At 41.7% G+C, this 125,881-nt stretch overlaps 5 protein-coding genes across 6 annotated transcripts; 3 read left to right on the top strand and 2 right to left on the bottom strand.

The window, feature by feature from the left end:
* Positions 1-7,857: 7,857 nt before the first annotated feature.
* On the bottom strand, positions 7,858-12,957 carry commd8 (COMM domain containing 8). Its single transcript, XM_041954108.1, has 5 exons — positions 12,906-12,957; positions 11,814-11,969; positions 11,308-11,460; positions 10,251-10,406; positions 7,858-8,125 (listed from the first exon to the last, which is right to left on the bottom strand). Exons 1-5 carry the CDS (start codon positions 12,948-12,950, stop codon positions 8,105-8,107), a joined length of 531 nt encoding a protein of 176 aa, XP_041810042.1. The 5' UTR covers positions 12,951-12,957; the 3' UTR covers positions 7,858-8,104.
* Positions 12,958-13,532: 575 nt separating this feature from the next.
* Positions 13,533-54,678, top strand: atp10d (ATPase phospholipid transporting 10D). Of its 2 annotated transcripts, none has more exons than XM_041954414.1 (23): positions 13,533-13,625; positions 20,883-21,202; positions 21,789-21,983; positions 28,626-28,830; positions 30,759-30,844; positions 31,416-31,522; positions 35,189-35,320; positions 35,573-35,685; positions 36,804-37,056; positions 38,497-38,711; positions 39,171-39,362; positions 40,035-40,704; positions 41,037-41,143; positions 42,242-42,368; positions 42,476-42,660; positions 44,401-44,701; positions 44,987-45,063; positions 47,942-48,067; positions 48,586-48,786; positions 49,747-49,827; positions 50,044-50,148; positions 50,369-50,556; positions 51,482-54,678. In XM_041954414.1, the coding sequence occupies exons 2-23, from the start codon at positions 20,934-20,936 to the stop codon at positions 51,675-51,677; spliced, it is 4,131 nt and encodes a 1,376-aa protein (XP_041810348.1). In that variant the 5' UTR covers positions 13,533-13,625; positions 20,883-20,933; the 3' UTR covers positions 51,678-54,678. The 2 variants fall into 2 exon arrangements, with proteins under 2 accessions (XP_041810348.1, XP_041810347.1); XM_041954413.1 differs by having other exon boundaries at positions 13,552-13,625; positions 20,880-21,202.
* Positions 54,679-56,152: 1,474 nt separating this feature from the next.
* On the top strand, positions 56,153-75,990 carry dapp1 (dual adaptor of phosphotyrosine and 3-phosphoinositides). The gene is made up of 9 exons (XM_041953413.1): positions 56,153-56,285; positions 61,516-61,638; positions 63,213-63,346; positions 67,695-67,825; positions 68,690-68,737; positions 70,072-70,134; positions 70,307-70,392; positions 73,060-73,147; positions 73,793-75,990. The coding sequence occupies exons 1-9, from the start codon at positions 56,227-56,229 to the stop codon at positions 73,814-73,816; spliced, it is 756 nt and encodes a 251-aa protein (XP_041809347.1). The 5' UTR covers positions 56,153-56,226; the 3' UTR covers positions 73,817-75,990.
* Positions 74,421-79,901, bottom strand: lamtor3 (late endosomal/lysosomal adaptor, MAPK and MTOR activator 3). Its single transcript, XM_041953414.1, has 7 exons — positions 79,803-79,901; positions 79,479-79,527; positions 79,068-79,102; positions 78,890-78,948; positions 77,012-77,145; positions 76,576-76,639; positions 74,421-74,925 (listed from the first exon to the last, which is right to left on the bottom strand). Exons 2-7 carry the CDS (start codon positions 79,485-79,487, stop codon positions 74,852-74,854), a joined length of 375 nt encoding a protein of 124 aa, XP_041809348.1. The 5' UTR covers positions 79,488-79,527; positions 79,803-79,901; the 3' UTR covers positions 74,421-74,851.
* Positions 79,902-80,703: 802 nt separating this feature from the next.
* On the top strand, positions 80,704-102,057 carry ftcd (formimidoyltransferase cyclodeaminase). The gene is made up of 16 exons (XM_041954287.1): positions 80,704-80,743; positions 83,354-83,491; positions 89,521-89,560; positions 98,020-98,203; positions 98,276-98,404; positions 98,720-98,808; positions 98,982-99,161; positions 99,410-99,547; positions 99,682-99,813; positions 99,900-99,961; positions 100,201-100,327; positions 100,394-100,555; positions 100,701-100,744; positions 101,287-101,425; positions 101,614-101,709; positions 101,916-102,057. Exons 3-16 carry the CDS (start codon positions 89,543-89,545, stop codon positions 101,997-101,999), a joined length of 1,584 nt encoding a protein of 527 aa, XP_041810221.1. The 5' UTR covers positions 80,704-80,743; positions 83,354-83,491; positions 89,521-89,542; the 3' UTR covers positions 102,000-102,057.
* The last annotated feature ends 23,824 nt before the right edge of the window (positions 102,058-125,881 follow it).

Below are 125,881 nucleotides of genomic sequence, written 5' to 3'. Positions count from 1 at the left end.
TTTGTGGATATAGGTATATATCATTGTGTTGAAATCCTTTTGCACTGTAAACCAAGCTGTTTCCTTTCATTTCTATAAAAGAAAAAAAAAACTTTGCATGGCTCTACTGAGCCACTCTGTATTATAATCATTATACTGTATGCTTTTGAACAATCATTGCATTTAAGGTAAGTACAGGACCGACATTAAATGGAAATCCGCTAATTTCTCTAAAACAATGTAGCCAAATTTGTACCTACAATATTCTCACAACATCTGTGAGCATGTACAATGTAACTTTCTTTAAAAGAAATCAGGTAAAGAATGACCAATGATGTCTCCACACTTTCAAAATCATATTAAAAATTTCAAGCCCTGATAAAACACGCTGCTGGTGTTGAAACACCTGGTGTTACAGGTTATTGAATGTTTTTGTGAAATATCTGAAGCTCTAATGTACATACTGCAACTGTAACTTATTTTCCAGGGGATTGCCTTTCAGGTTATTATCAAGGTTTGTGTAGTCAGGGTTAGGGATTACTAGAAATGATATTAGACAACTCCTCGCCTCATGAATTATGCTCAGTGCCAGGAAGTCTTGTGTCCGTCACAGGATGCTGTGAGGTGGAAGGTTAGGGTGTAGAAGTCATGTGGATGGACATGTAGCAAGCCTGACGTTTGTGCAGGAGTTCTGTCACAGACCTGCAATTAACATTAATCTTTTTATCAGTCCTAACCAAAATCTTGTCCTAATCTTAACCATACCACAGTTGCCATGCACACAAAATTGTTTACATTGGATGTAAAAAAAAAAAAAGGACATTGTCATTGAACACAATCAGGGGTTTTTCAGAATTCTCGTTTCAGTGTGCCCAATATTGTGTTACATAAAAGACGGGGCTTGGCTTTATTACAGCTACAGGAAGCCAAAATGAGGTGTGTTGCCTGCTGAGGCAGAACTCTGGTCTATCTTGTAAGACATCATCTCTCAACGATAACCCGATTAAATAAACGTTATGTAACAGCTGCTGACTGCACAGGAAAGGTACAAGCGTACTGTAGAAGACACGTGCACATGCCGGGCAGAGAAGGCGTTCCCTTTGTGGCAGTCCATGAAAGTTCACATCAGATATTATGTGATGAGGACAACTCTTTGCCTTCAGGAAATCAAACAGATAATCTGGAACAGCATCTGTTCTGTGCTGATTCTTCAAGTCTGTACAACTTGACTGGAGGGGTGACGGCCATTCTTCCAAAAGATATCCCCTCAGTTGGTGTTTTGACAAATGGCTCTCCCACACTTATTAGATAAGGTGAGATCCCGGGACTGTGAAGGCTATAGAATATGATTCACATCATTTTCATCAAAATGTTCAGTGATCTGAATGCAATCATTGCATTTTTATGCTCCCCTGCTCTTTTATGCACATTTTCATTGAATATATCTGCATGTTAATTCATTGGCAGAAGCTGTAATTATAGAAGCTAAAGGAGGCCTACAGCACAGATTTTCTGGATGGGGCTTTTGCAATATGCGCCCAGTGACCAGAAAATTAGAAACCATTCACCATAAGCACAACCCTGGTTCCAAAACAGTTGTGAGGCTGAGTTAAACGTAAATAAAAAGAGGAATGCAATCATTTGCAAACAAATTGCATTTACTGATAACAGTTTTATGAAGTATTCTCGAATCTAGTGTGGGTATGTAGTGTGTGTGTTAAAGCCGACCATGCCAACACCAGCTGATGGATGGACCTATATTCTATGGATGCTGCATTCATGTTCATACAAAGATGAAATTCCCTTTTTCTACAATATTTGCACATGGCAAATAGATATAGATATGGTTATTGTTTGGGAAAGGCTGTGGTAATTGCAAAGTTAAAATTAGGAAAAGATTGTGGTGACAATTAATAAAAAGATGATTGTTAACTGTGTTAAAGTTAAACACACTAAATGTTCATCTACCACCTTAAGGTCTGCGACCTACACCATATTACCTGCACTGACTTGAAACTGGGCGTAAATCATGAGGTCTGAAGTATGGACAGAACACTTTCAGCAGATTACTGCTGACAGCAGACGCAGCCTGCGTGGTTGTCTGCTGTCACACCCCTCATACATTGTGTGTTTGTGTAATCCCTTGTTCTAGCCAGAGTCACTTGATATTGGCCACATTTTGCTTATCTTGGTAGGTCTAAGAGGGTCCACCTTAGCAAACAATTCTGATGAGGTTTCTTTGTGTTCTAGAAACTCAAATTTGAATCTGCTGCTTTTATAAAATCCATAAAGCAAACAGGAAAATCGAGTTGCTGGCACTGACTCTTTGGTTAGCAGGGTTTGTATTTTGGCTACTGGTCACAGAGTATGTTTGTACACTGTGGGATGTGAATGTTCACATCGACAGATGAATTTATTGCAATTTGGGCCTTATTTCCATAGCTTTAGCTATTTCCATCGGCTATGCTACAACTGTGCTCACTAAGTCAATCACTGCAGTCTGTGAACACAGCGACAGACTGAGACAGGTCAGGAAAAAAGCTGTGAGACGAGCAGACAGGTTGTAAAACAAACCAACTATTTTCCAGATGATGAGACGGGGGACAAAATGAAGTGGGTACTTCCCAAAGAAACCTGTCTTTAGCAATGTTCCCACTTTCCCAGTTAGTAATACTGAAAGAAGGTGTGGCTAAAAATAATGAGAAATAATCCGATTCAAAAGCTAAATGGTAAAGAAATATGCTTCTTCTTCCTCAAAGATTCCCCACTTCTGTCACAGTATAGCAATGCTTACTTGATGGTCCAGTGTGGACTGCTTGTCTTATCAGGGCTTTAAACAAAAAAACAACAAAAACAAACAAACAAAAATCAACAAAACCAGACAGGACACAATAGTAGCAGTGTGCTCTTTCCTCATGGCTGAATATTGTGCCTTTACCAAGAATCTCAATATTTTCACAGGGTTTAACTTAACTTCTATCTAGTAAGTAGAATTTAAACAAATCACCTTGTACCTTTTTTAGATTAAGAACAAGGAGAACCAGAACCTGAAGAGGACTCTTTCAGATCTTTTCTGAGGCTCTCAAGTATAGTACCATTATCTAAGCGTAGATTGTAGTAAGACATTCCAGCATTACGATGACAATCTTTTTAATTCAGCTGAAAAAAATCTCCTGCGAGGCAGATCTCCACGCTGTCAGTGTTGCTGTTTCTGGGCAGAGCAGTGCGGACAGACAGGAGGTGAAAAAAAAATAAAAAAAATAATAAGGCAACTCGGCTTTCTTCACAACAAAGGACCCAGAGCAAAAGGACACATGTTTTCTGTGGACGAAGGAGCTAATGGAAGCCCTAAACAACCGGTTTGCCCTCAGGCGGCAGAGGGGGAGGACATGTGTGGGACTCTTATTGTGTAAAATTACTGTACAATTTTTCTCTCATGCTCTATATGTGCTCTGAAGTGGAATGGGGTGTGGGTAGGTTTGCATGTGTGTCTTTCTGCTTGTTTACAGGCCAGCATAAGACGCTGTGTGGGAATGGCTCTCTGTGTGTGTGTGTGTGTGTGTGTGTGAGAGAGAGAGAGGGAGAGCAAGAGAGAGAGAGACAGAGAGAGAGCATATGGATGCATGCGAGAGGGAGAAAACACAAAATCCAATTTATTTGTGTCAACTTATAGAAACTTCAAAGACTAGAGTTTAAATAAAATTGCTGACATCTCTACCAACTCCATATAAAGTGTACTTTTCGTGGCTTATCAGAACCTATGGACCAGAAGCTAAACATGTTTGTGGTTCTTTTTTTGTTTTGTTTTTTGCTGTTCCTCAAAACTCACACCGAGGAGGTGTGGTTGATAAAAAGGGCCCAACAAAAAGATGCCCCCAGGGCCCCCTAGCAGGTTAATCCAGCCATGATAATATGAACCTCATACAGATAACATATCAGTCTCCTGTATCTAACAAATAGAGGTTAATTGGATAACCCAGAAAACAAACCTTCTACTGCCTGCATGCATTTAGTTGTGCAGATTTTTTTGCCCAGGTTCATTTGTCTAGTAAAAAAAAAATCCATTGGATCAATAAAAGCCAATCAGATTTTAACATGTCATTCCATATGTGCTAAATCAGTTTAATCAAATTTACACACGCTACAATGTCAGCATCCAGTCTGTCCTCCGCCCAGAACATGAGAGGCATCTGACTAGCTGAGCTAATGAGGCTGAAGCTGAAGCTTCAACTGGACACACAAGTTTCCACGTGCACAGCTTCAAGTGTGATGATGGTGGCTCTTTCAGGAGACTGCTGACATAATAGCTGGCTGCTTTACAATATGTGCAGAAAGCACTGATGGGTGACTTGTTAGCTTGGCAAAGAGGGCATTGTGAAGTTATGTTGTAAACTAATTTAATGAATTAAATTCAGTTGGAAACAAATATGAAAGTCTAAAAAACATCCCCAAAGAACTGCACGTGACACATTTGTCATTTATTTTGTTGAGAAGATATGAAAGAAATATTTAACCTGTACCGTATTTCTCCTTTACCTTAGAACAGGCCATTTTCCAAAGCATGCTGTAGTGTTGTGAAAACTTTCCCACGTTCATTTTACTGCAGTACATCTTACAGACACCTGCAACATGCACGAGTTATGGATCTCTGCACACAGGAGCATATATTTTTGACAATGATCCCTTTTCTACTTTTTATGGTGGTTACACTTGACTATAAACAACAAGTTCTTTTAGCCAGTAATAAAATGACCAGTGTCTTAAACTGTGGCTAAACTGTGTCCAGGTTCACTTTTCATCTTCCGGTGTGTGCAGCAGAGGACGGTTTGTCTTGGGAACACAACGTGCCATAGCCATGCATCACTGCAATAAATGTACATGTAGTTTTGACTGACTTCAGTTCAGCTGGGAAAAGCTTGTTGATGCTGTAAGATCATCTCTCTGAGAACTGGAAAATGCGTGAATTCTTCCGTGTTTATCTATAATAGCTCTGATGCAGGACATCACCAAATCTGCCTCCTTTCTCTCCAGCTGTACGCTGCAGACTTGGATGGCCGTTGTCTTTATAGAGGCTGGAGGCCTGAAGGGAAGCTGTGGTGGCTGGAGGAGAATGCCATTAGTCCAGTTAGCATGTCTGCGGCTGACAGCAGCAGCGCTCATTCTCATGATTAACATGAAGCTCTGGAGTGAAGATGAATGCCATTAGCACATTCTGCATGACTGTGTCTGTTGGCAGTTCAGCCCATTCTCATTATTAATCGACTGGAATGCTGCAGCCTGGACACAAACGTCACCACACTGTGACCTCTCTGCCTTCATTTAGATTGAATTATTTTAGTTCTCGTCAATTTTCCGTTTGAACCCAAGTGAACATGGCTGCCTTTGCTACTCATTGTGGCAAAAACCTTGTCTTAAAGGATAGGTTCACATTTTTTCACATCTATCTTCAAACAGTGCCCACATGCCCTCATGTACACTGAAACAGGTTTTGCTTGCTGTAGTCATTCCTTTAGTTCATACCGGCCATGCAAAGATCTCTTTCTAATGTTTTTCCAAGGTAACTGTTCCACAGTCGTCACAAATATATTATCAAGTTTATTTTGTTATTATAAAGCTTTGGCAGTCTGAGTTCATCAAAGCAAGCTGGGATCTTCCAGAGTTACTCCTCTTACTCAGAGGCTTTATGTTAGCTTCAGATAAACTCTGACTTATTGTACAGCCAGTCATCTATTTATTATTATTATTTATTGTTTGTTACATTAATACATGAGGATTTTGGTTATTACTTAGTTATAACCAAGATGTTTATGACATTTTACAGTCAAAAATATAAATTTGTCTGTCAGTGACAGGTTGTTGACCTCTGCTGTTTTTAAGTGACCCCCTTCTTTAGCATTTCTGTACTGACATTTCTTGTTGCTTATCAACAAACACACATACCAATTTTGCTATATGTGTGCTAAGCTAAGGTTAGCCTATAATATCAAGCAGCTGGTCTTGTCTTAGCAAGCCCACACAGAGGTTAGGCAGGCAGAGGCTTGCAATTTGTCAAAGCTTTAATATGCCCACACAGGTCAAACCTTTTCATATCACTGTTACAGAAAATTCAGCTTCTTAAACAATCAAAAAAATACCCTGAATAATACAAACTTCATAGGAATATATTTGAATTCTGAGCTGATAGATTAAGTTATAAATCAGATACTGATGGTGTAAACTACTTTGCAGTCTGGGGCTGGTAGTGTATTTTTTTTGTCCCCCTACTAACAGGGCTCTCAGGTTGGTGATGTTGGTCAGTCTGGTGGTTTATTGGCTCAATGCAGGATATAGATACTCATAGCCATAAAAGCTGGTGTGTCATTTCCACAGGGGGTGGGGGGTACATCCCCTGGATATACTTCTTCAATATATTTCATCCACCAGGTTCATTATCAGACCACAACAGCTGCAAAGAGCTTGTCCCGGCCTTAAGTTTTGGATCTTTTCTGCATCCTCTGGCCACCAGACACAGATGGCTGATACACAAGTAAACCACTGCCGGTGAATTATACCACCACACTCTAAACCAGCATATACTGCTGTTGTTCATTCACACACTGGGACAGTAGATTTTCTGGGTTTCTCTCACTCAGTTAGCTTTTGAAAACAATCAGTAGTTGATCAGGGATAGGGGCCGAATCCTAATACATTTGGCAACCTCCTGATCCTGAAGTCCTGAAGCATTTCCACATTCATGTTTCCCACAGGAACAATACCATGAGAATAAATTCTAATTTTTCTGGTAACTTGGTGACCTTTCCTGTCGTGCAACCAAAAGAAACGTAATCAATAACCTGGAAATCAGGCTAACGTGAAATTCATACTCCTCAGATGAGCGATATTTTGGACTTAATATTTAGTGAATTATACCAGCTGTTCTCTGTGATAGTACACAACATAGCATGACACTGTGCTATAGGGCTAGGCTGCTTTCAAAGCAGGCAACAATTTGACTGGGAATTTGACATCAGACACTAATGTTTGAGTGTTAGCGAGCAAATATAGAGAATTTTGACGAAGTTTAACAGTTTGCCAAGGCAAGCTATCATGTTTGTTATAATATTACAATTTCATCTGCCCAATAACAGGATGCTATTTTATTATTATGATGCTGTAGTGGATGGTTTCAACACTCCATGTCACTGTTGTTATTTGCTCTGATTGCAGATTAGGGCTGTATCGTTAACATCTAATCATAAAGCTTTGTCCTAGTTTACGTACCTTTTGGTATTGTTGTTTACTGATTAACATTTGCTATTTTTAGCTGTTTGCCTGTTCGCTATTGTGCAGCAAAATGGTTCAATTGGGCACGAGGGACAAAACGGCAATAAATGCTGCATTAAGAACAGTGTTTTTCACTGATCAGCCACAGGAAGGGAAAATGTCCTGCATGGCTTTAGTATCAAACTTACTGATTTCAACATATCGTTTGGTGTGAACTTTGCACCAGAACTTAAGAGAGAACTTACACAGAGCTGGTGCAATCAGCCATGAGGGTTGTCATCCTCAAGCAAAGCCTTAAAGCTTTAGCCCCACTGACAGTAGGCTCTACCTAAAGCTAAATTGTCAGTATCCCATTGAACACCTAGTCTGAAAGGCATGTGAACAGAAAATACACAGCAATTCAACACCACAGTTTGGAGTCTGTGAAATTTTTTTTTTTAAAGTTTATCTTGAAATAGCAGCAACATAGAACCACTTTTCAGAGGTAGAAACTGACCAAATTGACCAAAAATTAGTCCAAAATATAAACTACTGAACACCGTATGGAATGGTTTTACATCTATCCTCTAAATGCGTGGATGCTAGTTGAATTACATTCAACAGAATCACAAGGCAAAGAAGCAAAGAAACATTTACTTCAAGATGTTCTTGATACAAAACTGCATGAAAAAAAAGAAAATGAGTGTTCAACTGCTCATGTACACGACTGAATTATAAAGGACAGAACTGATCAAATCATTGATATGGCTGAAAAACCATTTGCGTCTCCTACACCCAAACTCAAGGCAGAGAAACTCTTACACACTTTTTGATGACATGACATCTATCCACTGGACTTCCTAAACAGGATCAGTGGTGCACTTCATTTTAACTGCAGCACCACCTGCAAGACACAAAGACACAAACATCATCAGTATCTCTTCTGTCTGAGTTGACCTGTGTCATGGAGACCTGTACCATTATTTTTGGATTGAAGTAAATAAATTAGATTGTCTTTTAATCTACGCATTTGAAACTGGGAATAGACACGTTTGTGTGATGTATCATTATGTAGTAAATGTTGCACTATAGTATGACACCATCAGCATCTACATTGGTTTCCCTACAGTCTAAAACCCGCCTTCACTATGCAGTTTTGTCTGCCACTGGGTATCATCTCCCAGAAGTCAGAGAATTATCATCAGCTGTAGAGTTCCCCTCAGTTTTATGGTTCAATTTTAATTTTGCTCTGTGTCTGCTGGAGCCCATTGGTTCCTACTGAAGTCAGTCATTTTTAAAAACGGCTCAGAAATCTATAGTTTCATCAGTAATTTTCTAAAAGAGCTGGACACTGCACTCTCCACAGTATGGTAATGTGAAAAATGTATGTTTTGGCGCAGGAAAACAGAGCTATAACGATCTGATTTAAAGTATACTACAGTTATTCTAGTGTATCCAGACAGGTATGATGTTTGACCTGCAGTCAAGATCACTCATTCCAATTCTGCATGTCTTTGGCTTTACCCTGTAACAATGCCACCTCCTGGTATTTGTTCTCCATGGAACGTTATGAATATCATCTACCTAATTTATTAATTTTGGAAAACTTCCGGTGGCTCTTTGGCCCCTCAGCCAGGGATTCCACCGGGCACGGCTTCATCTATCCTTTGACGATCCAGTTGGGCTGTTTCCTTCTGTCCTTCATGCAGCTTCAAACTGGGAGCGCTTTGCCTGCCTGATTTTGTCAACTTGGCCAGATTTTGCTAATTTGGTCATTTGTCCTTGATGTTTGTGCTTCTATTGTGGGGAAGTACTCTACGTAGTTTAAGTGATTCTGTTTTAATTGTGTTTAGTGTTGATATATGATCAGGAGTCTGCACAGGGTGTTTTATTTTGAAAGCTGACAGGATTCTCTATGCTGTTCCTGGCCTGACATCCTGCCTGGCTAAATTTGGTCTGTGCAGCGTGACATGACTCTCTGTAATTCTCTGTGTAGCGGAGCAGAGAGGCGCTTCTGAAGTGTGCTGGTGGAATCACAAGCATCGTTCTAGAACGGCCGCCATCGTCTCCTGCCACCATGCCGCAGCTGGAGCGCACACTGTTGGCAGCACAAATAAACTGTAAAAATGATCTGTTGATCGTCATACTGATATCACACCAGCCTTTCACTGTAGTTTCATTGTCTACACCTGTAGAATATGTAACAGACATGATAAAATATCTGGAGTTCTCTCTCTGTCTCTCTATCTTTGTCTCTCTGTCTTTGTCTCTCTCTCTGTCTCTCTGAATTATTGACGGGCTGGAGGTGCTGCAAACACTGCTGTCTGTATGGACAGCACATGTTCAGCGAGGTAGCAGTCCTGACAGGTAGAAGTAAGCAGTGTGCCACAGGCCTTAATCTGCACACAGGGCTGCAGGACATGTCTAAAACTCAGACTGGAATTTATCATTATCATTATTTTTCACAAGATTATTTTTAGAATTAAGGCCTGCAGCTAAAAGTGAATCTATTTTGTAACAACTGAATCCATACAATGTGAATGTGAAAACTGAAATTGCACCAAAGGTTACAAGAGCACATCATTTTACCTTAAAGGGGAACTCCACCAATTTTACACATCAGTGTGTCTTTCCAGGTGTTGGGGAGAACTACTGCATTATTTGAAAAAAGTTTAAAAAGAGATGTTATCTCTGGTTCTGCTGCATCCATTTTCTTCCTCTTCTAAAAACTGTCTGTTGCAAGTCGACAATATTATAGGATTGCAACACCAGACTGGAGGAGTACTCTTTCACTTACCAAAACCAAAAGTACCATTTCTTAAAACTTGAGCCACAAAATATTATTATTACAAAAATCCTGATGAACCAACTAAAGCTGCAGGTTTGAAATATAGCAGAATTTCCTTAAAATTCGCATGACAGCTAGCCAATCCTCCATCCCAGATCGCCTCGTAACTCTACGAGAAATCCTCTCTCTCCCACGCACGCACACGCACACACAGACACACACGTGGTCAGTGTGGGTCTACCTTATTAGCAGCCTCTAATGAACTGATGAGTGTGTTCAACTCCTCTCTGCTCATCTCCATGGTGACAGACTGGAGGGCTCCATTCTCTCTCAAATCCAGACTGAGAGCGAGCAGAGGAGTGTGGAGGGCTGAGATCTTATCACTGGACAGAGCTAACTGAAGGGAGAGCATGAGAGACAGGAACAGGAAACAGAAAAGGTGAAACTCAGACATAGCAGCAGTGCAGGAGCAGCCTGTGGAGACAGTATTGCATAAAACCTGTGTTTACTGAGACAGTGAACTTTGAACCTGAGTATGATTTCTTCCACAGGCAGCTGTCATTATATGCTGCAGGTTGCCAAAAAGGATTTCACAATTCAGCCTACTGAATGATGCATTGATTACTTAATTGACATTAATGTGACTTTACTTACTTATGGTTGAAATATCACAGTTTTTGGTAAGTCGCTGACCTTACATCTAGTTCTATCCTCAGGTCAAATGATCAACTTTGCAAAAATGACATCTCATGGTCTATCAGGCAGAATGCTTTTAAAGCATGAATCTAATGAAACGATCATCCCCCTTCTAGCAGGCAATATTGATGAAAACAACTTTTATCAAAGGGGACTTGTCTTGATTCACATGTTGGGCTCTTTGCAACCAGGGGGCCTTCTTAATGAGTGTTTATTAAAGCCATCCTGTACACTGTGGGTTGTGGATGATCCTGTTATTGATGATCATCATCATTCTGATGTGCATCATACCATTTTTATGTCATTATATGTGTCTACATTGAATTTGTGATTGTATTCTTCACATTTACCCATCTATAGTATGTCAGGCCTCTCTGGGTGAAGACTTGGTTGTGGTAACATGAACCGACATGTAAACAGATAAACATTTAAATAGCAAGCATTTTTTCATAGAATGCTTTGGTTGTGTGCTGTGTCTAATACTCTGTCTTTGTAGTGGAGACATGTGTGCAGGTACTTTTACTTCTTTTCATATAATGCCAGTGTAGTTAAAACACTGAAATAAAGCCAAATAAACACTGAAGAATAAAGCATGAAGTCACCTTAAGCTGCCAGTCAAAGTCCTGCAGCATAGCAGAGGAGATGGAGTTGGTTCTCTCCAGCAGAGCGCGACGGATCTCCTCTCGTCTGGCTCTCAGCACACTCAGCACGGCCTCAGCGTGGCTGTTGCCCACACCAGACAGCCCGGCCAGCACCTGTACACCGACAAGCAGGAGGAGACCTGAGAATCTGACCTGAGAGCAGCCACTCACTGCTGCTGACCACCACAAGCACCATACACCCAGTTGTTTTATTACTACGGCTAAAAGTGAAACACAGACTGTGTGCTGTATGAAAAGATATTATACAGATGGATGTGGAAAAGCACAGTATTTAAACTCAATAATAGAATAAAAATCTGGACACATGATACAATAACCTAAATAATAATGTCTAATAATCTCACATGATATAATCATCAAAGGTCTACTCTCTTTTCATTGCTATTCCAAATGGCAGCCACATCTTATCTAAAACAGTCCACCCTGTCATGTTGCTGCCGTCTCACCACTTCATCAGAGCTGTTGTTCCCCACCACCAGGCGGAAGAGGGCTGTCAGGGAGTTTAGCAGCTCCAACCACTCCTCCAGGCTCCAGGTGTCGCTGTAATCCCCCCTGCGAGGAGGCTCCCTCCCACACAGTCCATCCACCACCCTGTGACACAGCTGCACATCAGACAATACTGTGAGGATTAGAGTAAAGCATGCGGTATGGTGAAAAAAGACAGATCTGAACTGTTCTTCCTTTTTAACACAGCCTCTGGGAATTCATATTTGGGCATTTTGTTGATTTTGTCTTTAAAAAAATATATATTTTTATATAACATTTACTCTAAGAAGTTAATTCTTCACTGCTGTTCTATGAAGTAGACCCACATCTGTTCCCCTTATGGGAACATGGCGATGATGATAAACTGAATGTATCTGAGTATAACTAGGTAATCCCAGTGTCCGTTCAGAGGCAGGGTGAACCACTGGACAAGCCAGGAGCCTGGCACAGGACCACACAGACCACAAACACCAGCACGAGACAGAGAAAGTGTCAGATGGCACATGACAGACTAAGTTCAATTAAATTTTTAATGAAAATGTATAGTGTGTCACTTAAAGACTAAATGATTAATTCGTCATTTAAATGGAGGAATAAGTGTCAGAGGCACTTATAGTAAATTAAACAAATTATTGCTTTTTAAAAATGTATTCATTGATTTTAATCAGAAAAGAACTATTTTAGTGGTACACTCCAGACACCCAAGATATTATAAAAACTTTGGAACAATAATCTAATGAACGCTCACAAACAACATCTACATAACATCTGCACTGTGCCAGTATTTCTAATTATATTAATAGTATTTATAATAATATTTTAAGGCCAGTAGCTTGTTAGGAGCTAGTCTTTAACAGGGCAAACAAATGACCCACTACTGTTACACCCTGGTGAGTCAGAAATCCGATTGTGACTGAATGGCTGAATGACTGTATGCTGCAGGTCGATAAATTCAGCGAAGAGCTCTCAGTAACACCTGTAAACATGTTCCATTAGACATCCAGAAAACTAAATTAGCATCCTTGTACATGAATGCAACGCTCGGTACTTACTTTTAGACAATCTGCGACAGGTAACCTACTCAGACTATCCACCATGTTTTCTTTCGAGTCCGCCTGCTGATCAGCTGATGAGAGTCACATGGTACACTGAGTTGCGTTCACATGACTTGTAAAAATGAGCTTTATCATCACCAGTAACATCTTGCTGTGCGCGCACGTTGGTAGATGGAATTGATGTGCTATATATATTCGGTATATATATGTGTGTGTGTATATATCTATATCTATATCTATATATATATATATGTGAAACGACTGTAATTGTCCAGGTTATAGAATTACATGGGGGAACACCAAACTCCATTTAAAGATCTACTAAGTTAGTGTGACCTTGATCGTAGGCAAGGAGGCAACAGACAGAGTGAACCAACTGTAAATGCCTAAAATAATATTTTCAAAATGTAAACAATGAACTACTTTGACGCCGAATACAATGCAAGGCCCAATAATGCCTATATTTAATTGGATCGTTTTGAACTATGCATATATTATTGTTGATATGATACAAAAGTGAAATCCAACATTTTGTCATTGGGATTAGGTTGGGCGTCTCTCGGTGGGAAAACGGAAGGTCTCGCTGCCGGGGGTGTTGTGGAGGGTGGTTGTTTGGGAGGTACTCTTGCCGTCTCACGGTGATCTGAAACAGTGATGTGACCGAAGCGACACAGTGGCTGTTGTTACAACAGGCAGCGTCCGGATCTAAACAGCAGGGTAAGTGTTGTCTGTCACTGTCTCTGTCGTGGATGCTGTAAATGCAGCTCGGAGATTTGTTCATTCATTAGAGTACTGATGAACAACATGCGGCAACAATGCACTGTGGCCTATTGTGTCAGCTGACAGCCCTGTGGGCTGCTGTGCGCCAGATAAGTAGCGAACAGAAATGACTTTCAGTCTTCATTTGGTCGGTGCTTAAAAGTACATCCTACATGGTGAAACTATGTGCGCTAAAACGCCAGTTATTGTGGTAGCGTACCTCTACTATGTATCGTGTTAGCTTCAACTATTTCTTTGTAGCAGGAAGAGGGTGAAAGGCTTGTCAGCCTCTGTCAGGTAACCTGTCTCGATAAGTTGGATAAACAGGCGTGGTGTACCAGGCTCTAGTGCAAACTCTGTGATGTAAGTTTAGTGCTGTGGTTATAAATCCCCATATATCCTCCGTTATTGCTCAACATAAAGGCAGTCAAGATGGAAAGAGATGGTATGAAGAGGTCACTGATGTCAGGAGAACATAAAGGATGAGCAAGTTTCACATATACTGAAAGATACAGCAAAGGCCAACATAAACACGTAGCTTTTGGCTGTATGAATGCAAGTATAAAACACTGTTGCTGGTTTATTTTACATATTGCTAAAACTAATGCAGTGTTTTTGCTGTCCGGCCACTGTGCTTCTGTCAGCTCCAGGGAATGGCCAGCTCGGGAACCAGGTGGACTGATGGTGGGTCCACGGAGTAGAGATGATAGAGTTGAAGAATAATCTAATTCTGTAGAATGGGTGAACTATGTTTATGAATTATGGGCTTTCTAGGTAATTGCCAGGGGTTGTAAGTAATCAGCAATCATTGTACTGGGCCTCTTCCCCTAGTGATTGACGTTCGATACATGCATTTTCTGAATTGTTAATATTCTGTAGCTTGGATTTGGCACATAGGCCAGCAGTTGACGATCCCTGAGCTATGGGCCTGGTCCAGATGTGGACTTTGGTTTTGACAATAGTGATATTTCAACTTTGTCTCAGCACTTTGTGTTTGTCCCTTTCCTGTTTGAGCATGACAGTACCCCCATGCCCAATGCCAGCTAAATTTTCGCAGTTTGTTGTGGAAGTAGTTGACTGGCCTGTACAGAGCCTTGACCTCAATCTCATTCAAAACTTTTGGGGTGAACTGGAGCACTGACTGTGAACCAGGCCTTATAGTTTAACATCTGGTGGAAAGCTGGAAACCAGAAGAGTGGAGGCTTGATGCCAATTGCAGTTAATTGATCTGACCAGTCAAATGAACTAGATATCATATAGGTAAAAGTAATGCGACATCATTATGGCAGTATCTCTGAAATTGAAGTCTGGGGACCTTCAGGGGTTGCAGGAGTCAGTATGCAGCACAGTAAGTCACTGCAACATAAAGCACTCAGAATTGTTAGTTAAATTATTCCAGTTATTTAACAGTTATACTTAGTTAACTATCAACAAATTACTGGGACACTTCAGTCCAGAAGACCAAAGATTCAGAATGACTAAGATTAATGATTAAAACAGTGGAGATGAGTTTCAGTGGTCTTAATGTTTCTGGAGTTTCTCTGTTGTGAACACTTTCAACAGCCGGCTTCACCTTGTACCTAATAATTTAATCTACATGTTTAAATGAAATGGTAATACTTGCAGAGCTGCACATAAGAAGTGCTGGGTTTTTTTATTGCAGTGTGTGGTTAACACTTTTGTTGTTCTGTTTGATTGAATTAAAGTCAAATGTTAGTTTCACTTTTCCAAAACCATGTTAAGAAGTAGATATTATTAGGAAGTATAGGATTTACTGTAATGAAGATGCCATGCACAGCGAAGCCTGGGACTTTCTGAAGTTCACTTCCCCTACAGCAGTACTCCTCAACCAGCAGGCCGCATCTGACCGCCAAAGCTTCCCATCCAGCCCGCACTAGTGTTAATGAATTCAGAGAGTGCTTGCATCTGACATTACTCACCAGAGGAAGAGGCCCAGTCCGTCTTGAGACTGATTGATGATTAGCTTGGTTTGCCAACTGCTGACAATGAGCCAAAACATCTGTGATTCATAATTCACCCATTCTATAGATGTGAATTATTCTCCAACTCCATCCCCTCTCCTCTGCGAGCCCTCCATCAAAGCAACCGACTCCCAGGCTGGATATTCCCTGAAGCCGACAGCAGTGCCCTGGCTGGAATACAGGCGGTAAATCCAGAGATGTTGGAGAATCACTCAGCTTGTTTATTTAAGCAAGCGGCATCTCTTGAGTTGAGTAATGTTGGCCAACTCTTGTTTGGAGTTTCAAACTGAGCGTTTTTGTTTGCTTCCTGGGATCCCGATGAGTTTTTTGTTGAACTCTGGGTTTTGTATTGAGTCTATCTGCACTAACAAATAAAGGCAAATAAAAATGACATTAATTTTGTAAGGAAGTATTGATCATATTGTAGTTTTAGATATTACAATATTGAAGTAATAGAGTAATTAGACCTAGATGAATTTAATATTTAATATAATATATTTTATAAGTGCCTGCTTAGAAAAACATCTGGCCTTTGACAAATGTAGACACCTGCCCTAGAGTGTGCACCCCATTTGTTCAGTAAAATCTGTGCAAGTTTGAGAGGTTTTTAACATATTTGAAATTATATCCTGGTGTTGATTCATGATTTGAGGCCTTAAAGATTAAATACTCAAACTTCCAGGCCTGTAGAGCACATTTGATACCAGTTGTTTTCAGAAGGCAGGGGCAGGCATAGTATTGTGATCTTGGAATATCGTGATATTGTTGGGAGATAAAGCAGAGAATTACATCCGTCTGTGTGGGTGAAGCCATCATCAGCTCCTGTATTTTTGCTGTTACAGGCCTGGCTCTTATGTTTACTGTGATATTATAAAAGAAGGCACTGCATGTTCATTAGCTTCAGTTGTCAGTTTTTATCTCACCAACGTGTTGGGAATGATGGTTAGCAGGTTAGGCATGTCACAAAGCTCTGTCAGAGGTTACTGTAATGTCACAAATCTTTGGGATTCCAAGCAGTATTGTGTGTACTGTGCTCTATTTCCAATCCAGAGAGGAGCTGGAGTAATGTACTGCATGACAGCATATTGTAAAAATCCTTACATTCTTATTGTGCCGATGCAGTAGTCGGCAGACCTGTGTGAGCTTCAAAGAAAGTCCATGTTTAAAAGTATAAAACCAATCACCATGTTTAAAAGTATACAACCAATCACACATGGGCAGATTCTACGAGATTTATGCAGAATTTAACACAAATTTCTCCATAGTTAATTTCAGATCTGGTATCCTCATCCATCTGGCCCCATTAGTAATTTTTAAAGACCCTACACAGCCACAGATGGGTGTTGGTGGACTAGTGGTATGTAGGAGGTTTAAAATAATGCACTTATCCAAAATATTGTCAGGCACCCTCCAGTATCTTGACCCAGATTTAAAGCTACACTGATCTATTTTCATAACGATGTATCAGTGACTATGTGTAATGTGAAAGGTGTCACTCTAAGTGATGAGCCCAGAGAGAATTATGACCAACTGTGCAGTTACATTCAGTTCTGTTTCCTCAGCTATTCAGCCTCTTTTAGCTCATTGTTTTCATTCTCATCAACCTGGTTTCTAGCAGCAGTATTTAGCAGCTAATGAGCCAGATTTTTTTCTCTGTTTGAGACTGAGACCAAGCCAGAGCTTAAATGAGAACATACATTCATCAGGTGGACACAAACACTACTGAGTGAATGCTAATGTTATTCTGTGTGTGCAGGATGTGTAATAAGCAAACATTAGCTATTAGATGAACTTAAATGTCAGCTTAGTGTCTCCAAGTGGGGACTGGAACAAGGGGAAAAAAGCCATTAATGCATTTCTAATGTTTTGTGGGTTTGGACTCTCTTCATTATGCAGTTTTGCAGTGAAGCACCCACCATTAGAATTGAAAGAGTTGAAGATGTTCAGTATCCAAGAAAACTTCTAAAACATTACACAGGAGCTCCTTTTTGTTCTGAGTAGCTTCATTAATGTCTCGCTTTGTATTCTGTATTTCTGTCGTGCTTTTTGCAGCTGTTCTGTCAACTACTATCATAGTCAATTAAAAATAACAAAGAGCAAATGAAAACATTTTTGTGAGACTTTTGGACACTTCTATAAATCTACATTTGGTTGTCACGTACAGTTGAACAAATGCTTATGCAAATTAACCAACATGCAGCTACACTGCGTGTTGGGGGCGTTGATGACCAGAGGGAAAATATGAAGTGAAAAATATGAAGTGAAACTAAGTTGAATGAATCTGATTCATGTAGGTATGCTATTGTGCTGACCTTTATTTCACTTAATTTCATTAGTTCTACTTCCCTTATCGTTTTGTCATATGCAACAAATGTGAAAGATCACGGTTATGGCAACTATGGTTAAAGTATGGTCAAGGCTAGGTAACGAAGGTCAGTGTTAGATGTAGGCACTACATCCTGTTCACTTTGATGAGACCACTGTGTTGGCACAGCAGAGTGCCGATGAAGATTCTGCGGTAAAAAGTGCATGGTTGAACCAGGCCCATCTTCAGCATCTGTTAAGCCTTTAAGCTCATGTATCCCTCAAACTGGGTTTCCTGGAACGTTCTTATCGTCACACTTGTACTTGAAGCAACAGTCCACCACCAGCACATTGTTACGGTTCAAGCCCCAAAGGTGCAGAGTCCTATTGTGTTTGTGCCAGTCTGTTCTTATTATACTGGGATTCAAGCACCACATGGACAGGACCCTATTATGTTTGTGCCGGTTTATTATTACTTTTGAGCTGCAACGGCTCAAATTGCTGTGAACTGGAAATGATGTCCAAGTGCTTCCAAAGAAATATGAGCCCTATCAGCCAGATGGTGGTGCTGTAATGAAGGCCCAACAATTCAGTGTTTTGAAAGGCTACGCCCCTGGCACTGTAAATCCCATTGACTTGAATTTGGACATGCAAGTCCAGTTCAATGTGCTCTACAAAAAATGCCTCTTGTAAGTGGGTTTCAGAAGGTGGGAGCCACAACTGCATAAAAAAAATAAAATGAAATAAATTAATTCTGCACTCTAATGATAATCAGTGTAGATTAGCCAATACTGGTGTAATGTGTGACCCACGTTGTGTATTAGTCAGTCTAACGGCCGCATTTTGGACCAGCTGGAGCCGAGACACAGAAGAGCGACTCAGGGTGGTGGCTTGAAGTAGAATAACAAAGTTTGGAAGAGACAAAAACACATTCATGATTTTTTTCCACATCTTAAAGGGATAGTGCAGCTTTGATTATGGCAATGGCTCTTATTTGGTGAAATCAGGATTTCACCACTTCCTTTTTATAACACTCAAAGTTCAAGCAAAACTCCTCTGTTTTTGAGGCTTGCTTCACATTAGCTGCTAAGAGGAACAACACAATGCTGTACCTTATCAGAGAGTCTCATGAGGCCTGCAAAGAGGACTTCTGTTCTGTCAGTATGAAGCTGGAGGTTCATCTGAGTTCTGTTCATTTGTGTTTCCTTTTTTTTTTTTTACTGTTATTATATTTATTCATTTTTTTTTTTTAATGTCTTTATGCTGAAGGTAGGGCTTCATCCCTATCATCATCTCTTAACCTATTGCTTTATAATTTGTAATAATTATTTGTTTACCTTCAGTCATTTTTCCACTGATGACAGACACACACACATACACACACAGATAGACATAGGCTTGCACCAACATTATACATTTAGTTACTTTTCTTCTCTCTGTCTGTGTCCACTGCACGTAGTCTCTTGTTTTCTTCCCCCCATTCTCATCAAACACACTGTATCTGGGTGAATGGCCGGCAATGGCCCAGTCAGGCCTCTGAGACACCAGGTGGCCAGGGGTGAGCAGAAATTGCGCTGAGATGAATGGAAAAATAAGCAAAGAACCAAATGATAACCTCTGATAGTGTTTGGGGGCGGCCATGGCTCAGGAGGTAGAGCGAGTTATCCACTAATCGGAAGGTCTGCGGTTTGATCCCCGGCTTCTCAAGTCTGCATGCCAAAGGGTCCTTGGGCAAGATACTCAATCACGGTGGACTAGAACATTGCTATATAAATGCAGTCCATTTACCATAAAGCTTATCTTTTTTTTTCATTCTCCTCCTGTTTGTCTTCTTCTCCCGTCTCCTGGTTTCTCTTCATAGACTCAAACTAACACTCACACTTAGTCACTTTCACATTTGCCCACAGTACCTCGTACCTCTTTCACTGCCCCTACAGTCTGTTGTCATTACTCTTAGTATTATGTTGTCTTAGGGATGTTATGTACAGTGTTTTAGTGATGTATTTATTTTGTCAGTGTGTATGCGTTCACTTGTTTTGTCTGCCAGTGTTCACCTTTTGCATTGTGTCTTACCAATGAAAAGATAAAAATAGAACTTTATGAGCAAACACCCCTTCAGTGTTATGAGGACTTTGAATTGAGATTGCCTTTATATCATGTTATTCACTATATAACTTAACTGATAAAGGATAATTACGCAGTGACATTAATACAGAAATGAGTAATAGATTTTAGCAGTGTAATGATTAACCTATACTGTCACTGCTTTGTTTTCCAATCTGTTTGTACTCAGGCAGTCATGTACACTCACAGGAGAGTGACATACAGTATACATTATTATACACTATTGTGTCATTGTGATGTCCACTTAATTTAAGTGATAAATCTGGTGATCTTCCGTATTTTCCTTATTCTCATCAAATCCCATGTGCAAACCCAAACCAACAATGAATGCATTTTGTGTGTATCTAAAGCCTGATATGTCTTATTTCTATGTACCCTAGAGCTCCACTGTTGTCCAAAACTATGAAAAACACATCACAGAGTCACACTGTTGTGCCGGATGACATGTTCCTTCATTACCATGAGCACACACACTGTCACATTTATTTTGACGTAGTCCCACATACACTGTCCTGTTCCCCCAAACACTCACTAGAGCACCAATTGTGAATAATCCACCGCTGAAAATAGTCCCCAACACATGCACATGTAAGCCATTTAAAAAAATGAAACCACTAACAGATGTAGAATCTGAATTATTGAGAGCCAGATTAACATATCTTTGATTTGGGTCTTTTCATGGGATTTGTTATTTGTTGACAATTAGAAACATATAGAATAACACCACGCTGATGCTGAACCTAGCAGACAGCCTAGATAAGAACAAACTGGAGAGACAAATGGTTTTCTGGTGTTCTCTCAGCAGGATGAAGACATTGTGAACTCTCAAAGCTCAGCTAGAGTGCCTGCCGCATAGATGGAGCGGCTCCACTGGGTGCAGCATCGCTGTCGGCAGTTGCTGGAGGGAAACTCGGGGCAAGGCTGGTACTCTGCCCCTGATGGCCTGCCCAACAAAAGCTCCTCACACAGAGTCAGTGGAAAGCGGAGAACGGTGTTTGCCCGCCATGGGCCTCACCAACAGGAGTTCGAAGCCATCTCCAAAGGCTATAAAGGCAATGCCATCCACACGACCAAGTACAGCTTGTTGACTTTCATCCCCATGAACCTGTTCCAGCAGTTCCACAGGTCAGATTTTTACTTGTGCAAGTAGCACAAAACAAAATGAATGAAATAATTACATACAGTACCAGTGTTTCTACAAGTTTTAGACATTATGTCATGCACATACTTAACAAAGCCACTCACTGTTTTCTTAAGACTTAAGTACTCTACATGTTTGAATGTGTTTTTCCAGGCAGCCGTTTGGTTTCCACTGTGATTGTTCACCTATACCAAACAGGTTTCAACATGCTGTACATTATAATGATTCAGCAACCTGTTCTTCTGAATGCAAACAAAATAGCTGACTTTGTCTCTTTCAGATGAAATAAAATGGGCAAGAACTGATTATGGGAACCGTGTATATATTGGGTTATTTGGGTAGAAAGTGCAAGCTCAGCTAATTGTCATCTTTAGTTTTTGGAAAGTAACACGTTTCGTGGCTATCCATTCAACTGTTTTTGAGATATTTCAGCATAAACCAGAGTGGTGGACCAACCGAATGACAGGTCTGGTAGTACATCATTGGAAATGGTCTGGTAGCGCTTGGTTGCACTTTCACAACCTCTTTTGTACATGCTAATTTGGTCCTGATCTGGCCCTTCCTTTGTAGGGTTGCCAACCTCTACTTCCTGTTCCTGGCCTTACTGAACTGGGTGCCTGTTCTTGAGGCCTTCCAAAAGGAAATTACCATGATACCCTTGCTGGTGGTTCTCTCTGTTATCGCCATCAAAGATGCCTTGGAAGACTACAGACGCTACTTGTTCGACAAGAACGTCAACAGCCATGTAGTGCAAGTGTTCTGTGGGTGAGTGAACCTCCATCAGCTCGATAACTGCCAAGTTTATGCGTGGCTACGATGCACTAGGGGTATAAACTGGTATGGAAGAATATTCAAGTCATGGTCCATGGTAATTCAGTCAGCCATCTCAAGTGGTATAGAGTGTATGTAAATGTAGAATCTGTACAGCATCTCGCCTAGGGGGAAGTTAGACTCAAAGCCCACGGCTGGATGTCAGGGTGGAGGAGGGACTTATGCTAATATATGTAAACAGCAGCAGTGTGACATCAGGCATGGTGACATCTGGCAAGGCTTCACTACATGTATGATTCGCATTCGCAAACAAAACTATGTTTACCGACAGTGGTTTTACAAAGTGTTCCTGAGCCCATGTATTCATCTCCTTTATCTAATCATGTGTTCACAAAGTAGTCCTCGCTCCATCCTCAGTCTTTGGTTGCTACTGTCCCAAGTTGTTTAAAACGTGTTGCATCAAATTTAGAAAAAGCAGATATCTACAAAAATTAATGAAATTGATGAGGTGAAATATATTGTCTTTTTATACTGTCTTTAACTGAGAATATGTCAAAAGGGATTAACAAAGTATCACATTCTGTTTTACACAGCATCAGACTTTTTTGGAATTGGGGTGTAATTAAATCCTTCCTGTGCAGCTGCCAAAGCGATGTTTGAAACCATGCAAAAAGAGCACAAATGCATGCACATCCAAACATGATGAATACTAGATGCTGGACAGATGTACATGTGAAAAATGGAAAAGTAGAGTCTGCACCTTAGATAATTCTCCCATGAAAATGTATTCCTATGCCACAATGTGAGGTTTCAGGTGCAAGCCCTGCTTCAGACATGAACCTCAGTTAACTTAAGTTAAACCACAGATAGATGATCTCTAGTAGCCTTTAGGTGATAACAGATGGTTCAGACTACGACCCCATTTACACCTGGTAACAAGATGTGGTCTGTATCTGGACATGATCTGGAAAAGGAAAAATGCAGTGTAAATGCATTGTAATCATGATCGGATCTGCCTGATCATATAGGTGGTCTGTAAACAAAATCTCTCTGGTGTGCTGTGTGCTTTGTTTTTAGTTTTTTACATAAATGGTTTTTTGACCTCCTCGCTTGGTTTGGGTATTTGAACTAATGATTCATTCACTTTTTTTCTGAGACTTGTCTTGTGACCTTTTAGCAACCCTGTCTCAAAGACATATTCATATCCTACTAATTGCAACAGCAAATATGTTTTCAAAGAAAGTCGGTGCAGCCTGGATTATGTTTTTTTAAAATCAAAATAATAATGTTTTTTAATGAATTTACAGAATCTGCTGTGTCACAGATTGTTCTTCCTGAACGTGTCTGTACAACATTGACTGATAATGCTTTTCATTTGTGTCTCTATAATGTTTCAGGAAATGTAATCATTAATGTTTTTATGGTTCTGTTTAGGCACCTCACTCAGTGTCAGGGAAAGAGTCTCAGTCACACTGATATGGGACAGGATGAGTTTACTTTTTACCATATCTAACCAAACCACCATGTTTACCTGACAGGAACCTGATCCTAATCACACGTGAGACAGCCCAGTGTCCAGTGTTAAGGAGTCTTGAGCTATTTTGGCTAACTTTGAATACCTTTGATTTTGACTTTACGTACCATATAAAAAAACGTTGACCATGCCAATGCTTTGTATCTTTTCTTTGAGCGGACCATCACCTTTATGACTTGAGAATGATTTTCTTTCACTTTGACATACTATAGCAACATATTGGACCCAAAATTTCCCTTCAGAAGTCAAACACACTGAAGTACTGTCCCCCCTTTTCAGAACCTTGTCAATCATCTTGCCTCAAAAAACATCTGTGAAATCAGCCTTCACCGACAGTGGCACGCCACATGCCACTGCTTCTTCTTCCCTGTGCTCTGAGTAGGAAACACTCCACAAAGCTATTATGTCCAAATTTCTGAACCTTCAGGGTTTTGTCTCCCTGTCTCTTTAACAGACGCTTGATGATGATCAACTCACTTTTTGTAATCCGTCAAACCGTCAAACTTCTCAACCTCATGTGGATCCTTGAGAAAGCCCGTCCATTTGTGTCACTGCAGACCTCACCACCAGATAAACGTCTTTGCTCATTGGCTGATTGTGCTATTCCAAACTACTCTCCTTCCTCCTTCTCTTGTTGTTCTCAAATCCTCTCGTGTCTTCATTTTCAACTTCGTTCTCCGACTCCTGCTCCAACGTCATTTCCACCATCATCCTGCTGAGCTCTCCAACCAACTCAACCATCGAACAGAGTCAACAGATTCAGCGATTCTTTTTCTGTTTCATCATATGACAAAAAAATGAGGAAGCTATTAAAACAAATGCAAAGCCCACCCCATTCCATGTTGCATACCTTTACACGCGTGAATCTGTTTTTTATATCAACTTTACATTGTCCTAGCTTTACTTGGTCTGTCAACATCAAACAATATGCGAGAGTGTGCTCAGTGTGACTTCAGCTGTATTCGAAACCGCCTACTATCCTAACAGTACATCCTGATTTGGCCAAAATGTAGCATGTAGTATGTAGTAAGCACACAAAAGTGAAATCTGCAGGATGCCAAAAGTACCCACACATCGTACTGATTCAGCAAATATCTCCAGTTTGCATTTGACCAGTCTATCTTGCCTAACATGTCCCACAATGCAGAGCACTGGAGCACCCACAATAAACAACAGTACGTTTTTTAAACTTTCCTGTTTGATCACTAAATTCACTGCAGGGATATTTTTCTCCCGGGAAGTAACTGTGTAGATTTCCAATATCTGCAGATTTACAAAAATTGGTGATGAATGGAAAAAGTGCTCCAATGTTTTTGGACTTGAGAAGCTCCATAAGCTCACACGGACCAGTGCAGCTAACATAAGAGACTTCAACAGGAATGTGAGAGGAAAGTATTTCAACATTTCATTTTTGACATACACTACCAGTCAAAAGTTTGGAAACACCTTGTCCAAGGTGTGTATGCAGTATTGTGTTCCACACTGACCACCCTCTCTATGACTGTGTTAGAAGAACCAAACACTTCCAAGACCGGAAATAACGTTGCCAGTAATCCAGGCAGCCATTATGTTTCCTGTAAAAGTAGCAGATGGAATATTTCTTTTCCCCCTCCGCCTCCTCTGCCTCATCATAAATGTTTGCTGCTGTGCAGATCATATATTTATATATTATCTGTGACCCTCCTTTCTCCGTTTGTCTTTTGAGCAGTTGTAAAACTTGAACTTTGAGTCTGTTTACGGCATGAGTGCCTTTTAGAGGAGTGCCGATAAATTACGTCAATAAGGTAGTTAACTATCCACTCATCCCTCCCATTCTCAGCTCGCCTGCAATGTCTATGCCTTTACTGAGGAGGGACAGGGGAAAAAGATTCTTCATCAGAAGGGTCTGTTCACAGACACCATGAATGCGGAACTAAAATTACACCTGGAGAACAGTTGCAGGTAGTAAGTGGAGTAGAGTGGAGACAGGCAAATCTGAATCCACAGTGGACTCATGTATAGCTTGGAATGTCTGTCCCGTCTTCATTCTACCAAGGAGCCTGAGCGAAAGAAGAGGACAGTGGCACCGTCTTTCACAGAGGATGAGGAGCTGAGACAAATCCTCAAGTTGTATAAAAACAACAAGATCCGGACAACAAAGTATTCTGTCCTCTCCTTCCTGCCCAAGAATCTGTTTGAACAGCTCCATCGATTTGCCAATGTCTACTTCATCTTCCTTGCTGCTCTCAACTTTGTTCCTGTGGTGGAAGCCTTCCAGCCAGAGATCGCTCTGGCTCCTATCATACTGGTGCTGTCAGTGACGGCTGTCAGGGATATCTGGGAAGACTACCGCAGGTTTAAGTCGGATCATTTGATCAACAGGCTTCTGTGCCAGGTTTACAGCAGGTAGGTTAGGTGTTGCTTTCAGTCAATTTGACATGAAAACAAACAACATCTTTTTCTTTTGGACCTGTATATTCTCAACATAAAAAAAATTTGATCTCATTTTTAGTTTCGGGACGCATTGTTGTGATCACTTTTGTGGTCCATTTTCTGAACTCTCATCTTTCTCTAAAAGTTGTAGTTGGCACAAGTGAAAGCGTTAACAGTAACTGACTGAACAGACTGAACCTTCAAGCTGAAGTTACAAAATGTCTCAACTCTGGTGTTTAATGAGGCTCAAAACCCGCACACATAAAAACCTGAAAACAAAAGCCATTCTTTCTTCACAGCTGCCTGTCTTCCAACGTGTCAGTGATCAAACCAAACAGCTAATCTAACGTCATTGGCAGTACACAGAGTGACTAATCAAAGGAGGGCAGACATCAGCCACTGTCTACTCCAGTCTCAAAAGTCACGTGTGTTAAGCAGTGGTGAGTGCATAGGGAGGGTCAAACTCAGGGCTGGATCTGTGCGCTTGCATCATGTACACACCTTGTTTTGAGACTACTTGAGACTAGTTATATAGATAATTACATTCGCTGTCTTTTATGTTCCTTTACAATTGGTGGCCAAATGTGGTCCAAAACACTGCGGTCAAGACTTCCGTTAAGGTTGTTGCTAGACAACAAAACTGAAGTTCATCAGTGAACATTTTACAATGGATTGTATGTCACTTCTCGTAATTGAACATGCATTTCCCCTTCACAAACACTTCCCAACAACTTTCCCTGCTGCAAAACCCTGCTCAGTGGTTAAAACTCTTCTCTTCTTTTGCCCAGTAGTCTTACATGGTGCATAATCTTTTTTTAGGACATCTCAGATCTATATTCAACACATCACTTGTATAGAAAGCTTCTGATCTAGCAACACATTATCAATATATCCCGTTCCAGGACTTTTTATTTACCAACAGGCTGGTCAGAACACTCAGTAACTGTTGTTTCATGAAATCCATCACTGTGTGCTAATGTTTGGCATATGTTTGTGCAGCATTATATCTGTGCTACATTTCGATTGCAGTCAAAACGAACATGACCTCACACTGTACGTAAATGTAGAGTGACAGTTATTCTGCCCTGCTGTATTTCAGTCATTGCTTGGAAAGGGTGTTGGACCACTGACCGTATTCACATTGCACAATAATGCCTATTAATCACAAAGGGGTGTTTTTTCCTCTGAGCATTTAAAAAGAATTCAGGCACTCCGTTGACAAATACCCCCAGCAGCTTTCACCTTCATAGTCTTCATTTCACATATACTGTCGAGTTTTAAAGGCTGCCACTGTTACCATCGTCAAAACCTTAAAGGTCAGACAGTACAGCCTTGATATACTGTATATTGTGCAATAACAGTATTTATCATTCACTTTCTTTCACTTGTGTCCACCTCCAGTAGTCTTTCTGATTCTTTTCACCCGAATGAACCTGAAATTTGCTTTACATGGATGATCTTCAAATCGTTGGGCATTAAAAAGAAGTGATATCAAAATTGTGTTCTGTGGGCAAAAGAATGCTGTGTTATCACCAGCTGATTAAAACTGTTGAATGTCACCAGCTGCAGCAAATAATCAATAAGTTGTTCCTTATGGGAGGCAGATTGTAGACTGTGATGTTTGAATTTGAGTGGCATGTGCCAAGAGATTAAATCATTAGATCAACACAAAAAGCATACAGACGTCCTTAGGTTTAGTTCTTTACTGTACAAACTACTTCTCACACTCCCCTTTGCATTTCTCTTATTGTGAACACCACCATGTTATATGTAGATGTGTAATCAGGCCACAGCATCAGGATCAGGATTATAAAACAGGTAGGGCTATTCTCTGCAGTTTCCTCATTCTAATAACGAGAATGATACACAGTGAACAGTGATACCAGATTTAGCCAACAGATTTTCCCTCTACACTTTAATTTGATCAAAAACACAATCTATACTTGCCCTTTCTAGCCATCTTCCAACCAATCTTAAAATTAATTAATTAAATTCTAAATTCTAAAATCTAAGGCCCTGGAAAAAGTTCTGACAACTTTAAGATCAAGACAGCATTTCCGACAAATTTCATTCAGGTTTCAGGATGCCAAGGGTATCGAATGACTTAAAGGTTAACTTTCGTTTTTTACAACCTAGACCTTATTTGTAGCATTAAATACGGCCATTTACTCACCCAGACAACTTTGGTGGCATTTGGAGTCGTTTTGAAGAAATTAGCCCCAGAGGAGCGGCGCGTATATCCGTATAATGCGAGTACTCGGGGCATCCATGCGCAGCCTCTCTATAACGCATAATCTGCGGCGAAACTCGTTCATATTCCAATATTTTGTTCTGATATGCTGGTGCTATTCCCCTCTGAAAATACAGACTACCCTGATTTTGCTGTAGCTAGTTCAAAATTTAGCAGCAAAACTCTTACTGGTACCAAGAAGAGAGACCCTTAAAGTACCAGTACCTCAAAATTGTACTTAAGTACCGCTGCCAGGGATCTTTCTGCACTTTGTCCTAAAAGTCTTCAAAAAGTGTCTATTGCTAGAAGGTCTCACAGTACTGACCCACTCTACTCTTTTCATTGTGTTAATTCACTGTGTAACCTCTTGTTCACCAAATTCATCAAATATTCAGTTGTCTCTGCTCATCAAGATGTTTTTAATCTGCTCTCTTCTGTGTCTGCTCGTATTGTCCCACAGCAAGCAGAACGCCTACGTTGACCAGTGCTGGAAGGATGTGCGAGTTGGAGACTTTGTCCGTCTGTCCTGCAATGAAATCATCCCTGCTGACATGCTGCTGCTGTATTCCTCTGACCCTCATGGGGTTTGTTATATTGAGACTGCCAATCTCGACGGAGAGACCAACCTGAAACAGAGACAGGTGGTTTTAGACCTCCCAGTGATGGTAAGGCATGACGTGTAAAATGTGTCTTTGCTTAAATTAATGGCTCCTAGAGCAAATCAATAGCTGTTCACCCTTTGCTGTTGTTTCCATTCACTATGTGTGCATTAATACAGCTATAGACTAGGTTTCTGCTTCCAAAGGACTCAAAAAAGTTCTGAATGCTCACTTTTTACAATTTTTTTACATTGTAATTTATTACATTTAATTTATTACTATCTTTCCTTAAATGTAGTTCTTTTACCAAACAATTTTACAACAAACAGCAATATTTTCAACCATCCTTAGTGGTAAAACAATTAGGAAAAAAGATAAAACCACTTGTTCTGCAACACAATTAACTTTAAATGCTGAAGTTCCCCTGCAGATTGGTTTATGAGGAACAAAGCTTAATGTAACACATACAGGTGATATGAAAGTCCTGGAGCTAGACAAAAAGCAAAAGCTACCTAGATATGTCAGGATATGAACTTATCTTCCCCCACAAACAACAAGGTGGTACTGGGAAACATCTCCATCAAGAACTCAATTGGATACTGTTATTCACCTTTAAACAAGGCACCACTGGGATTAAACAACACGGCCGAGGGACAAAGAGGGAATAGAAAGGCTATCTTTAAACATGTCTTATGACTTGTCTAACTCGGCCTGCTAAAGTAGTTAAATTATCACCGTCACTTGTTTTTAGATGTTAAGGGGATAAGCTAGTGAACCCAGGTGCAGACACAGACAAGGAGTCATGCAGGAGAAGGTAATTTATTGCTGTGCAAAGGGAATGGGACATGAACCGGGCCAGATGAGATGAAGGGGCCGAAGCCAGGATCCACAGTAGATCCACACATCAGACGGGACTGCAGGGAGATGAGAAATAGGTTTAGTTGCAGGAAACATGCAATGAAGAAATGTTAACTAGAGAGTGAGAGCAACTATGAGAGGCAGGAAGTTGCTGTAGACCTGATTATGTTCTAGGAGCAGATGGAACATTTAAAGGGCTTTCTTTGCAGTAAGGAAGGCCAGGAGGAACAATTACAGCTACCAAAGACTTCTTCAGAACCAGAGATATTATCTTTTTTTATTTCACACATTTTTTGTCAAAAACAATGCAACTCAGCTGCCGGCAGTTATAATAATCTTAATAAGCTTTATTTATACAGCACTTTTCTTAACAAGAAGTGTTTTACAAAAGAAATTAAAACCAGATAATGCAGAAAAAATGAAACAGGCCGTGCACATGAGCACAGAGGAAGTAAAGACAATGAAATGAAGTGAATAAGATCAAATAAGACGGAATAAAAACAGTAGAAATTAAATATATATCAAATATTTTCAAAAGCTTTCACTAAAAGAGAAGTTTTAAGAAGAGATTTAAAGAAAGCTAGAGAATTAGTGTGTCAAAAGCCCGATCACAAACCGTGACCTGGCAGGAACCAGCAGGGCTCCATCCACGGATCTTAATGGTCGAGACGGCACATAGGTCAATAAATCAGAAGTGTATTTAGGAGCCAGGCCTAAACAACTAATCAACTTAAAATGTAACAGCTGGATTGCTGTGTGTTATGCTAGTAGCATAAGCAGAGATGAGGTGTGGGCTACAGAGGTCTGGGAAATTCGCAGTCCCAGAGTTGAATTCATTCAGAGTTGAATTTATTATTTAGTGATATATGTGGTTATTGTCACTTTTGAGGCTGGACTTTATTGTGGTGTTGTTTTCGACCGTGTTGAACACCTCATTCACATTAATGGAGGAGCTATTATATTACTTTTTTCAATTGACACCACGATAAACATGTTTAAGTCCAACATCTTGACTCTGCAGTAAAAATCACTGTAAAGAACTGGAGTGGCCTCCAGTTGTGGTTTGTATGATGGCATGTGTGTTAATCTGCATTCGTATTTTTCTGCATGTTTGGTTGTATGTTTGTCTTTTCCAGGGAGGAGACGTGACCATGGAGAACTTCCACAGTCGCATTGAGTGTGAGAACCCCAACGATGACCTCAGCAGGTTCAGAGGTTACATGTGAGTTCCTTTTCATCTTACAGTGGCCAAACACACCTGCCTCTGTTCACTTGAGTACACAGTGCCGTGAGATTCATTTACAGGATCAGTGTTACCATCTTTGCAGCATACATATTAGCCTGTATAATTAACCTCTGTAATGTGCACTCTGTGCTGTTTTGTGGCTGCTGCCTTGCTATATCTTTATCAATTATGTCATTTAGCAAGGTATTCAAGAAAAAGTTGCCATCAGATGGTCCCAGAGTGACTGCTGCTAAATGATGGGGTCACACTGTAGAACAACAAAAACAACAAAAGATGCTAATCATTTTTAATAGCCTTTTTAAGTATTTTGTCTATTCAGAAAGCTAAATATGCAGGTCTCATATTTATAATGTCTTAATATCAAAATAAAAGAACATTTGTGGCAAATGCCCCTGCACTTCCACATCCACAAAACAGTGTGGTAAATCCTGCTTCAAACCATTATACTGCCTCAAACACACTTAAAGTTGTCTCCTAAGTAAAACTGGATCTTGTAGAGCAGCTAAGCTTTAGCTTCGGCCTGTTGTGTCTGCGTGTCGTTCCACAGAGAGCACCCCAGTGGGCTTCGTGTTGGCCTCCATAACAGCAACCTCCTGCTGAGGAGCTGCACCATCCGCAACACTGAGACTGTAGTGGGCATCGTGGTCTACGCTGGTAAGAGCACAGCAGCATTTTCAATCACATACTTGAAAGACATAGTTTGTTTTTTATGTTCGAAATCCTGCAGGTGTTATAAAATAAAACACAATGTTTGACCCACTTTTGGCCCCCCTGGACTGTTTGTCCATCCACAATAAACAGCCAATGTAATGACTGTGTATCCACTTCTCTCTGTTCCTCTATGAATAGGAGTCAGCTTGTGTAGGCATATCTTTGTCTCACTTTCACGTCCACTTCAATCTTTGTGTTGTGTTCATGTGCAGTTGAGCCCCTTGATTTGCTTTGCATTCAGCCTGATCTCAGCTTTGTAGTGCGTTGGTTCAGTTCAGATGATATCTGATGGTTTTGCCATTTAGTGTGGTTCATTTAGGGTGAAAGCTGTCAATGGTGGACTAAAGCAAACAGACCACCTGAAAAGGTGGGTCATGTTCTGGTTCCAAGTTTTGGTGTGAAAACAAAGCAGACCAACCACGGGACGGTGTGATGTGACATAAGTGGGATTTTATTATTACGTTAGTGGCTAAACAGCTGTTTCATATTATGATGATGAATCAAGAAAGTGCGAGCTGATCTGTATAAGCAATTTCCTCAGATCGTTTTGGTAACCATGGTAACATGTTTGCACATCAGCGTGTGAGTGCAAGGATTTTTCCTGATTAATCAATAAGTGTAAAGCAGATCAAACACAGTTGTGTAAGTGACCACACAATAGCTATACTCACAGTAACAGTCTGAATTAACAATTCTCATAATTAGTTTTATCTTGGAGCGTTCTGATACTAGAGAAGGTAATGAAACACATCAGGCGAGTGCTGGTCTAATCTGCCATCAGTCACCGGAATGTGAGTTCTCCATGTTGGTCCATGTACTGTAGACAGATGCAGCATGACCTCACCAGAACTGTCCAGTGAATAAGTTAACTGTTAGTCCATATGACTTCATGCTTGGCTTTGTAATGAGTCAGTGTGAACATGAATCACAAAGGCAACAAAAGATCATGTTTTTCCTTGGTCTTGACTGAATGTGCAGAGCTACAGGTACGAAAGAGAATCTCACACCCTCTCCTACCTGTCCAATTACAGCTTCTGTTTAATATTTTTTTCTGAAAGAGGGTTTATTTAATTGTTTGTTTTTTAACTAGACATTTTTGCTGTTTTTTGATGGAAAGCTCCATTGTATCAGGGTCTCACAAAGCCATGTCAGTGATATCGTATTCAGGGCCTTTACTGCTATGACATATCAAAATGTACATTATGCTATCAAAAAGTGCTATTAAACAAGACTGAATTATAAAAAGCCTTGTCCACTGCCTTTACACCCTGTAAACTTTCTTGCATTATAATCTTGATTTCCACTTCACATAAAATTGTGATCTGTATCTGGATAAAATCATGTGAACATGGGCCTTTGCAGTTGCACCTGATAGCAATACGCAATTTATATTATTTTTATTATGCCTACTGTGTAAATATGCAAAGTAACTAAGCAAAGCTGGAAGACAAGTGATATTGGTGTATGGACTTGCAGAGCTGGGACTTCTATGTAGCTGCTAAATGAGCAGCTTGAGCAGGTAGAGGGAGGTGGAGTTACCTCCAGAATATGATCACACTGTACAGATGTTCTGATCTGATCACAGTGCAACTCCAGATGAGGTCAGCTGACCCGATCACGTTCCGATTGCAATCAGTTCTGCATACATTCACATCTGCATGAACGTGTGTTTCGTCATTCTTCAGATAAGATGCCCAGATACAGGTCAGCAGTAGTCGAAGGGGTCTGTGGGTTTGAGTGAGATTTCATCTTCTGGTCTTAGCCATTTCATTTCTGGAATGTCTGTCTTTTGCTTCAGTCTTTCTTCGAACAAATATATATACAGCAAAGAAGAGCTAGTTCAACTTTCAGCTTCCCTTTGGCAGCCATTCTAAACACATTAATGTAGCAGCCAGTCACAGTGACAGAGAGAGAACAAGGAAATATAAAGCCTGTATGGTAGGTTTGTTTCGATTTACGGAATTTTGTCACAATCATCAGAACATGTGCGACAAAAAATGCGATAGCTCCTGCGTCTCATCTGAGTAAAGGTAATACAGGTGAAACCAGTCAGGTGAGTTGGAGCAGGCACCCACCCCTACCACCAGCAATGAACTCATTCTGTGCACAGACTGTTAGCAAACGGATGGAGGCCATATGAGTATGGTGTACACTGTAAACATGACACTGACTCAGTCTTCATTCAGTGACTTCCCTGAGTCTCGTCGTCATGGTTAGATTGGAGACTCTGCACAAAGGTACTGGGGGATAAATTGCTCAACTGTTTTGTTAGGGGCTGAGCTGGTGAACCCGGGTGCAGACATTATTTAATGCAGGACAACAGGAATGAGCTGGGGTCAAGCAAAGCAGAAAGACCAGGGAGTGGGTAGCAGGGCCGAGAATGCGGACACAGATGAGGGAGGGGCATGAAGGAGGTGAGGGGCAGACAGGTGAGGGAGGGAGGGAGGAGCAGCCAGTTTAACTACAGCCTCATACTTTCTTTTTAAAAACCTCCACAATCTTTTCTTCCTTTCTTTTTCATTCCTGGTTGGTTTGTTAAATCATCTTTCATTTCCTCCCCGCAGGTCTTGTCTCTGTTCTCCTTCCTGCGGCAGTTTTCCACAGAGTCATGTTATGTTTTCCACTCCATGTTACTGTTGCTTTGAGTTGCTTTAACTCATTGTCCTTCAGCCTCAGCTGGACCTTGGTCTGCAGATTTTGCAGCGTACATGGAATAATAGTACCCTCAGAAAGTGAGCAGATATTGCGATGCTGGGACATGTTTCCCAAAGGAGTTCAGTTCAGTGTAGCTCCCTTTGTGGTTCACCAAGCCTAACATTGTTGATCCCGATCAACTTTCTCTGGAACTGGGACATCCTAATTCAAATAACAGATCACACGTATGTAGATTCAGGAAGTCTTGCAATATACTATATCAAATCATCAATGGATGTATCCTACTAACTAGTATTGTGTATGTATCCAAAGCCTGGTATGTCTTATTTCTCTGTGCCATAGAGCTCAGTTTTCCACCCACAACTATAAAAACCACAACAATGAGCCTCACTGTCGCACTGGGTGACATGTTCCTTCATTAGCATGACTACACATTGTTGTTATTTTGAATCAACCCCACATACACCTCCCCTCTATGACTAAATTTCACAATTGGGATTCAGGTGCTTATGTGATTCAAATCTATATGCCCATTTTTTTTTCTTTCTTTTTCCACATCCTGATGCTAGAATTACTTGCTCTGGTTGTCCATGCCAGGATTTGATTGGCAGGTTTCACACCTGAATAAACTAAACCATATGGGCAAATGCACCAGCGTTTGTTTGAAACCAGAACCAGAAGAGTTTAACCAGACGTTTTAGGTGTGACAGTATCCTTAAAAGATTTTGAGAAACAATCAAGAGAAAAATAAACAGAATTTGAAATTAGTTGAAGGTGGATCTGTAAATGATGTAATATGTTGACTGAAGGATAATACTATGGAAGTGATGAAGCTTAATCACATAACATCACGTAAACTCCTGCACATTTTTCAGTTTTGCTGATGTCCTTCCTACAGTATGATGGTCTGTTTAATGCGGCTGTGGTCTGTTCTTCTCTTGCTGTGTGACTCAGGTCATGAGACTAAAGCCATGATGAACAACAGCGGGCCGAGGTATAAGCGCAGCCAACTGGAAAAGCGTCTGAACACGGATATCCTGTGGTGTGTGCTCCTGCTCATCACCATGTGTCTGACTGCTTCAATAGGTGTGTACCAACACTGACTGACACCACACAGCTGTCACTTCACAACACAGCAGCAGTGTTACTGCAGTGTATACTTAGCTGACATGCAGACCAATGGAGAACCAGTATTTCCATTGAAACCATTGTGTCTAGTCAGCAAAAGGACTGTGCAAATATGCGAGCGAATGCTCCGGAGGCTAAGGGATTCAGTCTTGTCCAGCTTCATTCTGTAGCTGTTCACAGTGCATCTTCTGGTGTCTTGGTGTTTTTCAGGTCACGGTCTCTGGGTGAAGGACTTCAAAGACCCTATATTTGTGGTGGATACGGAGACGTCTCCTGCTCTGGCTGGATTCTATGTCTTCTGGACTATGATCATTGTGCTGCAGGTGGAGTGTTTACCATTCTTGTCCCATGGCAAAAATTGCACTGTTATTAAAGTCTCTTATTTGCTGCAGGTACACTATAGATTTGTTAAGACTTTTATTTATCAGGTTAACCAAAGATAAAAAGAAATTAAATCCTATTTTTTAGTGGATTATATAGATAGAATTTAGACTTGTGTATTGATTAGAATCCTGAAGGTTTCCAATATGATGGCTCATTACAGTGGAGCAATCAGTAAAATTTGCAACAATGACCTTACAACAACGTCATAAGTAAATAAATGACAGTATGATAATAAATAGCAGAGTATATATGAAACTTGAAAAATTCTGGACTCAAGTGGAAAAAAGGGCAGAAACAGTAGGATCCTGGACTTCTTCAGTACAACAGTACTACAACATATCCTTCTGCCAGAAGAGCTGGAAACAACCAAACATGATTTGCACATGTTGCTTGCATGATTGATTGTATATATGTTATATATATGTTTCTCTTTATAATCTTTTCTTTTCTGTTCATTGTTTTTGTTATTATGAGTACATTTATTCATTTTCTCCTCCTTCTGACTACACAAACACAGAACACACATACAAACATCTAATTTGTCAATGTTTTTGCTCTTAATCTCACTGCAAGGTTTAGAGTTGATGTGGGTGAGATAATGAAATGCATGTACATGTAACATATTCAGGTTTGAATGGTAAGGCACAGCAGTTTGTTGTCACAATAACAATCATTTTATCTTCCGTCACAGTGATTGTGAGATAGACAGAACAATTTTACACTGAGAGTAATTCCACAAGGAAGGTGTGCTTGCACGTGTTTGATTGGCCCACATGGTGTGTTACCAGATGACGAGGCAAAGCATCGGCATCCTCACTGCATCACCACAGTGGTCTGACTGAAATGAATCAGTTGTGGCACAGGTTCAATACTTGGTTCGATATTTTTTATGTCAAGGTTACACACATTTTTTGTTTCAAAAGCAGTGTTTACATGTGTGCTTACATGGGGCGTTTACTGCCTGCTACATTTTCAATCAAAGTCAGTTTACAATTTTAGAAGTACTTGTCATGTCTATAAATGCATAATGCAGCTTTACTCAATTTCTGCCCAACAGGTGCTGATCCCCATTTCTCTGTATGTGTCCATTGAGATTGTGAAGCTGGGCCAGATCTACTTCATCCACAATGACTTAGCCCTGTATAATGAGCAGCTGGACTCTAGAATCCAATGCCGGGCCCTCAACATCACTGATGACTTGGGTCAGATCCAGTACCTGTTCTCTGATAAGACAGGAACTCTGACAGAGAACAAGATGGTGTTCCGCCGCTGCAGTATCTATGGGGTTGAATACCCTCATGAGGAAAATGGTAAGTACTAATACGGCTGCTTGAATGCTTTGATTCCGTCGTATTTTCACAGTTGTGAGGCATTAAATAACTAGAGCAGAGATCCAGCAGGGACAGAGTTTTTTATACATCAAATCCAAATTGATGTGTTCTCACAGGCAGTAGGGTGGACAGCCAGAAAGAAGGGCTGGCAGATCATACTACTCTAACTTCTTGTTATTTTAAGAGCACCTGCACACACCTGTCCCTTCCACTTCACACAGTACCTTTGCCTCCCGCTTCTCCCCCCACAGCCCCTTCAACTGTCTCCTGGAGGAGGCGCCTCACAGCTTGAAAAGCTCTTTTTATATAATCTCAATAGTTTTAACTCATCATCGTTACAGTACTGAATCAGGACATTCAATTTTTGGATCAAGAAACTTGTGAAAAATAGGGTGTTCCCAGTTCAGTGGGCTTCAGCTGTTATTTCAGTGTGCCAGATAGCCTTCGTTCTTAATCAGCTTGGACTGACAGACACCCAGTATCAAAGGTTGGGGGACAAAAAAAGTTTTTTGAACATCCCTTGTGCAGGCCTTACGTCTTGCTCATTGGCATCCAGTGCACCAGTGCCTTTGAAATCAGATGACTTCAATTATAATTCTGGTTCATTACAATTTGGGTCCTATTTTGTAGTAATTCTTATGTGATTAACTGTTTATTAAACATCTGAAAACTACAAAAAGGCTTGAGAAGAACAAGCAAATAACTAATAATAATCAGACACAAAAAGTAAAATAAGGGACTTACACTAATGAAGGTGAATTTGTTTTATAGAATGGAGATGCACATTTATATCACAGGAAGTTGGACCACCAAGCATTAATGGTGCATTCAGAAATGACAATAACCCAGGCAGTAGAAATTTACAGGCATATGACATCCAGAGATGACGATGAGTGACCAACCAGGAGAATTCATTTTCTTTGCAGCAGTTAGATCAGCTAACAAAATCTCTCTTTGTTTTGTCAAGATCTTTAGTACTAAAGCAACCTGTGTACCACAGTCAATGTACTGTTGGACTAGACACTAAAGCTGGAACGTTAAAAGGTTTGGTTTTTAGGATTTACAGGAATCTTTTGGCATTATTAGTTGTACAAATATCTTTTGTCATGATGACTAACACATTCATCGTCAGTACTGTTTTACATTTATTTCCCCTTTATTTAGGACTCCACTAGTGATATTTCTTCTCAACAAAAAAAGCACCTTTTCCATTCCAATAAACTCTTTCAATTTAATTTAATTGCTCAATTATAAATCATATCAAATTGTGATGTACTGGTACTTACTGTGTCCCTGACAATGATGTTGAATGTAATCTGAACCTCATCTAATTGTTTGATTATAGTTAATTACTGAAACAAACCAAGTGGCACACGCACTTCCGTGCTGTAAGTGATGTAAACCATGTGTTTGTGTCAGCTCGGAGGCTGGAGGTGTATGAGGCTGAGAAGGAAGAGGCCGCCGGTCGCTCCGTGACTCTGAAGTCGGGCTGCAGTCGTAAATCTCTCAGCTGTCGCTCCCTCAGCTGCAACCGCAGCTCTGTTTCCCTGCACACACTCACTGCTGAGTCAGAAGAGGAGGACCAACTGTCCAATCACAACCAGCCCAGAACCAGTGCCTTCTGCAGCCGTGTGGTCAGACTCTCTCTCTTTCTCACACAAACACACCACAATATTTGTGTACTAGCCTGTTTGATTCACATCCAGAATTGAGAATCAGATGCAACTCACACAGGTCAATTTTATTCTGCAAGCTGATAAAACAACATTACGTACCTAGTACCTTGAATGTAGTCTGGACCCAGTGTTTCTGGAGCTTGACCCATACCAGAGACAAAAACTCTGGATATATTGGCATATATATATGGAAGTGCACTTCTAAATCACTGGAGTACCACATTAAACACCTCAGGTTGCTCCAAGAAAATCAGATTTCTTCTTGTCCCCCAACTTAAATGCATATGAACGTGTGAGCTCTTCTTTTTTCCCTGGGTTGTCTATAATGGGTACTTGAAATGTTACTGAAATCGACCATTTGTTCACGCTCGAGTCATGATGGATAAGCTCATGCTGCTCCCATGTCTGTCTGTCCAGACTAAGAACGTGGTACCAGACCCTGAGCTGGTGAGGAAGCTGAGTTGGCTCTGTTCTCCTGTGCTGCCTGTGAGTGACATTTCCTCTGGGACTCCATCCAGCCTGGAGGTGACCTACATCACTGACTTCTTCCTTGCTCTGGCCATCTGTAACAGTGTGGTGGTCTCTTTGCCGAGCCAGCCTCGACATGTGGTGAGTAGATAAGGTCTGGGCAGTATGTTGCGATAAGGTCTGGGCAGTATGTTGCAAAGACCCAAGACCCAAGACTTGTATCTTCAAAATGGGGAAACAAACAAACAAAACAGGTTTATATTTGTCCTTGTGCAGCGTTTTTGTTTGTTTACATTGCATCAAGGGCCCTGGACGGGACTAGACCCGAATCCTGGAGGCTCCACCTACAGGACACTGTAATTCTGTATTTGTTGGTCTGTCTGGTGGAAGCCTGTAACAGTTGTAAAAAAAGGCGGACGGACTGCAACATCGAGGTGTAGAAATGGATCTGTGTTAATCTCTTCTTTTTTGGTATACTGACTTCATCTCAGCCCAAAATCGTGTTAGCTTATTCCAGCTTTTTCCCATTTCAACTGAAAATGTGCATAAAAGCAGACAGATAGACACAAAACAGAATGTGACGCAATATCTGTAGTTTGCCACACAATGAGAGCAAAGTTAGTACTGCCGTTTAAAGTTACTGTTTGATAGCTGAATAGCTCTGCATTAAGAAAATATAACACAAATGGCACTGAAATTCCAGAAATTCACTCAAAACTAGGGCAGCATTTTCATAAAAAACATTTCTGAAGCACTTCAGTTCAAGAGTTCTTTTTCAGGAATTCTGTGTTGTCTTTTTTGTCTTCTGCACAGCTCCCCAAAGCACGAACACCTCTGAAGTCCCTGGAGGAAATCAAGCTGATGTTCCAGCGCTTCAGCTTCTCTCCTTTCTCAGCCCTCTCCCCTCCTCAGACCAGAGGCAGCCCACGCACTTTTGCCAGCAGGCTGTTTTCCCTGGGGAAGACCGGCTCCTTCACCCTCTCCACACCCCCAGACAGCACCACAGACGTGTCAGAACCAGGCCGAGAAAGCAACCTGCAGGCGTCCAACCTGAGGCGTAAACTGGACCTATCTTCCACAGTGGAAGGAGGAGGCGCTGGACTGATGGAGGACAGGGACACAGTGGATGATATCAAGGATTTTAAGAAAATCCCTGATGGGGCCCGGCAAGATGTGGAGGACCTGGGCAGAGAAATGGGCTCTGATGAGGAGCTGCTGTATGAGGCAGAGAGTCCAGACGAGGCAGCTCTGGTCCATGCAGCCCAGGCATACTGCTGCACCCTGAGGAGACGTTCTGCAGAGAGCCTGCTGGTGGATCTGCCAGGAATTGGCTCTCTGACTGTCCAGCTCCTCCACATCCTGCCCTTTGACTCCAACAGGAAGAGAATGTCAGTGGTGGTCCGCCACCCACTCTCAGGACAGCTGGTGGTTTACACCAAGGGAGCCGACTCTGTCATCATGGACCTAACTGAGACACCTAAAGGTAATTAGAGAGGAAGAGGGAATATGGATGAAGAATTTTGTCTCCTGATTGGTCTAGTCACATATGTGCAAGTCACAGGCAGCGAGTTACCAATCCTCATTTTTCAGTGCCCCCTCCCCCCCTTCTCCCGTCCTCCACATTTTGGCAGAGTACTCCATACATTCACTGGAATGCCTGGACTCATCCCCCGATTGTCTTTCACATTAACACGTTGCAAATTTGCAACTTGAGTCTGACTCGCGTCAGGTCATGTGACTTGAGTCCCCCACCTCTCATACTAACAATGTTTGTCTGTATCCCTGTCATCCTGTATGTCCCCCTGTTATGTTCAGGTGCCGAGCAGGCTCAGGAGATCTACAGTCACATCAGAGAACAAACCCAAAAACATTTAGACAGTTATGCCAGAGATGGACTCCGCACACTCTGCATTGCTAGAAAGGTAACGCTTCAAGAAGGTGAAACACACATGTTGTTTAGTATCAAAAGGAAAAGCTCATTAAAGCAACTCCACCCAGTCCTCCCTACCTCCACACCTGCCTTTGAGATTGGAATACTTGCCAAGACTTTTATTGACAGATGAGCTGGTCAGGATGAATTAAAAGAAGACCTGAGCAGCCCTGAAAGTAGCAAGTTCAAGTATCTTAAGCCTAGTGCAGACTACAAGATGTTTTTTAAACTCTGAATCGCTCATACCACAACACCTTTTTGTCTCAAAGTACACAACTGATTACTGGTTCAAGAAATACAAAGTGAAACACAGCACACATTGTTTTATGTATTCCCTGTTCATCTATGAAGCTGCTGTGTCACAATGAGAAGGAAAACATAAGTTTTTAAAGGTTTTGTCTTTCATAACTGAACACCATAACTGGTGTTGTTGTGTTGTCGAGCCGAGTGCAGCATAGCCACTACTAAATGCAAAGCACTGTCTTAACCTTTCAGGAAGAGGTGCCAGGGAGGGTTTTTTTTCTTTCTTGAGGTGGAGGCATTATATATGACAAAATGAAAAACAATCAACTGTCTAATCATGGGTTGGGGGTGGGGGCACATTCAGAGCTTATCATCGCTGACGCAACATGATGGTAACCAAGTCAGACCGCCTCCCACATAGAGTTTCCTGTGGGCCAGCTGTCAGAAGAGACACTACTACTGTCTGCACATTTAGTTCCATTTGTTTGACTGTCTGACGTGTGAAGGGATGGACTGTGTTGTAGGGAACAGTACAAACAGACACCTAGAGGGACCTTCCTGGTATGTGTTGACAGCTAATTCATGGCTGTAGCAACACAGTTGATTTAGAAACTGATAATCCCCTCATAGTTGTTTCTCATATTTTGATCTCGGCCACTTCCTCCTCTCTCATTCATGAAGTGTAGTCATGCAGCTATTTTATGTGAACAGGGCCCATAATCTCTTCAATTTACTAATTTCATGATTGAAATCTTCCTAAAGATGCACTGGTGTTTGCTCAGGAGTGAATCCACCTCTGTAATAAGAAGATATTACTGAGTGAGTGTATGCTCTGTGTGTGGGGCAGGTTCTGGAAGAGGAGGAGTATGAGGTGTGGCTGAAGAGGCAGCGTCTGGCAGAGAACTGCATAGAGAACAGAGAGGAGCTGCTTCTGGACTCAGCTCAGAGACTAGAGACCAACCTCACCTTGCTGGGTAGGAGAGCTGCTCACTGCAGCAGACACATGGACCACTCATACTGTACATCAGAGCTGGGAGTAGTGCTACTTCAACTGCGCTGTCTCTGATCTGTATGTGTTCAGGTACCACAGGGATTGTAGACAGACTGCAGGAAGAGGTCCCAGAGACCATTGAAGCTCTTCAGCAGGCTGGGATCAAAGTCTGGGTTCTCACTGGAGACAAAAAGGAGACAGCCATCAACATCGCCTGTGCCTGCAAACTCCTCAGTCCCAATGATCAGCTGTTGACAGCAAGCTGTGACAGCAAGGTAAGTGGCTGATGGATAGTCTCAATTTACATCTCAGCTTGTTAATCCAGATCACTGGCTATTGTTAATTTTGTTCATTGTCATCTCCTGCCCTCCGTCTGCTGGTGCTAAACACTGAATTGTTGTACACATGGCTGGTTTTAGCGATTTACAACTCTGTTTCCAAAGAAGTTGGGATGCTGTGTAAAACTTAAATAGAAACAGAATGTGATGATTTGCAAATCATTGAAATTCCATATTTAATTGAAAATAGCACAAAGAAAACATATCCAATGTTGAAATGCTAAAAGAAAACACCTGGTGGAAGATCTCACAATGAATGAAGTGAACTGGCAACAGGTTAGTAACATGATTGGGTATAAAAAGAGTCTGTCTGAAGTAAAGATGGGGAGAGGTTCACCACTCTGTGACAGACTGCACTGTCAAATACTGCAACAATTTAATAATGTTTCTCAACATAAATTTACAAAGAATTTACGGATTTCATTTTCTACAGTACGTAATGACACATTACATAATGTCATGAAAAGATTCAAAGACTCTTAAGAAATCTCAGTACACAAGGGACAAGGTTGAAAACCAATATTGGATGGCCGTGATCTTCAGGCCTCAGATGGCACTGCATTGAAAACAGACACGATTCTGTAGCGGCCTCACTGCCTGGGATGAGGAACACTTGTGAGCACTGTTCATTGCTGCATCCACAAATGCAACATACCGTATGTAAACCAGATGCAGAAACGTCGCCGCCCTTTCTGGTTCTCAGCCCATCTACGATGGACAGAGGCGAAAGTAGAAAACTGTCCTGTGGTCTAACGAGTCAACATTAGAATTTAATTTTGGAAATCATGGACGCCACATCCTCCGTGTGAAAAACACGAGTGTGTTTGTTCACAGCACAGAGGCCAACATCTGTGATGGTACGGGGGTGCATTAATGCACATGGCACACTGCCTTCATAAATGTGAAAAATGAATGTAGGCTAAATGAATTTAGCCTACTTGCAGCTATTTTTGCCATAAAAAGTCATGTTGCAGAGTTAGTTCACAACTAACTAACTTTTGTCCTGCTGATAGTTGGGCATAATTATGTCTTTGTCAGCCTGTCTGCCACTCAACACTGGTCCAAAATTATTCTTAAATGTTAAAAATATGTGTGTGTGGTGATCTTGCTTGAAAAGCTACAAATGCAATAAAATATTTAAATCACAACTATACTTCTGCTTTAGGACTCATTAGAATATGAAACATCTTGGTGCAACATTGATTGATTATTTAGGTGTGATGGTGCCTTTGGAAGGAAGGTCATGGTAACTAAACCTCTGGGGCTTATCCTCTGAGGAGAGCAAATGTTCATGTCCCATTTCATGGATAGCGGGCCGTTATATCATGAGAGACCTTGACAAACTAGGAGACAAGGAGAAAGTTTAATCAAATCGCAGTGCTAAAAGAAAGATAAGGAGGTCTAGAAAAAAATAAGGACTCATACTCTCGTGACTCCATACGATAGTCTGTACCAAAGTCCATTGCAAATTGCCCAGACGTCGTTGAGAAATCTTTTTCCAAAGGAAACCGTCTTACAAACAGCTTCCACTACCTTTAGGCCCAGCTGATTGGCAACTAAAATCAGACAAACAAACAAAAAATAACTACATGCATCACATAATTATTGTGATAAAAGCAGCGAAGTAAATGTACAGTAACTCTACATGACAGTATTTATGGATTTCTTTTCCATTAGGATGCGTGTGCAGCTTTACTTGAGGAGCTCAAATCAGAAGTGCAGCGTGGTGATGACAGTTTGACTGAACAGACTGCAGCAGGGAATCATGGGGAATCCTCCTCAGGCACTGTGGCCAGCTTCATCCTGGTCATAGATGGCCGCACCCTAGACTGGGCCCTGCAGGAGGAGTTGAAGGAAGACTTCCTGGAGCTGAGCTGTCAGTGCAAGGCAGTCATCTGCTGCAGATCCACTCCACTGCAGAAGAGCCAGGTGGTCCAGCTGATCCGGGACCAGCTTGGCGCCATGACCCTGGCTGTGGGTAAGGACTCAGCCTATAGGAAAACTGCATTCTTGTTAATGATCAATAAGTAAAAATACAGCTATCTTTTTTCTCCTGACATTTAATTTCCTAAAACTAAGCTTCTGATCTAATCCTGAGTCACATCCTACAGGGGCAGCAGTTATTGTTAACAACTGTTGGACAAACAAAAAACTGAAATAAAATACTTACTGTAGGGGTAAAATCTTCTGTGATAGTGTATGTGATATGCTTTGCTTATACCGAAACATGAAGTACAATTATAAGTTGTTTCTTTTCATTAAGGTGATGGAGCCAATGATGTGAGCATGATTCAAGTGGCTGATGTGGGCATTGGGATATCTGGTCAGGAGGGCATGCAGGTGAGTGACTTCAGAATACCTACCAAGATGGTAGGTCTATAGGTCTTTATAAATAACATGAAGGTTGCATTTGTTAGTGCTTATTCAGCTGGCACAGAGCAAGGACTGTGTTGTAGGTTACACATTTTACGACAAAATATACAGTGCCTTGTTTCTGTAAACGCTCCACACTTTTCTACTGGCAGAGTGAGTGGGATACAACTGAAACCTGGGGAGAAGACAGTTTGTGGTTATATTAGCTTCTTTTGGTACATTAGCATCGCTCTTCCTGCTCTTCAACAGAGCAGATGCTTTTTGTGCTTGCTCTCTGTTTTCTTTTGCTGATATTCTTGCTTTTTCTGCCTAAATGTTTGGATGGTAGATCCTGGATAAATCACTGGCACTTACGTTTATGAAAGATTCAGAGGGCTGACGCCATATTTCTTATCACTTTTATTACTTCTACGATACTGTACAAGCATGACACCCAAACAGCCTCTTTGCTCTCTTGGCGACTGTAAACCTGGGAGACAACATGAAATCTGTGAGCTGCACAGAGTGCGAGCGGGGGACTGAGGGAACTGAGCAATTCATTCAACAGTTGTGCACAGGATTACATCAACATAATCTGTAGCATCCTGGCATGGATTTGGCTGACACACTGCCTTTGAAGTTCCCTGACCAGCATTCACTAATGACGCATCCACTCCAGCCAGGACTTGGTCTAACATTGTCTGTTGCAAAGGCAAATCCAGTAATTAATTATCAATTAGGAGGGCACCAGCACTCACTCCACCACCTGCACTCTCACTGCAAAACAGGCATGATCCACTTACTTTGAATTATGAAAGGTGTGCTATTACTAACTATGTTGAGGCCAAGGGAAGTACTCATACCACTAGCATCAAGGCTGGCCGAAACCCAAGAAATACCGCCAAGACCACTGCAAGGCCCAGGGACAGGAGAAATATTGCTAACTCCCCATCTGACAAGCCAAGGCCCAGACATAGTACTTATGAACCCGTACCTCATAAGCCAGACACCATTCTGATTTGGGACTCCATAACCAAGCATGTAAGAATGGCAGAGACTGAAAAATATAGCTATGGTTAACAAACCTGTGAGGGTGCTCTTCCATTCATCCTCTCTACACATCCAAGTGACGGAGAAACTGATCCACTCTCAGTCACAACATGTGTTCATATCAGGCACTATTCCAACCTTGAGGAAATAAAATATTTTAGCACCCTGAATACATGGCTCACGGCAGCATGCCTCACACATGCAATAAAGTTTATTGACAATTTCAGTATCTTTTAGAACTGTAAAACTGCTTTAAGCCTGATGGGATACATCCAAACATCACTGCAGATTGCTCGGTGCCAACCTGCATCCCGCACTTAGCATGTATCTCTCCATCCTCTCCCGACTCTTTGCTTCACATTACTCAGGGAATTCAGAGGATATCTGTCCCAGTCAGGGACCCAACACCCCTTTTCCTCCTCTTAATCAGCTTGTCCAGGGACCCAGTATCCCCCCTCCCTACCTCCTCCACAATCACCAATCAAGAAGTTAAAGCTGCCACATTGAAGCTCAGTCAAATTGGTGAACTTTTAAACCACAATAACCACATCATTACATACTGGTGATCTTTAACAGTGACATGGTCAAACACATCATAGCAATCACAGACCACCTGTCTCAGGTATCTTTAATTTTTCAGTGTTCAGCCACAGTCTCCTGAAGCTGAAATTAGCTTTTTCATGTCACATCATTGACAAACAAATCCCTTTTGGTTCATGATCTGATAACTGAAAAGAATTTGCTTTCAATGTTTTTAGCTGAGACCTGGCTGAACAGCACTACTGGTGTGGCAACACTGATAGAGATGCTGTAAACAGTTTGTGTGTAATGACATTGACCTGGGTGAATTTACATCTTTTGAATAATTTGCTCTTGAGCTCAAAGCAGCCAAGCCACCAAGATATTCATCGCTGTTTATTCAGGAATTGTCAGAGCTGATTACACTTGGTATCACTAGATATGACAAATTAATCCTGAGAATAGACCTGAATCTATAATATAATACAAAAAGAATGACTGCAAAGATACGGAGCTTTAAATTTATACAACATGTTTAAACATCAACAATGTTTCAGTCTTAGAATGACCTATTTCTGACCATCACTGTGTGATTTTTCTTAGTCTTAATCTTCACAAAGACTAAAAGGGGATTTCTGGTTCTAAAGAGATTCCTAGATGGCAAGACTGAAGCTAACTTCTGTAATATTATGAGCTCATTTGAGTCACACAGCTATGACTGGCCTTTACTCTGGACTCAAAGTTCCATGACTGTGTATAACAAAGCAATACGTCTGGCAAGAAAGGATTACATTTCCAACATTATTACAGAGAATGCTGAGAACTCTAGAATATTATTCTCCACAATTAACCAGCTACTCAGCACTGCCCCCACCCATCCACAGTTCTCTACATTAAACTGTGAAGAACTTGTGCTGTTCTTCAATGACAAAATAACCTCAATGAGAGGCAGCATTGCTGCTGATGTGAGCAAAGATGAGCTCAACAAACCCTGCAAAAAAGATGTAGCCATGGGAAAATTAAGCTGTATTGCATAAACTGAGCTCTGCAAGACTGTCACTGAGTCTAACTCGCCCACCTCCTGTGGTGACCCTGTACTACAGCATTTATAAAGCAGTGATATTGTAGTAGCAGGTATCATTCTGGCTTCACTTGCCAGCAGGAACTAACAGAGGTACTGTAGATTCCTAGGCTTTTCTGTATTTAGCCCCTCTTGTGCATGTGTGAAGCAGCCTAACCCTATTTCTAAACATTTGCCCTTGTGGTGATATTTTTGTCACTGTCTATTGTTCCCCAGGCTGTGATGTCCAGTGACTTTGCCATTTCCAGGTTTAAACACCTAAGAAAGCTGCTGCTGGTCCACGGCCACTGGTGTTACTCTCGCCTTGCAAACATGATCCTCTACTTCATCTACAAGAATGTGGTAAGAGTTCTTTACCATCTCTGCTTAGTTTCTGTATGTATACATTGTTTGTGAAATAGCTTGATTAAAGCACATTAAAGTGTCTAGTAAACAAGTGTTTTTGGCACTCACATTGGGCCTTCAATACATATAATACAAGATTTTTCCTGCCATCTCATTTCTTACTCATATCTGTTATGACTAGATACATTTTATTATTCCCTTAATCTGACATGTCATGTTCACTGACACAGATGTTGACCAAGATATGATTCGATCCATCTCATACAGTGTGACATGTTGCTGTTACTGTAGTGTTTAGAGGCTATAAGGCCTTCCCCCTAGTGGCTGAAAAATCAAGAAAAAGTTTGATATAATCTTCATCGCCTGATGAAACCTACCTCATTTTGCAGCTAGCTAATCTGTATCCACTGACTGACACAAGCACAATGCAAGTAAGATCAAACGAACAAACAAATGAACAAAAACAATCATGATAAGGAGAATCTTCACCGCTGTCTTTCTGTTTGTGTCCTCAGATGTATGTGAATCTGCTGTTCTGGTATCAGTTCTTCTGTGGTTTCTCTGGGAGTGTCATGACAAACTCCTGGGTGCTCATCCTCTTCAACTTGGTGTTCACCTCTGTTCCACCTCTCGTCTACGGCGTCCTCGATCAACAGGTGCCTTCAGAAACTCTGATGGAGCTGCCTGAGCTCTACCGAGCTGCACAGACCTCTAAGGTGACTGCACACGCACCACACACAAAACTGCAATCGTAGCTGCAGTTGTTCAGTATTTTGATTTGTTTTGTACATGCTATCAAATAGTTCCAAAACTGGACAGACATGAACTTAAATGCAACCTGACTGGTTTGATGGAGGGATTCAACTGCATAATTGTAATTATGGAATGGGAGAGCTTTTGAAATCGGACCACAGGGACCCAAAGCTCTACTCTGAGAATGATATTAATACTAATGACAATATTAGGTCTCACAAGGTTCAGTTTAGATTATTGGCTTCTCAGAAACAACCAGTTTAATAATGAACAGTTAATTACTAAAAGTTTAATAAAAATAATCTAATTTAATTCTTAGTACATTGCCATTTTCCTACATACAGGAGTTAACCGGAATAAATTGTATGCATTTATTTGCATATCAATGAGGAAAAAGGAAGAATGATATTATATATTTTTTTATATTTTAAAATACTAAATTCTGATATGATATGCATTGACAGATGTAGTATTTTAATGTGTATCATCTATATGTAAGGTAAAATATAAAGAAGTGCTAACTAATGTATTATTTAACCTCATTAATGTGAGTTCCCAAGGGAGGACAACATTGTCTGTTTCAAAATAAAACAGGCAATACCAAACAGACCCCACCTAGTCTTCATCAGGCTTGCGTGCCTAAAGAGCAATGTATAATACATTGGCACAAATATTGATTACAACATTCTGGTGCCATGGTCCACTGATCAAACCAAAAAAACACTTTCTGTAAGATCCTGAAGGTACATTGTGTAAAATTTTCATGTTTGCTATGCAGGGGACAAAATCAATCATTCTACATAATTATAGTGGACCTCATCCTTTTGAGTCAGCCAGGAAAGCATGCATGAAGTCAGGGGTACTAAAGTGTGGCTGCTGCCTGTGTTTAGAAGGACTAACAGATAAAGCCTGCTTCTCAACAGATCTATGTTCCTCACACGGTCCTTATCACGCTGCTGGATGCTTTTTACCAAAGCCTCGTCTGCTTCTTTGTGCCTTACTTTGTAAGTACACTGTGTCAAATCATTCTGTTCTGTCCAATAGTCTCTTCATTGCTGTATTTCTTCCTATATATATATATATATATATATATCCCCCCAACTGACAGCCTGGCAGCTGATCAGATCAGACATGTGCATCACATTAAATACAGCATAATAAACACTGCTCATACAGTCCTGGTCCATCCCAGTGTAAGATTGTTGTCATGTTTGTTGCAGGCATTCAGAGGATCAGACATTGGTGAACTGGCCTTTGGCTCGCCAATCAACACCTCAGCTCTTCTTATCATCCTGCTTCACCAAGTTTTGGAGAGTCACACTCTGGTCAGATATGCTGCTACATTACAGCTGTTAGAAATCACTTCTTCTCAGACTGGATTTAGTCTCCATTGTTTTCCCATTTTAATAATGAATTGTGTGGCCTAGATGTTATATATTATCCAAGGCTACCAAAAACCTGGAGTGTGTAGTGTGCAAAACAGTTACCTGACATTAAGGCTGTGTGTCTCCAGTTGTGTCTCTAATCCTCTGTGTTGTTCTGCAGACATGGATTCATGTGCTGGTGTTGGTGCTCAGTGGTGCTCTCTACTTTGGCTTTGTGGTGCTCTTCAGTTTGTTCTGTGTGACCTGTAGCCCTCCCACCAACCCTTTGGGGGTGGAAACGCTCCAGATGTCCCAGCCTATCTTCTACATCGTATGTGCTCTCACTACCGTGATGGCTCTGTTACCCAGGTACACACACCCATCCTCAAGTACACTATGTTAACACAACACATATAAAATCAAAAGCGTACGTTTTACTACACACTGAGTCCCATTTCAGTGGAGCCTCGGTTGAAGTTTGCATTTCAACACTGAATATGTCACAAGGCTGTTTCATTCCAAAATGTCCACGTAAAGCAGCTGAGCTCAGCTGCTTTCTTATTCTAAAAATGAGAGGACGCAGCTTGTGTGTCTTTTGTAGCGTTCAGTATTCCAGTCCAGTTTGTGCTGGTCACTTGTTCATTCTCAATGCAAGTGGTGCCTGAGCCAGCTGGTAGCACAGGAAATAAAGGCAGCCACTAGGATCACCAGGGTACTGTGGAGGCATAAAACAGCCAGGGATATAATTACACAAACAACTACACAAAGGAATAAATGAAGGAATCAGAAAAATAAATTAAGAAAAAATGCAGTGAGCATTTGCATACATACACAGATTGCATACGCAAAAACATCCCCCACGTTGTCAGAGGAGGAATTCTCTTACATTTTTGCATGGCTCAGATCAACTTTAATCCAGTACAGATTTAAATGCACAGCACAATGCACCCTCTACCTCTACTATACCCTCTGCCTTTGAAGCAGAGTGTGTTGGATTAATTACCAATATTAGCTAAAACTAAGCATTAACTAAATTCTGATCATTTGATTACCTTGGACTCAGGCTTAAATCATTAAACTTGCCCCCACGAGGCCAAGCCTGAAGAAGGACACACCTTTACAGTGGACACGTTGTTAGTCGGGTGAAATGATACAGTAAAAGGAATGAAGTTGTATTTCTGTTGGGTGTTGAATGTGCCACCCTCCCTCAGTTAATCGTTTGCTGAGCATTGTGGAACCACGGTCCTGCAAGACTGACTGATTCTGACACTGTCCTGTGTGTTGTCCTCTGTAGACTGTTGTTCCGAGCTCTGCACAACACCTTCCAGCCCTCTGCTCTTCTGAAATCAGCTCAGATGGACATTGCAGATTCTGAAAATTACCGCAGGAGAATGCAGCGCTGGAACCTCAGTCATTCCAGAGTCAACAGGTTGCCAGTATGTGCAGACAACCCTGGCCTGGAGCCCAGCACAGACTCAGCGGTGTCGTGACCCCTCTACACACACACACACACACAGACACACAGACACACACACACACACACACACACACACAGTCATAGCAGTCATGACGGTCATACCAGTGTATGATCTGGCAAGGGAAAAAACTTTTCATTGACATGCGGGATCCTAGTGCATGCCACTGACAGTATGGATTCAGTAAAAGGCTACGTATGGATGTTCCACTCATCAGCTATTTATAGGCTCCACTGAAAACTGCTCATTTTGCTACATGTGAATAGCCAAAGAATTAAGAGACTAATTTACCATAAAGAAAGTCATGTTTTAATTGAACAATTTCTATTTACTGACTGAATCAGAATGGTGAGTGTCTGTTGAAATATCTGTTTATGGGAACATATGCTGTGAAACATGATCATCATGTAAAATATTTATAGAAAATACTGTTTTTAAAGCAGCTGTATAATATGTATCATTTGAACTTTTTAATCCTCTGACATGTGTCATGAAGGAGTGAGACTAGCCTTTACTGGCCTTCAATCTGTGCTACAGTTTACATGGTGAGCCACCAGGCTGGATGAGGTGGGAAATCTGCTGGACTGATGCACACCATCAAGGCCACCTTTGCACTGCAGGTGAAAGTGCTCACCAACCAAAACCAATCAGCCTTTTTTTTTTTCATTCCATCTTGTGATTCATGATCACATTGTGTTTGAACACAGAGGTTCCTCACTCTTATCTTTTTTTAAAGTCATAGTGTCCTGAAATCTGTCCAAATCACAGTTTCACTAGTTTACTTTCAGATGAATGTGAGTGTCACAGTTGTGTTATTATATTGGTCATGAACAACTGAGACAAAAATCTGACTTTTTAAACGATAAATCAGGAGTGAACATTAAAGCTATGACAAATGTGTTTGACCACAAGGGGGCAGAAAAAACAAACATGACATGTTAACGAACAGCTACTTACACAACAAAGAGACACGGACCAACATCAGCATCCCATCGGAGCGTTTGTGTCCACCGGATGAAATCCAATATCCACTCTCTTTGTAGCTCTGGGTTGCTCTCCACCTATTCCTGAGGGAAACAGCTGGCTCCTTAGCTGTGACTGTAGATCTATAACTTTGTTTGCCAGCTTTGATTACTTGAGCTCTTTTCTTAATGGTACAAAACAGGGCGAGGGTGCTGTTCTTCCAACACAAACAAGGCCTTCAACCTCAATATGAAGGAGGCAGGCAGAGCAGCACCAGTCCACTGCTGTGTGTGATCCACTGGTCTCTCATTAGATGGTACTACAGTAAACCAGATCCTTTTGTTGCACTCAGTCACACTTCAGAGCATTCCTCACTCATATCTCTTTAATCTGTAGTTCACACTGCTTGATGATTAACAAATGCACTGGCATGCTTACAATTGTTTGAATGTGAGCTGTGGATGGTTTGTTGAGGTCAGACAGATGTTACATCGAGGAGCCTGCTCAGCTGCTCTCTCTGCTGTGTGACACCATAGCAGATGAGGTCAGTTGGGGTAAATGGAGGATTAATCACTGACTGACTTGATTTTGAAATGTTCTTGTGTTGCTCTAATCAACATACAACAAATGCTGAAGTTTTTATCTGTGCATGAATGGCATGGCAGTACTACATCATTGATCAAAGACGCTGAAGCTGAGTGGCTTCTCAGGTTAGCCTGATGCATTTGCATCAGTCATAATTGTTAGGCTGAGCTTTACTAACAGGGATTAACACAGATAATGCTCAAAGGTGATTCTTTTCCCCAGTTTGTAGTATTTTCCAAAACACGTTTTCAGATTATTTTTTTAACCCATGATTGAACCAAAATTGTAATTCTTCTATATCAGATTAGATTTGATTATGTAAATTGACAAGGTTGCACCAAACACCACGTGCTTCATTATCAAAGTACTGTTTCCCTGACCATGTGTTTGCAGGTTTTACCTCCATAACTACAAGTCATGTTAAGTTGTTACATTTTTGCAGACTGTTTTCAAATGCATGTTGTATAGTTTTATATTATTGGAGGTGTTGTTGATATTATTCTATGCAATCAATGGTTTCCACTAATTTCTGTAAATGTAAATCAATTAGCAGACTCTTTAAATGTGCTTGAGTTGTGCAGTCCATCACAGTAAAGATTAAATCTGCATTATTTAAATTACTTACTACTCACTGAGATGGTGATGCAATTCAGGTCCAGATTGATTTTTAGTTTGCAATGCATTACCTCTTACTGATAATCTACATTGTAAAAAATCTTGTAGAAAAATTAGTGGAAACTGAATTATACCTGGAATGGTAGAAAAAATACATTTACATTTCTGAAATACATGACTTTGAACGATGTATGGAATACATGAGGTAAAACATGCAGAAACAGTGGGATGGCCCTGAACAGTTAAATTTGTGTTTTATGATCTAGAATGGCAGCACCTTACAAGATAGCCTCACCGCCGTCAGTGCGTGTGTGTGTGTGAGCGAGCGCACGCTGTGGACTGTCTGAGGGGCCGACAAAAAGCAAACAGGCATCATGCAGCAGTGGATCACCATCCCACAAAATATCATGATGCATTTATGGTAAATCTTCATCTTAGATTCATTAACCAAATTAAAACTAAATCAAGAAAAATGTTGGATCAGCAAATTCCAGATGATTCCTGCACTCATTGTGTTTAGTTCTTGGTGGTGAAGCCCAGCAGAGGAACACTGGTTGTGGCAGCTGTGAATGCATTATGTGAAAACCTGAGCACACCAGTCCAACAGTCAGTGGTTTTAAGTGAATGACCTTACTGTCTCTATGCACATCTGTGTAGTAGTGAACCATGTGATCACACAAAGGTATTTATGAGCTTTAACTTTGATGGAATACTTTCTCCAAAGCCTTAAAGACTGTAGTGCCGTCACCAGCAGTCACTAATGAGGATTTTTATATTGTGTAAGAATTCAGTTGTTTTATTGGATGTATATATTTGATTGTTTGTACTATTTCAGACATTGCAATAAACAGATAGTTGTTCAGATCTGTGTAGTCTGTGCCATGTACAGAATGCTGGTATTAACTTGAGATCTGTAATGAAGTCACCTTGTTCGACTGTTAATATGATAGCCAACCTTCCAAAGCACATTCACAGAAAACACGTTTCTCCACAAACTGACAAAGTGCATCAGAATTATGGGAAAACGTCCAGCCAGAGAGTTTCTATATGGCAGCATGCACAGTCTCAGATGACTCTGAGGTAATCTGGGTACTACTTCACATTATCGTTTTGTTTTTCTTTTGATTTAAAATTCTTGTTATTGTTGGAAAGATTCATGGAATGCAATCAGGCCCTAAATGGTTTACAACCGCTTTTCCTGTCTGTCAAATTTGTATCCTGTGTAAATGGTTCCAAATATTTGAACTCTTATAAGGACAGACTCAAAACAGGATGGAGTTAATTCATGCATATCCCATTTGGTTTGTTCGAAGCTGGACGCCATGGTTTAGGAGAAGGACATCTGAAACAGAAACAGTCCCTCAGCACCTGAACAAAGCAGGAGACTGAGGGTTAGGGTGTCAATCATGTGTGATGATGACTTTGAGTATTCCTGGAAACACTACTGATGTATAAGTAAACAGTAGCTACATCTGAGGACAGTATTTTGTTCATCACATGTGGAGCACCTCTTTAAATGGAATGCAGTCACATTGTAGAGGCACATTAATTTCAAATGTGAATTCACATCTAATGTCACATGTGCAATACTGTTTCTCATAAAAGCATATGTGGATGAATCCACATCCACAGGAAACATTGGATATTTCACATTAAAATGACCACGTCAGAAAGGGAATTTAACATATTCTGAAAGGGTAATTTTGAAAAGGGAGCAAAACAGTGCACACCTGTGGACAGGTGCACAGGAAAAGACTGTGGGTCGACAAAAAGGAAGGGAAAGCATACTATCCTTTACACTTACAATCATTCAGATCTGTCAGTAACAACGTTTCAGAACACAAACCTTTATCAGGTTAAAATAAATAATGAAATAAGTCAATATTACAGTTCATCAGTTGTAAGAGGTTTTGTATGATGATCATATCCCGTTATAGTTTCACAGAATAATTTTGTCCAGATGAATAAATAAAGTGTGACTGCCAGTTTTTTCCAGAGCTTTCAGCTGCATGTCACAGTCTTCATCGGTGGACTTTTCTCACTTGTCACGGAGGCTCATAGCTGCTGAGACTGATCAGGATTCAGGAAAATCAGCACAATACAGTGAAATGTATTTCATACTCACTATTCCGCTATTACGCTTACGCACCACTCAGGGCTTTTTCCAGCCAGGTGACCTCAGGGCTGTTTAGTGGCAGGGAAATTCACACCTGTCGTAATCATGGATGGAAAGCGAAAACACAGCAGTGCTGAACGCACACGAACAGCCTCAGCAAAGCGTATTTCCTCCGAGGCGTGTCTCACCCAAGCCGACAGCTTTCACTTCTGTCCGGCCGCTGAATCAGCAAATCACCGCCGGGCTGAGAGCTGTGATGGTCGGTGACTGAGTCCTGCTGGAGAGATGAGTTTCTACAGTGACGCGTCGACCGACGACATGAGAGACGAGCTCGAGTCTTTGGGGTGAGACCGTCCGGAACTTTTAACAGCTGCTTTTCTGAGAGCCTCTTTCCTGCCCAGCCTGGCGCACTGCACCAGACTGCGCAACAGAGCCATGCTATTACAATGAAAAGAAATGCACTTTTTAAACATATGTTCAGAGTATTTACGAAACTGTAGACTACCTTGACAAAGCTGGCATTTGGCCTTCCAGTGCCATCAATTCTTTGCACTTCTCAGTTTTGTCTGCTGTGCGGTGTAATGTTTGATTTCGATAGAATAATTACAGAAGTGTTGTCCGCCGTTTGCAGTTTCTGTTGACTACATAAATAGCTTCACATTTGTTTCAGGCCCAGTCGAGGAGATGGAGTGGTTTTAACTTCAGTTAAATTCGTCTACGTTCTGGCAACTTTTTTCAGCTCAGGCAGCATTTAAGTGTAAAGTTCCCTGTCAGAAATAATACCAAGCTGCTCCACTAGCTGATACGCTTCTAAGTCTTAGCATTTAAATAGGCAAGGCTTCTTAATCAGGTTCACCTGTGTAGTCTAATGTAACCCAGTACAATAGCACAGCAGAATTCTACCTTTATAAAGCTTATAGTGTTCAGTTTCTGTTGAGGTGTGCTGGATATATAATATGGGGATGGATGGACAAAACACTAGAAACAGCTCTAAAGTAAAGGTAGTCCAACACTAACTAACACCAACTAAACCTCATACATGAAACTTTAGTTGAATGAACACCTCTGTGATACTGAACAGCATAAGCTTCTAGAGGGCAGCATTCACAGAAGAGCATGGATTTGATTTAACAGTGATTTTCTGGGGATTAGTGAACCCTTCATGCTTTAGGATTGATTGACATCTGTACCATCACTGTCTCCACTGTCCATAATCCTCTGGCCGTGTCACCACTGGTGGAGGGTGGCACCACTGGTGGACAGGGGGAGGCAGTGCTTTCGAGGGTGCCCTTCCAGTGGTGAAAACGTGATGCAGTGCACTAATGAATGCCTTTATAAAAGAGAAAACGCATGGTGATGCCATGCGAGAGAGTTATTTACCCTTAATCAGCATGGAAATGGTGAAAATGCTTCATAGCTCTCTGTGTGTTTTTATTACAGAACTGTAGTACTTATACTTTAAAATTGAGTCATAAAAATACAATTTTACCAGGTTTCTGAACTGTTTCTCCATAAATGCATCACTTTTTGGATGCTGGTGCCCATTTTTTTTTTTTTCTGCCCCTCAGCACCACTACTGAACATTTTGTTTTTAGATAATAATTACTACTAAATATGAATTAATGGCAGGTTGGGATACAAGTTTAACAGTTTTCCATGAGAACTTTCTAACCAGCAACAGCAGACACATAAACACTTCAGGTTGAAATCCAAAGGTGACAGAGCGCTTCATGTTCATGCTCCAGACACAGTGTGAACTTTGATTGGATGAATCTATAACTGTTTTTAAAATATGGACTGAAATGTACTTTATTCAGCCACATTTATTGCTGTTTCCTTGTATATTGTGTTCACTTTTCTTGAGCTATGTGCATTAGTGTTTTTTTTCTTTTTGTTTGTTTTACATATTCTCAACAACTCTTGAAGCCAATAATTCACTTTCACATCCCCTTACTAGTTTCCTCTGCATCTGTCTTTCAGTCTGAGGTTCTTTTAACGGCAAAAGTCACCTCCATTTCCTCTGAAAAGTTTTTCGACATTGTTTTAGGCAAAGTGTGCATGCTGCATATCTCACGTCAGCGTTCAAAGGATTGATCTGGACCAGTGTGGATTAAATACAGAGTAAAACAGCTCAGAAACAACTCTGTGTCTACGTATAAACTGTTGGATCATGCTGGTGCTATGACAGGAAGTTATTTTGTGATCAAGTTTTCCCTGTACTTGGTCATTTAGATTCTTTTTTTTTCCACAAAATGCTTAATAGATTTCTTTTCAATTCAATTCAATTCAATTTTATTTATATAGCACCAAATCACAACCGAAGTTGTCTCAGGACACTTTACATTTAGAGCAGGTACAGACCAAACTCTTTATCTACAGAAACCCAACAATTCCCTCATGAGCGAACACTTGGCGACAGTGGCAAGGAAAACTTCCTTTTAGGAGGCAGAAACCTCGAGCAGAACCAGGCTCTGGGTGGGCGGCCATCTGCTTCAACCGGTTGGGTGGGTCAGAGAGAGACAGAAAGAGAGAGAGACAGAGAGGGAGAGGTTCAGGGTTGGACAGAAATCACAGTTTTGACAGCTGTAATAGATTTATAGGTGTACGAAGTACATATGGCATGGTACATGTCTATGTGATATATTTATGTATGTGATGTATGAACATATTAATAGCAGATAGTATATGCGAGACAAACGTATACAGATGGACAGGGAGAGAAGAACAGAGGTTTGCGTGTCACTGGAAGTGGGAGAAATATGGTCTCTTTTCCTGGTTTTTGTCAGAACATGTGCCGCAGCATTCTGGATTAGTTGGAGAGTATTTAGCAACGAATTGGGACAGCCTGACAGTAAGAAATTGCAATAATCCAGCCTGAAAGTATCAAATGCGTGGACTAGTTTTTCTGCATCATTTTGAGACAGGAAGTGCCTGATTTTTATAATGTTACGTAGGTGGAAAAAGGCAGTCCTTGAAATTTGTGTTACGTGGGAGTTAAATGACATATCCTGATCAAAGATGACTCCCAGATTCCTTACGGTTGTACTGGGGGCCAGCGCTGTGCCATCCATAGTTATTATCTCATAGGATAGTGAGTTTCAGGTGTTTATGTCATGATCCGTGCTTGCCAGGTCTGATTTATGTGGAAGGTTTTCTTTTTGTTCTGTCATGATCCGAGCCATGATGTTTCTCTTTTTGTGTTGTCATAGTCTGTTTTTGTCACATCCTGTTTTATTTTGAAGTTTAATGTTATGTTTCTTATTTTGGCTTTACTTCCTGTGTTTTCCCGCCTTTGTGATTGTCTGATTTGTTTCACCTGTGTGTCATTTCTTGTCCTCCCTTGTGTATTTAAGTCTGTGTCTTCCCCTCAGTCTTTGTCAAGTCGTTGTCTGAGAATCCTTGTCTTTGTCCTGGTCCATGTAAATGTTATCTAGTCTTGTCTTTGTCTCCATGCCATGCCTAGATTCATGTAAGTCAGGCATGTCAAACTCATTACATAAAGGGCCGTGTGGCTGCAGGTTTTCGTTCCAACCAAGGAGGAGCACACCAAGCCAACCAATCAACATCAAGGGATCACTTAGTTATAGGCTGAAGACTGAGATCAGCTGATTAATTGATTCCAGCCTGGTGTGCTCCTCCTTGGTTGGAACGAAAACCTGCAGCCACATGGTCCTTTATGAAATCAGTTTGACATGCCTGATGTAAGTGTTGTCCAGCGTCTTTGATGTTGTCTTTGTTAGCCATGCCACGCCCAATGAACATGTATTCTAGTATTGTCTTTGTTCCTGTACCAAGTACCTTGTAAGTTGTTGCCATGCTCCATGTAAGTGTTGTCTTAGTCTTCAGCCTAGCCACTATCCTAGTAAGTGTTTTCTAGTGTCGTCTTTGTCCATAAGCCACACCATGTTCTTTGTAAGTGTTTGTTTAATGTTTCCCTGTGTTGGCTTCGTTCCCTGTCTTAAGCCCATTTACCCTTGTGAGTGTTTTTCATAGTTCCCTGAGTTTTGGTTTCTGGCTTCCTTTAGTTAAATAAATTTGTTAAATTGAACCTGCATCCCCTCGTGTCTGCATTTGGGTTCTATCCTTGTTCCCTCGAAACCCCATTTTCCTGACAGTTTAGGTCCAAATACAACTTCAGTTTTGTTGGAATTCTATAACAGAAAATTGCAGGTCATCCAGGTCTTTATTTCCTGAAGACCCACTTGGAGTTTTGTTAATTGATTGGTTTCCTCTGGCTTCATTGATAAATATAGCTGAGTATCATCTGCATAACAGTGAAAATGTATAGAGGAAGCATATGTAGAGTGAAAAGGATCGGTCAAAGTACAGAACCCTGGGGAACTCCGTGACTTGCTTTAGTGTACACAGAGGAGTCATCATTAACCTGTACGAACTGAAATCGTTCTGAAATGTGGGATTTAAACCATCTAAGTGCAGTTCTCAGATGCACTAAGATCTTGTAAGACTAGTACAGAGACAAGTCCTTTGTCTGATGCGACTAGAAGGTTGTTTGTGACTTTAATCAGTGCTGTCTCTGTGCTATGATGCACTCTAAATCCTGACTGGGTATCCTCAAATAAACTATTGTTATGTAAAAAGTTGCACAGCTGACTGCTTTCTCAAGAATTTTAGAGAGAAAGGGTAGGTTAGATATAGGTCTATAGTTGGCTAAAATGCCTGGATCAAGAGTAGGCTTTTTGAGGAGAGGTTTTATTACAGCTACTTTAAAGGACTGTGGAACATAGTCTGTTAACAGAGACAGGTTGATCATGTCTAATAAAGAAGATCCAATTAAGGGTAAAACATCTTTAAACAGCTTAGGATCTAAGATACAGGTTGATGATTTTGATGAGGAAATTGTTGAGATGAAGCTTGACAGGAGAGAAGCTGTCTAAAAATACGACAGGTTTAACAGCTACTGCTATGGTTTCTGTATTTGAAGATAACTCAGTAACCACTGAGGGCAGTTGTTCCTGAATTCTGTCTCTAATAGTTAAAATTTTATCATTAAAGAAACTCATGAAGTCGTTACTACTGAGGGCTAAGGGAATACATGGTTCAATGGAATTTTGACTCTCTGTCAGCCTGGCTACAGTGCTGAAGAGAAACCTGGGATTGTTTTTATTTTCCTCTATTAGTGAAGAGTAATAGGCTGCTCTGGCAGTTCAGAGGGCTTTCCTGCATGTTTTAAGACTATCTTGCCAGGCGAGATGAAATACTTACCAGATAGGTGGAACGCCATTTCCTTTCAAGTTGCTGTGATGTTTGCTTCAATTTGCGGGTTTGGGGGGTATACCAAGGAGCTAACCTCTTCTGTTTTGGCAATCAAGTCAAGTCTCCATACACAATGAACCTGTAGCACTATCAATCAGATGATCAATTTGAGAAGGACTAATCTTATCACAGCAGTCCACTGTTGTAGTGAGACATGGTACTGAATTAAATGCTGATAAGATCACATCCTTAAATTTAGCTACAGCACTATTTGATAGGCATCTGGTGTTTTTGTCTAATGGCAGTTCACAACAGAATTGAGTTACAGGTTATTTATGATGATGCATGATGTTGTTGAAGGTGGTACCACTATGACCTGTCCCGCCATGCTGCAGAAGCCCTTCTCTTGTCCAACGGCACTGATGGCAGTTACCTCCTGAGGAACAGTAATGAGGGACCAGGCTGCTTCGCCCTGTCTGTCAGGTTAGTCTGCCTATAACAGCATCATTCTAAATGAAATACACCATGGTTTTGTTCAGTTTAATTGATAAATGGTTACACCATAAATGTCTCTTGTCACAGTAGATCACTGGTGCTAGATCTCGGTGTTGAACCTACATTAAAGAAGTTCAACAGATGCTAAACTGAGTTACCCTAGGGCTTGCTATAGAACCTCAATACTTCAGTTGTACGTATTGAGATGAATTGTATTGAAAACTTCAAGTACCAAAAGTTGGCATTGAATAAAAAAAAATGAAGGAGAAAACGAACAAACAACAACAAAACACATTAAAAATAGTTGCATTTAAGAGCGGAGTAGTTTGTAGTCATAGTTTTAAACTGACAAGGTACACTTGTGTTTTAATGTGTGTTGTAAAATGTCCCAAGTGTGACAAGCACAAAATCTAAAAGCAGTTTTCCCAAATGTTTTCATGCAGGACTTTGAGTATTAGCTAGCCCTTCCAACCTTTACATACAAAATGCAATGATGAGTAGAATAGCTGAGTGATGAAGAGAGTCTAGGGCTTTAATAGTGGAGGTAGAGGTGTGTGCATAAACAAGACAGACAAGAAGACAGCCTCAATTACCTCCTCCCTACTGAGCATAAGAAAATTAGCTGTGTTCCTGTGCAATACTCGTTTTCCTATTGGAGTTTTAAGTGTGTCACTGTAAAACGTATACGCAATTTTTTAATGCAGCCAGATACCCGGATATTCAAACTCTGAGACAATGCTATGAACATTCAGAGTGGTAATATGCTAACCATTGTCCACAACATCTCTGGCTCTGGAGAAAAGCATATATTTAGTCTTATTTATATTCATTTGAAAATAAAAAGTGCATCTTGCAATTTATCAAAGGCTAGGATTTAAGTGGTTGAATGTGTAGTACAGAGCTGGATCATATGCATAAAGATAGTCATTGCAATTTGTTACAGAGGATGTAATATTGTTAGTATAAGTTTTGAACAAGAAAGGACCCAATATTGAACCTTGTGGACCCCCTTTGAACAGTGTACCTCAAATACAGCATGATCATTTCCCAAAATCACTTATTGCTGTCTGTGGGACAGGTAGTCTTTAAACCATTCACAGGACTTAGTGTCAAAACCAAAATCACAGCCTCTGTTGTAGAATAACATGATCAACAGTATCAAAATGATTTTGTTAAATCTACTAAGAAGGCAGCACAACAGCAGATACAATATAATTTGTAACCACAGTAATAGCAGTGACAATACTTTTTTGGCTCTGAAACCAGACTGATGAGGAGTTAGCGCAGCATTTCTTGAGGGGAATGATATAAACTGATTATTAACTAACAACACTTGGAGTTTAGCAACACATGACAATTTAGAAGTTGGCTGATAGCTGATTATATATATATATATATATATATATATATATATTTGGCAACATTTTTTAAGCTGCATCTTGATTATGTCAAACAGCTCACTCTGTACTCAAAGTCCCACTGTATAACATTTTCTAAGAATATTGTTTTTGTGTTAACATGTTGAAAGTGCAACTTTAAATGTTGTTTGTCATTTGACACAGGGCGAAGGATTCTGTCAAGCATTTTCACGTGACACGCAAAGACAATGGTTATATGTTTGGGTTTAATGAGTTTGCCACCCTTCAGGACTTTGTCCACCACTTTGCTAACCAGCCTCTGCTGGGCAGTGATGCAGGTAAGCAGAACTTCAGATCTTTACTGTCAGCATAGTGCATGTTACCAGCTTATACAGTGCTGAAATAAAGTACACTTTATTCAGCAGGCTATTAGTGTATTACAAATGACTTGAAAATAAGTATACTTTTCAGAAGTACACTTTATTACAATTAAAAGTGTTTGTAATTTAGTAATTTATTTATATTTACAATACACTCAGAATAAAATACAGTTTTTAAAAGTACTTTAAAATGCCACTGTAGGTATTGTAGAATTAGTATTTTCAATAAATCGAAGTAGAACATAATTACATCAATTTAGAGGTACATGTACTAAAAGTATATGTCAAACATACAGTATATCACATAAAGTGTACTTGTAATGACTTTTCTATACTTATACTAAAGTGTACTACTTTTTGACCTGCCTGGCGAGGGTGACTGTGTCTTTGAGCCTTTTTCGTGGTTATACCAGAAAACACTTGTTTGAAATTGTGAGCTGGCGCAAAGATGCAAAGAATGGGACTGATGTGATCTGATTTACCAGAGTTTCTTAAAGTCTAGTGCAAGTGTTTTGAATAAACCTGGAGGCAAGAGATTGACCTAGGCCTTGGTTAAGTTTCCAGCTCACTCATAGCCTTTCAGCTGGTTGTGATGGATCCTTGCTTTTGACAAGCTCAAGGAATTCTCCATGGTGTTTTGGTGCATGACAATAAACATTGTAAGAGAAAAAAAACAAAACAAAACTCAAATACTGCAAAAATCTCCAACTAGCTGCAAGTCAGAGTTGGAGTGGGGGGCTTTAGGTTTGTAGGGTCGTGATCTGTCTGAGACCCCTCCAGACAGAAGCAGTGTTGTTTGCTGAGAACTTTTGTTGAAGTCGTTTAACATCTCTCATCGCCTTGCTAAACCTGTATTTTGACACTTTAAACCTGTTCCTGTTCCCACTCCTGAACACTTCTTCCTTTTTGCAACCTCATCTACGTGAGTTCAACTGTGGGTAATATTCAAATGCAATAACTGAAACAATGGCCCCAGTCAATTCAATTCAATTCAATTCAATTCAATTTTATTTATATAGCGCCAAATCACAACCAAAGTTGTCTCAGGACACTTTACATATAGAGCAGGTACAGACCAAAGTCTTTATTTACAGAAACCCAACAGCAGCAGCAGAAACCTCGAGCAGAACCAGGCTCTGGGTGAGTGGCCATCTGCTTCAACTGGTTGGGTGGGTGGGTGGTTGAGAGAGAGATAGAGAGAGAGAGAGAGAGAGAGAGATTATGTATTGTTTATCTGTTGTGTATATGTTTTTGCTCGGTTACTTTTGTTGTTGTACTTTGTATTTGTAATGGCTTTGGCAATATTGTTGATCTACAGTCATGCCAATAAAGCTTATTGAAATTGAAATTGAAATTGAAATTGAGAGAGAGAGAGAGAGAGAGAGAGAGAGGTTCGGGGTTGGACAGAAATCACAGTTTGGACAGCTGTAATAGATTTACAAAGTACATATGGCATGGTATATGCCTATGTGATATATTTATGTATGTGATGTATTAACATATCAATAGCAGATAGTATATGAACATAGTACAGCACTAATGATCTAATAATAATGGTAGCATAGCTAATAACAATAGAAGTTGCAGTGGATGTCCGGCAGGTGAACTCAGTAGTCCAGGCTCAGCTGCTGTCCCTGACCTGCGAGACGAGAAAGCACAAAGACTCCGGGGAAGAAGCCAAGTCAGTAACATGCCTTGATAGGACAGGAACGCATACAGATGGAGAGGGAGAAAAGAACAGAGTTTTGGGTGTCATTGGAAGTCCCTCGGCAGCCTAATCCTATGGCAGCATAGCTAGGGGCTGGTCCAAGACAAGCCTGAGCCAGCCCTAAATGTAGGCTTTATCAAAGAGGAAAGTTTTAAGCCTGCTCTTAAATGTAGAGAGGGTGTCTGCCTCCTGGACAATAGCTGGAAGGTTCCACAGGAGAGGAGCTTGATAACTAAAGGCTCTGGCTCCCATTCTGGTTTTAGAGACTTTAGGAACCACCAGTAAGCCTGCACTCTGGGATCACAATGTTCTACTGGGGTAATAGGGTACTATGAGTTCTCTATTACATTTATATTTACACGCCATCACACTCTAAAGTGCACAAAATGAAAATGGAATCTGTCAGTCCTCCCATCAAGGCGGGTCTTCAGTCTTCAAGGCTATTTTTCTTACTCAAGGTTAATCTGTATCTCATCACACTGAAAAAAAACAGTGATTTAAGAAACACCAGACATACTTCCAACGTTCATTGTTTATTGACATGCTAATATATGAACAGATATTATAAGTGCGTATGCATGTCGGTAGAGAAAACACACCAGCCACAACACTGCAGCCCTGTAGTGGGTAGCTGAGCCTGTACCTGCCAGCGGTACACATGCTGTTAACTCCTGTTTGCCATTTTGCAAGGAAAAAAGTGCACCCTCTTGATCTGGCACTCTTGAATGGCATCTGCTTCCATTTTAAGGCCCCATTTCATCGCTGCTGTCTGATCGATTCTTCAGAAAATCCCGTACAGAGCTCTGTTTAGCACCTCATATTTCTCCAAAGTGTGAGGAGGTAGGTCTAGGTCTTCTGACATGATACCAATATGCCAATTAAATAACAAAACACCATCTATCTTGTGAGCCATGTCCCAGGTGACCTCAAGAGAAGGGCAGCTGTTGATGTTCACTAAAAGCAAACATGCATGCAGATGGCTGTAGTCTATAGCCAGACAGTGGTAGAGTTGGGTGTGGTGGAGCATAATGGTGTGCAGCAGTGTAATTTCTTGGCTTAATGGGTTTGCGTGGCACCTTGCAGGTGACAGAATTGGTGCAGAAACAGGGGCGAAGTCTTTGCAGATTTCACTTTGAGGTGGTTGCACAACAATGATGCAGCCACATGTGCAGCTGTGCTGCACCAGCAGGCCTGCAGGTCCTACAGCCCTGCCTGTAAGAAAAGAGAGTAAAATAAAATGCTTAGCATTTCATTAATAGCATTGTCTCATTTCTGGTCAATTTGCTTTGTATGAATTCTATCAGGGTCCAGTTTTGGTTTAATAACATTATGCTGGAGCTGTTAAGGAGTTAAGATATATAGGATATACAGCTTCTTATACAGACAGATATCACTTCATGTATTTTTCATACTAATGAAGACCAAGAACTCATAAGCAACAGAACAGGAAGAAAATACACAACAGTGATGCATGCAAAAACAAAAATAGATAATCCAGTTTTTGGGGACTACCTTGTGCTTTTTCGGTTTTCATACAGTTTAGGTTTTATTATTGACTCTAACTGAAAATAGTAAAATTCCAAGGAACGTTTTGCCAAATGGTAACAAATACAGTAACAAATAATAAAGCTGCTATCTTCATCTTACTATGGACCTGTAACATAACGTCCTTTTTGGATGCTGAGAAAAAAAATACAAATTTGAGTCATTAAAACTGCACATACTGTCTGTCATCTGTCTTTCAATCTAGACAAACTCTATGAAGAAAAAGTTTACAAATATCAAATGTGGTGTTCATTTTCATTCTTAAATTAATTTTAATTGTGACTAAATAATGCATAAATGGAAAAAAAGGCTAGAATGTTTATATTCCTTTTTTTTATTTTTTTAGAAGTTTGCATAAACATTTGAATATTGTCCACTTTAGAGTAGGTTAAGTCTTCGAAAGTGAAATTGTTGTTACCCTTTTATTTTCACTTTAAGGACGTTGTTAGAAAAGTGTGTTTTCACATTGTCACCAAAAGAGCAATGTTGACATGTATGTTGTAAATGCAGTAGACTGGGGATGCTGTTCCACTTACTGCATTTGAATATTGTCCACTTTTGAGCAGGTGAAGTCTTTGAAAAATGTAATGTCAAACAGCTTTACCAATTTAATTTTAATATGGTCAATGGAAAATTAGAATGCTATTCTGGAATTGCATTTTCATTTTCAAGCTTGCGTCATCATTTTATTATAGTCCCCTATGGGCTTCCACAGTTATTATCAGGTGCAGTAGCTTTGCTCAGAAGGTAAAAAATATATAAAAATAGATAAGATATATAGATAATGGTAAATCAGAAAGAATCCAGACTGTGGCCTATTGGCCCGCTGTCAGGCTGAGGTGTTACAGGATTTCTTAAACACACTTTTTCCCATGTTGCATAGTACACAATGACGTAATGTACATGACACGTTTCAACACTTGCAAGTATTGTTAAATCTTCATTCTATGTTTTGAAATTAAACAAGAGAAAAGTCCCACACATGTTCGTTGTGTTGTTGGATGTTATATTTTCTTAGTCATGCCTGTAACCTCCCCTCTGCCTCCAAACCAGGAACCCTTATTGTGCTGAAGTGTCCATACCCGTGGCGTGTGGAGGAGCCATCCATCTATGAGTCTGTGCGAGTTCACACAGCCATACAAACAGGCCGCACAGAAAACGATCTGGTGCCGAACGCCCCATCGGTATGACACCTGCAGCACACACCTGTGAACAGCTGATACCAAAACATATCAAAATACATCCATGATGTGGTGTGACCAAAAGAATCGACAAGAGGGTTCAAATTCAACTGTAGTTGCAATTTACCTTTAAATGATAATTCTTTCTTATTACAACATTGGTATTAATATTTATGGTTTTAGACAATGATTTCAAGCAGTTAAGAAAACATTCTACTCATTAATATAATGGTTCACTAAAACCTGGCACTGACCAGGAACTTTCCACCCATAGCTTGGCAACCGTTAACTAGGCACGGCAGGCCTGTCCAGCGTTGGCCTTCTCTACATTTTGAGTGTGCATTTAGCTGTACTGAGAGCAGGTCTTGGTATCTGAAGAGTTTTTGCCTAAGCCAAAGTGTCAGGAATGGAACAGTGTGTTTGTCTGTTCTAACATACTACCCACAGTAAGACTTCTTCAAATGGGCATGTTGTTAACTGACAACATTAGGGTCTCAGGTTACTTTAGAAAAATACCTGTTTTGGCAATTGTTTGACAACTGTAGGCCTATCATGCTGCATACACTGTTTAGAGACCAACAGAGTAACAAGTGTAGAGAAGTTTGAAAGATAGGCGTATTAGATATTTCTTTATGGCTGTGAAAGTTGAGCTTGAACTGACTGATACAATAACCAGACTAGCACCAAAATCGTAGGCCTTGCAAATCACACCAGAGTGCAGAACAGAGTCACACCACCAAATATAATGTATGGTGTATTAATACATATACTTTGACTAAAGTGGTCCTGACTGAATTATCATTGAATGTCGTTACTTCTGTCACTGTAGAATCATTTTTTCTGCTAAAACAAAGTATGTCTTTTCAGCTGGGCACAAAGGAAGGCTATCTGGTGAAACAAGGAGCAATTGTGAAGGTAAGAACTATAGGGGGAGCCTGTCCTCACTAGAAAAAACTGCATAGTCCAACTGTGCAAGCAGGTTATTCTGACCCCTTTTTATGTTATGTTAGGCAACTAACTGTAGGAATTATAACAAGCAATAGGAAAAAAGTCAGGGATGTCTTATAAAGAGCGAGAAAGTCTGCATTTGGAGGAAGGTGGGGTTGCTGGATGGGTTAGACAAACACAGGACTTCCAGAAGACTGCTGTTTAAGTCAACATTGTCCAATTTTAAGTTGCATAATATACTGTCACTTATGGAACAGTAAAGTACTTATTTCATGTGTCGTTCTGCGAGTCAATGGCAATCGGCGATTCAGTTGCTGAGGTACGAGAATGTGTTGGCAGGAGTGTTGCACCTCACCTTGTCTGAACACAAATCTGTTTTTGTCAGGAAATCTGTTTTCAGTTGTCCTCGTGATTGCAGTTGAAATTGTACTTAACTGTAGACTCTTACACCACCTTTACACTTTGCATTAAAACGCATCTTGCATCCTCATTGTATCTAAATATGATATAGCCTAATTGTATTTACACCTGGTATTAATATGTGTGTCCAGTGTCCACATTGAGATCCAACTGAGACCCGATCAGTCTGTCCAGCTTCTTCTTCTTCTTCTTGCTCTTCTTCTTCCTTTCTTCATCGTCCTCTCTTTTGCACGGGTCCAAAAAAAAAAAATTACTTAAAATTTGAAAAAAGGCAGCTATCCATGATTCTGCAGTCCTGCATGGACGAACAAGAAGCCCTCTTTAACAACTGAAGACAAAAGCAGAGGCGAATGCTGTTTTATGCAGCTGCTTGTAGTTTAGCTGTGGTCAGTCCCGCCACTGTCGAGAGGGCGATCAGCATTCAGGAACGCAGTCAAGACTGGTGGAAGAAGATGGTGATAATGACCGTTACAGATGAAGGCTGGGCGTCAAACCGATTTATTTGCAGAAGATTGTGACTGGTGTTTTCCAGAACAGACATGCACTTGTGCTCGACCATCCAGTTGGAGAAGAGGCTTACAGCAGCAGGTTTTATTTTGACCTGTGTAGTTGTTGGAAGTGGATTGAAAACACAGTTGCATTTATGCTCGTGTTAAATGTGGGTCAAGCAGTGCGATTTGGTTGATCAGATCACAATCCATCCTCAGTCCGCCTTGGGTGCATTTAAACCTGTACTTTCATGTGGTCAAGCACTATCCGATTGCAATCCAATCAAAATGCATTTTAATGCAAGGTGTAAATGGTGTCTTAGAAACACATGGTTCAATGTTTGAACACTGACGAGAAATTTGAAATACATCCACTTGTAAACATTTTTGCAGAGCTGGAAACAGAGGTGGTTCACACTCAACAGATATGAACTCAGATACTTCAAAGACAAAATGGTGAGTCTCTCCTCAACTTGTGTGCTAAACGTGCTATTTCACAGCTTCACTTTGTTTGTTAGAGCGTGAGGCTGGAGCATTTGTTTCAGCTACATCTAGTCACAAAAGCAAAAAAGAAAAGGGATTGATCTGATAGTTTCTATGTGTAAGCTGTAGAGTGCCTCTGTTGCAGTGTGAGGAGCCCATTCGAACCCTGGATCTGAGAGCCTGCTCTGCAGCCCAGTTTGACTACTCTCAGGAGAGAGTGAACTGTTTCTGGTAAGCCAACGATCAGTGATTTTGCATAAAGTAATTTGGAAATTACAACTCAACCACGTGTTTGTTTCATCCCTCAACAGGAGGCATACTCTTCATTTTAAATGAAGAGAATGAATGCCTATTTTCTGAGCCTTAACTGGCCTGTTAAATAGTATTAGTATTAGTATTAGTATTAGTAGGAGACCAGTGTTCATGTCCCGTGTGAAAGTGAAAGTCAATGTTTCCCGTTTTAAGTGCCATGATGTACTTATGTGACACCACATACACTTACGTGACACCACATACATAACCCCTGATCTTTTCCTAAACCTAATCAAGCAGTTTTGGTGCCTAAACCTCAGCAAACTGAGAGTGTTTCACAATGTTAATGACCAGTACAGAGTCACTGACAACTGACCTATTCAGTCATTTAGGTATGAATGTGTTGGTTTAGACAGTTATCAGGTTATGTTTTATAGTGGTAGTTAAAAAGAGTACAGCCTCAGTTGATGTCCTTTCCTTAGAATCACACACACTTAATGATAATGATATGATAATGAGAATAATGGCTGTGCATCTGCATCTACATTTTAGTTCACAATAAAATCCCCAAACTATAAGAATCTGCACCGTGTGGACAATATATTAAGTAAAATAATATGTTAAAACTAGATTTGACACAGGGCTTTTCTATAAGACAGCTTCCCAAGATTATGTAATAATTTAAAAGCCGCAGTGAGCCTGGCCTTTGGTGCCCCTGGAGATCTGGGGCCCCCTGGCAGTTGCCAGCTTTGCCCAGTTGGTCATTCATCCTTGTCAGCAGGCCTTTACAGATAAAACACCTTGTAACACTTTACACACAATACACACACTTACTACTGTTGAAGACTGAAATGAGTTTTAAAGCTCTGAAGCAGCTAGAGTTGATTGATTTTTGGCCCACATACTGATCCCATGGTTAAAAATAACATCCCAAGCTAAACTCACTATGTTGAGCTACATAATTTAATATGTTGAGGATATATTATATATATTTCAACTATTTCAATAATCAGTTCATCCTTTTATGTCATTTTTTGAGCATAAAGGTTTGGACGATGTTTGGACATCTGAGTCAGTCATCTTGGGCTTTTGGAAAATGTGATTTTTATCTGACATTTTATTGACCAAATGATTGGTTGATCAATTCTTAAAATACAGACTGATCAATAAGGAAATGATAATAATGTTTTTTTTTAGAAATAAAGAATTACAACAGAATATGTACAACCACACACAAAGTGAGTGAAAATGTGTATATGATCTAATGAAGAGATACAAATATGAAAAGCAAAATGTGCAATAGGCATCATATGGCACCAAAAATTGAATGAAAAACAAATCTGTTTCACACTAGGCCACAGTGGTACTTCCCCATGGCAGAAAAATCTGACGTTTCTGTTGTTTGAAAAACGGGAAGTCTGAGCAGTAAAATAACAGAAGAAAGGGGGATGGGAGGGCGGGGGTGGGAGGAGAAGTGGCCATGAGCTCAAAGGCAGCAGTGTCTTTACAGATGGTACAACCACTGGCCCCTCTTTTTACACAATGTCCACAGCTGCACAGTTATCAATCGATCCAAAGAGGAAGTGCTCATTTCAATCCTCTGCTTGTTATTTCATCCAGCAGAAATGTGTTCATTTTTCAGGCAGACAGGCTTTCTGCAGTATCAGCTTGTTCCTTTCTGCTGTAGTCAGTGTCGGGTGAATGAATGCCACGAATGAAGGATGAAGTTAGAGGTCAAGCTTGATGAAGTCAGCAGTAATTGTGAACTGCTCTGAATATGATATGCTAGAATCCAGATTTTATGGCTCTGATTGATTTTTTTCCACAGGCACGGCTGCTGAGGTTTAATATTTAGTGCCTGAAATACACCTGAAGGTGTGAAGGAAGTCTTTCTCTTGTTGTTGTTGTTTTCTCACGATTACTATACTATACTATATCATACATTCAGCTTTATTTTAATGGCTGAAATAATAAAAAAAATCTTACCCAATACCTACCCATCATTAAAATTACTGGAGAAATACACTGACACTGAGGCATCTGAAAAAACACGCAACCTCAGTGGAATGCAGGCATGAGAAGCTAAATCCATAGTTTGGTATGATCACTCCTCATATTTGTGTTTTATAATTTCCAAATAATTTCCAACAAATTTCATCAAAGATTTCTGGAAACTGCTATTAATTATAGGAAAAAAGAGAGACTGTGGTGAATTGTTGAACTTGCATCATAAGGACAAGAGTGTTAAGGTGGATTTGAAAAACAGTGAACGTATCAGTCTTCATCAGCAGTAAGTGTGTGTATTGTGTGTGACAGATTAAGGACAATGTAAAACAAGATGAAATTCTATGGCCACCACCTGACTCGGTGATTCACTCTCTGTTAAGGTCAGATCTGGCAACAAGATCACGGACCCACCACTGCAACACTTTTTGTTCCAAAAACTGTCGTGCAATGCAGTCATATTGTAATGTTGACTGTCATGCTGTGGACGACGAGGAGAATTGACACTCTCAGCAACAAAGAGCGCCTACTTCCTAGTTTTCAAGAGGCAAATGACGAAGCAAATGTTTTGGTTTTAGTTTGCACACACACCACTAGATAATATGCTGCAAAGCACAACCCTTCATTTCTGTGTGTCCACAGTCTGGTGTTTCCTGAGAGAACATTTTATCTTTGTGCAAAGACGGGTGTGGAGGCGGACGAGTGGCTCAAGATCCTGAGGTGGAAACTGGTGAGTTTGTTCAGACTGCAGTCTTTGCAGGAAGTAGGGTATTTTTTGTCAGTACCTCAAACTCCTGCAAACTTTGCTTGTGTAATATTAACCCACTTCCTTATTACTGAAAAATCTTTCTTCAACCACTGATCCTCTGCTGGTTAAACAACACTCAGCTACATTTGTAACTTAATTCATTGAGCTATAAGTAAAAAAATAACTTCAATGGTCCATTTAGTTTAATCAGAAGCTGCTCAGTCATATAGACAAATGGTACTAAAGTCAGACCTAGTGCTGGAAAAGAAGGGCCAGCAAATGTCAGTGTAGAATATAAGTGGTCTCTAATCATGAGTTTAGCAATATTCACTACAAGACAGACATCAATGATGAGATGAGGGTTTCTGGACGGTTAACTAAAGATTTGTTCATAAAGTAACAACGGAAACAGACTAATGTGATGAGTTCAGGGAAAGCTCAGCGGGGCATTTATTCAACTCAAAATCATTGAACAACATAGTAGCAGATGATGATGACTTGACCTCGAGTGTTTTGAAGGTGGCAGCAGACATTAAGGTGTTGTCTTAGCTTTAAACAGACAGATCAGAGGATTTCACTAAGTTGCATTCTGAGTTTCTGCAAGCGGCAGTGACACTCTGTTTCCAGTCACAGATAAGAAAAGGTCGATGACACTGAAGATGGAAAGAAGCCCCACTTTCACAGAAGATGCCACATCAGCTGGATGAACAATGAAGAGCAGCACTGTTCAACACTGAAGACTTTACATTGTATAACACTGGACCATTTTTCTTTGAGTGTTGTGACTGGAGGCTAAGAACTTGGATGTGATTCCAGTTTCCTCTGTGACAAACTTATTTAGTGCAAAGGATGCTCGATTTCTCTCGTGTCTCCTGCTAGAGTCTTATTTTACTTTTCTTTCCCAGAGGATGTTTGTTCCTAGAATGTTTAACTTGGACATCTGCTTCAACAACTGTTTAAAGTGTCCAACTGTTTAAACCAACCATGTGTTATTCTGTCTCTCGATACTTTCTGACTACCCAACGGATGCCGTTTCTTGTTTTTCCAATTTGGGTTTGAAATGAGAAAATCTAAGCACGAACAATGCTCAGATTCCAGATGCCTAAAACTCTGAGTAGGTTTTAACTTGCAGCACAGGATGAATAGCTCTTAAAAATACTTCTGGTTGCTAGCACAAAAGGCATCACATGGAAAATGACACCAGGCAAACCTTCCAACGACGGCTGGATTGCAATTGTCAATGAAATAAAATGTATGGAGGACTTGACCTTTATTGTACGAGTACAATAAAAACAATATATTTTTACATTAAAACCCTAACAATGAAAAAAACAGCAAAACCACTTTTGGGTGCTAAAATAAAACATTTATTCAGACTTGACATTTGATTTGACATATAAACTCTGTCTAAGCTGTGAAAATGCTGACGAGGAGATCTAAATTCTACAGAAAATGGCAGAAAGCAAAGTCGACAGAACAAAAAGTGTAGAGGAAAGCTCAATCATGATGTGAACAAGTCAGGAGATGTTTACACTTCCAAGTCATTACATGGAGGTGTGAAAACCTCCAGACAGGTTTTCCCACAACACATGAATGCACCATAAGAGACAGAGAGATTCGGTGAGCAGCGTGTGGTCCAGAGGGTGATTCTGCTGTGGATCCTGCTCATGGCCGTCCTGTCACAGCTTATGTCACCTCCACCACCTGCCTGAGCTCCTCTATTAGAGGGGCCAGCTCCTTCTCCAGACTCATGATGAGACCTGAGGACACACAAAGTGGACCACCCTTATTTTATGAGTCAACTAGATGCTCAAAAAAGCAGGCATTTTCAACACAGAATGAAAGGGAACGTCTGTGGTGACCCTGACCTTTCTGAAGACACCACCAGCACAGCTTATCAGCTCTACACACAGAATATCGAACTATAGTAGGCACATGAAAATTCAGGAGCACATTCTTATTCATCAGAAAATGAACCCCTCAGACTCTCACATTTCCTCAACAGTATTACAGTATGTAGTCCAACTCCTGAGGCTCTCAGAGCAGCTCATCATTATGGTGTATGGTGGTTCTGTTGTACACTTTTAGCCTCTGAATGGGATGTGCAGACTGACGGTCACTGTAATATTGTACTGAGTAAAATATAAGCTCACTGCTGAGTAGCTACAACAGAACATGTTGTCACATTAATAAGAATCCAAGATGAAGCTACAATACATTTGACTCTTTCAAAAACATGGAAATTTGAACATTTACAGTTCCATGACATCTGGACACTGAACAACGACCACATGGTTCAGTTGAATACTTGAATACTTTTGGTTGGACCCTTGTCACTGATCACTATTTGCTGGTGACAGACAGGAATGTTTTTAAAATATGACATTGATGTTAGAAATGACATACAGCAGTGTCATTTATACAAACCTCACGCTGTCACTGAACCTACCAGATAAGTTCTTTGTCTCTGGACTTCTGGTTGAGCTTGCTACACAGTAAGACATTGGTGTGGTATATTATCTGTGCCAGTTATGAATTAAGTTGCTTAGTTTTGCCTGAGCTTACTGGTGCTGGACTTTTTATCTTGGAGAGAGCTTCAATTTAAAGATCTTTCTTACAATCTAATCTCTGATCCCATTAATAAAATCTTTATAAAATTTCATTTGTCCCTTTAAATAATCTGATTGTCCTTTAGATACTAATATTCTGAAATTTCTGAACAAAGTTGAGACTCCAAAGGTTGACCCCCCTGTGGGGGGCTGTGGTTTGACTAGAGCAATGTAAACTGTAAACAAAGCTGAAACGTCTGTTCCTAAGGATGGGCTATAATAGCATTTTAGCTCATCTGAATCCAGTTCTGAATCTGTTCATCGAATCGTCGAACCATCGAGTCCCTAATCGAATCTTTTTAGGAAGTTTGTTTTGTGGGGAATCAAGACATCTCATAGTTTAAAAAAAACATGTACTGTGGCAGTGTTCCTTTCTCTGTGAAAGCTGTGCTTCTCACAGAGATAAAAAAAAAAAAACAGTGAAAAGATTCTGAATTTGTCTTTGCAATTCCTAATATATATATATACCTAAAATATCTGCTTAGTAAATTCCTGATTTTTCTGTACGTCCTTGATGCAAATGTATTTAATATTTAAGCATGGATTTTTGTTCCCCAATTTGTTGTGAGTACCCTTCCACAAATATTGCAAAACACAGCGAGTCTTAACAACTGTGTCGCTGTGACCACACGTGTGTCTGGATCTGAAATGGAAGCAGCTATTGGAACCCATCCTTCTTCATTCATAATGGTATCTGTGCTTCATTATCTTTAGTACATGCGTGGCTTTCAGAGAAACATGACTGTTGTTACAGAGGACTGAGGTGCACAGTACACAGTGGTCACTGGAGGAGATTGTTACCTGTGTTGGCATTGCTGCTGGCGATGAAACTGATGACCAGTGGCAACCGATTGAACTGCACAATCTGTTCAGCACAGAGACACAACAGACATGTTGGGCCAAAAACTGTCGACCTCAGAAAAAGGGGATCACTATCAGCTTGATTAAAACCTCAAACACTACAGGCAACAGTCGGCCACTGACCACGTTCACAGCTCATGTGTTGCGCTGGTATGAGGTATGAAACTTTGTGAACATGTTAAACCTGAGTACAGCGTCCTCATAAAGAAGCTGCGCAATATTTCCAGGTTTAAATAAATGTACAATCAACCATACTTTGGAGGTGGTTGAAACTGACCTGAAAGGGCCAAAACATTATCTCTTTATAACATTTATCATACAAATCTATCATAGCTAGAACTGCACATGGAATGATTTTGGGAAGCCGACATCTGACCTGGTAGGTGTTGTAGTAGCAGATGATGCTCTTGTTTTTGGAAAGGCCCAGCTTGCTGCCCTGATCTGTGGCCAGAGCGAAGGTGGACAGGAAGCCGGGTCTCAGCGCGTGGACTGGGGCGTTGTCATTGGCAACTGTGGGGACACAGAAGCAATAATAACAACAGCTCTCCTTCTTTCCTTCTTTCAAATTTTGTCTTACAAAATGTGCATAACATATGCATAATAGAGCTTATTTGCTATCACTTCCCAAACAAACTAAATACACAAACAAACTACTGAGCCATGTTCTGTTCACAACACTCTACTGTGGAATTTCTATTCAGTTAATCTACCAGTTATCCTTCATGATGTGCTCAAGGTTTGAGATTCTCCAAGACTGCAACACGCAGCTGTCACCTTTACCTATTCTGAGATCAGTTTTTAAATTGAACAAGCAGTTAGCAGCTGGTGACTAAAGTCACCTCCTCGTGTAGCTGCTGCATAATAAATGCCTTCCAGTGTTTTGCCTGTGGAAAGCTTTTAATGTAAAGCAGCAGCATGAAGGGTTCTGTTTTCAGTCCAAGTGACTTAAACACAGTAACAGACTACACTGCAGCTCTGAGAGCAGGGCAAAGCAACAAGGGTTGGAGCTGGAACAAGAGGCTGCTGTCACTTATGCTCTGTTCAGACAACAAGCAAATCTGTTTTGATTCTCAAAGTACATCTTTAAAAGAAACCGTCCGCACTGTGTTTCACAAGTGCCCAGACACCAACTTGTCTGCATGGGTTGCTGTGGTACCGACATCAGTGACTACATACACTAGCAACGCAGCTTTCCAACGCAAAAGCATGAGAAATGGAGATCCATCATCTTGCCCTCCCAACAATCATGCTACCAGGTTGCTGCACAGAATACTGTAGTTCTCTGCTCTGCTAGTAACAGCATAGATTATGCTCAGATGCTCTGATGCACTTCTGTCAGTCTGGATTTGACATTATGGTTGTGTGTCACCTTGCAAACCAGGCAAGAGATACTTTGAAATCTAATTTGAGCATCCACATCAAGACACCTTTGTAGAAATTCGAATGTAATCGCATTTCAAAGCACCTCCAAATGTGGTTGGGATCCAATTACCAAAAATCACATTAGTTTTTTGCTGTACAGACTCTCTGAAATGAATTTGGATACGATCTGGATATGCCAAAAAAATGAATTAGGACTGGCAGTTTGAAAAAGCCTTAGAGCCAAGTAATAACAGGAATATAGAGCCCCTTTGCAACACATTTCAGATTATGTCAGTCATGTCAGTCTCATGTCTGAATGAGCCCCTCACCTTTCCTTTACAGCTGTGACAGCAATCTAACCTGTCAGACCTGTAACATTCATGTCACATCTCCAACATGACTCAAGTCTGAACTGAATAGTGTTTCATTAACATAAAGACAGAGTTTAAATGCACCTCACATTCTGCCTTCTAAGGAGACTGTAATAAACATGACATTACTATTGTTTGTGATGTAAAATGGGTTGAATCTAGAAAGAACACAGGGAATTTTCCAGCTTTAAGTTGTTGAGGAGTTCCTTCTCATGCTGTCATTACAGCCTGACTATTATGTTTTAACAGCAGCATGTGAGAAATAAGAATCAGTCCTGCTATTTTTAACTAAGCAAGTCAGAGGCAGCCAGCACCGTCACAAATTCCATGTCTTTAAAGGGCTAAAAAAAACTATGAAAATCTAGTCGACAGCATGTGACGAAAACCAGTTTACTGTGATACATTCGACATCAGATGGCCCTATTCCCAACAGTACCATAACATCATGGACCAGTGTGGGCACCTTTGCTGTAGGGTTGTAGTGGGATAAAGCCATGAAGGATTCAGAAAAAGTTGCTTACCTTTGATAACTGGGACACCATCCCTGTCTGTCACTACAATAGCATGAAGACCTTCGACACTGATGGATAACAGACAACAGATTTTACAAATTATTCAACACATCACATTCTGATAGTTTCACTGTCAACTGTGACAGGAAGCATAGCTTTACCATCAGGCAACATCAATCATACACACCTCTGCAACTGTTTGTACAGGTATCTCTTCAAATCCTGCACAGAAAACATGGAAGAAAGTTAGAGAAGCATCTACAGGAGTGTCACTCACCACCTTACTGACGGGCATACAGGCAAAAGCTTACAGTTTAACGCCGCTCCTAGATCGCACATACATCCAGCCAGGCAGGCAGGTTACACAAACTCATACACAAAACACTCCCATCACGTCGGTTTATCTCTCGAGCTCTACGTTGCCGAAATGTTGTAACTTATAAACCACATATTTGTTGTGTACACCACATATTTAAGGATCTAACTTTTTGTTTTGTTATACATATCACAAAATATTTTTCTGTCTTCCTCCGTGCTAGAGAAAGGCAGGGGCTACTGGACGAGCTAACTGGAGGAGTGACAGGCAGGCCATACTCACATCAGCCATGGCGGCCAGTGTTTTATCGTGCTGTCCAGACAGCTGGCAACTGTGGGGAGAAAACAGGCTCTATTAAACGTCCTCCGAAATGAACAGTAACCTTTACTGTGGTTTGTTTGAAGTGTATTAGAGTATGCTAACAAGGTAGCTAATGGGCAAATGAACTGACGATGTTTTTAGCTAACTGTTAGCTAACTTCCTACAGTCAATGAACTGCCAGCTGTTCAAAAATGCCTGCGCATGCTGAATGAATTTTATAAATTTTCAAGCTTAATAACATATAAAACAAGAATACAAATCAAAACAGCAAATGGGTTCACATACCTTCTTTCAATCCTTATTTGACTGACTTAACATATAACAGCGACATACTGGACAAGAGGCACGAGCAGAAATCACATGACTGACTTGTTTTGTTTCCGGCTCTTGAAGAAGTGTTTAGGAGAGTTAGTGCTGCGCAACGTTGCTGCAACGCATGACACATTGCACACTGCCGCAGCATATAATAGCTGCCAAGTACGACTAGAGAGTAGTGTTTCGTTCAGCTAATGATTGGTGGATGTTGTTCGGTTGTACTTCTCAGGAATCTGTTATTTGGTAATTTATTTATTTGGTGTTTGGTTTTCCCCTATTTTTATAATTGCAGCATTGAAACCGTTGAGGCAGGGCCATATAGCCAAGATTATAGGATTATACTTCACAGGAATCTCAACTAAACCGTGTGTGTTTCATTGTTTTATTGATCAGTGCAAAAACACAACTGTGTCAATTTAACTATTGCACAAGCAGAAATCATGCCCTCAGACTGCTGGCTTAAAGTAGACTTAGAGTACTACACTAAGCCACTGAATCCAAGTCTAATAAGGAGGCTATGGTTAGACTTGCTCAGCAATGCAAACAAAAACAAAAAATAAATAAAATATAATGTTCTAAAAATTGGTAAATCCAGGGTGATGTGAAAATGTCTTTGGGAACACTTCATGTGTCTTTCACACTGTATATAATATATGTCAACTTTATTTTGACAATACTTGATGCTTTAAGTAAATAAAGACACATAGACAGAGACCTTGCAGTTTTACTTTGTCAAAACAGAATCAGGAGGCACTGAGGAGTTGTCATATCTGTGAGACAAAGTCTAAATATAGCCAACTATTAATAGAATATCCTGACAGACTGGGCTTCACATGTTCTCTTCCCTGACAACACCACACAGCTCTGTGAAGTGGCCGGGTGGAAGCCTTCCACGCTGTAAACTCAAACAGGTGAGTTCATTCTGGAGCAAAGAAAGCGTGGTTTGTGGCCTATATATGCTCTCAATTATGAACTCTGTTTTTCTTTTACATTTCATATGAAGCAGAGGCAGTCAGTATCAGAATAATTTTGCATAGTAAGAATATTAATGCAAAGAACATATTTTGACCGTTATATTGATAATCTTTGGTTCCCAAACTAGGCCCTCTGAGCAGCACACATGACTAGGAAAATTAGGATTGAAGCTTAAATTGACTAGACCTTTTTCATAGGAGGTGTTTTGACTTGTAAATCATAGCTAACATTATTGTTTTGCTAATTTGTGGCAATTGCTGGGACAGATCATTAACATTGCTAATGATGCTAACAATACGAACAAGATCAGAATTATTGAGAAAACAGCACATTTGGTACATGATGGACAGGTGATTGACACAGAAGAAAAGAGCAAGAATAGGTTGAAATGTGGTATATGGCTGGAGTATGCTCAACATGCTCTTGTGGACTGAAGACTCTCCACACCTCTGTATACTGATTCCAGAGCCCCATCCTCCATTGTTCATTTTGGAGGCTTGTTATTGACTGCCACACAATGTCAGATATCAGTCAGTTTCATAAGGTGTTACCCAGCTAGCAAAATTTGGTTCCCAAAAAATTCTGGGAACATGTTGGAAAGCCTGTTTATTTCCCTTTTAAATGGTGCCACATTTGTAAGGAACATGCATTTGTCAAGTTATTGTTGAGTTGCTTATTGTTGAGCTATTGACTCAAAACAAGGAACCTGTGCAACGGTGTTTCCTCTGAGCGTGAACACAGCTTAAAAGCATCCTCAGGATGTATTTGACGCTGGACGCTGAGTCCAGAAAAGTTTCAAACATTTAATACTTCAAAACATCAAAACATCACAGCTACATCGGCGGCTTTCAGGTTGCACACGCCTAATGGATGGTAAACGTGCACTGGTGGCGAATATGTAACAAAACAATAAACTGAACAAAAGGCAGTCAACAAAAATTGCGGCTACCTACACTCCTCTCTCTCCTCCGCCATGCAGGTAAACCAGCTCCCTATATCACCTACGGCAGGCATCTCAAATCGGTTCCATAAAGGGCCGCGTGGCTGCAGGTTTTCATTCCAACCCAGGAGGAGCACATCAGGCCAACCAATCAACATCAAGGGATCACTTAGTTATCAGCTAAAGACTGAGATCAGCTTATCATGAAAATGGAGCTAAACTGAAGTCCAGGACATGGTGTGGTTGGTGACTGACAGTCAGCTCAGTTTGTCTAAACTGCTGGATGCTGAGACCAGGTCTTTGTCTGGACCTTCGATGTCCTTTAGTGGCTCATGATGGGCTTCACGTATACAGTAAACTTCATCAGTACCAGCTGATGAAAGGACGATAAACCCTCATCAACTGGTCACACTGGCCCAGGTTTGACCATTAAAAGACCATTGAAGACAACTAATAACCAGTTTAGACCATTCAAAGATTTTAGATGATATACAACCAGTACAAGATCAGTTTAGACCAGTAACAGACCACTAACTCAACTAATAATGGGTTTAGATGATTAAAAGAAAAGCTAAGAGCTAAGCTAAGTGGCTGCAACTACTTATTTACTGCACATACATGAGAGTGGACTCTGTTCCTTGAATGACAGGAACAAACCTGTGACAGGTGTTAAGTCCTTTAATTCAGTTTGTCTGTTAGCTTTTCGTGATAGCAGCTTTTCGTCCTGTTTTAGCCTTTGGTTGATTTAAATAACAGATTTTACCTCAAACCTTTGAATGCAATGTGTTACATTGACAATCACAACAAACACATTAACAACACATTTTATTTAACAGCTTCTTTTACAAACACCTATCGTCTGAATAATTCATTATTATCGCAGCATAGCAGTGTTCGAGCAAAAACACACACCTGAGCAATGATCAGTATTTACTGTCAAACACATAAAATCAGGTGAAACGTCATCACTGTCTGTCAGGCAGCAGCACAGTCTGTGAAGTTCAGCCCTCTGAACTCAAACGTGACATTTTAACATCAAACCAGAAGCTTTTTGATCCATTATTGACATGAAAATAACAACAGAACGATGTAAAACTTGGAGTATATGTGCTTTAAAAAATGCTTAAATATTAAGCTTCAATAAGAAAATGCAAACGTAAACTGAAGAAAGGTGCCTACAGATGTCGACAGTCTTTACGCAGAACTGTGAATATTTTTGGTTGATCATCATAAGACGAAATCACAACCTCCAATTAAATCAAACTGAAGTTGTTTGTTGGTCAGCTTTGTGAAAACATCAGCTCTGTCACCACCTGCTGGTCAAACACTGCTGCTGCACTTTGAAGCTGAAGTCATTAAAAATATTTTTAATCATGTCAAATGATTTTTGGGTTAAAACTGGTTATAATTTTACATCTGTAGAAGAAATCCACGATGCTGCTTCAAGCATCTGCAGCAGAACCTCACAATGTTTCTTCAGGATTTTTAATGATTTTCACTGCTTTGATTCAGTTTACAGTCAACATTAAAAATATCAGAGTTCCTCCATGTGACGTGATTGTAACCTGATTTCTTTTTCATTCATCAGTTTTTTGTTCTCTTGCAGTCTCAGCAGTCATTTCCCCGGTCTGTGGCTTCTCCTGAGGGATCCACTGCATTCTGGGAAATGTAGTCCCTCCAGTGGGTCCTGGATCTGCTCTGGAGTCCGCCCAGAAAAACGACGTCCAGCAGGCGTGGTCGGAAGGTACGAGCTCCTCTAAATGTGAAGGAGGGGTTGCTGATGTTAAAAATGTGCTGTCCAGCAGCCCATCATGGTCTCCTCATTTTGAAGGTCAGAGTTGCCCCAGGCTGATGGAGTCGGACTGCTGCCGGACCTGCAGGTCTCTGTAAAACCCGGAGCTGGTAGTCATCCCAGAGTACCTTGACAGACTGTAGGTTCTGTAGCTGAGCTGCAAAACCTGTTGAACCGAGCGAGACACAGTGGCTCTGAAGGTCTCCGTTCTGGCTGTGAAGAGGATGAAGATCTGAAAGCCCTGAAACACAAGAACAGGAAGACCCAGGTGTTCAGGCTCAGAGTGAACAGGTTTCAAATCGGCATTATGATGCTGATTTTTTGTCACTTCAACGTACCTGTGTGGTCGTACAGAGGCAGAAGACGATGCTGAAGGCCAGGTGGGTTTCTCCTGTCGTGACGAGCACCAGGTACCCCAGAGTCCAGGACAGACCCAGTAAGACCACCAGAGACAAACTGATGAGGGACTTCTTCCACAGAGACAAACGACTGGAGCTGCAACAACAGCAGGTTGGTGAGGAGCAACAGACTTTTCCAGAAACAAAGGAAATATTTCAGGAAGTTCCTTCATTTTGCTCTTTAACATACTTTATACTGTTTAACTGCTTTCCACTTCTTTCTCTGAATATTACAACGTATTTCTTGAAATACTCAGACTTTCTGAAATATTGTCACTTCTGGAAACGTTAATTCTGGAAATATTACTTTTTCTCAGCATATTTTATGTTTTTCTTTTCATAATATTACAACTAAAATTTGAACTGGTGGCCCGAATAGTTCATCACAGATGACGACTCAGCCTTTTTCAGCCGTTACCTTTTCAGATTGGAGTCCGTCCTGCATGTCGTCAGAGAGACCAGAACCAGCAGTCCGCTGTTGTAGACCAGGATCAGACCGACTGGAAGGAGGAAACCCCAAAACATCGGCTTCCCAAAGTCAAACTGTTTGGCCTTATCCAGAGCTGCGAGCCAGCAACTGCAAAACCAAAGACAACACAGGAAGAGCAAGAATGAAGAAGATGAAGATGGAAACTACATGTAGAACTCGAAGACTGGATCAAACTCACAGAACTTTATTTCAAATTCAAATTTAGATCCAAAGTTTCCAAAGAAGCCAAATTTTGTTCATGTAAAGACAGAAAGTTGAACAGTAAAATAGTGCTGGACCCACAATTCCTCCTGTCTGTATCCCAGAGGATTGTCCACTCTGTAGGTGGCGCCCAGCGTGATCGCCACAATGACAGCCGGCACTCCTGACAGGAGACAGGAAGTCAAACAACATTTAATCCGGCTTGAATTTCTACATTTGAACATCAGATGCTTTTCTAGCTCAGTGTTGGTGTTGACTTGATACTGACGTTAGCTTAGCTTAGCATAAAGACTCTAAACGTCTGGAAACGGTTGTGGTCGCTCACAGGATCTCGAACTTGTAATGGTCTAAACTGGTCTTTTACTGGTCTAAACTGGTCTTTTACTGGTCTTTTACTGGTCTAAAAGCAGAACTTCTGAATCTTGTTTGCTTGATAAGTTCAAAAACTGAAGAGTGAAAAAATAATATCGGAGCAGCTGAAGCAGAATCACACCTGAACTCTCTCCAATAAACAATCAACTCATGTCCCAAACTGTGGAACGTGAAGCTCGTACCCCATCCCACAGCCAGACTGAGTTTTCTCCAGTGTGGAGGAAGACTGCTGCGTACGGTCCGGACCAGCAGCACCAGCTGAGTGCCGTACAGGCTGTTCCACGTGAAGGTGGCCAACAGAAAGAAGTGAAGCAGAGCCGCCACCGCCGAGCACGGGCCTCGGTCCGGCTCCACGTGCTCCTCAGAGTCCGGGATGGAGTTGGTTTGAGCGTTGGCCTCCACCGGGGCGTCGCTCTGTCTGCTGGAGTTTTGGACTCCAGAGAGGAAGGTGATGATGAAGGCCAGCAGGCTGACGCAGATGGACAGCAGAGCCATCGTGGAGCCGCTGTGAATTCTGAGAGAGGATTACACTTTGAGTAAAAAGGCAACAATAATTAGAGAAAAAGTCTTTCAAGAATAAAGTCGGAGTGTTTTGAGAATAAAGTTGAATGTTTTATGAGAAAAAAGTTGGCTGTTTACCTCATGCAGCATCTTTGACTGAGTTATTTTCTATCACTACTAGAGAGGATGGAAGTGAAATGCTAAAGGAAATGCTAAGTTAAATGCTAACTTCATCGACGCGAGCTCACTTCTCTGTGATGTGGTGAATGATGGTTACAACCAAACCCAGAATAGAAAACGAGAGTCCAACGATGGAAATCCAGTCCAGAGCTTCTGCATATTGGTATTCCTCTCTGAATGACTGAAACAGAAACACAATCAAGTTTTCACAAAACTTCCATCATGATGCATTTTTCTCATTGAGTGTTTGAGTCTTGATTTGGACAAACAGCTTCACTTCAAGCCTTCTGTGTACCAGGAAGTTTCCATCTCCCCCTGTAGTTATACAGAGTCAACTTTTAATCATCTTACGTTGAATCTGTTCTTTGAATAGTTTGATTCCACTCAAAAGTCCACTGACAGCCGGCAGACATGGATCCAGATTTACTACCTGGTGTAAATGTGTTCTTTGTTTGAGTCGTGATATTCACCCAGAGAGCAGCGAAGTTGGTGGTGTGGTTGCAGAAACATGTCAGGAGTTCGTCTGAAGCGTTTCCTTTCGAGCAGCCGAAGGTGCTCCAGTCCCCCAGACTGTAGTTCCAGAAAACGCAGGCGAAGTCGTACAGCGATGTTCCCGCCACCATCTGAAACAACAAAGAGCAGCTCGAAGCCTCCGACTTCACAACTTCACTCGTGAATGTACAGTTTGTCCTCCTGGAAGCAGAACGCTGAGCTCAAACATCAGCTGCTGTCAGATAATGAGACTGAAGCCCAGTTCACTCTGGCTCCACCACCTCCACAAAGGTGCATTCAGGTGTTCTCGAAACTACAATGCGACCGACTAACCAAGGAACGTTTCTCCTGAAAGCTCCTTCAAGCTGCAGGAGCTGCCTGAGAATCTTCATGTTTTTAAGGTTTCTTCAGTATGACAGTGACCCAGGGATGCTAACATGAGTTCCTAATTTCAAACTTTTCAACTTTGAAAGCCCCTGCAGTCGATCGTGTGTGTGTGTTCGGGTTGAGGCCAGAAAAACCAACAGAGGCCACGCTGATTTTTACATTTTGCTCTCTTTGAAAGTCGTTAACAGAAGCTGGATCTCTTACAGTCGGTCTGAACAGCATCCCCACGTCCTGCGGCACCATGGTCCCCTCCTGACCTCCGACGCTGGCCGACAGGACCCTGATGGCAGCCCGTTGTCTGCTGTAGCGTCTGGACCTGAAGAAACGGTCGTTCTGGTAGAGGACGAAACCCACCGAGACGTTCGACGGCTTCTGACGACCACGGACGGCTTCTGCAGACACATGAGAAGGAAGCAGGCGGGAAACTTTAGTTTTAATAGTCAGTTTTGCTAAAAATAAAACACAGTTCAACTAGTGTGGTAGCGCTGTTTAATTTTCCTAATAGCACTTTGTAAATTAACTGAGGTGCAGAAAACTCACCTGGTGGGAATCGTACATATATCAGGGCGTCGGCCACAAGCCCGTTTTCCAAAGCCACGCTTGACGCGTTGGTGTTCAGCTGAATCCGGTTGGCAATGAAACTGCTCGACCCTCCTGAACACACACAGAAACAGATTTGTGAGCAACGTTGTCTTTAAATGTGAATTAAAAGACAAATTTGACACACAACGCTCCAAAATGTTCGATGCTAAAAGCTACAAATGTTAGCTTTAAAGACAGAGTGTTTTTTGTTTTTTTTTACTTCACCATCTGACTGCATTCACACACATGTGCTTATTCTACCATGAGGTTTCCTGAATTTAAATGTGTATTATTATTAGATTGATAGTGTCTCTTTCAGGCTGCTGCGTAAGCAACATGAACATGAACATGAAGCTCAGCCTGCATCCTGAGAGGACAGATTTTCAGTCTGTGGACAAATAACAAGTGACTTATGAAAAATAAGTTTGATCATTAAGTGTAATACTGCAGTCAGTTATATTGGAGTTACCGATTTTCACTAGAAACTGCTGTTCAAGTCATAATTACGAATTGGAAACTCAGATCCTTGAAATATATATCCAACTGGTCAGTTAATAAAAATGAAGTCCCTGAAAAAGAAAACAAACATGGACGCCTCACATTATCCAATGGAATTAAACTGGAACTGCAGCTTTGAGGCAGTCAGGTGATGGAAGACATCAATAAATCATTGTTGACTTTTGGTTCCACGCAGGTCACGAGCAGCGGCGTCCATGTGTGGATTTTCTTGCCACATTAAATGACATCACCTGACTTCCTCCTTTGCCCGCGTCATAATTACTCCGGCCACCAGAGGTCGCTGCTGAACACACGTACCGAATGTAGAATATGTAGAACATACATACAGATGGCTTTGTCCAAAGAAAGGCATGTTTGAGGGATTGTTGCAGAGAGTGTGTGTCGGGTGGTGGTAGAGTGCGGCTGTTTTAACGCTCACACAACAAAAGTTGTACAGCGACATGAACGCTAAACAATAATCATGGGAAAGTTTCCATCTGTCTTATCCCATCTGCACACGGTACCAAACGGACACGCATACAGTGACAGTAAACCCGAGGAGGCCAACAGAGCGACTGTTAAAACAATAAAACCATAAAAACGTTTTAGTGGACCCACAATGTGTCCACAAACAAAGCACAGCCCTGATTCCAGAACAGCTGTGACTCTGTGAAGCATCAATCAAATAATGTGATCACTGATGATCGTCTCTGACAGAAACTCGCCTGAAAACAGCACAAAGTCAACATGTTTACTGTTTGAGCTCATCAGCTTCATTGGTTTTTGTAAATATCTGCTCATTCTTAATCTGATGCAGCAACACGTTTCAAACACGTTGTGACAGGAGCAACGAAAGACTGGGAAAGATGTGGAACACTCCAAAAACACCTGTTTGGATCATTCCACAGGTAAACAGGTTGATTGGTAACAGGTGATAGTATCATGATTGAAAGGCTCAGTGGTTCACAGCGAGGATGGAGCGAGGTTCAACACTTTGTCAACACGTGATTGGATGAAGAGATTAATACCTGGACTCAGGAACACTTTAGGAAACTGCTGTCAGGAAACACAGTTTGATTGGAAATGACTGATTCTGGTTTATTGATGTTTTACAGTCCAGACTTCTTTCCAGGTTTTAACACCACACTTGCACCCTGATGTGGACTTTGGACTAATGAACAAGTCGAATGACCCAGCCATCACTTTGACCATGTGATTCCATTTCAACTGTCTCAGCTCATTATTGAACTCGTTTTTATGCGTTTACCAGCTCAGCTGTAAAGACTGAAGGAAGCCTGGACAGGAAGCACAGACCTCCTGCATTCTAAAACCCTCGCTTCAGTTCTGGATGGATTAAACCACCTCAGGACCACTGACCCTCAGTTAACGAAAGCTTTGAACTGATCCTGCGACCTGATTGGCTTTTAACCGGATCAGTCCAGGCAGATATCAGTACATTGACCTGAGAGAGAGGTGAACCGGACTCCCTGAGTGTCGGAAGCAGGGATCTGTGCCGACTGGACCACCAGGTTTGGTTGAACCACCTGAGACTGAGCTGCGTTGAGAGTGAGGCTGAGGTTCACAGAGAGCTGGTCCAGGGTCACCGTGAGGCTGCACACACAATAAAGTCCATTAAACACGTGAACGCCGTCAGATATGCAGCATGAAACACGTGATGTCCTGTCTGGAAGTAAAGCCTGGGTTTGACTTCCTGCTGTGACTTCAGGAACAAACAGCCAAACTAATGCATGTTAAGATGAACAGGACACTGAACACAGACTGCAAAGAGTTAAAGACCTGAAAACGGTGGAGAATCAGAAACTGCTTGCTGAGAGTCTTTAACTCGAATAATAATCTGTAATATTTCTTGTCTCTTTCAGGCTCCTGTTGACCTTTCACCTCATGCCAAACCTGCTTCCTGTGAGTATTCAGGCTTTTATTCATTTAGAGATGAAGCTGGTGTAATGTTGCATGGATGTGGGAGCTGAAAATAATGTTCACGTCAACATCCAGGTCATAGTTACAGCTGAGAAACAGCGAGTTATTTCTCAAAGCTCTGATTTATCCGACTTTGTGTTTGATTATAGTGAAGTATAGATAGATAGATTTAATCCTTAAATCCAACACATTTCAGCTAAAATCCAAAATGGAAGAATCTCTCCCCAACATGTGGGCTGTGTAGTTTTAAAGGATAACTTTCGTTTTTTATAACCTGGACTTTATTTGTTTTATTTGAGCAACAGAGGCATTCCTCCTCTGTTGTCATCGATGAACATTGTCCACAAGAACACCACCAGTTACCGTCTACTCGTGGAAGCGCAGTCGTTTGTTGTTGTTTGGCCAGCTGTTCCTCTCTCTGCCTCCGTGTCCTCCTTTCAACGAGCTCCTCGTCCGTGTACTCTGGCTCAAAACGGTAAGGACGTCCATCGTAAACAAAGTCATTGTCCACCACCTCAGAGTCGGAAAAATATTTATCCATTTTGTGAAAAATAACAGTTGCAAACTACAGCTAAACTAGCCGATCGCCGCAGAGTTAGCCGTGTTGTGGCTGGTTGCTCGCAGCGCGCGGCGCTCGAAAATGACGTCATCCGTGTCAGAGGTAGTTGTCTAGAGATGCTGGATGTTGATAACATGCCACCACGGGCTCAGAGGGGAATAGCACCAGCATATCAGAACTAAATATTGGAATATGAACGAGTTTCGCCGCAGATTATGCGTTTATAGAGGCTACGCACGGGTGCCCCGATTACTCGCATTACTTCTGGGGCTAAGTTTTTCAAAACGACTCCAAATGCCACCAAAGTTGTCTGGGTGTCTAAATGGTCGTATTTAATGCTACAAATAAAGTCCAGGTTGTAAAAAACGAAAAATTATCCTTTAACCACGATAAGACTTTGCTCACCCCAGAGTGGCGTTGTTCTCCGCGCTGTCGTCCTGAGCGCTGGCGTTCAGCAGCTGGCTGACTGTAGCTACTGCCGCCACCCTGACGCTCTGCGGTACAAACATTAGCAAAACGCATCTTCAGAGTTGGACATGCATTAGATTTCACAGAGCGAAGTGCAGGACTTTCTCCTTCCTCGTACCTCTGTGACGTTCGGAGACAGCAGCAGCGCGTTGGCGACCTGAGCCGCCGCTGTGATGTTTTCGGCCGTGAGCTCTTCGGGTTTGGAGGTCAGAATTTGAGTGCTGGTCGCCAGCAACTCTAAATCAGCGAGGCTGGTGAGCTGAGAGAGGAAACACGTTTGCTTCAATTCATTTTCTGAATCTGTCATCCTTTACGGGCCTAAATGCGGGATGGGATGGGACAAAATAAGCAATTCTCACATTTTGCTGGATGTCGCTGAGCGTCTGGTTACACTGGAAGCGTTGTGGATGCTCGAACCGTGGTCCCTCCTCGGTTAAACATCTGGTCAAAGCCAGCGGTTTACCAGCTGGATAAAATGGTGGAAGTTAGTTATGTTTTATATGTTCTGGTGTACCTGATAGATGGATGGTAGACTGTCAGGTGGATGGAGGTGGCGATTGATGGATGTACAACACGTACATAAACTGATGGTTGGTAGAAACTTACCACCACTCGTTCCTTGTGGACAGAGTTCGTCAGAATATGCAAACCAGCCGGAGAGTGTGCGTGGGAAGCTGAATCCATCCAACTCTTGTGCTCGACAGAAGTTTTCTTTGAGGACAAGTTTGGTAAAAGATTAGCTGTGTTAATGTTAGACCGAGTGACACAACAAGCGTCAAGTGGACTTCAGGGAAAGGTTGAGGCTTATCATGCAGGTATGAACAGAGGGGAGAGGAGAACTGCTCAGTTCTGGCATCGGCCACAGGGTCACATGGTTGGCTGCGAGCTAGCTCGCAGCTAGCATCTGTACACATGTAACATGGAAATTCATGGAAATAACGTGAGACCAAATCTAGCTTCACCTTCTGTCTGAAAAGTGATCTTAAACTGAAGGACGATCATCTGGCAGTGATCTCATCATCTGATGTCACGAAAGGCCACTCACCTTCTGAGCAGGTGACTCCCGTCCAATCGTCAGGACAGATACAGACTCCCATCAGGACTGTCCCACCATTGGCACAGACCAGAGGAGGAGGAGGAACAATTGGAGTCGTAGTTGTAGGAGCAGTAGGAGCAGGAGTAGTCAGAGTAGTAGTAGAAGAAGGAGGAGTATGTGTATTTGTCGGAGTAGTAGTCAGAGTAGTCGTTGGAGGAAGAGAAGGAGTGGTAGTATTTGTAGGAGTAGTAGTACTAGGAGGAGGAGTAGTAGTACTAGGAGTAGGTGGGGTAGGAGGAAGAGTGGTAGTAGTAGTGTTAGAAGTAGTAGTAGTAGTCGAAGTAGTAGGAGGAGGAGTAGTATTTGTAGGACTAGTAGTAGGAGGAGGAGCAGTAGGAGTATTTGAAGGAGTCGTAGGTGGAGTAGTACTATTAGTAGGAGGAGGAGTATTAGTAGGAGGAGGAAGAGGAGGAGTGGTAGTATTTGTAGTAGTGGGTGGAGTAGTAGTATTAGTAGGAGGAGTAGTAGTAGTATTAGTATTAGTAGAAGGAGTAGGAGGAGAAGCAGTAGGAGTAGTAGTATTAGAAGTAGTAGTAGTAGTCGAAGTAGTAGGAGGAGGAGTAGTATTTGTAGGACTAGTAGTAGAAGTAGGAGGAGGAGCAGTAGGAGTAGTAATATTTGTAGGAGAAGTAGGAGGAGTAGTAGTATTAGTAGAAGGAGTAGGAGGAGGAGCAGAAAGAGTAGTAGTATTTGTAGGATTAGTAGTATTAGTAGAAGAAATAGGAGGAGAAGTAGTAGTATTTGTAGGAGTAGTAGGTGGAGTGGTAGTATTAGTTGGAGGAGGAAGAGGAGGAGTGCTAGTATTTGTAGTAGTGGGTGGAGTAGTAGTATTAGTAGGAGTAGTAGTACTAGGAGTAATAGTAGTAGGTGTAGTAGCAGTATTAGAATTAGCAGAAGGAGTAGGAGGAGAAGCAGAAGGAGGAGAAGCAGTAGTAGTATTAGATGTAGCAGTAGTAGTAGTCGAAGTAGTAGTAGGAGGAGTAGTATTTGTAGGACTAGTAGTAGAAGTAGGAGGAGCAGTAGGAGTAGTAATATTTGTAGGAGAAGTAGGAGGAGTAGTAGTATTAGTAGAAGGAGAAGGAGTGGGAGGAGGAGCAGAAGGAGTAGTAGTATTTGTAGGATTAGTATTAGTAGAAGAAGTAGGAGGAGCAGTAGGAGTATTTGTAGGAGTCGTAGGTGGAGTGGTAGTATTAGTAGGAGGAGGAGTATTAGTAGGAGGAGGAAGAGGAGGAGTAGTAGTATTTGTAGTAGTGGGTGGAGTAGTAGTATTAGTAGGAGGAGTAGTAGTAGTATTAGTATTAGTAGAAGGAGTAGGAGGAGAAGCAGTAGGAGTAGTAGTATTAGAAGTAGTAGTAGTAGTCGAAGTAGTAGGAGGAGGAGTAGTATTTGTAGGACTAGTAGTAGAAGTAGGAGGAGGAGCAGTAGGAGTAGTAATATTTGTAGGAGAAGTAGGAGGAGTAGTAGTATTAGTAGAAGGAGTAGGAGGAGGAGCAGAAAGAGTAGTAGTATTTGTAGGATTAGTAGTATTAGTAGAAGAAATAGGAGGAGAAGTAGTAGTATTTGTAGGAGTAGTAGGTGGAGTGGTAGTATTAGTTGGAGGAGGAAGAGGAGGAGTGCTAGTATTTGTAGTAGTGGGTGGAGTAGTAGTATTAGTAGGAGTAGTAGTACTAGGAGTAATAGTAGTAGGTGTAGTAGCAGTATTAGAATTAGCAGAAGGAGTAGGAGGAGAAGCAGAAGGAGGAGAAGCAGTAGTAGTATTAGATGTAGCAGTAGTAGTAGTCGAAGTAGTAGTAGGAGGAGTAGTATTTGTAGGACTAGTAGTAGAAGTAGGAGGAGCAGTAGGAGTAGTAATATTTGTAGGAGAAGTAGGAGTAGTAGTAGTATTAGTATTAGTAGAAGGAGTAGGAGGAGAAGCAGTAGGAGTAGTAGTATTAGAAGTAGTAGTAGTAGTCGAAGTAGTAGGAGGAGGAGTAGTATTTGTAGGACTAGTAGTAGAAGTAGGAGGAGGAGCAGTAGGAGTAGTAATATTTGTAGGAGAAGTAGGAGGAGTAGTAGTATTAGTAGAAGGAGTAGGAGGAGGAGCAGAAGGAGTAGTAGTATTTGTAGGATTAGTAGTATTAGTAGAAGAAATAGGAGGAGAAGTAGTAGTATTTGTAGGAGTAGTAGGTGGAGTGGTAGTATTAGTTGGAGGAGGAAGAGGAGGCGTGCTAGTATTTGTAGTAGTGGGTGGAGTAGTAGTATTAGTAGGAGTAGTAGTACTAGGAGTAATAGTAGTAGGAGTAGTAGCAGTATTAGTATTAGTAGAAGGAGTAGGAGGAGAAGCAGAAGGAGGAGAAGCAGTAGTAGTATTAGATGTAGTAGTAGTAGTCGAAGTAGTAGTAGGAGTAGTAGTATTTGTAGGACTAGTAGTAGAAGTAGGAGGAGGAGCAGTAGGAGTAGTAATATTTGTAGGAGAAGTAGGAGGAGTAGTAGTATTAGTAGAAGGAGAAGGAGTGGGAGGAGGAGCAGAAGGAGTAGTAGTATTTGTAGGATTAATAGGTGGAGTGGTAGTATTAGTAGGAGGAGGAAGAGGAGGAGTGCTAGTAATTGTAGTAGTGGGTGGAGTAGTAGTATTAGTAGGAGTAGTAGTACTAGGAGTAGTAGTATTAGTAGTAGTAGGAGTAGGAATAGTAATAGTATTAGTAGTAGGAGTAGGAGTAGTAATAGTATTAGTAGTAGTAGTAGGTGCGGTAGGAGGAAGCGTAGTAATAGTATTAGTAGAAGTAGTAGTAGTAGTCGGAGTGGCAGGAGGAGTAGTAGTATTTGTAGGAGTAGTATTGGTATTAGTAGAAGGAGTAGGAGGAGAAGCAGTGGGAGTAGTAGTATTTATAGGAGTAGTAGTAGTATGTCGTGTCGGCGACACGGCGGCAGTGCTGCTGGTTTTGGTGTCTGATGCTGATGGGGTGGTGGTGGTGGTGGACGGTACTGCAGTTGTGCAGGTGGCCAGAGGAACAGCTGTGAGGACACGCAGAATGAATCCTGTTAGCTTGAAGTTGTTGTGTCCTCACACTGTGCACCGCCTATAAACCTGCTGCTATGCTAGCAGCTCTGTGAGGCTGTGCTTAGAGCCAAATGCTAAATGCTAAATGCTAATTGCTCAGCGGGCACAGAATAATACTCACCATGTTCACCATTTTAGAGTTTTAGCATGCTAACATCAGCTAATTAGCTGACACAGAGAACAGCTGAGGAATGTCATCCGTTCTGCAGGTAGCTGATCATAAACAAATCAAAATTTGGACCAGGTGGTGGCGCTAGATGAAAAGACAGAGGATCACTGGATTTATTGGGATTAATTTGAGCTTCTCGTGTGGTTTAAAAGTTTAACCAGTGAAGCAGCATTTTCATTTCACTTGTTCGAGCCAGTTCTCAGATTTTTAACTTCTGATTACTTTGAAGCACAAACTACATTTTTGGTGTCATTGATTTCATTTTTTACAGTAAAGCCAGACAATGAGCACAGTCATGAAAGTCCTGGAAGGCTCAGGAACCTGTTGCTGGTTCTGAAATGTTTGAACATACAAAAACAGACAGTTTTGGCTGTAGTTTCAAATATTTTCTTGAATTTAAAATGAAGTGCTACACTACTGCTAGTGATTGAACTCACAAACACCTGCAAGACGGTTTCTTACCCCAAGCGAAAACGAGCAGAAACCAAACGTCCATGTTGATCATGGCTGCAGCTCGGAGACGGCGGCGTGTGGTTACAGCCTCGTTTCTGAAGTGTGCTCATGTTGTTCTGGTCCCGGCTTTGAAGTGAGGAGGGACAGGTAGTGTGGTCATATTCAGCACCATAAAGAGGCACACAAGGAAATCATAAAACACAAAGTGCAGCTCAAAGTTCTTCAGCAACTCTCAGCAGGAAGTTATTGGTGGTTATTTTTCTTCATTTTTGTCTGAAAATGTCACTTTTTGTGTGCATCTTCCTCTTTGAGCCACACTCACCTGTGTGCAGGGATCTGATTGGAGGGGAAATCAGACTAAAAAAAACCCCCCACAAATCAGCGAACTCTCAACATCGAATAATAACATTCAAATAAAAGATAATCAAGTTTTAATTTTGTTTCTTTGATTAGAAAAATCTAATCAATCATCAAAAGGGAAACAGGCTCGTTAACGTCTGAGGTGCTAAATGATGTTTGTGTTGTGATTGACAGAAGATTTATGAGTTTCCCATCAGAGGAGGTCAGCCTGACTCAGCACTTTGAGCTAAATGCTAATGTTCTTACAAACACTAGCATTAGCTAATTAGCAGCAAACACAAAGTCTGGCTGAGGCTGAATGTGTGCTGGACACATGATGGTGGCGCTGGAGGAAAAGTCAGCGGACCAGTGCCATTTTCCCAGTTCATCCTGAGGGGAACATGAACGTCTGAACCGCATTTATCACAATCATCCAGCAGCTGTTGAGACAGAGCTACGCTGCTAACGTGGCTAAAATATGAGCGACATGTGCTGTTGTCGGCAGGGAGTGTTTTCCCCTCATCGACCACCGGGGGCAGCAGCGAGACTCTCTCAGCTTCAGACGCTCGTTCGGGCCTCAGAAAGGTAACTTTCACTGTTCATCTGAAGTGTTTTCAAAGCGTACGTCTTGATTTAAGTGGAGAAAAGATTTGGTGATCACTCAGTGATCACTCGGTGATCATTCAGTGATCAGTGTTCTGATAAACACACGTTTGAACTCTGCTGAAAAGACAACAAATCCAAATGCAGGAGTGTTTTCATCTGCAGGCGAGGCAGCAGGAGACGAACCTCCAGCAGCTGACATGTTTCTGACCTCTGAGCCAACTGTGAAGTGGACCGATGTTTTTCCCTCTCAGCCAATCAGGGCTGTCATGAGGTATCCACCTGATCTTTGACCTCCCAAAAAAGCTTTTCGCTGTCTGAGGATCAATAGATTATCAACCAAAAACAACAGGAGGGAGACAGAGAGCCGTTCAACATGAAAAACCATGCAGTCACCAATCAAACAGGCCCATTAGTGGTTCAAATAGTTTGCAGGTCAACGTTGAACAGGTGAGCTAAAAGAACAGATTAACGGTAATTTATTAAGGATGAATCATCAGCTGAAATAGCTAAAGGTGATAAACAGGTGAAATAGTCAGCTGATCTAACAGGAACAAAGAGCTGGAGCAGCTAACAGCAGCGGATAATGACCTGAAGGTGTTAGCTTAGCTTAGCTGAAAGTAAAAGGCTAAATGGAGTGTATTCAATGGTTGGAAGCTTGTGGCGCTCTGCGGTCGAACAGATGCAAAGGAACAGGAACTGAGGTGAAATAACATCATTTCTGTCATTAATATTTGAAATCAGGTTGATCTCACTGTGGAGGTTTATACTGCGGCTGTAGGGGGCACTAGCAGCACTTCACACTGGTGCTTTCTCCTCCTGAAGCTGGTTGAAATGTTGCTGTAATGAGCAGCCAGGGTTTGGGGTAATGATTGTCAGCTGACCTACATACTGAGCTGTTAATGATTCAACCCGTGGCCTCCCAGAGGAGCCTGTGGGGAGTTGTAGGGGGTTTTGGGGGTGAAGCTGGACCTGGACCTGGACCCGTGAGTCTGAGGCTGAACTCAGTTCACTCAGTCTACAGACGCCATGGCTCAGCTGGTGGAGTGTGTCCCCAACTTCTCAGAGGGTCGAGACAAAGAGGTCAGATATTTAATATTTAATGTTGGTTTCCAGTCTGAGTGCATGTTGTTCCCAGTTTGACCAGTTACAGAGCTGCATGTGTTGGCTGTCTGTCAGAGAGTTTATTAATGTGCAGCTGGAGTTCAGTCCTGTAATAAACTCTGAAAATCTCCTTCTAGCTTCATTACAAAGCAGTTTTTACCTGTGTGTATGTGTGTGTGTGTGTGTGATAGAGATAAAAAAAAAAACTCGTAAGTGAACCTTTAGTTGATTTTGTCAAACTGAACATTGAACCACAGAACGTTACGAGGTTTCCTGTCAGTGAGTCCTGATCCAGTAACTGACTCTGGATCAGTTCTCACTGAATGTTCATATGTTTACAGGATATACAAGAAAAGCTGGTCATGGTCTCTGACTCGAGTCTCTAGACTGTTAACTGGGACTTGACAGATCAGACGACTTCTCCGGCTCAGACTCGGACTCGTCTCAGACTCGTGTGACGGACGAGTCAGAGAGAGCCGGACCGAGCTGTTGGTCTCTGTGATGTTTGTTGTGCTGCACTTGAATGAAGTCGATCATGAATGTGAAGCCAGAGTGAAACCAGATCGGCTCCAGTTCTGCTGGTCAAACAGGATTAATCGTCACATTTCAGGTGATCGATGCCATCTCGGCCGCCATCTCGGGCTCGTCGGGCTGCAGCCTGCTGGACGTGGACCCCGGAGCCTCCACCAACCGGACCGTCTACACCTTCGTGGGCTCTCCCGAGGCCGTGGTGGAGGGAGCGCTGAATGCCGCCCGGCAGGCCTTCAGCCTCATCGACATGAGCAAACACTCAGGTCAGCGGCGTCCTGCAGCATCAGGCAGGGAAGTGTTGTAGAGTACCTGATGTGTGTGTGTTACCTGTTCAGGTGAGCATCCTCGGACCGGAGCGCTGGACGTCTGTCCGTTCATCCCCGTCCAGAACGTCTCCATGGACGACTGCGTCAACTGCGCCAACGTGTTCGGACGGAAACTGGCAGAAATGCTGCACGTGCCCGGTGAGACGCATCCATGAGTAGATGTCGTCCAATTAGCTGTGGCGCTTCTTCAACGTAGAAATAAAACGTCATTTTTCACCTTTTATGCATGAAAATTATGAAAAAAATTGTCTGAATGTGCAAACTGACCATTTCCTCTATTAACAGAACCAAGACTGTTTTAACTTTTCTGAAATTTACTTTATTTATTTCATATCACACAAGCAATAAACACAAAACAGCAGCGAAGGAGCCTGATGTCATCACCAACAGGAAGTGACATCACATAGAGCCACGTTAGTGGCACGGCTAATAATCGCTTTCTTTCATCTGAAGTGTATCTTTACGGAGAAGCAGCACGAAAAGAAACCAGAAGAAGTCTTCCATCTGTCCGGGCCGGAGAGTACGAAGCCTTACCAGAGAAGGTGAGACGGCGACAGCCAATCAGACAGCTCGTTGATCAGTTATTCATCAGCAGCAGAACTTTTCTTTGTGTTGTTGGTGTTTGTTTTCCTGTTTGCCTTTCAGAATAAAAGTCCTAGAAAACTTTCCAAATAGCTGCGAAAATAAAATTTTTTTTTTTTTTTCCCTGGTCCAGTTGAAGCGTGATGATTGGTCCCCTGACTTTGGCCCCGCTGTGTTTGTGCCGTCATGGGGCGCCACGGTAACCGGCGCTCGCAAGTTCCTCATCGCCTACAATGTGAACCTGATCGGCACCAAGGAGCAGGCTCATCGCATTGCTCTGGACATCAGGGAGCAGGGCCGAGGGAAAGACCAGGTGCATGCTGGGAGTCCAATGAATCAGCTGTTGGGGTGTCACGTTAATTCTTCATGTAAAATGATGATTGGAGAAATTGTACATATTTACAGGAAGGAATCACGTGTTTTGTAAAGAGTACATTTTCAAAGTTGAAAGCCATTTGTTCAGAAACTGGAGAGAAACCAGTGAAACCAGTACGGGAGCAGTCCAGTTAGTAATCCATCCTCAGGTGGACTCAACGCGACCTCTCGTTGTGTCTGAACCAGCCCGGGCTGCTCCAGAAGGTGCAGGGGATGGGCTGGTATCTGGAGGAGGCCAACATGGCTCAGGTGTCCACCAACATCCTGGACTACGAGCTGACCCCCCTCCACACCGTGTATGAGGAGATCCGCAGGGACGCCGAGGTCAGAGGTCACCACCACAAGTAGTCTTAGCAACAAAATAACAAAATAATACTAAAATCTGATGATGATGATTTTGATTTGATTCCAGTGACTGAGTCTGTTATTGATTATTGATCGTGTGTTGATGCGTTCAGGACCTGAAGCTGCCGGTGGTCGGCTCTCAGATCGTCGGTCTGATCCCCCTCAAGGCTCTCCTGGACTCCGCTGACTTCTTCATCCGCAGAGACCAACTCTTCATCATGGAAGAGGAGCACAAAGTCCGACTGGTCTGAGGCCCGTCTTCGTTAAGTCAGAACATGGCGGCGGTTCAAAGCCGCAGACGCGTGACGCCTCTTTGTTTGTGTGTCGGCAGGTGATCAGCAAACTCGGCCTCGACTCTCTCGGCACGTTCAACCCGAAGGAGAGAATCATTGAGTGAGTTTCTGCGCAGTCTGAACGTCGAATATGAAAACAGATCTGTGACACGGAGCAGGCTTTATCATATTATATTATATTAGTATGTATATGTACACAGTAAAGAAGTAGAGAAGATACTTGTACCTCCAAACTGTGACAGTCGACAGAACTTTGACTTCATACTTTGATACTTGAACCATTTTGTCTCGTCCTGCAGTCACATCAGCAGGTATAAAGTAGTTATTGTACCTGTGCAGGTACATGGTGAGGTCACAGGAGGACCACGGGCTGGCGTCTCTGTCCCTGCAGCAGTTTGTTCAGGGCGTTGGAGCTCGGACGGCGGCTCCCGGCGGAGGATCGGTTTCTGCTGTCGTCGCCGCTCTGGTACGAATTAACGTACGTTTCTCTGAAAGTGGAATATCTCTAAATGCTAACGTGTTTGTGCTGCAGGGGGCGGCGTTGGGCGCCATGGTGGGTCAGATGACGTATGGAAAGAGGCAGTTCGAGAACCTGGACGGCGTGATGAGGAGGCTGATTCCTCCGTTTCATCGGGCCACGAATGAGCTGCTGCTGATGGCGGATGCCGACTCGTCCGCCTTCAACAGCTACATGGTGAGGAGGACGCTCCAAAGCTACTTCATGTCACTGCGAGACCCCACCCTCCATATTCAAACATTTGGTCTTTTCTGAAACAGATGTTGTGCTGCTGCAGGTGAACGAGAACTGAAGGTCTGTTGTTTGTGTCGTTTTATTACAGGCGGCGCTGAAAATGCCAAAGAATACAGCAGATGAAATAAAAAGGTGGTGTTTCAAATGTGCAAATACTTTCTAATCATTATGACCGACTTTCACACTCCAGGTCTGTTCACTGCCGTGTCATCGAATCACAGACATTAAAATACACTTTACGGCCACCAGGAGGCTCCAAACCTGCAGATTACTCATGGTTGTTGTAGTGTTGGAATCACATGCTGCAGTAGTTACTCAAAATGTCAACTTCTCACCAGTGGAGGAAGAAGTATTCAGATCCTCAAGTAAAAGTATGTGAGGATTAAAGTACAAGTAGTCGCAGTGCAGTAAAATGATCCTCCAGTGTTTCACTATTTAATGTGATGTCTGTGGATGAATATTCCTGCTGCATGAATACATGGTGTTCACTGACGGGAGGGGCATGATAAAGTAATCTGGAAAGTAACTAGTAACTAAAGCTGTCAGACAAATGTAATGGAGTATTTTTAGTTAGTTCCATTTGCTGACTGTTTTATTGATTTCTTTATATTCTGGTTCCTGCTGCAGATCTTTTCTGTTGTCCCGTCACGTTAACCCTGATGTTTGTCTGGCAGGCGACAGGCTGCAATGCAGGAGGGTCTGCGGCGAGCGGTGGGCGTCCCGCTGGCTCTGGCCGAGAGGATCAGTGTCCTCTGGCTGCCTCTGAAAGAAATGGTCGTCCACGGAAACATCGCCTGCAAGTCCGACGCTCAGGTGACACAAACACCAAATCAAGATCAGATTCACTGATTTATTGATCAACGTCACACAGCATGAGGGCGGAACAGGAAGTCAGAGATCAGACGCTGTCAGAGAAGTGTTGTGATTGGCTCACTGCTGGGGGGGTGGGGGCAGCACCTGAATGAATGAGAATGTCAGACTCATCAGTGTTTTCCTCTCAGGTGGCAGCTAAAGCTTTGGAAACAGCCGTCTTTGGTGCGTTTTACAACGTCACCATCAACCTCAAAGACATCACAGATGAAGACTTCAAGATGGCCGTAAGTGTCCCCAGGCTCTGATTCCATGAAGGGCGTTGTGAGGAGGAGGAGCACACCGGGTTGGACTCAATTAATCAGCTGATCACTAAGTGATCCCTTGTTGACTGGCTGGTGCTCCTCCTCCTCCTCCTCCTCACATGGCTCTTTACATGATGTCATGTCCCACCTGGCTGTGAAGCTGATTGGTTTGTTGTTTCATGCTGCAGACTCAGGCGAGAATATCGGCGTTACTGCAGGAGGCAAAGGACAGCGCCGCCACCATCCTCCTCGCTGCAGAGCACAGAACCTGACAAGCAGCACTGCACCCTGGGACATGTAGTTCTCTACAACCTGCTTCTGACAAGCTGGCTGATTTTAAATTCTAATAATTATCACTCATATAATACAACGATATAATAAAAAGATGAATAACAGAGAACATGGACTCACATGAATATTTTACATCCAGATGAGCAGCTCAGTTTACCTGGAACAGTTAGAGTTAGAAGATCTATTCACAGATCGCAGCGATAATGGAATTCACCTCCATGTGTAATTTCAAATTTACATCAGACGAGATAATCAGAATATTAACATCAACATCAAAATTAAATGTGTAGCCCACCATGACAGACACCTGCAAACAGCACACCTGGACCACCTTGCTGACCGGCCCCAGATGCAGTCCTGATAGTTATTTATGATTATTGGTGATAGGCCAGTCCACTGATGGAACCAGCTCTCTCAGGCTTTGTGTGTCTGGGTTCTTACCTGCCGTCAGTTCTGTCTGGCAAACAAAAGAGCAAACTGGTTTCTACCTGTAACAAATCCCTTTTCACCATTTCAAAACTCCAGTTTCAGAATCAGTCTCCTCAGACACTGAAACATTGTGAAGGTGTTGTTCAAAGAAGAGGTGATGCAGCAGAGAGCGAAACATGTTTAGATGTAAAGAACAATGGAAACAGCACGGCTCAGAATTTCTTCTTCGTCACCTCTTCTGTCAAAATGTGTCTCACAAAAATAAACCTGAACTCACAAACAGCTGTGGTGAAAAACTGCAGAAAACAGAGTGATGAAAGCCAAACGAACAGGTGACATTATTGCTGCAGGTGTATCTCAGAGTGAAGCTGACACTCACAACTTCCGGTTTCTGTCATTTCAAAATAAAAGCACAAAGGTCAAAAAACGTTTGAAAATGGCATTTACAGGAATCATACAAGTTGAAATACCACAAACTGAAATGAAATTACACAGTTGCCAAGAAATGAACCATGTTGAACCATGAAAACAGGGAGGGTTGTTCTCCAGTACTCACTCACATCAGCGAGTCAACTTGACACCATGACTCCAGCTGAACGAGCAGGATCTCACCATTACATTTTCATGACTGTCATAACTAAATGAGCCTCTAGTCAGAAAATACATTTGGTTTTTTTCATCCTCTAACATTCACAGATAAGACATGAATAGACATTAGATCAAAGGGTTTAATCTGCAAGAATGAACATGTCTGTCTAACAGGACCACACTCCCAACTAAACATATTTTAAAATGCAGAGTGATTTCTGAGGTGATTTACTCACGTTATTAGTATTTATTAGTCATTTAAGTTGGCAGTCTTTAGACAGAGTCATGTGAAAAACAGGACATCTCTGAAAACGTGTTGACAAATTTAAACATGGATCTTTAATATCTATTTTGCGGAGCTCAAGTAACATCACTGAACAAGTAAAACTGAAGAAAATATTTTAAAACCGTCTGTAAAATGGAATTAAATAAAAATGCAATTTCTATTGAGGAATAAATTAGGACACCCCCACATTTTCCCTCTTAAATTGGCTGAAATGACACACAGGTGTATCACATCAGGTGCACATGACTACAACACTGACTCAGCATTTAGAAGGAGACCTGCCCGATTTAAGCCTCAGTCATTCTGACTTTGATGTGGGAGTTATCAGTCTGGTGAACTCTTGGTGAGATCAGATGAGAGTAAAGTTGAATTATTTGGACACCAGGGGCCTGTTGCACAAAAACAAAGTCAAAGTCAAAGTCAGCTTTATTGTCAATTCTGCAGTATGTACAAGACAAACAGAGAATCGAAATTTCGTTACTCTGAACCTCTGTGACAGGACATATATTTATACATTTCAGTATAAATAACTTCAACAGTGCCATGTACAAGGAGGTTGTTAGATAAAGTCAATCAGAATCTCAAGTGGGCTAGTATGAAGATTAAGCCTAGTAAGTCAAGGAGTATTTCAATATACAGAGGGAAAGTAAGTGATAGAAAGTTTGCTATAGATGGTGAGGAAATCCCAACAATTAGGGAGAAATCAGTTAAGAGTCTAGGACGGTGGTACAATGTGGACCTGAATGATGTTGAACAGGTTGTGCAATTTAGAAAGGATGTTGCAGAAGGGCTGGAGAGAATAGATAAATCAGGGCTCCCAGGAAAACTGAGGTTGTGGTGCTTGCAGTTTGGCTTGTATCCTAGGTTAATGTGGCCAATGTCAGTATATGAAGTCCCATTATCTGTAGCAGAGAGAATGGAAAGGCTAGTTAGCTCTTATATTAGAAAATGGTTGGGTGCTCCCAGGTGCTTAAGCAATGTAGCTTTGTATGGGAAAGGAATGCTTCAGCTGCCAGTATCCAGTCTAACAGAGGAGTTTAAATGCACTAAGGTTAGGACAGAACTTTTATTATCTGGGAGTAAGGACATGTTAGTTAGCAATGTGGTTCCGAATCCTTCTGGGGGGAGGAAATGGAACCCAAGGGCAGCAGTGCAGGAGGCAGAGGCAGCTCTTAGGCATGCAGAAATAGTAGGAAATGTTCAATTTGGCCGGGGAGGCTTGGGGCTTGGCCCAGGCAAACCAGTGTGGAATAAAGCAGGTCTAAAGGAGAAAAGAAAGCTTGTAGTGGAACAGGTGCATAGGCAGGAGGAGTTGTTAAGAGGGGCAAAAGCAGTTGGTCAAGCCAAACAGGGACAATGGTTGAATTGGGAAGGTGTTGAGAAGAGGAAACTTAGTTGGAGGGACCTGTGGAATATGGAGGAAGGCCGTATTAAATTTCTGATAGGGGCGACATACGATGTGTTGCCAACCCCGCAGAACCTAAGTCTCTGGGTACAGGGCGATCAATCATGCCCACTCTGCTCAGGTACAGCAAGTTTAAAGCACATTTTGTCAGGTTGTAGAATTAGCTTATCACAAGGCCGGTATACATGGCGGCATAATCAGGTGCTGAGAAGCTTAGCCGCAGGCATTGAGGAGAGAAGGAAGCAGGTGAATTCTGGAACTTCTAGAAAGGAGAGGTTAGATGTGCAGTTTGTTCGAGAGGGGGAGAAAAATAGAGCTGCTAAGTCAGGGAGAAAGCAGGTAGGTGGCTGCCTGGTAGGGGCTGATGATTGGCAAATGCAGGTCGACTTGGGAGGAAAGCTAGTTGTGCCCCAGGAAATAGTTTATAGTAATCTGAGGCCAGACATTGTCTTATGGTCCATGAGTAAAAAGACTGTGTATTTTATTGAGTTAACAGTCCCTTGGGAAAATTCAGTGGAGGCAGCTTATGAAAGGAAGAAGACTAAGTATGCAGATTTAAAGACAGAATCTGAGCAGAGGGGATGGAAGACCAGGGTCTGTCCGGTTGAAGTGGGGTGTAGAGGTTTTGTTGCAGGGTCAGCTGTTTCACTGTTGAGGGAGCTGGGAGTGCATGGGCAAAATTTAAGAAAGACAGTGAGGGAGATGTCAGATGAGGCTGCTAGGTCTAGTCAGTGGATATGGATCAGGAGAAATAATAGTAGTTGGGGGGTGAAATAGGGACAGTGGGGGGGCAGGCAGAGGACATGCATGCCTAACCCGGCAAGAGAAGAGGTTAAAGTCTGAACAAGACACCTCTCCTCTGCTCTGCTTTCCCCGCCCCATCTTCTCGCTCTGCCAATAGGAAGAGAACCAGGAAGTTTAGATAAGGTGGGGGTGTGGCCAGCTAGAGTCTCTCTTTGGGACCATGCGGCCTGTTCAGGTGAGTTTGCGTGGTAAGACACAGAGTTGGCTTGTTTTTTGATCTTTTTGGTTGTTTTCCTGTTTTGTTTGCTTCTTGAAGGAAATGTTAGGGTTTGTTTTCCTGCTCTGTTTGCTTTTTGAAGGAAATGGTAGGGTTTGCTGCTTCTTGAAGGAAATGTTAGAAAAGGCTGTTAAATCTAGTCTGTGGTTTAGGCCTCCACCTTCAGCACCTTCTAAATTTTCCACCCCCTACCCGAACAAAGGTCTGTATCCAATCCCTACTTTCATCTTTTGACTCTACCTCTTTATTTTCTATCCCCTACCCGAACCAGGGTTTGTATTCCCACCCCGCTTTTTCTTGGTGCAGTTGGTGAGAGGTAGGGGTAGATGATGGTAGTGTGGCAATCGGCAGTTACATGTGGCATCTAGGCCTGTGGTAGCATTGTAGCAGCTAACAATAGCTAAAGCGGTGAGAGTATGATAGTATCTTAGCAGTTAGTATTGGTAGCTAGCAATTAACATTAACAGTATAGGTGAATCTAGCTTTATTGTCTTCTTCTGTTCCTCTTAGCAGGTAGCGGTTAGCACGTAACATTAGCTAAATGGTAGCATCGGAACTGTATTGTCTTCTTCTGTTCTTCCTAGCGGTTAGCATTAGCATTAGCAATAGTTAAATGGTAGCATCGGTACTGGCCACTACCTGGAGCATCTCTGGGTCAGTTGAACGTGGCGGTGCTGTTTGGATTGTGTAGGAGCAGTGTGAACTGGCACTAGGGGGGGTGACTCTGGGACGCCGGAGTTCACTGCCTAACCTCCTGGAGGTGTAGTGGGACTAAGTAGGCGAAACACTGTTGAAGGGAGGTTTCCACCTGATGACCCCCAGAGACGTGTTAGGAATCACTGCTCTTTGGCAGGTATAGAGGCAGATTAGAGCTCCAAGGTTCTTCACTGAGAATGAATCCTCTTTTTGAGCACAAGTATCTTGTGTTTAAATTAACTATACATTTCACAGTCCAGGGTGTGTGTGTGTGTGTGTGTGTTTGGGGGGGGGCAGCAGGGAGTTATAGTCCAGGTTGTGTGTTTGTGTGGAGGAGGGGGAGAGCAGGGAGAGAGTTCAGCATCCCGACAGCCTGGTGGACGAAGCTGTCCCGCAGTCTGCTGGTCTTGGCCCGCAGGCTCTGCAGTCTCCTCCCTGATAGCAGCAGGCTGAAGAGGCTGTGTGACGGGTGGGTGGGGTCTCTCGCAATACAAAGGGCTTTGCAAGTGAGGCGAGAGGTGTAGAGGTCGTGGAGGGAGGGGAGAGAAGCACCGACGATCTTCTCAGCTGCTCTCACGATGCGCTGGAGGTTCTTCCTGCAAGATGTGGAGCAGGCACCATACCACACGGTGATGCTGCTAGTCAGGACGCTCTCAATGGTGCCTCTGTAGAAGGTGTGCATGATGGGGGCCGGGGATCTACCTTTCCTCAGTTTGCGGAGGAAGTAGCGCTGGTTTGCTTTCTTGGCCAGCGATGTGGTGTTGGTGGTCCAGGAGAGGTCCTCAGTGACGTGCACACCCAGGAATTTGGTGCTGCTTACCCTCTCCACCGTAGCACCATTGATGGTAAGGGGGGCATGCTGGGGGCGTCTTCTCCTGAAGTCCACAGCAATCTCCTTCGTCTTCTCCACATTCAGAGAGAGATTGTTGTCTTCACACCACAAGGCCAGGAAAAGATTACAGATTAAACCTGTTGCATGGTGACTGTGACAGTCTGTCAGACTGTCTGGATCAGTTAGAGAGGGTCTCTTCCAGTCTGGATCAGTTGAACTGGGTCTCCTCCAGTCTGGATCAGTAAGAGAGGGTCTCCTCCAGTCTGGATCAGTTGAACTGGGTCTCCTCCAGTCTGGATCAGTTAGAGAGGGTCTCCTCCAGTCTGGATCAGTTGAACTAGGTCTCCTCCAGTCTGGATCAGTTAGAGAGGGTCTCCTTCAGTCTGGATCAGTTGAACTGGGTCTCCTCCAGTCTGGATCAGTTGAACTGGGTCTCCTCCAGTCTGAATCAGTTGGACTGGGTCTCTTCTCATCTTCATTCTTCTGTGTCAGTGAATGTGATTTAAATTATAGAGCTGAAACAACTAGTTGGTTGATGGATGAGTTAGCGAGTTATCGTTAGCTAAACTGATGATAATGAATGGTTTTAGAAGACAAAGAGTCTGCAGCCATGCTAGAGGCTGTGCTTAAACACGATGGAGCTTTGAGCTAAATGCTAAGAGCAGAATGCTCACGTGCTCATAACAACAATGTTAACATGTTGATGTTGAGCAGGTAATGTTTGAATGTTTATCATCTCCGTTTGTCCCGTTAGCATGCTAACATTTGCTAATTAGCACAAATTACGAAGCACAGCTGACACTGATGACATCGTCCAATGCGTCCTCTTCCTTAAACGACTGAACGGGTCGATTGACAGCGACTCCCACGATGACACACATGACTGTACCTAGACAGGTGTAGCAGAGCGGGTTTACCAAAAAGTACAACGGTCACGAATTTCTGTAAATGTACGGTGACTTTACAACAGTATCTCACTGATTTTTATAATAATAATGTTAAATATTCATCCCCACATGTAAACGAACAGTTAATGTTTGGTTCACAATAACAAACTGTAGATTGTTTAAATATAATAATGAACGTAAATCCACTGTGGATTCGTATCCAACTTTATCAACAGCTTCCTCGTAACGTTGTCTTTTAATCCAGGGTCTTGGTCTCCAGGTGGAGCAGGTTTCAGCCGGTCATATGATGCAGAGCGGGCTCGGTGTGGGGGGGTCACCTGTCGACAGATCCAGATCTCCAGCAGGACTCCTTGTTTTGTCTGTTAAATCTTCTTTTTCTTGGAAGAGCTTCAGGGTTGCTTTGGTGCGTTGAGGCTGACACCTTCAAGTTCAAGTCAAGCATCAAAGATAAGACACACTTTGCTGTCTATGATAAGCTCAGTCTACGATCCTTTGGGCTTCTTAGCTCAGTTCACCATCCCAGCAAAGATGATTCTGCAGGACCTGTGTCGATCAAAGTGGGCTGGGATGATCCTGTACCCATCTGCTGCCAAAATAAGTGGAACAAATGGATTGAAGACCTGGAAAAGGTGAGAGACTTTAAGATCAGGAGATGTCTCAAGCCTCAAGGCTTTGGCCAGATAACTTCTGCTCAAATGCATCATTTCTGTGATGCCAGTGAGACTGCAGATGACACTGTTACTGACATCACAATGCAGAACAATAACAGAGTCCAAAGCCAGGCAGGTTCCTCTAAAACAAGTGACTATTCCCCGCCTGGAATCAACAGCTGATGCTCCTGCTGTTAAGGTGGATAAGATGCTGTGTTCAGAGCTACAGCTGCCTTTGAAGGAGTCACATTTCTGATCAGATAGTGCATCAAAAATGAGATCAAAAGGCTCCAAACAGTTGTGGCTAACAGGACAGCAATAATTAGAGGATCCTCAAACATTTCACAGTCCTACCGGTCAAAACCCGGCAGACGATGCCTCTGGGGGGCTGAAAATCTTGATTCAAGGAAGATGGATTGAAAGTCCAAAATTAGCATCACAGTCTCGGGACAATCACAGTGAAGTCCTCTTTTCTCTGTGCAGTACAACGAACACTGAAATAAAATGTTTAATTTTAATTTTAAAAAAAAATTTATTCACTTTATTGATCCCAAACTGGGAAATTCTTCTCTGCATTTCACCCATCACTGTACTTGAAACACACACATGCACATGCAACATGCAGTGAACACACAGGAGCATGGGGCTGCAGCATCAGGCGCCCGGGGAGTTAAGTGCATTGCTCAAGGGCACATCTGTTCATATAAAATAAAATAAAATCATCATTGTGTGATCGTATTGTGCATATTGTTATTCTGTAAGTCACAAGTGAACAATTCTCATATAATTTTTATGTGACATAAAATATCTTTTAAGAACACATTCAACATCTGGATGAACAAATTTGAGCATTTTATCTGAACAAATAAAAAGGTTGCTCACACAGACTGATGTACAAAATGAAACATCATGAGAAATTACATAAAAGATACACAAAATATTACCTGCAGCACAGCATACAGCACCGCAGTGGCATGGGAAAGTGAACAACACCTGACACAAGGGAAAACATTTAAGATAGTTTAGCAACATTAACAAGTCTCCAAACAAAACTTAACGGTCTTATAACTCACAGGAAGTGCTCAGAACAGTTAGTGCAGGTCACAGTGAGTACCTGGCACAGTAAATATAAAGTTTAAACATCTGAAACGTTAAATAAAATCATTAATTATGGAATACAGGAAAAAGAAATATTGTACCTGGAGATGTTGTTGTCATTGTTGATTCAACAGCTCCTCGTGGATCCTGGAGACATTCAATGATAAAAAAGGACTGGTTCTGGTTCTGGACGTCTCCAGACTGAGACCAGTGACAAACATATGTCTTCTTTATGAAGCAACTGAATAAAAAAAAAACACTAAAAGGTCCCATATCCATGTTTCATAATAAACACTTCATGATTTATACGTGTAACATTCCTGTCATGTTGTTTCCTGTTTAATTTTTGTAACTCTACCTCTTGTGTCATTCCAGTTTCCTGTGTTTTCCCGCCTCTCATCAACCCTACCTGAGGCCACTTACTCACCTGGGGTCCGTTTCACAAAGCAGGTTCAACAAACTCTGAGTGTAACCCTGAACTCTGAGTTGATCTACTCTGAGATAGGAAACTCTGAGTTTTCGATTCCACAACAGCAGATTTGAGTTAGTTTGATTAACTCAGAGTAGGTTCACCTCGAGTTAAGCGCGTGCACCGCAACTTTAAAAAGACAGCATCAATGGAACCCCGATTTGAGGAGTCACCATGGCAACGGGGAAGCGGAAGGCTGCCTACTTCACGCCACTGGAAATTAGACATTTTAATGCGCTCATACAGCGAGTATGAACACGTTTTTAGACGGAAGTCCAACACCGCTGCAGCTGCGAAGGAGAGGGAGACGGCGTGGGAGAACATTGCTGCTCGGGTCAATGCGTGAGTATAAATGTAGTCCTTTGAAATCACAATAATATTACAGGGCAAAACTGCTTGAATGGTTGCCTATTAATTTATTTCATTTAGGTGGAGAAGCGGGGGAGAAGCGCACTTGGCAGCAGCTTAAAATGAAATATAAAAACATTGTTCAAACAGGTAAGACCTCTGCATGATCTCATGGAGGTAGCTACCTCATTTTGATCATGTTTTACATTGTAAAGTAAATATTAAGTGGCTCCCTTTCATTGTAAAATTGGTTTTATTGTGTTCATATAATGTTTTGTTTTTTGTTAACGAATGAAATAAAATTTAAAAATGAAAAAACAGTGTTCTCATCTATATCATGTTATGTTAAATAATTAAGCCTATATTTAAACTAACACAGACTTTTACTCAGCTAACAGAAAGAAGGCAGATGCACGAAGAAGGGGTGGTGGCCTAAAACCTAACTGTCTGGAAAAGCAAGAACATCGTGGTCTGATATCTCCCCACAAATATTTAATTCTCTGCGCAGTATCGCTGCACCTTCATCCACGGGATCATGATCAAAAGACGTTAACATGCCATGTTAACGAAAAAAGTCGCCACCTACTGTGCCTAATGGACTTCCACTGACTTATATTTTTAATGATTTTTTTAATAACAGACGGCAGAACTATGCCAAAACTCGTCTGCCGACTTAATGAATGAATGAGGAAATTAAATACGGTGTGTGGTTGAAAGAGGGCGGAGACACAGAGAAACTCGAGGTTCCTTGAGTAAAACCTGGTCCCGACCAGGTTAGGTTCATAGAGTCAGTTACTGCGGTAACTGACTCAGAGTTTAACTTACCTCTGTCTGTGAAACAGGCTTGAGTTACCCCTCTTTCTCTGGTTTGACTTACCTTCCTATGTGAAACGGAAAACTCAGAGTTTCCCTCATTTCAGGGTTAACATACTCGGAGTTTTCAGTAAACCTGCTTTGTGAAACGGACCTCTGCCCCTGATTAACCTCCCTCCCTTCCCTTTGTGTATATATCCCCACCAGTTCCACATGTCTCTGCCAGATTATCTTTGTTCCCAATGATTTCATCTCGTGCTTTGCTGCATTTGGCTCTCAGCGTTTGTTGGATTTCCCTACTATAGATTTTTGAAGAGTTTTGCCTTTCCTGTCTGTTTTGTTTGCCTTAGTGGACTCCTTGTGTTTGGCTTTTTTTGGAACATAGTAAAGACAGTGATTTTTGTTTGAACCTCAATCTGCCTCCTGTGTTTTTCTCTGCATCTGGGTCTGAGCTCACCACGGCCGTTACAATACGTCATGTCAGTGACAGCTGAATTTTTGTTTTGTATGGTTCTGATTTCAGTTGTGATTTTAATTTCCTCATGTGAAATTAATTTGAATTGTCTGCTGACAGAATAAATTAGTGTGTAAGAGCCACTACTGTGCATGTGTTTCATTTTCTTTGTGTTTATTTCTTTTGCTGTGAGCTTCCCACCACTGGGGGCCTCCCTGCTGTGGAGTGTGAGAGCTCATATAATCAATATAAGCAGGACAGGACCGCTATGCAAGCTTTAGTCCCTCAGTAATGAATCATCAACAGAACTAAGCTGGCTGAAGTCCTGTTAATCAGGGTGATTTCAGTTTTTTTTCTTGTTACTGATGATTCCTCGGTGCACGAGAACGTCAGAGTTCTGCAAAGTTCTATTCACCCAATCTGTGCGTCCTTTAGGTCTTACAATGAGGGAATGGGGCAAGATGGCACCAGTGTGTCAGGCGTGCCGTCAGCCGCTCCGTACGCTGTATGTGTTTTTACTGTTTGTAACACTTGCACTTAAAGTCAACTCTCTGCTGGTGTATGATCGCCAAACGTTGCTAGATCTGAGAACCTCCACTACAGGTCTGGTCAACTTAGATCATTATGGACATCGAACTCTGCCTCCGTTCCTGTCAGATATACCGATACACCTTTGCCGCACGTCAGCGCCACTTCCTCGGTGAAAACGCCACCGCAGGTGCAGTAAGCGTGGGGGCCGTTTGGTAAGGCTGATGGTCGCGTTGTCCCGATCCCGATCGTGTCGGATTTGGAGCGGTGCCTCGCCTCTTTATCTCCCGACGTTGGCTGGATCCTGTCGCGGCCTGCTTGGTACCGGTGACTGGCTCGGATGACCTGCTCCTCCCCCGTGGCCCCTGCCCTCCTCGTCCACGCTGGCGTGGAATCGACCCAGGGAACCTGCAGCTTCTCCGCAGGGAGTGTCTGTCAACGGCTCGCTCTGACCCACCGGCTCCAGCCAGGGTTGGCCTGGTAAATGCAAGATCGCTTGCTAATAAAATGTTCATCCTAAAGGATTTCTTCACATCGCGCGATCTGGACTTCCTTTTTGTCACAGAGATGTGGCTGAGCGTTGGTGAGTCCAGTACTTTTACAGAACTTTTACCTGCCGACTGTTGCTATTTTAATTCTCCGCGGTCATCTGGTAGAGGAGGAGGAATTGCAAGTGTCTTTAAAAGCCACTTCAATTGCAAACAAATATCGCTGTCATCGGCTCCTGCCAGCTTTGAATTAAGCTTGTTTGAGGTGGGATGTCCTCATACAGTGCTGTGTGGTGTCGTTTATCAACCACCAAAATACAACAAGGATTTTTTTGACTGACTTTTCTGCGTTCCTGGCTGACATCATGCCGAAATATGACCGAGCTTTAATCGCTGGTGACTTCAATTTTCATGTGTGCTGCCTGGAAAACCCTCTGGCGAGGGATTTCTTAAATCTCATTCTTTTAATCTCATACAATCTGTATTGAGCCCTACACATGTACGGGGGCTCACACTTGATCTTGTTTTGTCATTTGGTCTGCCTGTCGATAATTTGGAAGTCTGTGGAGCGTATTTCTCTGATCATATGCCTGTACTGTTTGAAGCTGCTGTGTCTTTTAGCTCTGTTAAAACTCCCGCTGCTGTTCGCAGCTGCCGGGTTATTAACCCTTCCACTGCCGCTCCCTTCTCGTCCGCTTTCAGTCAGATCTGCGTCACTACTGATCCTGCACACCTTGACACGGAGGCTCTCTGAAATCGATTCTGCCACCCCATTAAAGAGCAGGCAACGTAAAGTTAAATCTGAGCCGTGGTTGAATGAAACAACCCACAGTGTCAGACATGAGTGTCGCAGAGCTGAGCGTAAATGGAAAAAAGACAAACTAGAGGTGTCTTTTCAAATATTGAGTGATTGCTGGCGTTGTTATCAATCGTCTGTGAAAGAGGAAAAAAGGAAATATTTCTCTGACATTATTGTCTCTAACTGTCACAAACCTTGTGTGTTGTTTAAAGTGATCAACTCTACCCTGAATGCGCCACAGGCTGTGGGAGCTGAGCCCTCTCCTTCTGTGTGTGAAAACTTTCTGCAATGTTTTATTGATAAAGTTTCTTCCACTAGAGCACTTATTTCACTGAACTGCCGCTGCACATCAGGCAGTCCTCTTCAGTGGCCACTTTTAAATCTCTTCTTAAAACGCACCTCTTTTCCTTGGCTTTTATCACCTCTTAGATTGTTTATTTTATGTGCACAGGTATTTTACCCTTTATGTAGTATGTTTCTATTTTTATTGTCTGTTTTTACTGCCTATTTTTTTATTTTTTTATGTACAGCACTTTGGAAACCTTGAGTTTATTTAAACTGTGCTTTATAAATAAAGATGGATTGGATTGGATTGGAACAACAATCATTGCTGTACATGTAGTAGGTTGAAAATGCTACATGTGTATGTAACAGACACCCCCCCTAATTTTTAATTTTTTGTTATAATGTTTGATCTAATTTAATTCAGTTCACAGCTTTCACTTTTATGTCAATACCATAATATGTCAGTAGATGGCACTGTAACGCCACTGTGGATCCATTAGGGAGACTCTAGATACGTGCTCTGCTCATGCGCAGCTCAGTATTAAACGAGCACTGGCTGGAGCAAGATGTAAACTGTTTGTCCTCTCCCTTATTAATCCACAGGTACATTTAAACTAGTTTTTTTTAAGATCAGCTACGCTTAACATCTGCATGTTAGTGCATTACAACAAGTTCGGTAGACTTTTGATATGGTGTTGGGGTGTATTTTGAAGACAAACGGGTTGTTTTTGTCAGTTTGTGTCCTGGCCGCGGCCGCCATCTTTCTTAATTATCTCTGTAAGTTTCTGTTTTCTAGTGTTTTATAAGTGAAAGTTACATACGTTAACTTTAGGTAGCATAAGAAAATGTGTTTTGAGTTTTTTTTGTTTATGAGTTAAAGCCAGTTAGTCGAAAGTGAATTTGAGAGTCGCCATATGTAAATTAGTTTCTCTTCCGGTCGCTCGTTAACGAGTCGTTGTCGCGCCATTTTGTCAAACAGTTCAGTACAACGCAGTGTTAAGACAGTGTTATTGTATTGTATGTGTTGAAGAATGTGTGAGTATGGGTATTTGAGTTAAGTAAGTGTGTGTTTTGGGTAATATTATTTTTGTACAGTTTCATGTTTTAGTTGAGCCAGTTCTTATTTATGTGAAATATAATTTAAATTATTTTGAGTTCATGTACACATAATTTACTTAAGACCTTATGTCTTATATGGTTTATGGTCACTTAGATTTTGACATTGATTTACTTTGTGTAACTTATTTTAGTGTGAATGTGAAAAATTATAACTTTAAAATGACATAATTTAGATGTAATGAGTTTTATGCAGCTGAGTATTAAACGAGCACTGGCTGGAGCAAGACGTAAACTGTTTGTCCTCTCCCTTATTAATCCACAGTCTACAGATTGCTGCTTTATTGGCTACACAGTGCACCCTTGCCTGTGTAACCTTTGCTGCCGGTCCAGATTTCCCCTAGGTCTGGCGCCGGTAACATACAGATAATAGCCAGTGAACGAAAGGTCTCAGGTTGCTGCTGCTGGATATATTTGTTGCAGTTTGCGGAGTGCAACAAAAACACCTCAAGGTTTATTTTGAGGAACTCAGGAACCTCCAGCTTTCCAAACACAAGAGGGTGCAGCTCTGCAGCATCTGAAGGAAAGTTCTGCAAACACAGACAATGAGACAAGAAACTGAAAAAAATTCAATGAGTTTAACGGCGAAACGACAACAGATAGATCGCTCCGTTCAGGACCAGGGGAGTCCTGTCTAAACCGAAGAGGTTCTGGCATTCTGTGGATCCTGGTCGACCAGGGACCATGTTTTAAAAACTGCAGAGCAGGAAGAAAAGCTTTCATACATGAACTCTGACTTTACTAACTTTACTTCAGCACAAAGACTTTGCTGTTTCACACACAGAGATGCAGTTTGTGTCTGCAACCACCAGAGGGCCAGTGAGACAGAACTGCACAGGGGCTAACAAACCAACGAAGAAGAGGGGGGGGGGCAGGAACATGGTAAGGAGTGTGTGCAGCAGCCTGTCAGTGCTACATTATTATACTGAATGTAAGTTTATTATCAATGATGCGTTCATGTGTCAACTGCATCAAGACTCTTTCACCTGAATGTTTTGGTTGGAGAAACTTGAATTCAGCTGAATCTGAAGTTTCTTTTATCTGAAACAGAAACTTTTCAGACAAACCTCTGCGATGGCCGAACTGCTTCTCTGTGGTGAGGCATCTGGTGTTAGCAGCTCCCCAGCAGCAGTGAGGCTCCCTCAGTGATTCAAGGTTTTAGCTTCTTAGCCGTTAGCTCGCTGAGCACAAACCTGCTGCTTGTTTAGCATCAAACTCCACTGAAGAGCGTTAGCATGATCCATTAGCCCTGCAGCATGTTTGTCGCAATGATGACTCGAGTCTGACCTTCTTCATCGCTGTCTCATCATCTTCATCACTGTGAGCGGTTTGATCCACTCCAGAATAACCGTCTTTTCAGAAAACCGCAATGCTCTGCTTGGCTTTTTTTGTGTATTTATGAATTCTGGAAAGTTCCCCGCACCTGCACTATATCCTCCACACCACCTCCATCACCTGTCACTGCCAATAAATAATGTGCAGGATCTGGACCCACCTGAAGACTGTTCCAGAGCTCCCACAGACCATGTGAACACCAGTCCACCTGCAGCCATAGACACCATCCAACACCACATAAAGTCAACACACTGTGCATTAATCCGGCCTCAGTGTATGAAACAAAGAGAATTTATCTGTCAGAACATTTTAACTACTGTGCAGTTTAGTTAAGGTGACGTTTTCCCATCATTTGTTTACATCAAATTCGGAAAAGCTGCATGACAGAAAAACTGTAACTGACGCTGCTGATCATCAAATAACCATCTCAGGACAAAGCTCTGACTTCACAAAGTCATCAGTCACAACAGACACATCTTTCTCACTTTAAAGGTCACAGCTGACCCTTTTAATGCAGTTAAACTTGTATGAAAGTGTTTTTTAAAGAAACACTAAATGACCTCTTTCTGGTCCTGAAGGGGACGTTTGGATTTGGAATCCGCCAACAATTACAGGGATAACAGTCGGACTTTGTGTCACATGTGTATGTCCACCTCAGGTCAGGTATCACCAGATCTACAGCAGTTAGTCAGTTAATTTGACAGTTAGTTTGACAGTTTGTTAGACGGATGGATAGACTGCATATAGTTTGATTTTTTTTTTTTTTATTCCCTTCCTGCTACTACTGCTTGCTGACTGCAACAGCCTATTTTCCCCGGTGGGGGATTGATGAAGTTATATCTTATCTGATCTGTTCAGCAGTTTTTCTCTAAGAGGAGGAGACTTTACCTCCTACAAAGGACACAGAGACACTGAGGAACCAGACCTGGACCCAGCCCAGAACCCAAAGCCAGGGTAAAGAGGTTCAGTGTGTCAGAGGAGACTCTGTAGAAGGACACAGTGCCAGCAGGACAGTCCACATACACTCCTACTGTGTTAGAGATGGAGGAGGAGGAGGAGGAGACAGATGTTTTCCTGTTCCTGTTAGTTTGAGTTCACGGGAATCTGATGGAGAGAACAAGAAGAAAACCGCTGCAGTTATTGATCTATCATCTGTTCATTGATCCACAGTTTGATGATGACATCAGAGGTGTCAATGAGTGATGTCACAGTTTGAAGGTGGTTGAATGTGTGCTGCTTTGTTTTCATCAATCAAATTAAAAACACACTTACACTTCCTCAGACCTGGTCTCAACCGGCAGGCTCCACCCTGAAAGAAGGAGGGGGGTTCAGACCAGCAACATGCAAGCATGGACGTGACATTACTCTCTCACACACACGCACACACACACAACATGTTCATCCGACCTGCTTCTCCCTGCTGCCCCTAAACCTCTTCACCTCCACCACCTGCTCACACACTGACACTGACCCACAGGATGTAGGTGTGTGTGAAGGTGGAGGACAACATCAACCACTCTCAGATTTATATCTGCTGGGACAAACATGATGTGTCCAGATTTGAGTAGAGGAACATCTGCAAACTGTTTGAGCCAAGACTCCCCTGGTCGATGCCTCTTCAACCTAAAACTATGTCTGTCCTCTCCTGTGTGAGGCCCACTCCTTCAGCTCACCCTCCACCTGCTCCGCCTGGGATCACCAACACCACCTCAACAACATGCTCTGCATCCAGCTTCAACGTCTGGCCCAAGACCTGGCCCGCATGAAACCTGAACCTGCTTAAGTCACCTCTGGACCTCACAGTCGTCCTGCCATCATCATTCACCACACGCTGCCAGAGGTAATGCTAATATCTTTGTTTATTTCTGCCAAAAGTTGGGGAAATTGGGGAAGAATGAGTGTTTCAACGACTCTGCAGCAGCCTCTAGACATGTTGCTGGAAAAGACAGACTTTTATACATGGGATCACTTCAGCTGTGGAGCATCCTGGCTCAGATTTGGCTCACACCCTGGCCTTGACGTGTCCAGAGACAGAGAGCATCCACTCCAGACGGGGCTCCATGAATGTAGCTTGTGACTCAGCAATGCAACCACCAAGTGTGAAGCCAATCAGATGAACAGGACGGACGAGCAGACAGAGGCTCTCTGTCTCAGCCACAGTTCAGACTTCATGCTGTACCACCAATGAAGCTGAATTCATTAAAGGTACATCTGAGGAGCTGTTGGACTTCTGAGATTCAAGAAATATGTCAACACTTTTACAACAAACAGTAACTGGATCTGACCTTGGAGGCTTCACTCCTGAATCCTGCAGGTTGTTGTGACTCAGGTCCACCTCTCTCGGCCTGGAGGACTGGGATCTGAGATTTTCATAGACTAACATGAACAATTCATAGGTGGATTTTCTGGAAAGGAAAAAGAGAAAATGTTGTCACATGCAAAGCATTCTGGAAGGAACAACTTTCCCACACACTTAGGCTTGGACGTGTCGGAGCCCCCCATGAGTCACTCCTGAAAGGGGGAATTTCTTCAGATCAAACAAATCTTTTCCTGATGACAGCAAGATGAAGACCAGACCTGACCACTGAGCAGGAGACAGTTCATCGGCAGAGAGTTTTCCTGAACTCAGAGATTGCTGGATCACATCAACTAGAGAGCGATCGTTCAGTTCATTCAGACAGTGGAACAGATTGAGAGTTTGCTCAGCAGAGGGAGCCTCCTCGATCTTCTTCTGGATGTACTCGAAAGCTGCCTGATTGGTTTTTGAGCCACTTCCTGTCTAAGTCACCAGGCCTTGTAGGAGCGTCTGATTGGTCTGCAGTGAAAGACCCAGGAGGAATCGGAGGAACAAGTCCAGGTGTCCATTTGGACTCTGTAAGGACTTTGGTAGAAGTGTGTCTCTGCAGATTCATGGTTGGTTTTTTGATCCTCTGACAGCAGATTGACTCCAGAGATGATGAAGGTCAGATGGACATTAAGAGCAGCCAGAAACGCCTTAACACTCGGATGGACGAAGCAGAACACCTTGTCCTGGTACAGTCCTCTCTCCTCTTTAAAGATCTGTGTGAACACTCCTGAGTACAGTGAGGCTTCTGTGATATTGATGCCACACTCTGTCTGGTCTGATTCATAGAAGATCAGGTTTCCTTTCTGCAGCTGCTCAAAAGCCAGTTTTCCAAGAGACTCAATCATCTTCCTGCTCTCTGGAGTCCAGTGTGGAGCTGACCCTTCTCCTCCATCATACTTGACATTCTTCAGTTTGGACTGAACCACCAGGAAGTGGATGTACATCTCAGTCAGGGTCTTGGGCAGCTCTACTCCCTCTTCTTCTTCACATCCTCCAGGACTGTCGCAGTGATCCAGCAGAAGACCGGGATGTGGCACATGATGTGGAGGCTTTCTGATGTCTTGATGTGGGAGATGATTGTGTTGGCCTGGTCCTCATCTCTGAATCTCTTCCTGAAGTACTCCTCCTTCTGTTCATCAGTGAACCCTCTGATCTCTGTCACCATGTCAACGCACTCAGGAGGGGTCTGATTGGCTGCCACAGGTCGTGTGGTTATCCAGAGGCGAGCAGAAGGAAGCAGTTTCCTCCTGATGAGGTTTGTCAGCAGCACATCCACTGAGGTGGACTCTGTAACATCAGTCAGGATCTCATTGTTGCTGAAGTCCAAAGGAAGTCGACACTCATCCAGACCATCAAAGATGAACACAACTTGGAACTGTTGTTACAAGTGATTGATAAAGATCATAGGAGTGAATGTCCCATTAATCCAGCAGGTTAAATCACAGAACAGAAATCCTCTTACTGCTCTGCAGACGGTCAGCTAGATCCTCCTCCTTCATCCTCCTCAGGAAGTGCTGTGTGATCTTTAGAAATGCCTCTCTGCTGCTCCTCCTCTGCTCTGCATCCTCACCATCCAACACCTCCTCATCCTCCCTCTGACTCTCTAAGCATTCTGGGTTATCTGAACTCAGAACCTTCTGGAACTTCTTCAGCTCGTTCTTCACAAAAGTGACAATGTTCTCCTCCAGCAGCTGGAACAGAATATTATATGAATCACACAAACTGAAATCATGGAACCAAACATTAGATCCATGTTGGACCGGCTGACAGTCTTCTGGTCTAAAAAGTGCAGCATGGACATTATTGTGGACAAAAGTAGCTGTTGTACATGTACAGACCAGAAATATGGAGTCCAGGTGAGTCTGATGCTGCTGGGCAGACTGACCACTGGGAACCTCTGAGCTCTCCTGATGGACTCTGTGGAGGAATCATGAAGAATTAGTTCATTATGTCAATCCACACAGAGACCAGCTAAAGGTCCTTTGAGCCAAAGTGTTGATGACAACATTGAATCAGATGGTTTCCCCTGACATTTTAGTGCTGGTCATTCTGCTGATCCTGCTGCGAATCAACAGTCCAGTCTGCATTTCTGTGCAGCTTTCACTTTACTGTGTTGGTTCACCAGCTTGTCTGCTTTGGTGCCTCCAGTTCTAATTGACCCCTACAATACTGTGGACAGCTCACACAAGCTAACTGGATGCGACCTGTCTAGCACAAATTAGCCGTGAGTCATAATAAACTTAATAAACAGGTAAAGTGAGCAAAACATCAGAAAACCAAGAAGAAAACCAGAAAACACTGGATCAAACCAAAGCAAACGACCATTTCACACCCAACTGTGTGTCCAACGAAAGCTGGAACGAACTTCTCTGGATGAATAAATTGGTGAGTGATCAGTGATCATCAGATTCTCATCCAGATCAGCCAAAGACCTCATCTCGAAGAATGCAAAGGGGTCTGAGCTCATCGCATCCAGGAAGCTGCGGTTTGGAGAAGACTTGACAACAAAGGACAAAGAAACTCGAAACAGATTGTGGCCCCACATCGAAGCGGCGCGCAAAGAGGGGAAGAAGGCCTTCTTCATCGGAGCCAGAGCCATAATTGATGGGAGAAAGCTGAAGGTCTGAAAATCAGCGTCATGCCGACAGTTAATTTGTTTTGAAGTAGTGTTATATTTGATGCAGCAAGAATTGACTGTAATCATGTTAGGATGATTGCCTACTCGCTATCTTAGTTTTCAGGCGGACATTATTTATTATTATTTTTCTTTCCTTTTCCTTTTGAAGGAAAGTGTCTTTATCAGTGTGTTCGATTAATGTTCGGGGTATCAGAGAATTTTTTTGTTTTGTAAGAGATTTAAAGGAATGCTTTCGTTTTTTACAACCTGGACTCTATTTGTAGCATTAAATACGACCATTTAGACACCCAGACAACTTTGGTGGCATTTGGAGTCGTTTTGAAGAAATTAGCCCCAGAAGAGCGGCGCGTATATCCGTACAATGCGAGTAATCGGGGCACCTGTGCGTAGTCTCTATAAACGCATAATCTGCGGCGAAACTCGTTCATATTCCAATATTTTGTTATGATATGCTGGTGCTATTCTCCTCTGAGCCCATGGTGGCATGTTATCAACATCCAGTGTCTCTAGACAACTACTTCTGACATGGATGACGCCTTTTTTAGCCAGCCACAACACGGCTAACTCTGCGGCGGTTGGCTAGTTTAGCTGTAGTTTGCGACTGTTATTTTTCACAAAATGGATGAATATTTTTCTGACTCTGAGGTGGTGGACGATGACTTTGTTTACGATGGACATCCTTACCGTTTTGAGCCAGAGTACACGGACGAGGAGCTCATTGAAAGGAGAGCAGATAGAGGAACAGCTGGCCAAACAACAACAAACGGCTGCGCGTCCACGAGTAGACGGTAACTGGTGGTGTTCTTGTGGACAATGTTCATCGATGACAACAGAGGAGGATATGTTCATCGATGACAACAGAGGAGGATGTGTCAATAAACGTCTGTATCACAACACTGGAGGATTTCCACACAATGATAAACCGGGCTGTGGTGGAGACATTTTTTCGTGTGAAAGTGAACTGGAAGACCCAGCCAAAGCCTGCAGGACCAAATGGGCAACTTTCGATTGAGTAAGTAGCTTACACACATGTATAGATTGTTTATTTGCCTTGGTTTTGTTTGCCAGAAGTTTATCATTGCGCGGAAATCCTCCAGTGTTGTGATACAGACGTTGAATGACACATCCAGACGCGTATCTCCTGGCTGCTGTCCTACTCTGAGCAACAGAGGCATTCCTCCTCTGTTGTCATTGATGAACATTGTCCACAAGAACACCACCAGTTACCGTCTACTCGTGGACGCGCAACCGTTTGTTGTTGTTTGGCCAGCTGTTCCTCTCTCTGCCTCCTCGTCCTCCTTTCAACGAGCTCCTCGTCCGTGTACTCTGGCTCAAAACGGTAAGGACGTCCATCGTAAACAAACCACCACCTCAGAGTCAGAAAAATATTCATCCATTTTGTGAAAAATAACAGTCGCAAACTACAGCTAAACTAGCCGACCGCCGCAGAGTTAGCCGTGTTGTGGCTGGTTGCTCGCAGCGCGCGACGCTCGAAAATGACGTCATCCACGTCAGAAGTAGTTGTCTAGAGACACTGGATGTTGATAACATGCCACCACGGGCTCAGAGGAGAATAGCACCAGCATATCATAACAAAATATTGGAATATGAACGAGTTTCGCCGCAGATTATGCGTTTATAGAGGCTACGCACAGGTGCCCCGATTACTCGCATTGTACGGATATACGTGCCGCTCCTCTGAGGCTAATTTCTTCAAAACGACTCCAAATGCCACCAAAGTTGTCTGGGTGTCTAAATGGTCGTATTTAATGCTACAAATAAAGTCCAGGTTGTAAAAAACGAAAGTTATCCTTTAAGGCGGATTTTTACTTTATACAAGAAACGCATGCATTAAAATCTGAGTGGTAATATTCTGAAAAGTAAAGCCCATGAATATGGAAGATGGTTAACTTTAGCGCTGGAAAAAAAGGATTTAGTTTTCATTATGGGTAATATTTATGCTACAAATAACAGTTTACAGAACAGAACACTGTTTCAGGAGTTTGAAGAGGAGATATCCAGTTTAATGAATACATTTCCTAATGCAAAAATAATTTTAGGAGGAGATTAGAACTCTATAAGAGACCTTTCATTAGACTGCATTCCACCAAGACCCATAAGAGCCAATTATACTGCTGAAGTGGACAACCTCTGCCTAAATTTAAACTGTTTTGACATTTGGAGACACAGGTATCCAGATAAAATGCAATTTATGTAGTGCACTAAAGACAGGACCAAACAGTCTAGGATTGATTTCTGGTTGGTATCTAGAGATTTAGAAAACCAAGTCCTTGATGTAAAAATAGAACCATCAGTCCTTACAGACCACAACCTAATTTATATATCAATAAATCTGATTGACACAATAGGAGGAAGCAAACCCAAATTTTGTTATTGGAAATGAAATAATATGCTCCTCAAAGTTGAACAATTTTTGAATAATGTCAATCGATTTGACATTATTCAAAAATTAAGGACTGCTGGAATAAAGCTAAAAATCTGAACTCCTATGGTGGGCAATGGGAATATATGAAATATGACATAAGGAAAATAGCTATTCAGAGAAGCAAAGAAATTGCAAAAAATAAAAGAAAAAAGAAGATAATATAATTAAAGGAATTATTGCAATATATGGTAAGGGGAATTTGTGTAATCAAGACAAGGATATTTGAACTTGCTTCACCTACAACTGGATCTCATGTATGAAGAAAAGGCTAGAGGTGCCTTTGTCAGATCGAGGAGAAAATGGTTAGAGGAGGGAGAGAAGAACACAAAATACTTCTTTAATCTGGAAAAAATAAATGTTGAAATGTCCTCTTTGATTAAATTAACGGCCAGATTACAGAAGAGCCCAATGAGATCAAGCATTTTGTTACAAAATTTTATGAGTTACTGTATAAAAAAATTATTATGTTGATGATCTAGACTTCTTTTTATTCATTAAGACAAACGCAAAATTCATAAGTGAGGAATCAAAAACTATGTGTGATGGAAATATCACATTACATGAAATTAAATCATGCATCTCCAAATTAAAAGATTATAAATCACCAGGCAACGATGCCTTGACTAGTGAATTCTATAAAGTATTTCAGGAAGACATTTCAGAATTTCTTTTAGGGGTCTTCAAAGAAGCAATTGATCTGGGAAGGATGCCTGCAACTGTGTCTCAAGGTCTTATTTCTTTAATACCAAAGCCAGAAAAAGATGCTTTAAAAATTGAAAATTGGAGACCAATAACCCTGACAAATAACAATGCTAAATTATTGGCTTTAATATTCTCTCAGAGATTGAAGTCCTGCCTCAATACAATCATTGATGACTGTCAGTCAGGCTTTATGAAGGGAAGACACATCTCTAATAACATCCGTCTAATTTTGGATCTAATTGATTATAATGATTTACTTTCTGATAACAGCTTCATTTAATTTGTGGATTATTATAAAGCCTTTGATACGGTTTAGCATCCTTTCCTCTTCAATACACTGGATTTCTTTGGATTTGGTGATTATTTCAAACGAGCAGTTCAGACTTTATATGAGGGTTGTAATAGTTCAGTTAAATTACCATATGGGACCACACCCAGAATTAATATTGAAAGAGGGATTAAACAAGGAGATCCAATTGCTCCCTTTTTATTTTTATTAATTATGCAAACCATGGCCTTATATATTAAGAAGTATCAGTTTAGAGGAATAAAATTGGATGGAGAGGAATTGAAATGCTGTCAACTGGCAGATGACACTACAATCTTTCTACAAAATGAAGGTGAAGTGAAAAAAGCTTTAGACTGTCTGAATGTCTTCTCTCAGGTATCAGGTTTGAGAATTAACATCAAGAAATGAGACCTCTTCCCTTTAAAGGACAAACCCGCTGACTTAACTGAAATATGTGAGATCCCATTGAAAGATGTTGTATCATACTTAGGAATTAAAATTAGCAAAAATCAAGAAGAAAGAGCCAAATTAAACTTTGTCCCACTAATGGAGAAGATGGGTAAAAAATTTGATAGCTGGCTTGGTCGAGATCTATCACTATATGGGCGAGTTATGCTGTCAAAAAGCGGAGGCTTATCACGTCTTATATATGGTGCCATGGCTCTGGATGTTCCTCAAGCCTTACTTAAACAAATTGACTCTCAGTTGCTGAATTTTATTTGGAGAAACAAACCTCACTACCTTAAAAAGGGTGTCCTGTGTAACCCATGCTCTCAAGGTGGACTCAATGTTCTTGACTTTACCACCTCAAACACTACTTTAAAGATTAAATGGTTAAAAAAAAATATGCTGGGTAAGGAAAAAATGTGGTATATAATTCCAAATCTGATTTG

The sequence above is a fragment of the Chelmon rostratus genome, chromosome 15 (assembly GCF_017976325.1).
Source record: "Chelmon rostratus isolate fCheRos1 chromosome 15, fCheRos1.pri, whole genome shotgun sequence".
In the NCBI taxonomy this organism is placed as follows: domain Eukaryota; kingdom Metazoa; phylum Chordata; class Actinopteri; order Chaetodontiformes; family Chaetodontidae; genus Chelmon; species Chelmon rostratus.
Note: the sequence above shows the minus strand (reverse complement) of the source record. Positions and strands in the feature narration are given on the sequence as shown.

What these genes read in the sequence shown, in the direction of transcription:
- dapp1 (XM_041953413.1), top strand. Translation starts at nt 56,227, where the DNA reads ATGAGTTTCTACAGTGACGCGTCGACCGACGACATGAGAGACGAGCTC. An exon ending in TGGTGCCGAACGCCCCATCG is followed by an intron (nt 67,826 to 68,689) that starts GTATGACACCTG and finishes ATGTCTTTTCAG; the next exon opens with CTGGGCACAAAGGAAGGCTA. An exon ending in AACAAGGAGCAATTGTGAAG is followed by an intron (nt 68,738 to 70,071) that starts GTAAGAACTATA and finishes ACATTTTTGCAG; the next exon opens with AGCTGGAAACAGAGGTGGTT.
- atp10d (XM_041954414.1), top strand. Translation starts at nt 20,934, where the DNA reads ATGGAGCGGCTCCACTGGGTGCAGCATCGCTGTCGGCAGTTGCTGGAG. An exon ending in AGCAGGTTCAGAGGTTACAT is followed by an intron (nt 30,845 to 31,415) that starts GTGAGTTCCTTT and finishes GTCGTTCCACAG; the next exon opens with AGAGCACCCCAGTGGGCTTC. An exon ending in GACCAACCTCACCTTGCTGG is followed by an intron (nt 42,369 to 42,475) that starts GTAGGAGAGCTG and finishes GTATGTGTTCAG; the next exon opens with GTACCACAGGGATTGTAGAC.
- lamtor3 (XM_041953414.1), bottom strand. An exon ending in CTGTACAAACAGTTGCAGAG is followed by an intron (nt 78,949 to 79,067) that starts GTGTGTATGATT and finishes GTTATCCATCAG; the next exon opens with TGTCGAAGGTCTTCATGCTA. An exon ending in GCTACTACAACACCTACCAG is followed by an intron (nt 76,640 to 77,011) that starts GTCAGATGTCGG and finishes TGTGCTGAACAG; the next exon opens with ATTGTGCAGTTCAATCGGTT.
- ftcd (XM_041954287.1), top strand. An exon ending in ACGAAGCCTTACCAGAGAAG is followed by an intron (nt 98,809 to 98,981) that starts GTGAGACGGCGA and finishes TCCCTGGTCCAG; the next exon opens with TTGAAGCGTGATGATTGGTC. An exon ending in CCGCCTTCAACAGCTACATG is followed by an intron (nt 100,556 to 100,700) that starts GTGAGGAGGACG and finishes GTTTTATTACAG; the next exon opens with GCGGCGCTGAAAATGCCAAA.
- commd8 (XM_041954108.1), bottom strand. Translation starts at nt 12,950, where the DNA reads ATGGTGGATAGTCTGAGTAGGTTACCTGTCGCAGATTGTCTAAAA. An exon ending in CTGTCGCAGATTGTCTAAAA is followed by an intron (nt 11,970 to 12,905) that starts GTAAGTACCGAG and finishes TCTGATGTGCAG; the next exon opens with CTGTGTCACAGGGTGGTGGA. An exon ending in ACTTTGACTGGCAGCTTAAG is followed by an intron (nt 10,407 to 11,307) that starts GTGACTTCATGC and finishes CTCTCCCTTCAG; the next exon opens with TTAGCTCTGTCCAGTGATAA.